This window comes from Heteronotia binoei, chromosome 6, assembly GCF_032191835.1.
Source record: "Heteronotia binoei isolate CCM8104 ecotype False Entrance Well chromosome 6, APGP_CSIRO_Hbin_v1, whole genome shotgun sequence".
Taxonomy (NCBI): domain Eukaryota; kingdom Metazoa; phylum Chordata; class Lepidosauria; order Squamata; family Gekkonidae; genus Heteronotia; species Heteronotia binoei.
The window spans coordinates 120,163,434-120,285,329 of record NC_083228.1 but is presented as its reverse complement, the minus strand read 5'-3'; the positions used below and the strand labels follow the sequence as shown (position 1 = coordinate 120,285,329).

Below are 121,896 nucleotides of genomic sequence, written 5' to 3'. Positions count from 1 at the left end.
TGTGTAGAAAAAGTCCAGCAGGAACTCATTAGTTTGCATATTAGGCCACACCTCCTGGTGCCAAGCCAGCCAGGACTGCATTCCTGTGCTTCCCTGTGCAAAAAAAGAGAGAGAAAGCCCTGGTTATGAGGATAAAATGGAAGAGAGAACAATGAAGGCTGCCTCATGCTCCCCCCCAAGGAAGGTAGGATAATACTAGAAGCCTGTGATCCATCCAGCACTGAAGCCACAACCAGTGAAACCATTCACGGTAACCCCACATAAAACTACCAACAACATGAATTTTTCATTTTTTGTCTTTGAAAGACTCTGAGTTGGGGCTCGATCACTACTACAATTATTGCTATTACAGTTTATTATTTGAGGAACTTGGGTAAGCAACTTATCTAGAACCACTTGATGAGTTGGATCCCATGGATTCATTCCACTGGTGGACACAATATCCACCGGCATAAGCACTTCCCCTGATGTAAGGCTCTGCCTTTCCTCTCCTTGGAGGAAAGCATCTGCCCAGCAGAAACAGATCTGCACATCCAACCCAGCGAATTTGTATATAAAGTGGGATGGATTTGAATGAAAGTCCAGCAATCCATATCAGGTCTAACTGCTGTATCACATCAGGTGTCTGGACCATTGTGATATATTTAGTTAGTTAGTTAGTATTTTTTATCCTGCTTAGTATATTTTTTTTATCCTGCTGACAAAAATACTAATACAATTTAAATAAAATTAGTCCATCAGGCCTCAGGCTGAGAGTCATTCACTAACAGCCGAGACCCCTTTGCCTCTTGCCCTCAAACTCATGGCTCCTTGTGTGCCCAGTCTTGAAGTACCCGCAACCAAAAATTAACACTCACCTTAGATCTTACAAACTGGCAGCCATCTTTCCACAATTCTTCCTTCTTGGAATATACAAATTCTTGCTTTCCTGATATAGAAAAATGTGAATGCCAATTTTTAGGATTAACACAGTCCCACTAAATCTGGGGCAGTCAAGTATATTGCGTTATAACTGTTTTATGGAGATTCCATTTTACAGAACACCATGCATTCCTAATAGATGCCTGCACAAATCATAGTCATCACCTTGTGCCCATTCCATAATGTGACTTCCTAGAATGTACTCAAAGTCAAAGCTGCACGTGCCCTGAAAAATCTCTAGTTGGCATTATTAAAGCAAGGGGCAACTTATCAGCTAACAACACAAGGCCAAGTGAGGACATCTTACTATTCGCTTCCTTGCAAGTAAACCAGTTAAAATCTGTCTTTCATGATACTGAAAATCTAGCATAGGGTTGGTGAGGAGACACTTCCCCCCACCCCCTGCTCACTTCTGACTTCATAACAGTATAATTCACTAGAATTATGAACCTTTCAATCTTTTGTATGTGTGAAAGCTTCTGAACCCAAGACCAGAGAGTTCTTCCAAGAAGATACCCCTTAGGCTATGGAACTCCCTCCAGCAAGAAAAGAAAGCAACATATTCTTCTGGGTCTTCATCAAAATCCGTCTCCTATACTTCCTTTTCCATCTCCACAAACTGTCATCATCTGTTTTTTGTTTTGTTTTGTTTTTTTAATGCCCTAAAAAGGTAGGAGATATATAATTGGTACCTGGAATTTTATATAATTGGAGGCTACTGATCTGAAGTGCAATGTTGGTTAGAAATGAACTGGTACCTCAAAGAGTGGAATAGGTGGAATATTGTCCCGATAACCAATGAGCCTTAAGCTAATAAGCAAAGAAGGCTAAAGGCACTGAGAAAAATACCCATGCAATGTGTTTTGAATAGGGAATTTTTCTGGAACGCTTGTTGGTTTGTTTCAGATCAAAATAAATGCTGCATTGTTAAGAAGAATACTAACTCTCAATGCTTGTCTAAGCAGTTCTTAGCAACATTAATGGCTGCCAATCTGTTTGAATTGGAAGTGTTTTCACACATGCACTGCTTTGAGAAAAAAACAGCACAAATCTATTTTGCAGGCATTCAATTCATTCAGTGTAAGCCCAACAGACTGAGCGATTGGCTCATGTCTGGACATCACAATTGATCATGGTAAGTGTGACCACTGAACATGTTCATAACTGGATTTCTCATTGGGAATCAACGAGCTTCCACAGGAGAGGAAAAATCAGCTAGCTGGAATCTGATGTGTGTGGTGCCCAAAAAGTCTTTTATCACCATTTGTGTTTTTCATCTATGTCCAAAACCTTTGTCTGAGATCACCAGGACCTTCAGTGTGAGTTGTTACCAACATGGGGATCAGGTTTAAATTACTATCTAGGCCTACAGAAGCACCTGCAAAAGTTCTGAGCCAGTGCCTTCAGACTGTGGTCATGTGGCTGAGGGTGAGATAGAGTTGCCAACCTCAAGGTGGTGGCTGGAGATCTGCTGGGTTTCCAACTGATCTCCAGGCAACAAAGATCTGGAGAAAAAGGCTGCTTTGGAAGGTGGACTTTATGGAATTATACCCCATTGAAGGCCCTTCCCTCCCCAAACCCACCCTCCTCAGTCTCCACCCCCCAAAATCTCCAGGTATTTTCAACCCAGAGCTGTCAAACCAACATTCACCATGCCTTCCGGTTTGGAGTATCACTTCCTCCAGCTTCTGTGCGCTTCTGATTGCCTAATTCCCACAGTCTCCTCAAATCTTTTCATTGCGTGTAATTGAAAGACTCCAGTCAATTCTAAGGCTTATTCATAATTAATGGATAAGATTATGATTAGGTATTAAGATTCTTTTTTTAAAAGCCTTTGCTGCTCAGCAAGAGAGATAAAACGCATTTCCGATGTGAAGGCCTTAAGAGGAGCTCTCTTTTTGGTTCTAATTTTTTAAAAATCCATGCTGAGAGAACAAACAAAACTCTACCCCAACAAGCAAATCTGCCGGAAGCCTTACAGATAATCTTGTACATCTTTTTCTTTTGAAAAGTTCAATCCTTCGTATACTGACTGGACCATTCGTTTCTTGAAGTCACTGTTAAGGAAGCTTATGTTTCATTCCAGCAGGTAAGCCATCATAATACAGAATATCGAGTTTCATAAGAAGCCACACAGAAGAATAGATAACTGAATTTTTAGCATTAGGACACAACAGCAGGAAACAGCCTTGGCTTCTATGCCGTTTGTTGGTCCTCCAATCAATCAGCTGGCCGCTGTATGGAACAGGAAGATGGACTAAATGGATGACAAGAATGATTCACCACCAGCACGGTTCTTATTATATTTTGAAGCATGCCTGGCTATGGCAGCAAAGCCCAAATGAGCACTGGTGCCACAAATATCTCCCACACAATGGAATGCTGGATGCCTGATGGATGTGTGAGCTTCTGTGAGTCAGTTTGGTGTAGTGGTTAAGTGTGGGGACTCTTATCTGGGAGAACCGGATTTGATTCCTTAGTTCCTCACTTCTCCACTTACAGCTGCTGGAATGGTCTTGGGTTAGCCATAGCTATCTCAGGAGTTGCCTGAAAATCATTTGTAATTCTGGGAGATCTCCAGCCTCCCCTGGAGGATGGCAACCCTACAATAGAGAAGTCATGGTGAAGGAAGAGGAGACGGCCATGTGACCATTTAAATATGTTCCTGCAAACTGCCCTCTCTAAAAAAAGGAAATCTTCCTTTCCCAAACTGTTCTTTTCCTTCCTATTATATCCTAAGGTGTTGTAAATCTGATGACATTCCCTTATTGTATTGTATAACAAAGTTTGGGCCCAGTGTCACCTTGCAGACCATAAAAGCTGGACTCAAACATTGTTCTAATGCAAAGTTGGAGTCCAGTAGCACCTGTAAGGCCAACAAAGTTATATTCAGAATGTAAGGTTTCTACTAACTTCTACTGGAGCTGCCAAGCTCCAGGGCATGGCGTGGGTTCTCCTGCTCTGGAGGTCCCTAACCTGTCGGCCCACCCTTCTGACTTCACCAGCGTGATGACATCGCTCTCAAGTGACATAATTGTGCCGGTGACATTGCTGCTGGCCGCTCTAGGAGCTTCTGGGAAAACTCTATGGTTTTCCTGGATGTTTTAGCAATTTGGGAGGAAAACTCTATGGTACCAAATTGCTAGAGGAGGCTGCAGGGGACTTGACAATCCTAACTTCTACTGCTTCACACCAACATGGCTGTCCACCTGATTGTACTGTATAGTTATTGTAACATGATCCCTTAAGGAAAAAGCCTTTGCTTTCGTTTGTTTTCACTCGTGGCTGCTTAATGCCTATCAGAGCCCAGCATGGACTTTAACTATGAATAACATTCTGATCACTTTTGGGACTGGGTGCTGTGAAGTTATTACACTTCCTTTCATCAGTTTGACATGAAAGCGAAGCCGTCCTTCAAGAATTGCTCCCATCATCTTGAAATAGGCAATATTTTGAGGCTGGGAGAAGAGGGGGAGGCAGAGAAATAACTGTAGCTGTTCCTTTAAAAAAAAAAATTGTCATTGTCTGCACTGAAGTGAGGTAAGGCTCCAGGAATGCCACTCCTAGGTTTTCACTGGAAGTGATGCAGGGCTTTTTTTAGAGCAGGAACTCCTTTGCATATTAGGTCACACACCCCGGATGTAGCCAATCATCATGGAGTTAACTGTAGGCCCTGCACGAAGAGCCCTGTTAGCTCTTGGAGGATTGGCTACATCTGGAGTGTGTGTCCTAATATGAAAAGGAGTTCCTGCTACAAAAAAAGCCCTGAAGTGATGTAATTGTACATGTGATCACAGCCCCCATGACCCCCCCCGCAACCCCCCCCCCACCTATGGTGCTTTGAAAGAAAAACCTAACTTTGGACTCCCCCAAAATGGTTGTGTGAACTAGGCCTCCGTCAGAACTACCATTTCTATTTGCAGACTTTGTGTCTCATGTGCAGCTGTTTCCAGAGCAGCTTTCAAAATTTCACTCCCATCAGGGCTTGAACATATAATTTCCTAGATTGCTGTCTGCCAGCAGCCATGTCAGGACAACTCTACTATGTGAGTAGCTCCCTACAGTGAAAAAAGTCATTGCGGCAAGAAACTGAATCCTATTTAAAAATCTCCTCCTCTGCCACACCCCAAGAACACTTGATCCATTCTATTGCTGAAGGAAGAAATATCAGGAAGGAGAAGTTAAGGCAAGGGCCACACTAGATGAGACTTTAAAAAGGTAAAACTAGTCCCCTGTGCAAGTATCATTCATTTCCGACTCTGGGGTGACATTGCATCACGACGTTTTCACGGCAGACTTTTAACAGGGTGGTTTGCTCTTGCCTTCCCCAGTCATCTACACTTTCTCCCCAGCAAGCTGGGTACTCATTTTACTGACCTCGGGAGGATGGAAGGCTGAATCAACCTTGAGCTGGCTACCTGAACCCAGCTTCCGCCGGGATCAAACTCAGGTCATGAGCAGAGAGCTCGGACTGCTGTACTGCAGCTTTACCACTCTAAGCCACGGGGCTCTAGATGAGACTTTGGGGACCCATAAATGAATTACTCAATTTAGATCGGACTCCAGGTGAGTAATTTTTCCCAACCAACGTCATTGTCCTGACCACAAATGGACTACCAACGCTATTATTTAACCCCATGGGGAAAACACATAAGTACTCATACGTTTCTCTAGTGGGGTAACGACTTTGGGTTCATTTGATGCCAGGATAATAGCACGGGGAAAGGATTAACTCCCTTCCTCCTCCATGTGTGAGGAGGGGCAGTGCCACCCTCCCCTATATGGCTGGCATTTCTTGCCCATCCTCTGTGGGTTTTAGAATGGGGAGGATGAGGAACCATTCGCAAGCACTCTTTGGGTGCGATCTGTCAACTAGTTAGTTCTGACAATCCATTCATGGATCTGCCAGCAGCATCTCAATTAGTTTGGCCCTCTGGTAATTTGTTTGGATGTTTAAGAAGCAAGGTGCAAAATCTGGGTGCACTTTTTTTACTCCAGCAATTCTTGCAAAGTCCATGTTGGTGCCTGGGCTCCAGACTGTCTGTACAATGATTAATGACCACAGGATCGACATAGGCAGAGAAGTCTGCACCACCCCAGATGTGTTATCAGCCTCGAGTTCCTTTGCTTCACATTGTCCCTGCTACCTCTGGTATTTTTAGCTTTGCGCTGAAGGACCAAACTGTGAGTACAGGATGTCCTATCACCCATATACTATAAAAGTGATGAATAGTTTAAACACTGACCTTCCAGGATAGATTGCTTTGCTTTTTGAATGGATCTAGATATGCCAGTCAAAGAAGTAGCCTGGATTTATTTTCGCTCTGGAGTTTAAGGTGCAGAAACAAATGGTTCAGGATTTCTAGAGGTCTTATGGGGCTATAGAACAAAGTGTGGCCATCAAAATGACAAACAAGTTTTTTTTTTAAAGACATCTCTAATGTTCACACTATATGGTCTGCAAAGTTCTATGATTCCCACAGGGAGGGTGGATGATTCTTCAGCTGGAAATGAACCAGAAGGAAGAGTTAAGCTGCCTCTCTCCTTATCCATTTTTTCCTTTTAGAGAAAAAAGTGGAAGAATGATATAACATATAGCTGGTGCCTAAGACAGACTTCTCACTTGTACACTCTGAAATGCATGCTGGTCATGTACAGCGGTTTCTATTTTTCAAAGGCCTGTGTGAAAGCTGTCCCATTAGTTCCCCAAAGATGTCCTCTCTTTTTTTTTGGCATCGGCATCCTATGTTCAGCACACATCTGCAAAAGGAGTTCTATGGTTTCTTTGCAATGCAGATAGGATTGTTTCACACGTTTGCAATGCAGATAGGATTGTTTCACATCTCATGCATTCCATTATCAGCAATTGACTTAGGTGCACATCATATTTCCCGTTGAGAAGTACTGAAATATCTCTAAGCAATTTAATGCAGATCAGAACCACTGTTGCACATATTACGTGAATTACTATGCACAGATGCCTTGAACTGTGCAACCAGTCATTGCTTTTATGTACTTGTGTGCATACAATGACAATATTCTCACATCTATTACTTGTCTGAGATATTTATCAGGAACATCAAATAATGTGCTTCCATAATGTATGTGGAAACATAGGGGACAGTCACACATCCCTGATACTGTGGCCTGATAAACTCTGTTTGCAACTTACTTGGCTTGCATTGTACAGCCCAGGGACTTGGATTCAGATCAACATTTTTGTGGATGCAGGGACTTACACCTGTGGAGTGCAACCATTCTGGGAAGCCTGAAATGCCATTGAGGGGGGGGGGGACATTTGGGGCTGCCATGGGAGGAGAAAATAATGTTCCATGGTTGGAAGCCCTAGAGAAGCATGGAAATGTTAGTCTGGATACAATCCAGGCTCTACAAATTTAGAGGCTTGCTCTGTGGTATTTCACCATTGACAACCAACCCACTGACAATAAACCATGTGTAGTTTCCAAAATCTTATTTATATCTGGGATCGCCTGATTCTTTGTAAAACTAGAGCTAATTTTGCATCATTAGACAAACTACAAGCAGCTCAAAGGGTTTCAGGTGATATCCCAAGTACAGATTCTTGCAAATCCTTCCATATATATAAATCCAGGGTGCTGAGAACAAAGGAGACAGAGGCAGTTTCTGGCCCCTGTACTGATAGCCTTGAAAGGAGGGTTAAAAAAAAAGAAGAGCTTAGCATGAAACAATATTTTGACAACACAGTGTTCACTGTTCTTACCAGCATATGAAAAGCAAAAGCAGATAATAGAGGCCCCTGTGAATCTTTTGAAATGTGGAATTTTTATAACTTATAGCACAACTCCACCAAATGGATTTTTGTTGAATTTCAGGTCTTTTGCTCAATGCAGATTTTTATATGCCAAAAAAGACAAGTAAATTGGAAGAAATGACCATAAATAGACGTTAGTCATTCAAACGCTGACATCCGCGGCATTCATATTAATCAAAGCATGGCGATCTTAAAGGCATGGAAAGGGAAGGCAGGGTGGAGATACGGGTGGTATGCATAATGCCTCATCATGGTATGTGTACATATACCCACGCATATATGCAGGCTGTGGCTCAGAGGTGGAGCACCAGCTTGCATGCAGAAGAGACCAGGTTCAATCCCCATCATCTCCAATCAAAAGGATCAGGTAACCAGTGATATGAAAGATGTCCGCCTGAGACTCTGGATACCCCTTGCCAGTCTGAGTAGAGAAGACTGACCTTGATGGACCTATGATCTGGCTTGGTATAAGGCAGCTTTATGTGTTTACATAGGTCAAGTCAGGGGGAGAAAGTGAATCGCTTCCTCTCCCATAGTACTAGAACTTGGGGGATACCCACAAAGTCAACAAGCAATAGATTCAGGACAAAAGAAAATATGTTTTTACTCAATCTGTAATTAAGTTGTCAAAGTCACTGCCAGTGGATGCAGTGATGGCCACTGGCACAGATGGCTTTAAAAGGGGATTAGACAGGGTCATGCAGGAAAGGTCTATCAATAGCTACTAGCCATGGCGATCATAGGGAGCCTCCGTATTCAAAGGAAGTAAATGTCTAAACACCCGTGCTAGAAGGCAGCATCAGGGGATGGCCTTGGCCTCTATGCTATGTTTCTTGGCCCTCCATGATAATCGGTTGGCCACGGTGTGAAACAGGTTGTTGGGCCAGATGGACCATTGGTCTGAATTCACAGAGCTCTTTTTATGTTCTTATCAGTAGCTGCCTGTACATACTGCCTATAGTGCAAACAGATCATGCCTCAAGCCAAAAATGGAAACATGTAGCTTATCTTATGCTTCCCAATGTGATTCATAAGGGATAAACATCCTTATTGAAGACTATGGTGTGGATTCTCTGAAATTATTTTGGTAATGGCACAGCCTTCCACAGGGACAAGGAGGCTTCCTGTGGGGAAAACATTTCTCTTCTGTTAGAGGAAGGATCCAACATTAGCAGAACAGATTCTGAGGATCCAATCCCATGGCTTAATTAAACACAAGCTCCATTAAGATATCATGATAAGCTACAATTACATTTTGATGAACATCTAGTTGCTGTTGTGGTAAAAGACAAGTAAATTGGAAGAAATGAGCATAAAGTCATTCAAACACTGACATCCACGGCATTCATATTAATCAAAGCATGGCGATCTTAAAGGCATGGAAAGGGAAAGCAGGGTGGAGATACGGGTGAACATCTAGTTGCTGAACATCTTTGATGAACATCTAGTTGCTGTTGTGGTAAAAGCAACACACATTTATTGTCAACATTGTCTCTCTTGGGGGACCTTGAAGCAGAAGATGATTCCACTTGAGTGCCTTTCATGCTAGGAGAGCCAGTTTGGTGTAGTGGTTAAGTGTGCGGACTCTTATCTGGGAGAACCGGGTTTGATTCCCCACTCCTCCACTTGCACCTGCTAGCATGGCCTTGGGTCAGCCATAGCCCTGGCAGAGATTGTCCTTGAAAGGGCAGCTGCTGTGAGAGCCCTCTCCAGCCCTACCCACCTCACAGAGTGTCTGTTGTGGGGGAGGAAGGTAAAGGAGACTGTGAGCCGCTCTGAGACTCTTCGGAGTGGAGGGCGGGATATAAATCCAATATCTTCTTCTAAAAAAATATCAGTACTGGCTCATGTGTGTCTCTGTGTTAAGTGCCATCAGGGCTTTTTTTTTTTGTAGCAGGAACTCCTTTGCATATTAGGCTATATTCCCCTGATGTAGCCAATCCTCCAAGAGCTTACAGGGCTCTTCTTACAGGGCCTACTGTAAACTCTTGGAGGATTGGCTACATCAGAGTGATGTAGCCTAATATGCAAAGGGGTTCCTGCTACAAAAAGAAGCCCTGAGTGTCATCAAGTTGCATCTGACTTATGGCGATCCTGTATATTAATTTCCTCCAAAATGGCTTATTGTTAACAGCCTTGCTCAGGTCTTGCAAACTGAGGGCAGTGGCTTCCTTGATTGAGTCACTCCAACTCATGTTGAGTCTTCCATTTTCCTGCTGCCTTCAACTTTTCCTAGCATTATTGGCTTTTCTGCTGACTTTTAGCTTCTCATAATGTGCCCAAAGTACAATACCCTCAGTTTAGTAATTTTAGCTTCTATGGAGACTTCAGGTTTGATTTGGTCTAGAACCCACTTGCTTTTTTGGTGGCCCACGGTATCCGTAAAACTCTCTTCCAGCACCACGTGTAATTTGAATCAGCTTTCTTCCTGTCAGCTTTCTTCACTGTCCACCTTTCACACTCATATATAGTAATTGGTATGAATTATCTTGAACTTGACTGCCTAGAGTTGCCACAATTCTCTTGGCAATTAGTGGGGGATGGGAGAGACTTACCAGGAAACAGAGAAGCCCAGGCCACATCACCCGTGTCATACAGAAAGTGACATCATCATGGCTGTCACTCCTGGGTGATGCTCTGGTATTCAGGCAAAAACTCTACTGTAAAATTGACTTCTACCATAGAGTTTTTGCCCAAATACCAGAGTGCGACTAAGAAGTTGCTGGTGTGATGACATCACTTGTTGCACAATACCTATTGGTGGCTGGGGAGCAGGGCTTGGTGGTGGGAGGCCATGCCCCCACTGGCGGTCTGGTACCCCTTCAGGGAAAACATGCCTCTTCTTTAGAATCTTTATGTAGCTGTCCTTCCCAGTCTCAATTTCCTTCTGATTTCTTGGTTGCTTACTTTCACCCTGGCTGGTGTGTTCTAGTGGGTCTTCTGCTCCTCCTTTATCGCATGGAGGCTGAAGAAAAAGTTTCCTGGTTTGAGTTCACTTCAATTTACCAACAACAACAACAACAGCAAGCCTTTATTGGCATAAAACAGATTTAGCAGTAAAATAGCAATATAAATAACATAAAATCCTAGATAATAGAGTATGTAGGGAGCTAATATACATAAAATAAGTAAAATATATATGAGTCAAGTTTAGCCAAATTAAATAATTAAAACAAATAAAATGTGGTCATTCCAGAACCATTCTCTGTTGTATTTCCATGGCCTGTTGAAGAAATCTAGCAACCATTAAAGTTACTTAGAACAAGTATCATTTAAAAGTTTGTGGACTTTGCCTGAATCAGCACAGCCCAACATATCTGCTAAAATATCTTTCAGGTATATACAACGAATATCATCATAAAGGGGACAGTTCAATAATACATGGCAAATAGTTTCAATACACTTGGGATTACAAAGACAATGTCTATTAGAGTACTCAATCCTGTTAAATCTACCAAATAAGATAGCAGATGGTAATGCATCACATCTCGTTAACGAGAATGCACGCCGTTGCTATGGAGCTTGCAGAGAGGAGAAATATGACACTAACTTCCCTACTGAGAGAGGAAGTTCGAAATTCACTGGGGAGCAAGACTTGTTGGCCAGGCTATATAATGTTTGCATTTCTATATCTAGAATTCTGAGCTTAAGTTTCAAAAATGCATCTTTTAGGGATAGCATAAGAAGTGAATCTAAATCAATGCCCCTAGATTTAATTTTCCTCTCAATAAATACTAGCCAATTTGACATGTTAAATTCTGAAAGCAGTTGATATAAAAGGCTCTCCGAATCAGAATGGAAATGTAGCCGTAACCAATATTTAAGTGACATTAGCCATGCTTGTGTTTCCACAAGATTCGTCCCTGTTTCTAAACATAAAACTGCATATGGTATGCACTTTGGGAATCCCTGGATTTTCCGTAGGAATTTTGATTGAACCCCTTCAATGTTGTTATCCAGGGCTGTGATCCACACTGGGACCCCATATAAAAGCTGCGGTATCACTTTAGCCTTAAAGATTTTTAGCGCAGTTGGGATAAACTGATTGCCTCTGCTGTAAAAGAAGTGCTGGATAGCTGCAACGTTAACATTGACTGACTTAATTATACAGTTACGATGATTAGTCCAAAGTGTGTTATATTGGAAATGAATTCCTAGGTATTTATAGTATTTTACTTGTTCTATCTCTTTGCCACCTATTGACCATTTAGTTGGTTTCCAAGATTTGGAAAATACAACAATTTTAGATTTGTCATAGTTCAATAGGAGCTTATTGTAGTTAAGGAAGGTGATACAGCAAACAAGCAAACGTTTTAATCCAGTTCTGGAACAAGATAGTAAGACTGTATCGTCCACATATAACAGTAAGGGAACATGTCTGGCACCGAGTTTTGGACTATGATGGTCAGTATCTGACAAAAAGGGAGCAAGATCATTAAGAAAGAGGTTAAACAAAAAGGGGGCCAACACACAACCTTGTTTAACTTCCTTTCTTAATGGGATTTTTGACGTAAGATTGCCTGATAAAGAGCATTTGACTTGACAAAAGTTGAAAGTATATAATTTTTTAATGAGCCTAAGGAGTCTTTTATCAATACTTGTTTGTTCCAGTTTGTCCCAAAGCAGGTCTCTGTCAATTGAATCAAATGCTCCCTTTAAGTCTAAAAAGGCTACATACAATTTCATCTTTTTCCCAATAGTGTATTTGGAAATTAGATGGGACAAAGTATTACAATGATCGAGAGTAGTTTTGCCTTTACCAAAAACCCAGTTGTTCCGGACCAAGGATTTTTTCTCGCGTCATCCATTGTTCAAGTTTCCTTGAACAATGGATACAATGGATACTTAGAATATAATTTACCAATGGTAGATAGGAGACTAATCGGCCTGTAATTATTTGGAATGGCGGGATCTCCTTTTTTATAAATTGGAACCACTATTGAATTAAGCCAGGCTTTAGGAATTATCCCTGCTCTGTCAATACTAGTAAAAAGAGATGCGAGCGGAGTAGCCCACCAATCTGGATTTCAGAGGGAATAACATCTGGTCCTGCAGCTTTACCTGATTTCAATTGCAAGATTAGATCTTTAACTTCATCAGAGGTCACAGAGGGCCTCTCTGGAAGATCTACCTGAGAAAGTTCGGAAGGTCTAGAAGTGTATAGTTTACTTTGGGAGAACATAGAGAAGAAATATTGGTACCAGACATTGGGGGAAATAGCAGACATAGAAGGGGCATCAGCTCTATGGGCACCTGATACAATAGACCAGAATTTTTTAGAGTTCTTTAAGATTATGGCCTGGTATAGCTCCTCCCATTGAAGTTGAGCATAATCATTCTTTTTGTTTATAATAACCTGGGACAGCTGATTTTTAAGATCAAAGTACTCTGATGGTAAAGGCAAAGCCCCAGAGTCGCGGTAACATCTGTAGGTGTTGCGCAACAGAGTTTTAACGGCTCTACATTCTCTATCAAACCAGGGCTGCAGAGATTTTATGTTTCCTTCCTTTTTTACATTTTTAGGTTTAACATTTAGTGAACTAAGAATGTTAGATACTAGGGAATCATAGGCTGTTGTTAGCACTGAAGAATTCGTTACAGTGGTTAAAACCCTTCTAAGATTAAAAAGGGAATGAGAATTTAAAAGTAACTGAGCTGCTTGTTTAGTCTGACTATTCCAGCAGATTTTTGGTAAGGACATAGACTCCGTCAAGTGTATAGAGGGATTAAGGGGAAAGTCTGGGGAAGACTCTGTATGAAGGGTCAAAATAAGTGAAAGGTGATCGCTGATAATGAGATCACCTATACAGAAATCTTTTATATAAAATTCTAGTGAGAAAGGGACAGTAATATAATCAATTATACTGCAACCTTTCTTAGAAATGAATGTAAAATCCCCCGAATGAGAAAACCTTTCCAAGCCATTTAGCCAGACCCTATTGTATTGGATACAAAATTTGGCAAAGCAAATGCCTGCCAAATTTGAATAGCTATCTTTAGATTGCCTCCTATAGGGAAAAAAAAGGTGGTAAGGTATCATCTAGATTGAGGTTAAGGGCTTTAAAAAAGATTTTATCATCATTGCCCGCTCTTGCATTAAATTTACCGCGACATCCAAATGCAGGTTGCTCAGTGAAGTGAAATTGGTTTGCTTCACATGAGCATGGGGTTCTAAAGCCCAGTTTAATTCTAAATTAGAGAATCCCAGTTTGTGTGGCATATTTAAGGCTTTTGTCTGAATTGCAGCCTTTATGGGAATCTTGCTACTGACTCAAACTGGAAGCAGGACTACACCCCTTGAGCACAGGATGCCAAACTGCTTCTTGCATTCTGAAACAGTACCTTCTTTATAAAGACTCCGTTTCCCCCCAAGTTACAGCAATTATAAATAATAAGAGTCTGCTTAGTAAAATTGGCCAGGCGAGGCTGGAAGCAAGTATGTCTAGTTTAAAATAAATGTCTTTACCGTTCACTTTAGCTGTTGCTTTATTGAATGGCTTGAGGCAGTCATAGTTATTGGGAGTATTGAGTTGGGGATTTTGCTTTGCTGTGACTGCAATCTGGATAATAAAAAAGGCATTATAATGCTTATGAAAAGGACTTTTGCCTTCTTCCTACTCCCCAAGTCAGGTTGTCAGGTTATCCTTGACCACTGGTGGGGAATGGGGGGGGGGGGAGGTTGCCAGAGCCAGGTTGGAAAATTCCTGGAGATTTGGAGAGCAATCTTGGGGAGAACAGCAACATCTGTGGGGCACAAAGCCACAGAGTCCACCCACCAAACATCCATTTTTCCCAGGGGAAGTGACCTCTGTAGTCTGAAGATCAGCTGTAATTATGGGGGATCCCTAGGTCCCACCTGGAGGCTCCCATCTCTACTCCCTAGTCTTGATCCTGTATGCAACAACACAAGAACAGAAACCAAGCAGTGAAGAGGTTTCTCTTTCTTTAAAAAAAAAAATTCAGAGAAGTGGAGAAAAAGCTTGTCATCACCTGCAGGGTTGCCAGTTCTGGTTTGGGAAATTCCTGGAGATCTGAGGGTGGAGCCTGAGGAGGGCAGGGCTTGTGGAAAGGAGGAACTTATTCAGGTTAGAATGCCTTAGACACCACCTTCCAAAGCAGCCATTTTGCTTGGAAATCAGGTGAAGTAACAGGATATCTCCAGTCACCCCCTGGAAGTCGTCAACCCTAACCAGCCACTTAATTAAGAGATCTAGCATGCCGTAATGGCTAAGAGAATGAGCCATGATCTGGGAGGTCTTGCATCCAAATCCAGTTTCCATCACAGGCTCACTAAGTGGTCTTAAGCAAGCCCCTCATTCTTTCACGACTCAGTGCTTTAAAAGGCTGGCCTACTAAGGTGTAGCGTTCTTGTTGCAATCATCAAAAGATAATGCAATCACCAAGTGCTTTGACAGACTTTTTTTTGGGGGGGGGTGCTAATTCACTGCTGAGTCACAGTGTCCCTTTAACCACAGCTCAGCTGTGAAGGGTGAAAGATGTACCCCTGGTGGGGAGAGGGGTGAGTAATGGCTGTCACCTTGGCACTTCTGTGCTAATGTGATGAATTACATGTTGGAGTGTGCCTGGACATTGGGGAGCACTAACAGCACTCTAAATATGTTATAGGTATTATCTCCTTGAATGGGATGCTTTTCTTTGTCTTAACCTGGGAGCTGCCCTCTGACCCTTCCTCTTTCTTTGTCCTCACTCACATCTCACATGGCCTTCCATGGAGACACATATCTCTGCAGGTCCCTCCTGTAGAGACAATGCCCTGATACTCCCATACAGGTGATGCCAGGCTAGCTGGCTATTTGTGATAGGGCAAGTACTTTGTAGAGTAGGTTTCTCTCTCTCCTTTCGACTGCAACCTGATTGTGAACTGGGTCTACTTGAATGAATTTAAGTTTTTTTCTTTTGCAATATACTACTTGGGAGATTTATTTATTGCTCTCAGTATCACCCTTCTGTGACTAGGCAAAACTCTGCTATATGAACCAAATCTCTCAAAATTACAAAGGGGGAGGGTTTGGGGAGATCAGCAGACAGCACAGGGATCCAGTCAGGCTGTCCCTGCTCCTGCTGGGCCCCCAGTGACTGCTGCTCCCGACACAAGGTGCTATTTCTTGCGACCACATGGAACGCCTCACATTCTGCCAAACGGTTTTCATTCTGGATGATCCCAGAATGCAGTCCTCATGCTACTTTCTCTAGACTACTAATTAGAAGTTTGGGGATTTCACTTTATATTGATTATTCCGGTGCAGTCAAGAGGTCAGCATACCACTTGCTGGATGAAAAGCATACATCTGCCCCCTCATGTATTTAGCTGAGTAATTACTAAACACAAAATAGATGAGTTGAACAGACCTTTGATCAGATCACAGTCTGGCCGTAAAAGCAAATGCCAATGGCCCATTTAAGATTTCAGGCTCTTGCCTTCATATGGAATTCACAACGGTGACTTGACTAGCAAAATCCCAGTGTTAAAGGGGGTTAAACAAGGTTGTGTGCTGGCCCCGCATCTTTTTAATTTATTTTTAACTGACCTGGTACAATTTTTGAACCCTATTAATGGTCATCCGCCTAAACTAGTAGGCTGAGCAGTCCTCTTATTACTTTATGCCGATGATTCTACCATCCTCTCTTGCACAAGTGTGGGCCTGCAAAGGTATTTGAATGCCTTCTATGACTACTGTAATTGTAATTCACTCTCTATCAATTATGCCAAATCTAAAGTAGTTGTCTTCTCAAATTGCTGGCACCCACAGAGATGGTTTATTGGCAACTCAACAACTGAGCAAACAAAAATGTTTAAATACTTGGGGATCACTTTTAATCACAAGTTAACCTGGGTTTCACATCGTAACAACACCATCAACTTGGCTAAATGTTCGGCTGCTCAAATTAAACAGTTTTTTTTTTGCAAGGGGCAACCAATTAGTTCCAGCAGCAATTAAGGTGTTCAAAGCTAAAACACTAGCCCAAATTCTCTATGGTATCCCTATATGAATCTCAGCATTTACCAGGAAAGTGGAGGGCATTCAAGCCTCATTCTTTAGACAAATTCTTGGTATGTCAAAATGTGTGTCCTACTTTGCTCTCTGCTCTGAAGTGGGTCAGTCTTTGGTGGAGACAAAAGCCTGGATTGCAGTGTTTAAATTCTGGCTCAAAATTCACTTTAGAACAGATCCTAACAGCCTTCTTGATTGTATGAAAAGAGACCCATATATTTCATCCTGGACAGCAGTGCTTATGTCCAAACTTAACCAGTTGGGGATAGAGGTTGATGATTTTTTTACTTCTGATGAGTCATATATCTTCAGATGTATTAAACTGAGACTGTGGGAGTTGGAGGAAACGAAACTACAGCCAACAGACCCTTATATTTGCTCCGCAGTTTCCTTAGGTCTTTATTCTTTCTGCGGCAAAATGCCCCATTATGTATCAGACTTAACCATTCCAAGTCATCGCAGGGCATTTATGTTGGCTAGACTAAATGCGTTTCCCTCCAAAGTTTTACAAAGGAGATATCGAGTCCCTTTAGGCGACAGACTCTGTTCCTGTGGAGCGAATATTCCCGACTCAATTCAGCATATATTGCTTGATTGTTCCTTTTATCATAATCTCTGTAAAGATTTATTGTGCAAGCTTTCTTTCTCCCCAGTTTTTTCTATTCTGCCACCCTGTTATTATTTATTGAACGATACTGAGGGGGAGGTTAGCGAGGCTGTGGCAAAATTTTTGGCTGACATCCTTAAATTTAAATCTGACCATGTATGAATGCACCTGCAAGCTCGGTTTCATTTTGATTTTATCTCCAATGTTTAACTTTTTATATTCTGTGTATTTTTATTTGCAACTGTTATGCCATTAAAGGTTTGGTATGGTATGGTATGGAATTCACAACGGAGAACATGTACATCGAATTGGAAGTGGGAATTGCCATCAAGTCACAGCTGATAAGGTGGTTTGCCATTGTCTTCCTCTGCATCATGACCTTGGAATTCCTTGGTGGTCTCCCATCCAAGTATTAGCCAGGGCTGACCCTACCCTACTTAGCTTTCAAGATCAGATGAGATCAAGCTGGCTTAGGCCAGACTAGTCATGGCATATTGAATTATGGTTGCATAAATCAAGTGATCCATCCACTTCCCCACAAAAGTCAACGGTAACAATTTTGCCATTGATCTGAGCAGAGCTGGCTTGAACTGCAAGACACTGCATATATAGACATGAATAGGATGTACTATATAGCTGGATTTCAAGGAGGATATGAAGAACTGGGCTGTAATCCATTTTTTTTTTAAATAGTATGTATGATCATTAATGATCAGTGTGGTCCAGTGGTCCATTCTGGACTAGGATCTAGGTGAGCCAGGTTCAGATCCCCACTCTGCTATTGAGGTAGTGTTCTAATTCCCCTGACCCTGATGGGGGTTATTTCAGGGCCTCCAGCCCACAGGTACGATGGTCAGCTGGGAAGCCCCACCCCTGAAGAGCTCCACTGCTGCCTGACATGCCCGGTGTAGTGATGTCATCCTGAAGTGACATCATCATGCCAGATACATTACACAGGGGATGCTCTAGCACTTGGGTAAAAACCTCTATGGTGCCGCAGAGACCCCCGCTGGCAGACCTGGAGGCCTGCTGGGTGACCTGGGGCCAGTTGCGTAACTGGATCTTAACCTACCTCGCAGGATTGTTGCCTGGATAAAATGGAGGAGAGAACAGTGTAAGCTGCTTGGGGTGCCCACTGGGGAGAGAGGCAGAGTATAAATGAGGGAAAATAATTTAAAAAATGGACTTGGATCAATCAAATTGATATAAATGTGCTCTCTCTCTCTCACACACACACACATTACTTAATTTATAAAATGAGAAATGTTAGGATTCAAGCCCTGAGCTACAGCATGCCTGAAAAGTGCTGGATACTTCTCTCCCCCTCCCTACTAGTGGGGAAAATGCACTTAGCACACACTCAGAGGCACTTTTTGTTCAGGTTTAGAGTGTCCCTTCCACTCCATGATAGTTTATACTTTAAAAAAACGGGCTTAAACTTTGCAACACTTAGATTAGGTTCAAGTCCAGCAGCACCTCAGTGACCAAGATGAGTTTCAGGGTCAGACCCAAGATCTTGAGTCCTTTTATTTCAGTCAGAAGGAGGGAGGGGTGTTGTAAAGAAAGCTCGAAAAGGATGCAAAGGTACAATGCATACCGTTATAAGCGTCATCAGAGCACAGGGGAAACCTTTTTACCCTTATTTGGGAGTAGGCTCCATTGAACCCAGTGGGTCTTATTTTTTGGTGCCCATGCAACATTTTAGGAACTTTTGAAAAGCTCCTTTCTGCTGCTTAATGGTTAACAAAGTTTGAAACATTTTTTAAGAAGACTGTAGATTTATACCCTGTCCTTCTCTCTGAATCAGAGCCTCAGAGCAGCTTCAATCTCCTTTATCTTCTTCCCCCACAACAGACACCCTGTGAGATGGATGGGGCTGAGAGAGCTCTCAGAGTAGTTGCCCTTTCAAGGACAACTCTCCAAGAGCTTTAGCTGACCCAAGACCATTCCAGCAGCTGCAAGTGGAGTAGTGGGGAATCAAACCCAGGTCTCCCAGATAAGAGTTCGCACACTTAACCACTACACCAACTGGAGAAACTGAGCCATCAAGGACTGGTGCATTTTGGTAAGTGTAAACCAGGTGCATTGATCAAAGTTTTGTTCAGATTTGTACTTTAATTTTCTTTTTTGTATTTGTGTGTGTGTGTGCACATCTGTGTCTGAAGTCCTACTGGGGCATGGCCTGCTTCTGTCTTCCGACTCCTCATATCCTCTGGAGGTCTCCCTTCCAAATACTTGCCAGGATCGGCCCTGTTTAGCTTCTGAGATCCGATGAGATCGGCTTGCCTGAGCTATCCAGGCTGGGACTCAGATTTGTACTTTATACAGATAACCCAGACTCGCACATTACAGAGCCCTCCAAATAGTGTTTGTTTTGTGTTTATTGAACGCTGACAATTTTATAAGATTTTTGTTGTAGTTATACTAATTACATCTTTTTTCAATTTCCCTCCAGTATTATGTATGTGAAAGGTTATGATTATTTCATGTGGGATTCATCTCTTTGGTAAATTATGTCCCTGAGCCACCACCATTTAAAATTCTTGCTTCATTGCACTGGCTAGCCTCTTATATTTTTGTATTGATCTGTTGCTTTAGGCCATTTTTAAGAAAAGTACTCGCAAAAATTTAATAAAGAAAAGGGAGTGAAGGGTGGGGTGATTGAGTGTGCTTTTCGAGACTAAGTTGCATTTTACGAGCTGTTGTTCACAAAACTTCAATGCCACAATAAATCTGCTAACAGCTTAAGTTTATGCCGGTAGTCCAGTTTGAGCTCATTTAATTCTGCTACCAATTAGCAATCCTAAATAGGTCTACTCAGAATTCTGCTCAGGCCTATTCAGGGGGACTTACTGTTGGCAAAGCATCCTTAAAAGGATTACACTGTATATCAAGGGGGGCCAAACTGTGGCTTGGGAGCCACGTGTGGCTCTTTCACATACATTGTGTGGCTCTTGAAGCCCCCACCACCATGCCAGCTGGCTTAGAGACAGCATTTGTCTCTTTAAATCACTTTGCCAAGACAGCCGGTGGATTGGAGAATGCATTTGAAGTTAAAGTTCCACCTCCCCCTCTATTTTCCTTCCCTCCCTCCCACCTTTCTCTTGTGGCTCTGAAACATCTATATTCATGTCTTGCCTATCAAACATCTGCCATTTGTTCTATGTGGCTCTTAAATTAATCAAGTGTGGCCACCCCTGCTGTGTATCTTTCAAGAGTCAGTGTGGTGTGGCTACATCATTGAACTAGAACCTGTTTTCAAGTCCCCATTCAGCCAGGAAACTCTCTGGGTGACTTTGGACCAGTCACTCTTTTACCTCACGTGGTTGTTGTGAAAATAAAATGGGGAGAACCATATATGCAGCCCAGAGTTCCTTGGTGCAAGGATAGAATAGAAAGATATGAGGCCGTGCACTTTGTAAGAATTCTGGATGGGATGCCACCTTATCATGCAGAAGCAAAACAAACACAATTTAGGGTTGCCTGCCTCCATGTGGGGCCTGTAGATCTCCCAGAGTTAGAAGTGGCAGAGATCAGGTCCTCTTGAGAAAATGGCTGGTTTTGAGGCGTGGACTCTATCCCACCCTATGTCATTATCCCTCACTGAGGTCCTGCCCCCTCCCAAATTCCACCAGCCCCAGGCCTCACTCCCAAAATCTCCAGAATATGATGCAATGGAATCCACCTTCCCAGGCCAGCATTTTCTCCAGGGGAACTGATACCTGTTACCAGTTATAAACCCAGGAGACTCCAGCCAAACTTGGCACCTCTACTTCGTGCATGTAATGAATTGTGCTCTGACTCAAGAAACGCTAATACTGCATTTTTTTAAAATAACATTTTCAAATGTCACAGACCTCGTTTTTGTTTCTGATACCGAAGTAAAGGAGTTTTTTGTAAAAAAAAAAATCTTGCTATTTACGTAGCGTTGCCAACCTCCAGGTGGGCAGGGGAATCCAAAGCACAAGGCTTCCGTGAAAACCAGCCTCCAAACAAAAACAATCAAAATTCTTGAAACAATTAGCGTAAATATATTCTCAAACAGACAACTCAATTAGTCTTTTATACAAAAAAGGATCATTTTGCATAAAAGACTGATTGAGTTGTCGGAGAATATATTTACACTAATTGTTTAAAGAATTTGGGTTTTATTGTTTTTGTTTGGAGGCTGGTTTTCAGGGAAGCCTCGTGCTTTGGATTCCCCTGCCTTTCTTTGCCATGATTCTCTGTTTTGGCTGCACAACCTCCAAGTGGGGCCTGGAGATCTCCTGCTTTTACAACAGAAATCAGCTTCCCTGGAGAAAAATGGCTGTTTGGAAGGGCGGACGCTCTGGCGCTGCACTATGCTGAAGCCCCTCCCTTCCCCAAACCCTGCCCTCTTCCGGCTCCACCCCCAAAGTCTCCAGGTATTTTCCAAAACAGACCTGGCAACCAATGTTCCATTTAAGAGGCAGTCTTGTGAGCAAAAATGCTACTTTGTGAGCTACTGGCATTAAAGTTAAGAACATAAGAGAAGCCATGTTGGATCAGGCCAATGGCCCATCCAGTCCAACACGCTGGTCACACAGTGGCCAAAAATATATATATATTTACACACACACACACTGTGGCTAATAGCTACTGATGGACCTCTGCTCCATATTTTATCTAACCCCCTCTTGAAGCTGGCTATGCTTGTAGCCGTCACCACCTCCTGTGGCAGTGAATTCCACATGTTAATCACCCTTTGGGTGAAGAAGTACTTCCTTTTATCCGTTTTAACCTGACTGCTCAGCAATTTCATCAAATGCTCACGAGTTCTTGTATTGTGAGAAAGGGAGAAAAGGACTTCTTTCTCTACCTTCTCCATTCCATGCATAATCTTGTAAATCTCTATCATGTCACCCCACAGTCGACGTTTCTCCAAGCTAAAAAGCCCCAAGCGTTTTAACCTTTCTTCATAGGGAAAGTGTTCCAAACCTTTAATCATTCTAGTTGCCCCTTTCTGCACTTTTTCCAATGCTATCATATCCTTTTTGAGGTGCGGTGACCAGTTGTTAGCGACTGCATCAATGAGTGTGTTCTGGAGGCTCAAAATCTGTGAGCTAGCTCACGCTGACTCAGCTTCGAGGAAACGCTGCTGGCAACCCCACATTCACTACAGCTCCTAGGCGCAAGAAGGAAAGCCCCGTCGATCTCCGTGGGGGAGCCAGCCTACGTGCCTGGAATCTGCAGGTGCGTGAGAGCCGCCGCCAAACCTTCTCTCCCTCTTCCTCCCCTGCGTTCGGCAATGGAACCTTCCTGAGCGCGAAACCCTCGCGGCGCCACCTCCCCCCCCCCCGCCTCGCCTCTCCAGTGGGAAGCGCCGAGGCGCCCCGTTGCTAGGGGAACGGCGAGCCCGGGTTCTGCGCGTCTGGCCGGCTGGCTGGCCGGCGGGCGTCGGGATTCGGAGGCCGCGTCGGGAGGCTCGAGGCGCGCCAGGCGGTCTTGAGGGGGTGCTTGCGGGTAACGCTGGGAGCGGATGGGGCGGCTAGCGAACCGAAGGGGTTGATGTCTCGATTAATTTTAATGAGTTGGTTTTAATTTCGACTCTTTTAAAAAACAAAGGCAGAAGCATTCATGGTTAAAAGCAGGGGTGGGGAAAGGAGCAGGTCGAATGGCCAACTTTGGGGTTCTTCCTTCCTTCCGTCTCGAACAGCAGCCTGGCAGGTGGATGTGTCGCAGGCGGAGCTTGTTCGTTGTTGTTCCTGGTCGGGAAATCATAGGGGTGAGGAAAGACGCTCCCGCAGTTTTTATGCTGTGGCCTGAGGGAAAGGCCCCATATATATATATATAAAGCCAGGAAAGGGACAGAGCCTGGCATCTTAAAACAGTTTGCTGAATAAATCAAATTAGATTGGGCTTTTTAGTTGCAAGACTGTGTGATTTATTTATTGGGGAGGGATGGTGGCTCAGTGATAGAGCAGGTCCCAGGTTCAATCCCCGGCATCTCCAAATAAAAAAGGTCCAGGCAAATAGGCGTGAAAAACCTCAGTTTGAGACCCTGGAGAGCTGCTGCCAGTCTGAGTAGACAAAATACTTACTTTGATGGACCAAGGGTCTGATTCAGCATAAGGCAGCTTCATTTGTTGTTGTTGTTGTTGTTGTATGGACTTCACATTATTAATTCCTTGGATTGCTAACCTCCCTGCAGTACCTGGAGATCTCCCACTCTTAACAGTTGATCTCCAGATGACCATGATGAGTTCCCCAGGAGGAAATGGCTGCTTTGGAGGGCGGACCCCGTGACATCCTACCCCACCGTAGTTCTTCCCGAAATCCCATCCTCCACCTCTCAAATCCCCAGGAATTTCTTAACCCAGAGCTGAGAATCCTGTTAATCCCAGAGAGGTAAGACATGTTGATATGTAAAACTATAAGAACAAAACAGGGATTCAGCCGAGGCACCTTTAAGACCAACAGAATTTATTCCAGGATGAGCTTTCATGAGTCACAGCTAAGGTTGCCAACTCTAGGCTGGTAAATTCCTGGAGATTTTGGGGTAGAGCCTGGGGAGGGGAAGGCATAGGGAGGGGAAGGACATCAGTGGGTATGATGCCATAGAGTCGACTTTCCAAAGCAGCCATTTTCTTGAAATCTCCAGCCCCCATCTGGAAGCTGGCAACTCAGAACTTACTTCATCAGACACACTGGAGTTTATACAAGGTGCTACTGGATTTTGGTTTGATTTTAATCCCAAAGGGTAGCCCCTGTTATTCTGTCACAGCAAAAATGACTTAAGAGTCACACATGGTACCTTGAAGACTTACTGCTTTTTATTCTGGTGTAATCTTTTAAAGAGTTCTGGTCCACAAAAACTTACTCAACTGCCCCCTTTATTTGTAAAAAACTCAGTAACTAATAACAGCTAGATAGATGGGAGTCTTGTGGCACCATTTTGTGCTAGCACAATCTCTTGCAGGGTGGTGAGATCTCATCCTCAAACGCTATTTCTAGAATAAAATGGGTTAGACTTTGAAGAGATGTCACAAGATTCTTGTTTAGCTAGCTATTATTAATTACTAATTTCCCACACATCAAAGAACAATTACAGGAGCTAGTTTTTTTTTTAAATGGTATCTTAAACTTATTTAGGTTGCATACTGGCCCTGTCTTCAATATCTAGTTGGTCAACAATAGGTGTTCAAAAAAGGGGAGGGGGACCATAGCAAAACATTGACATATTAATGTGGTGAGAAGTACGACTAGCTTCCTGTTATGAACAGCAGTAGAAAAGAATGCCTGATAACAGAATGCCCCATTCTATGGGATGGTCCTGGGACAGAGATTTTCCTGACTTGAAATGCATTTACTCAGTGATATGTAATCCCATCCTGAGTAATAACTTGTCTGTCTTTTCTTGTGATCATTTTCTTCATTGCTTTTCTAGGGCTGCAGTCCTGTTCTATGCACTTGGAAGAAAGTTGCACTGAAACGGGTTTAGTGCATAGCTACAGTTCTCTTAGGGACAGAAAGATACTTTAAAGACTGCTGCCTGAAAAGGGATGATCAAAAATTGCTTGCTGGAAAGGCAGGCAGTCTTTACATTTTTAACAAAATATGCATTGGTGTGGAAGCATACCCCTGTGGTTGGAATGTAGGCCTTCAGATGTTGCACCATGTTCAGTCTGCCCTAAATTTTTGCACCAGCTGGTTGGCTAGTTTCCTTCTGTAACTAGGCTAGCCAGTTTTTCGTTGATCCTGCTCCTGTGCCTCTAACACATGATATGAAGGCATGAATAGATTGCTTGCTCAGGAAAGCTTCACCTGTTGATACATACATACATACATATCTATAGCTGTATATCGGTAGCATTTTAAGCACAGCATTTAAGCATTTTAAGCACAGCATCTCAGGTGGCAACTGCACCTGTACCTCAGAAGACTGAATTGTTTTGGTCTGCACAAAAGCTTGTGCTTAGAATTTTTTAAAAGGGTCTTTATGGCGCTGTAACGTTCTTGATTGTTTTCCTTTGCGCCTATTTCTGTTGTGTAGCAACTACGTGTTCTATCAGAATATTGGCAGCATTTCTAAAAGATGTTTCTTTCAAACTATTATGCAATGGAGTGGACCAAGCCAGCTGTTTCACTCAGTCCTATTCTTCTGCTTACTACAGGTGTTGCCCCACATGGATTGTATCTGTGCAGATCCTGTGATCTCTGGCATAGCCTTTTTTGACAGTTAAAAGAAGGCTCCTCCTTCCTTTTCTGCCACCTAAACACTGATTGGATTCAACCCAATAACTGATTTTTTCCCTCTAGCCTTATGGGCTGGGCTTTCTGCCAGGGGTTGGGGGGAGGAAACTGTTGGGTTTTTCACTACTGTACAAACACTATCCTTGCAACTGTCAACTTATTTAACATAGTTTTTGTATACAGGATTTGTACTAAACCTATGCAATTCAAAAGAAAACTTTCTAATGCCCAGCATTCCATACATCAAATATTAAGGTAAAGGATAAAGGATTATATAGATAGTTACACCCCACTTTTCTTCTCAGTAGCTTACAAGAGCATTCTGCCCCATTTTATCCTCACAACAACTGTATGAGGTGGATGGGCTGAGAGAGGGTAACTGGCCCAATGTCACTCTGAACTTCCGTGGCAGCATGGGAATTTGAACTGGGGTTTCCCACATCCTAGTCTGTCACTCTTCTGTTGCACCATGCTGCTTGGTCAGTTGGCCACCTCTGTGCGATTGGACAGCCATGCTAACAAATGGTTGTCTTGAAAAACACTTGTTGTTACAAATTTTAAGATGTTTCTGTATTTATAATTCTGGCTTCTATAAGCAGAAGAAACAACTTTAATCTGAATGCAAATGGCAGTAATTTTTACAATTTCGCTCTTTGCATCAAGTTGCAGCTTTTAGTATTGCACCATCAGCTGCATGTACTTCCTGTGGATGTGGTTAACAAAATTAACACATTATTGAATAATAAAAAGCTACGAAGTCTAGATAAGAAACCATGTTAAGTCAGTTGCAGCAAAACCCAGAAAAACTCATATGCAGCAAACTTCCAAAAGCAAGTGTAAGTTTTATTAGATGCATGATGTATGAGAGCTATTTTGGTGTAGTGGTGAGAGCCAGTTTGGTATAGTGGTTAAGTGCGTGGACTCTTTTCTGGGAGAACTGGGTTTGATTCCCCACACCTCCACTTGCAGCTGCTGGAATGGCCTTGGGTCAGCTATAGCTTTCACAGAGCTGCCCTTGAAAGGGCAGCTTCTGTGAAAGCTCTCTCAGCCCCACCTACCTCACAGGGTGTCTGTTGGGGGGGGGAGGTTATATGAGATTGTAAGCCGCTCTGAGATTCAAAGTGAAGGGTATGGTATAAATCCAATATCATCATCTTCTCCTTCATAAGAGGCTATGTAGTAAGTTTACTTGTGTTCAGCAGATAATAGATGGTAACCTAAACTTTTAAGGCTTGACTCCTGTAGACATTTGCCTAGTTAGACCCATTGAATGAACTCGGTGGAGCTTACTTATGAGTAACATGTACATTTCTGTGTCCAGTGTTGCCTTGTGTGCAAAAACAAATTCCCTACTCACCCGATCCTCCATATTATAATAGAATTGAACATAGATTATGATATTGCCTAAGTTGCAGTTACAATTGTTTATTAAATTTCTACTCCCCCCCCCCCCCTGCTCCTTTTCTGTATCAGGCTGTCCAGTCTGCATGAACTAACAGATCACTGTAATTTTGTAAATTGGCAATCATGAACGTCAATGACTTCGTGATACTCCCTGGTTCTAAGATGGGAATGTCTGTAAAACTGAAGGCAAAGTAAGTTCATTTCTGGTGATTGTCACTGAGAAGCTTTGATGTTTATTGGCTTTCCGTATGCATCTTTAAATATTGTTTATTTCTACATTGCCACTGAAGCTTCAAGCTTTAAAGTATTTTCTCGGAGTCTGGTTCTGTTAAAATCGATGGAACTTCCTTCCAGAAGAAGGTTTTTAGAGTTTGGGGTGCCAGTAACATCTCTGTTAATGCTTTGTAATATCTCCTTATGCTCCTGAATATCTTTAGCAGAAGGAGTGCAAAGAGAAGTTACTTGTTGGGACCACATTGTTCTCTTCCTTGGGCCTAAAGACTGCACATGTATAGCGGAAGGTGCCATCAAATCGCAGCTGGCTTATGATGACCCCATGGGGTTTTCAAGGCAAGAGACATTCAGAGATGGCTTGTCATTGTTTGCCTGTGTGCAGAGACCCTGGATTTCCTCAACGGTCCCCCATCCAAGTGCTCACCAGGGTCAACCCTGTGTAGCTTCCTAGATTGAACTAACCTGAGCTATCCAGGTCAGGGCATAAATCCAGTCTCAAAACAGCGAAAGATAATGTCTCTCTTTTCTTCCTGCTTTCATTGTATTTCATGTACTTAATATGGAATAAGAAAATAATATTTGAGTTTTATGTTCTGTTCATGCACATGTTTAAATTTAATCTCTTCAGAAGTGTGCGAGAGTTGCAGTTGGAGAAGGTTCAGCTGGAACTGGACAATAAAGAAATGGAAAGGAAATTGCAGCAGCTTCAGTCGAACATGAGCAGAGAGAAGCTTGAGAGAGAGTAAGTGGCATTAAGAGTGATGATTCCAGTGAAGATATTTTTTTATCGAGGGAACTAGCATTGGATAAGTCAACTGAGGCAGCATAGGGCTTTGTTTTCTCTGAGTTCTTTCCCTTTCTTTATTCTGTACTATTTTCTGTTCTGTTGTATCATATGAACAAAAAGAAAAAATGGGCTGCACTCAGCAATGTGCCAGTAGGACAAAAAGAAAAAAAGGCCAGGTGATAGTTGATTGATTTATTATTGTACAAAGTCCTTTTGTGTTTCACCATGGCGGCTTTGTCAGGGGGAATTGGAGTATTCACCTCGTGCTGGAACTGTCCACAGCAGTTGGCAAAAGAAATTGCCATTCCCCCCCCCCCCCACCTTTTGTTCTGTTCATACAATATGAACCCCATTTTTTTTTTAATATTCCTCAGTCTGTTTGCGTAGCTAATTGCTGTCTGTTGCTTAACCCTGTTTGTTGTATTATGGTTTTTTCCTCCCTCCCTCCAACTTGGGAGACTCCCCAGGTTTGCATAGCCATCTGAAACAAATAAACAGAAAAAAAATGGAGGGTTTCCTCTGCAACCCTTGAGCAAATGCAGACAATGCTCTTGCCTTCTCCTACTTTGTCAGTGGGCCTGGTATGTGTGTGGGGAAAGCCTAACCAGGACCAGCAGCAGCAATGGTTGGGAGCCTCAGTGGGCCCACTGGGATCCATGCTGGCTTGCTGCTGAGAGTGGCAGTGTGGGGGGGGGTGTTGAAAGAAGCTGCCTAGGGCCTTGCAGCAGTCACAATGATGGGTGGCAAGAGTGAAAAGCAGAGAGACAATGAGTGATAGGGTGGGAAGACAAAAGGAGAGAGAAGAAGAGTTGGATTTTTACCCCTCCCTTCACTCAGACTCTCAGTGTGGCTTACAATCTCCTCCCCTTCCTCTCCCCATAGCAGACCTCCTGTGAGGTAGGTGGTGTTGAGAAAGCTCTCTTGAGAACTGGAGAGAACAGCACTATGAGAACTGTGACTGATTCAAAATCACCCAGCTGACTGCATGTGGAGGAGTGGGGAACCAAACCCGGTTCTCCAGATAAGAGACCGTCGCTCTTAACCACTACACCAAACTGGCTCTCAGAGAAGGAAATAGTGATGGAGTGGGGGACAGAAAGAAAAAGAGTGATGGGGTTGGGGAAGCAGAAAGAGAGTGTTGGAATGTGGGCTGAAAGAGAGAGTGATGGGGTTAGGGAGGCAGAAGGAGAGAGTGATGGAGTTGGGGGGCAGAAAGAATGATGGGTGAGGGGCAGAGAGGGAGAGAGTGACAGGCATGGGGGGGGGAGAGAGAAGGGATGGCAGGGGCGAGAAAGAGTGAGAGACTGAGAAGTAGGGAAAGAGAAGAAGAAACAAAGGTGGGAAAATGGGATGGCTGTTCCCCCAAGTGTTTTTCAGGTCCCCACTTGTATAATCTAATAACCAAGTCAGCCAAATCTGAGAATACTCAGTTTAAGGAGACCTGGATGGACAGGTCTTTCTGCAAACCTTAAAAATGCCTCATGTTTGCAGAAAAATCTGAAATTAGTGTGAGGAGGGTTAGAAAAAACAAAAAATGATAAAGGAGCCTCTAGCTTTAAGAAACAGAAGCTCTCAGTGGCCGTTGCTAGGCAACCACAGCATTCAAGGCTTGGTTTCTGTCAGTAAAAGACAAGGCAAGGTCGATTTCAGGGGTGTTTTGACCTTTGAAAGAGCCAAGCTTGGCAGCAACCATGGGACAACTTGCTAATACCTGACTTGCATGTCTCACCTAGGCCTGGCTCTTTGCTATTGTTTAATGCCAGCCACCATATGAAAGCTAGAGCTTCATGCTAGGGTATGGGATAACCAGGTTCAAATCACCAGTCTGCCATAGAAACTCGCTAGGTGATGTAGAGCCAGTCACATACTTTTAGCCTAACTGACTTCACTGGGTGGTTGTGAGAATAAAAAGAAGAGGATAATGATGTAAGGTGCTTTGGTCGCCACTATGGAGAAAGGCAGGGTATAAGTTAAGAAAATAAATAATACATATAGGTGAAGTTGGGAGGCAAATGGAAGGTTCTGTTCCATGCAGGTGGGCCTGACCCAGCAACTGTTATCACAGAACTAAAGCATAGTTTTCCTAGGCAGAGGCTGCTGGGGGGAGGGGAGCTGAAGATGGAGGGGCTGCCATTGAAGTCTTTATGGGCTCCCATTTGTTTAAATCTGATAGCAAAAATTCCTAGTAAGACAAAAATGCAGTTGGGCTGGAATTGTAGAACAGGCAAAGAAACTTCAATGATTCATGCAAATGGGTCTGTTTAAGGATCAGGACAATCAGTGTAGCATGCAAATGTATCTGTTTTAGGCTGCAAGATCGTCAACGTAGGAAAGAGTTTATCCTTTAATAAAAGTCACTTCCTGAACTGAACCATTACACCAGCAACTTTGCTTCTTGTAGATGAAAGTTCACCTGAACAAATCTGTTTTGCGCATTTTGTGAATCAATAGAAGCATGGATTCCTTCCTAATAGTCTCAGGCATACCATTCCACAGTGTAGGAGCCATTACACCTGGCTTGCCTTGGGACTAAAGGGCTTGCCCAGAGACTACGGGGCTGGTGTGATCTTGGGTCAGTCATAAGTTCTTTCAGAGCTGTTCTCTCAAGAGCAGTTTCTGTCAGAGCTCTCTCAGCTCCATCTGCTTCACAAAGTGTCTGTTGTGGGGAGGAGAAGGGAATGGAGACTGTAAGCTGCTCTGAGACTGCCTGCACACAAAAGCTCATACCCTGAATAAACTACTGTTGGACTTAAAGGTGCCACTGGGCTCAAAATTTGTTCTCTGACAAGTGTCAGAGTTAATCTTGGCATGCAGTTCTTCCCACAGCCACTAGGCTTGATGGCTGTTTCAGAGGGTACCCGTGTTGGTCTGTAGTAGAACAGGTAGATTTGGGTCCAGAGACTAACAAGATTTTTAGGGTATGATCTCGAGAGTCCAAGCTCCCTTTGTCAGACATGAGTTGAAATGCAGATCTCAGTATCTTTTTATCCCAACTAGAAGGTAATGAAGGTTTACAAAGGAAGCAAAGGTACCAAGCTTATTGGGATCAGCTTGGTTAGAGCAGAGGGGGGATGTCTGAGGGCAGAAAATTAACATCTGTAAGTGAGGCAAGAAGTCTGCAGCCCTACTCAGTCCGGGGTGTGTGTGTGTGTGTGTGTGTGAGGTGGGGGTTTCCATTGTTCTGAACTTGTGAATTAACTCAGGGCTTGATGGCAGTTTGAGTCTTCTCAAGGAGGCTTGATGGAGTTATTGTCTTCCCTCAGTCGACGGCATCGCCTGTTCTGGCTGCCTTGCCCATCTTCAGCGGCAAACCTACAATGTTTTTTAAAGCATTTCGGTGTGTCATGGCCACCTTCAGCCACAAGGAAGGCAGGGTGAAAATGTTTTTAACGAACAAACAATGTATTTTAGTGTAAAATGTATTCACAAAATGTTTTTGCCACAAAACAAAGAGCCTGTGTCATTTTCTAGAACTGATAGTATTATGGCAGCCTTGCTGTGGGTTTGTTCACATATTCTAGGAGGCTCTGAATGGGTGCCAGGCTTCAGTAAATACCTTCACGGCCCTAGCCCTACTTATCCATGGTTGGATACTGGCCAGGAGTTTGTGCATGACATTGGAGGCTTCCTGCAGCACTCCGCAACAGATGCTTTCTTACTGTTTTTTCGTGATGATCATTACGGCAGATGACAAGCTGATTTCCTGCTAATACTTGCATGCACTCCTAGGGAGTGGGGCTGCATGTTCACTTGTAAGTTAGCAGATATCCCAGTTGCTTCTCAAACAGCTGAACAGGCAAAGCTGATTTGACACCAAAAAAAAGCAGGTTGCCTGTTCATCTGTGCCAGCGCATCACTTTTGAGGATTGCGTGCTTTGCCTTTCCCCCACCCTTTTAACATTTCGCCATTAGAATTCATTTTCAGACCCCTTCTCGCTTTGTGTTCTTGTGGAGTTCTTCATTGTTCTTTATTTTAAAAAAGTAGTTATCTTTTAATAGAATCTTAGTCCTAGATGAGGTTTAAGTGCATATGCATGCATTTGCAACCCCCCCCCCCCCAAAACACAAGGTTGTAATTGTTCTGTATTTGATAGAAACCGTTTAGGAAGTCAAAATGTTCTGCAGACAAAGCAGAACCCTGAATATCTGTAATTCTTTTCATTTCAGTTCTTTATTAACCTCTCTCTATCTGTTTCCCTTTCTCACTAACGTGAATAATAACGCTAACATTCCTCCCTCAGTGTTCTGCTGCACTTAACAAGATATATAGTCCTATTTAAGTGTTAAGTGCTGCTAATTGCCTTGGATCATCATCATTAATTTCTACATCCTTTCCTCAAAGCATTTAATGCTGGATTCTAGCTTTGAGAAGCTAGCCCCGCACCCTTTTAAGGCAACAGCTCTTCAATTTCTTGTTCTAATAATTTCCTTTGCTCGTTGCTTGCAATGAAGTGAAATAGTACTGGAAATGGAGACGAGTACAATTTTGTAGGATGGGATTTTCCCCAGCATGTTGATGATGCCCTGGAAGTTGAAAAATGTTCAGCTATGTGGGCTGCAGCAGACATTTGACAAAATCCATGAGAATAGCAGAAGAGCCTCTCTACACCCTTGGGATGGGAGTGGTGAAAAGCACCGCCAAGTCACAGCTGACCTATGGTGACTCTGTGGGTTTTCAAGGCGAGAGGCATTCAGTGGAGGTTTGCCATTGCCTGCCTCCATGTCATGACCCTGGTATTCCTAGAAGGTCTCTCATCCAAATACTAGCCAGGGGCTGACTCTGCTTAGCTTCTGAGATTCGATGAGATCGCGCTAGGCTGGGCTATCAAGGTCAGGGCACCCATGGGATATTTCAGCCTTATTCCAGAAAGGCATCCTGGCTTTGCAGGATGAAGCTGTGTCTGGATGTTAAACTGCAGAAGGGGTTCACTCGATTTGAGTTCTCTGTAAGAAAAGAAGCAACAGATATCTGAATGAAAAGACACTAGCCCTAAATTCCTCCTCAGTTTGTTATATGTAAGCTCCCTCCCCTCCTCTGTCTTTGATAGTGGGGGACCATTCCATTATGTTAGCTCTTACCTATATACTGAGATTGTACAATCTAGTTATGGGTTTACTAAGGTCCCCTGCCATTTAGGAAAACTTGTGAGCTAACTGCGTGTTTCACATACCCATACAATAATACTTTGATATGGTTTATTGATACCTCTCCACTCCAAATTGTCCACTTTCAAGGTTGCATTTCTTCCTTTCAAAAAATTAATATTTGGAATTGGATAAGTTTGCATGAAACATGTAGTTAGCTCCAGTGTTGCTGCCAAAGTGCTTTCGGAGAAAGCCTGCCTTTGGTGTGTACTAGTATGGTACTGTAGTTCTTGTAGTGGGGCGTCAGGAGCTGCCATTAGGCTTGCCTCCTGGTCTATGCCTAGCCCATATCAAAGAAGAAGCAGATGATATTGGATTTTTATCCCATCCTTCACTCTGAATCTCAGAGCATCTTACAATCTGCTTTACCTTCCTCTCCCACAACGAAACCCTGTGAGGTGGGTGGGGCTGAGAGAGCTCTCCCTGAAGCTGCTCTTTCAAGTACAGCTCTGCGAGAGCTACGACTGACCCAAGGCCATTCCAGCAGCTGCAAGCGGAGGAGTGGGGCATCAAACCCGGTTCTCCCGGATAAGAGTCCACACACTTAACCACTACACCAAACTGATGAAAATGCCCACTGATCACAGTTGTGTCAGGATGGGGCACCAATCCAGCTTGCATCATAGCTGCAAGTAGAAAAAGTCATTTATTTGTCCTCCCCCCCCTTCCCTGGCTCTGCTGTGTTTTTTCTGTTGCCTAGGAAAGATTTATTAGTTTATTTTTATTCAAGGTACCGTATTCATATTCTACCATTTGATCCTGATGGAATCACAAAACCTGGCAATAAGCTCAAAATTACAAAATAATGCAAAAATAGGATACATTGAAAGATTTTAGAAGGATATTAGCAAATTGTTCCTTCCTCTACTAAAGTGACCACTGTAAATATCCATAGCTAGTTTAATGAACCACAAGTTTGGATCCGAACTTGCTCATGGAAAAGGGGAGGGCACTTCTTGCTTTTCTTTTATTGCTTTTTAAAATTATTATGGACGTACACTTTAGCACATATCCCCCACCCTAGCAATGTTTCTTGCTGTTTCCTGTGGTCCTCCAAACCCCTGGACCTACTTTTTGGGCAGTGTATTGGGCTGTGGGCAGTAAAGACGTATTTCGCAAATGGGCTGGGTCCATGCCAGAATCGAGTGCTTACAATTTCCTTTGATTTCAACTTTTGACCCGTCTGTTGAAATCAGGATTTGAAGGTGTCCCTTGCATTTTTTTTCCATGTAGTGCAGTTCATCAGTTTTAACTGGCAAATTTGTGCCAATCAAACTCATCTTTTCCTTGTTTTCAGAAGCTTGCTTTGCACATTGGGGGAGGGGAATGTTAAAGGTGCAGGGAAACCATGGATGCGTAAAAGCAAATGCCGTGATTCTCTTGTTGGAACTTTTGTAGAAGAGCAAATGGATATCACTGGAAGTCTGGCCAAGCTGGCCTGGGCCTGCAGCCCCAGATGTCACAAAACAAAGAGAACACTGCAAAGGTAAGAGCATTGCTGAGATTCTAGGTGGACTCCCAGAATCTGACTGCTTGGATGTTTTTTTTATTTTGTTACTATGGTTGTAATAATAATGATAATAAAAAAGCTGATATAGCTCTGCTCATCTCTTAAAAAAACATGAATGGTAATGAAATATGTCTTCCTGGATAGGAAATTTGCTTTGGAGACAGTATTGTAAAAAGAATGCAAGGCTGATGGTTAACTCAGTCTAACTCAGTCAAAATCTTGGGGTCATACTGGATCCAGTTTTCTTACTGGAGAAGCCAATTAATACATCTGCAAAATAGATTTTCTTCTGACTCGGCCTAGCCCATAAAACGGCCCCATACTTTCGATACACCTAACCTAGCCACCTGGCTCTACACCACAGTAACATCAAGACTAGACTATAGTTATGTTCTGTATGTTGGTCTTTTCTCAAAATCAGTTTGGAAATCGCAGCTGGTCCAGAGTGCCATGGCTTGACTGTTATTGGAAGCTAGACGGAGCACAGATATTACTCCCATTGTGCAAACCCTCCATTAGTTGCCCATTTGTTGCTGAGCCCAGTTTAAAGTATTTGCTGTCACATATGAAGCCCCTCATTCTCCTATTTATGGGACTACCTGTCTATCTGTTCTCCACCACCACAGCTTCGCTTATGTCAACAGGAGTTTGTAGGTCCCAACCTGCAGATTGACAAAATCAATAATATCTTGTTCAAGTTATTTTCTCTGTTGTGGCTCCCACCTTGTGGAATGGCTTGTCTAAAATGGTCTGGAAAGCTCCCGCTCTCCTTACCTTCCACAAACTACGCAAAACTAACCATTCAGGAGTGCTTTTACGTGCAGGTAATAAGTCTGCACAGTACAAAATGGTTTCCCAAAGTTACTTGGATAAATGATTGGAACTTTGGTCTTTGCTGCTGGATATAGCAAATTGTATGGAGGATCCTGTTATGTGGGGAGGGTGGGTTTAGAATTGAAAATATAAATATGTAAATAAACAATAGAAATAAGTACATAAATAATTTTTGTACAGCTTAAGGTGCCATGTTCCTGTTCTTTCTGGTGGTTCCAGTCTTCTAACATCCTAATGCATTGTGTATTGAATATCCCATTTTGCTGACTGTATTGACTCACTGTGTGTAATCTGCCTTGAGTCCATGTGAGAAAGGCAGACTACAAATAATGTAAATAAAGAAATGGATGGAAAAGTTTTGCTGTATTCCTTTGTGAAATTTCATAATGGCAACTCAGTTTTTTTTTTTTTGTGCTGACTAAAAGGGCTTCAGGATTGTTATAGCTTCATGTCTCTGCATGCCTTCTGAGGATTTGTTTTGTGTGTGGTTTTGGCTTTAATTTTGTTTTTGGAGGGTTGTGTTTATTCCCTCACCACTCTACCATTGTTCTGCTGTCCACCAGCTGCCATTGAATCTATACTGTGAAACATGAGATGTTGCAGAGTTATTGTGTATGCAAGGCCAGCAGTGTGTGTGGAAGAGGGTAAGCACTTGTTTTTCATGTCAGAGATCTTCTAAATAATATTTCCTCTCTCCAGTCTTAGGCTGATTTCATTGATGACTTCGGAGGATTTTAAAGAATCCATGTTGCCTTTTTAAAAAAGGAAGAACCCTGTTTGCACTGAGTGTGAACATGATTTGAAATAATTTGCTGGACAAAATGTTTCAGAGAAGAAAGTTTGACCCTGGGGTATGCTGGAGGGCTTGAACTGTTTTTGATTTGTTTTGCACCATGCAGATGAATAACTCGAGTGGGCCAAAATTTGGCATATCTGACAAGGAATCCAAAATGCAATCATAAATCTAGCCTACTGAAAGCACAACCCTTCTTCTTCCTTTTTTCTGTCAACAGATTTCTTCAGGCAAAGTAAAGCTGAGAGTACTAAAAGAACAAAGTCCAGGTAATGAGTTATCAGTATTTGGAAGCTATTGACCAAGTATGAGAACTTGGGTTATATGTTAAGTTGGGTTGTATGCTAAGAACTTGGTTATATGTTGAACACTTTGGTTGAGCGATACCCTGGAGAATTGTGGCCATTCGAGGGAGTGGGGGCAGCAGCTTATACCCCACATTTATATCTGGACCCAGCTCTGACTGTGGCCCCTCTCTTGCCAGCTTTTGTTTTTACAATACAAATGAAGGATTAGTTTGAGAGAGTATCCTAGAGTAGTCTCTCCTCCGGGTACCTAACCCTCACCTCTTCATTCTAACAAGTAGTATTCATCTAATTAACATGTCGAACAGTCTGTCTGTAAAGGGAGATTACCAAAAAAATATTACAGAGGCCTTTAAATATGACAGATCATTTTCTCATTGTAATGTTAAACAACAAGATTATCAATTGAAATCTTCATATTGTGAATGGAAGTCCTCTTTCCTTCGAACAGAAGTGAACTTCTAAGTTTTTATTTCACGCTCTAATTGGAATTAAAAAAGCGTTCACTTCAGTGCTTTGCTATGTCCAGATGTTTCCACATTAACAGCTGTTCAAGCGGCTTCAAGTTGTATTTGTGTCAATGTTTCCTTTCCCCATGCCATTCAGCGCGATACAATAATCCGTGCTTCCTGCAGCTTATCTCTTTTTATCTTTGCTGTTCCAGAGCCGGCTAAGCAGTTAGTTGCCCAAAGAGTTGCAAGTGCTGCGTCCACAGAAAAGCCAAAAGCGAAGGGAAAGCCATGTGGCCAGTGTGAGACCAAGGCTGCCTTGCTGGTAAGTGGGGGAGGGAGAGATGGCTAGTCCTATTCTGACCAGAACAGTCAGAAAGCCTGAGGCCAAAAAGATGGCCAAACTCACTGGTGGGTCATTTCAATATTTAAATACTGAAGGATATTTGTATCCGCAAAAGATAGCAAGTATTGGAACGAAAAAGTTATTCTAGAAGAATTTAAATGTAGGTATTATGGGGTGAGCACTGTCCTGGATGGCGCAAGATCTCATCAGATCTTGGAAGCTAAGCAGGGTCAGCCCTGGTTAGCACTTGGATGGGAGACCTCCAGGAAAGTCCCGAGGCAAGCAACTAATCTTACTGGGTCACTGAACATTGACTGCGACTTGACACTGGGTCACTGAACATTGACTGCCACACCATTATTTGAATGTTGGTTGTTATAATTGGTAAATTGGTCCTAAATACTAAGACTGCATACCACCATCTTGTTTAGTGGTGACCAAGTAAAAACATGGAGGAACGGGGCTCATGGATGCCCTTCTCGCCTCTGTTCCTCCAGGGATGGGGGATAGGGAGTCCTGTGTGCACATAAGAGCTGGGCAACAAGCTGGAATTGTGTATCCTTTTTCTAACTGGGATTGTAGAAAGAACTATGGATCAGTTCTTCCATGTAGGCAGGGCTTTTTTTTTTTTTTGTAGCAGGAACTCCTTTGCATATTAGGCCACACACCCCCGATGTAGCCAATCCTCTAAGAGCTTACAGGGCTCTTAGTACAGGGCCTAATGTAAGCTCCAGGAGGACTGGTTACATCAGGGTGTGTGACCTGATATACAAAGGGGTTCCTGCTACAAAAAAGACCCTTCATGTAGAATACGCTTGCAGGAATAAGTAGGCCAGTGCTCACAGTGGGATCCATTGCTCATAAGAGCATTCGCCATCATTCATGTAGACATAAGAGATTTGTGCATACCTGTGCTTCTCGATCAAGTTGGAGACAAAAGGTGTAAATTTGCTTAATGAATGGTCTTGAACTGTAGCAATCAGAATTCTCTGTGGGAATATCACGTCAACTAGAATGCTGGTGATTGCAGCATAGAATTACACGGGGACTTATGCGGCATCTGATTGATGTCTTGTTTGATTAATGAAACGGTCAGAAGCCCAGTCTTTGCCACATATGAGAGAGGTCAGAACTTCTGATCTTTTCCAATATCTGTTAAACTACCCTCATGTTTCAAATTCTCACATGGGGAATTTCACCTGATTTATTATACTAGGCCTCTCTCCCCTCAACTCCCTGCTTTATATCTGCCCTTCCATAATTTTCTGTAAAAATGAGGGAAATGATTTTGTTTTTTCCATTGTATCTGAAGAAGTGAGCTCTGACTTATGAGAGTTCATACTTCCTTCTTTGCCTGCATTCTGCTTGCTTCCTCAGCATCAGTTAATGTAGTTGCTGCATATTCTGAACTAAAAGAAGGGAAGCTATGAATCCTTCCTATCAAATAGTTCAGCATCCTTTGTAAAACATTTTTTTGCATAAATGGTCTCTAAAGACTGTGAGTTACCTTGCTTTATGTTCATCCTCTTGACAAGTGGAAAATGAATTCAATTCTATTATTGGTTTCAAGCACTCTGGTGTCCAGATCTTTGTTGTTCCTTTTTGGTTATTTGTTTGTATTAATATCCTGCTCCTCTCCACCAGTTGGAAAACTGGTTTCTATGCTATCACTTTATTGCCTCCTTGCCTCTTTAAAATCCATGCTGGCTTTATCATTAACTTCCCCCAGACAACGATAGATGACAATGGTCCTCTTTTTGTGTTGATAGTGGTCTATGAAGTTATAATTAACAAAAGCATAATTGAACACCAGTTGATTCTGCTTACAGCTGCTGCATTTCCCCCTCCGTTTCAAATTGTTTTGTGATATGAGAAAAGCAGAAACTTGGTTTGCTTTTACAATTTCATTTCCCCCCCTTTTCCTCAAGGTGTGTTTGGACTGTGGAGAAGACTATTGTCCGAGCTGCTTTGCCAGAGTCCACCAGAAGGGGGCACTGAAGCTCCATAGAACGACTTGTTTGCAGGTGCGGAGATGTGTTATTTTTTTAATGTGTATACAAGACTCTAGTTTATAACTGTAAGATCTTTCCGTTTAAGAAGGCATGACCGTTTTACAATTCCATAAGTTCTTTTAATTGTCTTATGTAGAATTTTTCTTTTCAAAAAATTGTCATGGCGGGATCATCTTCATTTATCTTTAGCAGAGTTATTATTTATTTTGAAACGTTAGTAAATAGCAGAAAAAGCAACAGATGTCTGGCTGAGCTTTTAGAACGCCGTAGCTGCTTTTAGGATCTGAAGCTAAAACAAATAATGGTCAGTATGTTCAGAGACTGAGACAGCTCTGTGTCGCTTTCAGGATTGTGGCAGTGAAGATTTCATCCCAAGGTGTCTCACCCAGGGTTGATCGCTACTCCTTCTCAGTGGCAGCAGAAAGATCACATGCTGTGTGGTTGTTAACTGTATAAATAGTTTTGTGAACCATTTGCCTGAAGCTAGGTAGCACAGCTTCGTGTCTGTTTTTGCGCGTCTCCGTGTCTGGGACGAAACTGTTAACATCGCAGGGCTGCATGGCCGTGCCTGTTGACAGAATGCTTTCTTTCTGCTGGGTTTTGACTTTTAGAGCAAACGCTGAGGCTGACCAGTGGGCTTTGGGTATTATGGATTTTTCTAGCACTTTATAGTTTCCTGCACTGTCTTTTTTTTTTTCCTGGCCATGGTGCAAATTTAAGAACACAAGAGAAGCCATGTTATATCAGACCAATGGCCCATTCAGTCCAACACTCTGTCACACGTGCCAAAAAAACCCAGGTGCCATCAGGAAGTCCACTCGTGGGGCCAGGACACTAGAAGCCCTCCCACTGTTGCCCCCTCCAAGCACCAAGAATACAGAGCATCACTTGCCCCGGACAGAAGGTTTCATCTATCTCTCGGCTTGGCTTCGCAAACGAAGATTTAAGAAGGGTGCAATAGTCCACGTCTGCTGCAGGCTCGCTGGTGGCTGACAAGACCAATGCGGGACAGGCAGGTCCGGCCACAGTGGCTGCAGGGAAAAGTCTGATTTAGGGTTGGTGCTGTAGCAGTGCGATTCTTCCTCAATCTCCTTTTGTCCTCAAGACCAGCTATGCGTGCGTTCTCAAAAGAAGAGACAGCCTGGTGGATGGTGTGCCTCCATGCTTTGCGATCTGAGGCTAGGTCAGACCACTGGTGATGGTTGATGCAACAGGTGCCAAGGGATTTCTTCAAGGAGTCCTTGTACCTCTTCTTTGGTGCCCCTCTATTTCGATGGCCGGTGGAGAGTTCACCATACAGGGCAATCTTGGGAAGGCGGTGGTTTTCCATCCTAGAAATATGCCCTGCCCAGCACAGCTGCGTCTTCAACAGCAGTGCCTCGATGCTGGTAACCTCCGCCCGCTTGAGAACTTCAGTGTTGGTCACAAAGTCACTCCAGTGGATGTTGAGGATGGTGCGAAGGCAGCGCTGATGAAAGCGCTCAAGGAGTCGCAGGTGATGACGGTATAAAACCCACGATTCGGAGACGTAGATGAGGGTTGTCATCACAACCACTTTGTAAACATTGATCTTTGTGCCTTTTTTCAGATGCTTGTTGCTCCACACTCTTTTGTGCAGTCGGCCAAAGGCACGGTTTGCCTTTGCCAGCCTGTTGTCAATCTCCTTGTCGATCTTAGCATCTGAGGAGATGATGCACCCCAGGTAGCTGAACTGCTGGACTGTCTTCAGAACTGATTCACCCACAGTGATGCAGGGAGGGTGATAATCTTCCTGGGGTGCAGGCTGGTGGAGAACTTCTGTCTTCTTCAGACTAACTTCTAGGCCGAATAGCTTGGCAGCCTCTGCAAAGCAGGACGTCATATGCTGCAGAGCTGATACCGAGTGGGAGACGAGTGCAGCATCATCAGGAAACAGTAGCTCTCGGATGAGTTTTTCCATTGTCTTGGAGTGGGCCTTTAGTCGCCTCAGGTTGAACAGGCTGCCATCGGTGCGATAGCGGATGTAGACACCATCGTCATCATCTAGATCTACTGCGGCTCTTTGAAGCATCATGCTAAAGAAGATCGTAAAGAGAGTTGGCGCGAGAACGCAGCCTTGCTTTACACCTGTGCCTATTGGGAAGGTCTCCGAGAGGTCGTTGCAGTGTCTGACTTGGCCTCGCTGGTCTTCGTGTAGCTGGATGATCATGCTGAGGAACCTTGGGGGACATCCTAAACGTTCCAAGATTTGCCACAGGCCTTTCCTGCTAACGGTATCGAAAGCTTTGGTAAGGTCGACAAAAGTCACATACAGAGCCTTGTTCTGTTCCCTGCATTTCTCTTGGAGCTGCCTGAGAACAAATACCATGTCGGTGGTGCTCCTGTTAGCTCTGAAGCCGCACTGGCTCTCTGGGAGGAGTTCTTCTGCAATGGCGGGCACCAGTCTGTTCAGGAGTATTCTGGCAAGGATTTTGCCTGTGATGGAGAGCAGGGTTATCCCCCGGTAGTTGGAGCAGTCTGACTTTTCCCCTTTGTTCTTGTATAGGGTGATGATGATTGCATCGCGAAAGTCCTGTGGTAATTTGCCTTGTTCCCAGCAGGTGACAAGTACTTTGTGAAGTGAGCTATGTAGTACTGTGCCCCCATGCTTCCAGATCTCTGGTGGAATTCCATCAACTCCTGCTGCCTTGCCACTTTTCAGTTGCTTGATGGCTTTAACAGTCTCTTCTAGAGTGGGGATCTCATCCAACTCTGTTTTCACTGGTTGAAGTGGGGTGAGGTGAATTGCTGAATCTTGAACTACGCGGTTGGCACTGAAGAGAACCTGAAAATACTCCGACCACCGGTTCAATATGGATGCCTTGTCTGTGAGGAACACTTGGCTGTCTGCACTACGCAAGGGACTCTGAGTCTGATATGATGGACCATATACTGCCTTCAGGGCTTCGTAGAACCCTCTTAAATCACCAGTGTCTGCACACAGCTGGGTTCTCTCAGCAAGCTTGGTCCACCACTCGTTCTGAATGTCTCGAAGCTTGCACTGGAGGTTGCTACATACAGCGCGAAAGGTTGCTTTTTTCCCAGGACAGGAGGTCTGAGCAAGATGTGCTTGGTAGGCAGATCTCTTTTTCGCCAGTAAATCTTGGATCTCTTGATTGTTCTCATCAAACCAGTCCTTGTTCTTCCTTGTGGAGAACCCGAGGACTTCTTCAGAGATCTGCAGGACGGTAGTTTTTAGGTGTTCCCAGAGTGCTTCTGGAGAAGGGTCTGTGGGGCAACTGGGGTCCTCAATTCTTGACTGGAGTTTTGCCTGGAAGGCAGCTTTAACTTCGGCTGACTGGAGACTGCCGACCTGAAACTTCCTCCGAGGGATACCTCCTCTCCTGGGTGTGGGTTTAAAGTGAAGACGGAGATTGCAGCGTACAAGACGATGATCCATATGACATTCTGCACTGGGCATTACTCGGGTGTGTAAGACATCTTGAAGGTCTCTCTGGCGCACCAGAATGTAGTCGATAAGGTGCCAGTGCTTGGACCGTGGGTGCATCCAGGTTGTCTTCAGACTGTTCTTCTGCTGGAAGATAGTGTTGGTGATGGTGAGCTGGTGCTCCATGCAGAATTCTAGCAGGAGGCGCCCGTTGTCATTGCAGTTGCCAATGCCGTGTTTGCCAAGCACTCCTTTCCAGGCTTCCGAGTCTTTACCTACTCTGGCATTGAAGTCGCCAAGGATGATCACCTTGTCCTCTGTAGGGGTCTTCTGTACGAGGTTGTGTAGATCAGCATAGAACTTGTTCTTTTCTGCGGGATCTGCTTGAAGGGTTGGGGCATACACACTGAAGAGTGTTGCATGCTGCTTGTTTTGAAGTGGGAGGCGCATGGACATGATGCGATCTGAGTGACCTGTTGGCAGGTTTTCGAGTTTGGAGGCAATGGAGTTCCTGACCATGAAGCCAACGCCGGAAAGGCGGCTCTCAGCCTTTGACTTACCTGACCAGTAGAAGATATAGCCAGCACCGTGTTCTTGAAGACTACCTTCCTCAGGGAAACGGACCTCACTGAGAGCTGCTATGTCGATATTCAACCTGAGAAGTTCGTGGGCAACTAGAGCAGAGCGTCGTTCAGGGCGACCACTGTCTACTGTGTCAAGCATGGTTCTGATGTTCCAACATGCAAGCTTTAGTCTTTGCACACTTTGTGAGGCAGGTGCATGCCTTTTCTTTGTTGTTATTTTTTGACCACAAGTAAGGATGCCCGTTGACCGCGGCTAGCCAACTGGGGTGGAGGAGACGAGCTTTGTTTAGGCCACCTTTTCTAGGCCCCTCTCCGTGTGGAGCAAGCAGTGCTGTCCCTAGATAAGGCTGCTTGGTCGTTCAGGATGCTGCTGAAAAATGCTTTCGTCTCCGGGTTAGCATCAGGCGACCAATACCCTGAACCGCCTACATGCAGGATCGGGACTGCGGCTTCCAGTGGCACCTTCCACCTGCCGTTTCACCCCTTGCCCATCGCTGCAGGACTTGATGCGTTGTGGGTTGTGTATGTGGATATGCCCTTCAGGCCTGCGCAGAGGAATTTTTTAGGTGAAGCCCAGTGTGCGCGGTACTGGCTCCACCCTTTCACCTGGGGGTCATCTGCCATGGCCCAGTAAGCCGGGACGCCGGCAGCGAGTCCTCCAGGTGGTAGGTGTTACATTAACGAGCTCTAGCTGCCCGGGTTTGATGTTAGAGTTTTCCTTCTCTTAGGCTGGCAAGGTTGGTGGGCCCAGCCTGCCCATCCGGTTATACCGCCGAACAATTCGGTCGCACCATGACGTAGCAAACTTTGTGAAAAACGGGGGGGGACCAGCGAGAAGGTGTTGCTATGGATGCAGTAATGCAGGAGAGGCCATTGCAGTGACCATCTGCCAGGCATAGCCAGACAGTGACCACGCGGCATTCACTACACCGGGAGAGGAGAGGCTATGTATTGCGCATACACTTTCCCTGGGGGGGTAGGATACCCAGAGGGAGCCTACCCCCCACCCCCCCAGTTTCATCTATACCCTGTAGCTAATAGACACCGATGGACCTCTGCCCCATATATTTATCCAGTCCCCTCCGGAAGCCATCTATACATGTAGTTGCCATCACCTCCTGTGGCAGTGAATTCCATGTGTTAATCACTCTTTGGCTGAAGAAGTACTTTCTTTTATCCATTTTAACCTGATTGCTCAGCAATTTAATTGAATGTCCACGAGTTCTTGTTTTGTGAGAAAGGGAGAAAATCTAGTTCCTCAGTAATTGTTCTTCCAATAGGTCTCCTTCTGGATTCTTCCCACACCAGTGCAGTAAACGTTTGAAAGCTAGAACCGTGTCAGGTCCTCCTCATCCAAATGTTGCCCTTTGTGCTAACAGGGCAATTATAGGCTAAGAGGACCCATGCCTTTGGGGCCTGAACATACAGTATAATTTTCTAAACGTTGTTGCTATGGCGTGAGAAGACTTGTATAAGCTTTAGCTTGAGTTAATTTAGGGTGAAAGTGTGGGGCATTTTTTTCTCCTTGAATTCTGCGTCTTGTTTTGTCAAGTGTACGTCCACCATCTCCCCACTGGATGTTTGTAGATTTCTTTCCTTACAGAGCAGTGCCTCAGAACAACCCTTAGTGGTAGGTTAGGATGCAGTGCAAGTGTGTGGCTGGCCCAGGGTTACCCAGTGAGCTCCCATGGTAGAATGGGTCTCCCAGACCATATGTATAATCTTTATCCACAGTACGACACTGGTTCTTAGAACTGCTAAAGTATAACTGGCTGGTTGTTCTTTCTTCAAGAGACGATTGTGATACATTACCGGTTAAATTGTACATGTCAGAGTACAGCCATGAACACTATCAAGATGCACACACATAGATTATACAGCTGAAAGATAATGTCACACGAGGAAAGTGCCTAAGGTGAAACTTTGTCATCTTCTGGCTAATAGACAATTCGGTTGTCAATCATATGCAGATTTTTTTTTTCCCCTAGCCCATGTTATGCAGAATCCTTGGAGTTTTCCTAAAGGGGAAAAATATCCCTGATGAGTAGCAGGGCTTATCTGATTTCCCTCCTCCTTGCCTCCATGTCAAGTCAGAATTTGTACATATGGAATGATGTGATAAGGGGATGAGTGTAGTGTTTTACATTTCAAAATATTTTAATGTATAAATTTTAGCACATAGGCAAAGGAAAGTTACAAGAGTAAAAATTGAGACCACCTGTATTCTACCTGGGTACAAGGGAAAATTTGGTGGTATGCATTATAGAAAAGTCTGTTTTAACATGTGTGCATATGCATTCTTGGAAATTGTGAGTGTTGCTTGCAGATCCTTGGAACATGCAGCAAAACAGAAGCACTGTTATTATGCTTGGCAGCAGTCAGTTTTGTCTTCCCTCTGTATTCATCCAGAGGCTCTGAAATGAAAGGCTCTGAAATGAAAGGGACCGTCTCTCCCCATATGAACCCCAGAGAGTGCTGAGGTCAGCTGGAAAGAACCAGTTGAATATCCCTGGGCCAAAGGAGGCCAGATTGAAGACTACCCGGGAACGGGCCTTCTCTGTCACAGCTCCACTACTGTGGAACCAACTCCCGGAGGAAGTGCGGGCCCTGCGATGCTTGGACCAGTTCCGCAGGGCCTGCAAGACCATTCTATTTAAATTGGCCTTCACTTAATGCTGAGATAAGATAGATACGCTGAAGATGTTATTAGCCACTGAATTTCATAAGATCTATGTTATAGCACCTTAATGTTAATTTAATTTAATATAAGCTGTTTTAAATGATGGTTTTATCTAAATGTATTATTATGTATTATGGTTTTATTGTATACTGTGTTGTAAGCTGCCCTGAGCCTGCTATGCGGGGAGGGCGGGTTATAAATAAAAAGTTATTATTGTTATTATTATATTATTATGTTCGTTTCTACTAGGGGTGTGCAAAAAAACCCCCAAACCCAGTGCTGTTCAGGTTCAGCTGTATTGAACATGGAAAATATTGGTATTTTTCAATATTTCTGAACTTCAATATCAGTATGGTTATTTGGATTTGGAATTTTTCAGAAATCCTAATTTTTTCCGACTTCATTATCCCCATAGGGTATACTAGACAATTGGTCTGGGGTATCAGGAGCTTGAGGGGCTATTTTTTTGAGGTAGAGGTACCAGATTTGCAGCATAGCTGCTGGTGCCTCTCAGCAAACCCCCCCCCCACAAGTTTCAGAAAGATTGGACAGGGGGGTCCAATTCTGTGCCCCCCCAAAGAAGATGTCCCCATCCCCTGTTGGTTTCATTGGAAGAAAAAAAGGTGTTCAAAGGGATTGCAGTCCCTTTAAATGCCTTCCCCAAGCTGCAGCTCCATGAGTGAACCCTAAAGGTGTTTAAATGGCTTGCCATCCCTTTAAACACCTCCAAGCAGCAAGTTCACCCGGAAGGCATTTAAAGGGATTGCAACTGCAAGTATCCAGCAGTCTGGAAAGATCTGGAATATTTTTGGGATTTTTGGGGCTTGGCCAAAAAATAGCTCAATCTATATCTGGCTGAAAGAATATCTGAAAAATGCCATTTTTTTACGGTTCAGATTTAGCCGAATGTGCTCCCCTAGTTTCTATTAACTATCTATGCAAGATATAAAGATGGTTCAAGTTAAAGTTGCCAGCCCTTTGATGCAGGGTGATATCCTATCCTCACACCCTCTGTTTTTGATGCACGGCCTAGAACTGACCCTTACGGTTAGCTTGATGAAACCGTTGCAAAGACTAATAATCAAGGGATATTAAAAGATGCCTCCATACATTTACAGTGCAATCCTAAGGAGAGTTATACTCTTCTGAGTTTATCAAATTCAGTGGATTTAGAAGGGTGAGGGTGGCACTGTAAGTCAGAGATGAGAACAGGTGTGCATATTTCAGTACCAACAGAGAGAGTCATACATTGAACACAACAGGCAGTGCAAAGCATTTAGATTGCCTCTTTATTACATAAGAGCATTCATCAATAAAGCATTCTTAAGTTTTTTTTCTTTACATAAGAGCATTCACTAATTCTTGCAGAAGGTCCATGAATTTGCTTAGTGTATTATGAAGGTTGTTGATTCTGCTGGAGCATCTGTTAAGTGAACAGCTTTCCAAGCAGGGAAGAGACATTGCCAGTGGTACAGGTGCCTCATCTGCTTAAAGCATAAGCAACAAGGAGTATAATTTAAATAAGAAAAAAAAGGTAAACTGCATTGAGCAGTCTACATTTTTGTATTAGATATTAGCAGTTTTAATGGGTCGATTTTTTTCCTTGAAAAAATACATTGCAAATACTCTCTTGGGGCACGGGCTGTTTGAAGAAATATTTGTCTTGGAGGTTGTAAAGTGCTGCATTTTCTCATATTTGATTACCGTAGACAAAACTAGTATTCTGCATAAGTAAACCCAGTTTTCCAGCTTGTCAAGATCATGCTGTATTCTATGTCTCTGTCTTCTACTGTATTTGTGATCCTCCCAATTTAGTATCATTTGCTATTTTAATCAGCATTCCCTCTATTCCTTCATTCAAATAATTTATAAAGATGTTGAACAAAACAGGTCCCAGGAAGATCCTGGAGGCACTCCATTTGTCTCTCCCCTCCAGGAGGATGAGGAACGATTCACAAACGCTCTTTGGGTGCAGTCTATCAGCCAGTTACAGATCCACATAACAGTAACCACATAACATTTTACCAACTTGTCAATAAGAATAGTATGTGAAATCAAAAGCCTTACTGAACTCAAGATAAACTATGTCTACAGCATTCCCCTGAACTATCAGGGTAGTAGCTTTCTCAGAAAAAAAAAAGAGATAAGGTTAGTCTGACATGACTTGTTCTTGAGGAACCCACATTGGCTTTTAATGATCACAACCGTTTTTTCTAAATGTTCCAGGACTGACTGTTTAATTATTTGTTCATAAACTTTTCCAGGTATAGGTGTCAAGTTGACAGGTCAGTAGTTACCAAGATCCTCCTTTTCCTCCTGGGGACAACATTTGCCTGCCTCCAGTCTTCTGGCACCTCACCTATTCTCCAAGAATTAAAAAAAAATAATGGACAGAAACTCAGAAATTATGTCCACAAGTTCTTTTAGTACACTTGGATGCAGTTCATCTGGCCTTTTAATTTCATTTAAAGGAACTAGGAGTTTATGTACTACCCCTGTGCTGATCCTAGGCTATAACTCCCTTCCCTCATCATATGTTCTGTGAGGAAAAGTACAGGTTTCCAGCACCTTACCCACCCAAGTTCTGGTTGAGGGATCTTTTGTGACTTTGGATACACAAATGCAGGCTTGGTCTAATATTTTTATGAACTAAGGTAGACCTTTTCAAGTAAAGAAAGTTGATTTTATTAACAAGTGGCCATAAAAAAGAGAAAACAGATCATCCTAGAAACAGTTCTTAATTTTTTATGTCTTAAAGACTCTTATACCTTATCCAAACATATCTTAACTTAGGTGCCAGGTATATTTTATCAACCCTCAGCTGTTTTTGTTAGAACCCACCATCGTATGTGAATGTATACAGCCCCTGAGGTAGAGAGATCTGGACATTGAGAAAATAGTGTGAGAAACTAGCAGTATATGTACAGTTTAGGATTGGGGTGGGGTGAGGAAGTGAGAATGGGGGTGGGGGTGGGAGAAGTTGTATTAAGAAAGGCAAACACTGGGGCGGGGGGGGGAGGACAGATTCTGTCTGGTCCTGGAGAAAAGGGTGATGGCCTAGTAGTCTGATGATTGATAGACAGCTTTTTGGGAAGGGGGCAGAAATTAGAGGTGAAGAACTAAGAGTGGGAGAGCTCTGCCTAACGAGTCTGTAAGCGGTTTGTGTGTGTGTACACCTTTCCTGATCATTTGATTGTGAGGTGGGAATTACCTCATCTTTGACTACTCTGTGGGAGGTGTTTTCTTCATTGTTTGAGCTTACTGTTATGTTTATTCTGAGAATACTTTCCTGGAAGTAAACCTCACTGAATAGAAGTGAGTAGGATTCTGAGTAAACCTGCTTAGAATTGTTCTCTACGCTTTGTAAAGATTCAAGGGTCTAAGAATTACAGTACCTGCCACAAATTTATCCTTGGCATTTTGCAAGATAATTCCATTTCCTGCTGGCTCATAAGGACTTTTCCAGCTAATTTCTTTTGTGTCGTTAGATGGAGGGATAATTTTACGAACCCTGAGATTGTTAAGTTTTGGGGCAATATATTCTAAATGTCTTCGTCTGAGGGGATGCACCATCTCCTAATTTATTAAGCAGACTTCCTTATTGGAGTTTATGATGCTTTTCCCTGCCTCATCCCTTAACATGTTATGGTTTGGGATGTGAAGGGCAGGGTTCAGAGGGGCAGTGCCTCCAAGGACTCATGAGGACAAGAGGCTCTTTAGGAGTTCTTTTCATTGGAGGAATGCTCCTTATTTTTTGTCTGCATTTGTAGTCTATTTCATACATTTAAATTTAAAGCCCTATACGGGGAGGGGCCAGCACACCTTTGGGACCGCCTCTCCCTGTATGAGCCACAGAGGTCTTTACAATCAGTGACCCCGCAGCTTTTATTAGCTTATGTATGAGATGAATAAATACAAATGTATAGCCCCAGAGACGTCCATCTGGCCTTGACGAGGGCCAGGGCCTTTTCAGCCCTGGCCCCTGCCTGGTGGAATGAGCTCTCCCTGGAGATCTGGGCCCTGCGGGATCTGTTCCAGTTCTGCAGGGCCTGTAAAACAGAGCTCTTTTGCCAGGCTTTCACTTGTTACTGGCCTTCCCCCTTCATTCCATCCCAGTGCTGTAAGAGCTACTGGACCTGGACAACAGGCCATGTCTGTGAGAAAGAACCTACCAATTTAGTCATTCTGTAACTTTAGATATATATATATTTAAATTATATATTTATATAATTTATTAAGTTTATTAATAATATATTAAGTTATATATTTAAATTAGTCTTTTATTGTTTTTATTATTGATTGTTTTTATTATGTAACCCTCCCTGAGCCTGTCCTACGGGAAGGGCAGGCTAAAAATCAAATAAAGATAAAAAAAATAACTTAGAATCATAAGAGTTGGAAAGGACCTTCAGGGTCATCTAGTCCAGTGCACTGCACATTTCAGGAAATTCACAAATACCACCCTCCCCCCCCCCCCCCCACACTCAGTGACTCCTGCTCTGTGCCCAGAAGATAGCAAAAGACCTCCAAGATCCCTGGCCAAATTGGCCTGGAGAACATTTCTTCCTGACCCCAAAGTGCTGATCAGCATTTCCCTGGGCATGTAAGAAGGGGCCGCAAGAACTAAGCCCTGATGCAACCCTTCCTGCCCTCCTTCTCATGATCTGCTCAAGTTCACAGAATCAGCGTTGCTATCAGATGGCCATCTAACCTCTCTTTAAAAACCCCCATAGAAGGAGAGCCCACCACCTCCTAAAGAAGCCTGTTCCACTGAGGAACCGCTCCAGCTGTCAGGAAGTTCTTCCTAATGCACATTGCAAAGTGTGTATTCACAATTTATCTCTGCCATATAAGACAAGAGATTTGTACGTTGAGTTCTATACATTTGTATTTATTCATCTCATACGTAAGCTAATAAAAGTAGTTTTCTCTCTCAGTCAACTGTAGGATTATCTTAATTTTAAGATTAACCCAAATGAAGTAGTGCTGTAAACTAGTTTTGGGCAGCCCACACTGCAGTCCTTAGCAGCATTACATACTTCTAAGTCTATCAACCTTGGTGGATTTAGGATTGCACTGTTAGTTATGAAAACAGTTTCCCAGTAGGGTTGGCCAGGTTTAAAAGTGAAGATGAGCTATCTGGACTGTATGTTTCAGCTGTTGAGTGGGTATCTGAGTAGGTAGTCCATGGTATATGCCACCCCCCCCAGGTTTGGCACACAAGTCTCCTGTTGCTAATCATGCAAAAGCCTTCATTGTTTTTTGTTTTCTTTTGAATTCAGGATATGATTCCTCTTTTTCCCCCATAGGCAAAAGTACATGTTCCAGTGGAGAAACTGCAGGCTGCTCAGCAGTTCCTGAAAAAAATCTACCCCGATGAATCTAATGGCAAGATAACTTATGAGCAGAAGAAAGGAGTCAGTTTCTCAGAGGATCCATCAGAGAGTTCTTCACCTTTACCAAAAATGCCAACACATGATATAGAGGTAATCCAGGAAATACCTTATCAGATCTGTTCTGTCTCTTAAATTAGCAAGTTGAAAACTAGCGTGGTGTAGTGGTTAAGAGCACTGGACCCTAATCTGGAGAAACGGATTTGATTCCCCCGCTCCTCCACATGAAGCCTGACCTTCATGAAGACCGACTTTGGGCCAGTCACAGTTCTCTCAGAACTCTTTCAGCCCCACCTGCCTCTTAAGTTGCCTCTTGTAGGAAGAGGAAGGGAAAGGTGATTGCAAGCTACTTTGATACTCCTTAATGTAGAAAAAAGCCGGGTATAAACACCAGCTCTTCTCTTTTTCTTATCAAAAGGTTCATTTGTTGAGGATGCAGTCCAGTCAGAGGGCATCACAGTTATGTCCCACTGATTTCAGTGAACTTGGCTTTCCCTTTCCTCCTGAAATCAGTCTCTATGGCAAAGCACCCTGTCTCTTCCCAATGGTTAATGTGAATAGTAGTGAATCTTTTCCAGCACTGCAGGTGTTTGTAATTAATCCATCTTGTCCACAGGCTCTTATCTTCTTCAAGGCTGAAGCCAAGAAAAGTGGTAATTAGTTTTTCTTGAAGACCTGCAGTCCGTAAAGTGGGGGGAGGGGTGGTAGGAATTATGATGTAGTCTTCCAAGGAGTTCCTATGAATGTTGGCCCTGATTGGATGTGGGGCATCATCTGATGTCGGAGGGCCAAAAAGTATAATTGAGCTAGAGATCAATGGAAGGGGACGTCTGACTTGAAGATTTTACTGAACAGAGGCCTGGTCTGTGTTGAATGGTAGAAGAATACTTAAGCTCTGTTTCTTTGGAAACTGAAATTCTGTGACTGCACCATCTAATGTCTGGTATCAGTGTGCTAGACAGAAAAAACAGCTTTTATTGTTTTGTGCTATTTAATCAAGCAGACTGTGTTGCCTAATGGTATTCTTTCCTTTTTTTGTTTTGTTTTGTGCGTGTTCCTTGGTAATGTTTTCAGGTGTACACATTCGCCCCCTCCTTTGCTTGCTTCCCTTTCATGAGCAAAACCCCCTTCCTCTTTGTGGGATGAGTCGGGAGAGTAATTGCAAGAATGTGGGATAGCTGAACACAGGAGGGGCACCTTGCCATGTTTGTTACCTGCTGAGGAATTATGGGAACTGTCATTTTCTCAGCTAACTATAGCTTGAACCCTGGAAAAGGGAGGCACTTGAGTAAAAAAGGCTTTTAGTTTGTTCCTTAAAGTAAAACTAAAAAATGAGCTAACTGTATACTTTGCAAACAGAAGGTCCCAAATTTAATCTCTGGTATTCTAGTAACAATCTCAAACTTCCAGAAATGGGGAAGACCTCTGGTCTGGGAATTTGGAGAGGCATTGCCCTTAGAGGTAGACTGTACAGTACTAGGTTGACCAATGGTCTGAAACGTTCATTCAAGGCAACTTCATATTTTTGTATTTTTTTAGTGAAAGGAAGGCAGTTTGCCTTCATATTGTGTTTTTTTTTTTCATTAGTAGGTCTTGGAGTACTTTGCAAAATGCTTCTAAGTTTTTTTAAAAAAGCCTTAATTTGGAGTGAAGAATGGTTAACAAGCTTCTCTTAAGAACACACCTAAATATAGTTCAGTACAGTGTTGTTACATAATACATGGTTAGGTAGAGCATGCATCATTTCTGGGGGGAAAAGGGAAGGAAAAATAACGGTCTGTTGCAATGTGGTAGGAGAAGCTTTTAAGATGCCTCACAAAATTCAGTCGCTGGTTCTGCAGTGAGAGCTTAATAATAGCTAGTATTATCTTTGGTTTAACACTTTTAATCTTAGCAGGTTTGTTTCTAGACATGAGGTCCTGAGATCTTCTTGTCCTTGCAGATGTGTTTGTGAGAAGATGGGTTCATATATAACCTTTATATCCTATGCTCTCCACCAAAGCAGCTGAGGTATTTTGTAAGCTCCTCCATACCCACAATCGTTAATAGTAGACATGTCTTCTACACAGCTATGACCACAATTATGACAATATTCTTTTCAGGCATTCCCTGTTCCTCTCTGCCTATCTATCTAGTAGGTAAAAAAGGTAGTCCCCTGTGCAAACAGCAGTCATTTTTGACTCTGAGGTGACATCGCCTCATGACGTTTTCATGGCAGACTTTTTACGGGGTGGTTTGCCATTGCCTTCCCCAGTCATCTACACTTTCCCCCCCAGCAAGCTGGGTACTCATTTTACTGACTTGGAAAGGCTGAGTCAACCTTGAGCTGGCTACCTGAACCCAGCTTCCACCGGGATCGAACTCAGATCGTGAACAGAGAGCTCGGACTGCAGTACTGCAGCTTTACCGCTCTGCCATGGGGCTCTTAATATCTATCTAGTACACTTATTTAAAATCCTGCCTTTCTTCTAAGGAGCTCAGGGTGGTATACATGAGTCTCTCCTCTGTTTTATCCACATAACAAGTTCTGTGAGATGAACTACTGTGAGAGACAACAACTGGCCCAAAGTCATCCAGCAAGTTCATGGTGTTTGTGTGTGGGGGGGATTTGATTTTGGGTCTCCTAGACATCTAACCAGGACACCACACTGGTTTCTAGACAGCTGTGGCTGTTACCTAGGAGATTGAAGAATATGTATGCCCCTATATAAATTTGAGTGCCTCCTATTGGGATACTTGGAGAAAGGTTTTGACTTCATTAGTTAGTTCATAAGCAATGTGAAAGACAGGCAAATGGATGGGTGGGGAGGGAGGGAGGGAGAGGTGGAAAGAAAGTGACTTTAACTTTAAATGTTTTCTCCAAGCCACTGGCTTGGCTTGGAGAAGTGATTTAAAGAGAGAAATACTTTCTCCAAACCAGCTGATGAGGCAGTGGGGGCTTTGAGAGCCACACAATATATGTGAAAGAGCTACAAGTGGCTCCTGAGCCGCAGTTTGGCCACCCCAGCCTTTTACTTTACTGGTCTGGGGTGTTCTCAGCTTTTGTTACAGATTGTAATTTTAAACTGATGATCGTTTTGATGATTTTGCTCTGTGGTGTTCTGAGCAGGTTTGTCCTAGAGAGGTGGCAAAGAAATGTATTAAAGAAATCAATAGCTATTGCATGCTTCTGTTCCATTAAAACCTGCTTTCTTAAACAAAGAAAACTGTGTGCGCATGTGTTTGTATTCATTGTAAGTTTGTGACTTATTCATGTTCTTAGTGTATACTGGAATTTAATGGATTTCAGTTAGTCACAGGTAATTCTTGAACTTAATCCAGGAGGCTTTTACAGAACCAACAGAAGTTTCGTCCCAGTGCCAGACAGGAGGGTCTTTACTGCACGGTGCCTTTAACGAAGAAGAGTCCGCAAAGTTTTTCCAGGAAGCTCTAAATCAGTGGAGAAGCAGAAATTCTCCTCGAAAGCATACAGAAGAACGTTGTTGTCAGTCTGAGCCAGGTATAGAACAATAGCTGCTAACTAATGTTTGAGAAAAACATGTTTTGCGTAGCAATGCATTCTTCAGTCTGAACAAATACGCACAACCCTAATTTACACTGGGCTTTCAAGCTAAGTGCAGTTACGACAGATAACGTTTCAAAATAAGATACAAAATATAACAATTTATTGTGTTTTTCTAAAAACAGAACGTCAGAAATAACAAAATGCAGCTGCAGATTCTCTCTTCAGCATATGGCAGTCACAGCTGTTCCACACAAAGGGCTGGATCAGGACTAAATTTTCCACTAATCTGAATTTGTCCATTGGTTTTCCCCTTCCCACTGTAGACCCTGTCCCAACTTGAAGGAGAGCATTATGGAGAGCATTGGGCTATTGTGGAAGGGGGGAAAATAGCAAAGTGCAATTTAGCAATGGGAAACTTAATCTGGATCCACCCCAGAGATGAATGAAGAAGAAGAACATAAGAAAAGATCAGACCAATAGTCCATCTAGTCCAGCATCCTGTCTCACACAGTGGCCTCTGGATGACCAACAAAAGGGGATAGAGGCTGAGGTCTTTCCCTGATGGTGCCTCCTGTCTCTGGGATTCAGAGGTTTAATGCCTCAGCCATCATGGCTAGTAGCCATTGATAGACTTATCCTCCCTGAGAGCCAGTTTGGTGTAGTGGTTAAGTGCACAGACTCTTATCTGGGAGAACCGGGTTTGATTCCCCATTCCTCCACTTGCACCTGCTGGAATGGGCTTGGGTTAGCCATAGCTTTCGCAGGGGTTGTCCTTGAAAGGGCAGCTGCTGTAAGAGCCCTCTCAGCCCCACCCACCTCACAGGGTGTCTGTTGTGGGGGGAGAAGATATAGGAGATTGTAAGCTGCTCTGAGTCTCTGATTCAGAGAGAAGGGCGGGGTATAAGTCTGCAGTCGTCGTCTTCTTCTCTGAAGCTATCTAAAGTTGTTTATTCCTGTGGCCATCACTACATCCTCTGGCAGTAATTTCCACATTTTAATCACTCTTGTGTCAAGTATTTCCTTTTGTCTCTACTTCTCAGCAGTTTCATTGGCTGCCCTCACATTCTAGTGTTTTGAAAGAGGGAGAAAAAATTATCTTTGTCAACTTTCTTCACCTCATGCATAATTTTATAAACCTCTATCATGTCCCCCCCCCCCGCCCCGCTTAGTCATCTCTTTTCTAAACTGAAAATTCCCAGACACTTCAGCCTCTCCTCATAAGGAAGGTACTCGAACCTTCTAATCATCTTAGTTGCCCTCCTCTGTACTTTTTCCAGCTCAGCAATGCCTTGTTGAGACACACTGACCAGACCTGTTGTTACAAGTAGGGAACCAGGGAGGGCATTCTGTTGACTGCCACCACTCTGGTAAGGGTCTGCCTTAGAGGGCCCAGAGCACCCACCTGGCCCCTGTCTTCCTTCTCGGCAAGCACCTTGGAGAGCCAGTTTGGTGTAGTGGTTAAGTGAGTGGACTCTTATCTGGGAGAACCGGGTTTGATTCCCCACTCCTCCACTTGCAGCTGCTGGAATGGCCTTGGGTCAGCCATAGCTCTGGCAGAGGTTGTCCTTGAAAGGGCAGCTGCTGTGAGAGCCCTCTCAGCCCCACTCACCTCACAGGGTGTCTGTTGTGGGGGAGGAAGATAAAGGAGATTGTAAGCTGCTCTGAGTCTCTGATTCAGAGAGAAGGGCGGGGTATAAATCTGCAATTCTTCTTCTTTTATCTGTGACCAAAGAGGCATGAAAACCTAGGCAGTATAACAATAAGTTTATTGTTACGTCCTCAAGAACAAACAAGTGGGTTGTAACTTTTAGTGCAGTAGTGAACATAGAAAACAGTAAAGATAGTAGAAGGAAAAATAAAAGCCCTGAAATGACTAACTATATGTTCCCTTCCTTCTGATTCCAACTGACTCACGACTCTTTGGATGAGGGATCTCTAACTTCTCTCCAGCTCAGTCTTTCTAGAGAGAACACTTCTCCCTCTCTAGCTAGGCCTTTTATTGTTTCCTTTCAGATCCCACCCCTCTGTTCTCCACTGGGCATGTTTTCCCACCAAAATTTCTGCCCAATCGGGGACAGAAGGGATCTTGGGAAATGTTGGCTCTGTAGCTACTCTGATACAAACTTCCCTAGAGTTTGGAGGCCTCACTAGGCCTAAGATCATGACAACTCTACACTGTACAGTATTCCAAATGAGGCTGCACCATAGATCTATATAGGGGCGTTTCAATATTGGTCATTTTATTCTCAATCCCTTTCTTAATAATCCATAACATAGAGCAGAGGTGGCCAACGGTAGCTCTCCAGATTTTTTTTTTTTTGCCTACAGCTCCCATCAGCTCTAGCCATTGGCCATGCTGGCTGGGGCTGAAGGGAGTTGTAGGCAAAAAACATCTGGAGAGCTACCGTTGGCCACCCCTAACATAGAGTTTGCCTTTTTCACCCCTGCAGCACACAGTACTCTTAGGATACTCTTAGGAGCATTATTAGCTACCTACATAGGATTGTAAACATTCAGTTGTGTTTGTCTGATATATGTATCTGGGTTGGACAGTGGAAGTAGGAAATTCTGAGATAGCATGTTCCTAGTTCCTGGTGCTGAGTACTGAACATGCATCTACACTGGTAAATTAAGTGTGAATAATTGATCAGTGAAGAAGAAGATATTGGATTTAAAAACCCCCCTCCACTCCAAAGAGTCTCAGAGCGGCTCACAATCTCCTTTACTTTCCTTCCCCACAACAGGCACCCTGTGAGTTGGGTGGGGCTGGAGAGGGCTCTCACAGCAGCTGCCCTTTCAAGGACAACCTCTGCTAGGGCTATGGCTGACCCAGGACCATGCTAGCACGTGCAAGTGGAGGAGTGGGGAATCAAACCCAGTTCTCCCAGATAAGAGTCTGCATACTTAACCCCTACACCAAACTGAAGCATCTGCAGTGGCTGCATGGCCAGGATTGGGCTTTCACTGGACCAGCAATTAATGAGGGTTTTTTTTTTTTTTTGAGATTTCCCTCCTCCCCCCCCCCCCACACACACATGCTTTTGTTGTTAGAATGTAAGAGTTACCACTGATTATGGGAAACTGTTGTTAAATTAATATGTTTGAGTGGTAGCTAATATATTTGTCTATATTCTTACAGAAATTACAGAAACCTGTGAGGCACAAACAAGTCCTCCAATTATGAAAAAACCCGTGGAAATTCAGTTTGAAGAGGATAGCTTGAAATATATGGAAAAATTATGGCTTAAGAAATATAAAAGGTATTCATGAAGTTGCCTACACACATAAAAGAAACTGTGTTTCCTGATCTAGTTTCCTCTTTTAATGTTGTATTTTTATAAATCGAAGTATTTGTACAATGCTATTGGAAATTATTGTTTTATAGTTAAGTATGTTACTAATATTAAATTGAATGAGTTAATATTAGGGGATTATATTGTTAAATTAGCAAGCAGTTGAAATGTTGTTTACTTCTCTGTTCACAGAAGAAACTAGGGGTATGAATTTTAGTGTTGAAAAGAATAGCGGTTTAGTATTGACTTGCAGTGATTTGCTGCACTCGGCTTCGAACCAAACAATAACATGCAGCCATTCTTAAAAGAGCTGGGCAATGTGGTTGAAGGCCAACTTCAGTCACAGTGTGCAGACAAAAAGGATTTGCGGTATATTACCACAGTTTTGAAGCCTTTCTTTCTTTTTTTATTTTTATAGAACTCCACTTGAGATGTTGCCAGATGTTCTAGGAGATGAACTTAAACCTACCAAATCTCTGATAAATGAAGCTCCTGATACTACTTGGGTTGGAGAAGAGGAAGAAGAGGATGAGGAAATTGTAAATGCTCATTTAGCAGGTTTGCTGGCCTTCTCGATCCATTATATAGAATAGTATTCCCATACGCAAGACGTTATAAGACTCTGATTGGTTAATCAGGTTTTTGAGAAGATGACTATCAGGGCTCAGTCCAACACTTGCGGTGTGTGGTGTATGTCAGTCCCTTCTGCTTCTCTGCGTCAGTGCAGCAGATGAGGATTGATTGAGAGACCAGTGAAATCCATTTTCTTTCTTTTTCTTGATAACTTTTTACTATTAATTAAAATAGCGGTACTGAAAAGAGGGCAGAGGGAAATTATAGGTATTATATTGATGAACAGCATTGAAGTAAATATAGAACATTTAACGTAGACATTTAAGATACATAATATTCAGTAATTTCTGAATACTGTGCTTATTATTAAAGCCTGACATTTATTACTATTAGTTAGTATTATTAAGATAAATTATTTCATTATATGTTCTAATACATCTTAGTATTACCACTGTTATCATAGTCAAATTTAAATCAAAGAGTACTTTTTAACAGCATTTTTTGAACTAAAAAGAAAACAATAAAATAGGTTCTCATATATATATATAATTTATATATATAAATTAATTTCATAGTCTCATATGTTATTTCAAGAAGTGTAGCATTATTTCAGATAGTACTTCCATCATAATATTATCTATAATAATTATCTATAATAACTTTAATTATATTAGTGCAGTTATATTAATCGCCGAAGTGGTTATCCCTGTTATCTGATGTTGAGTTGGTCTTTCTGTGCCTTTTTCACAGGAGTGTCTTGAACAGCCTATTGGTTGTTGGAGCATAGCACTATAAATGTGGGAATCTGAATGTCCTCTTTTCCCCCCTTCAAACAATCCCTGGTTATATTTCCTCCTCTTTTCTCTTTCTGGAATGTTGCATTGCTTTGGTATTCTCAGTTTACTCATGTGATTTCCTAAATACTATCGTCTCAGAGATCTGAGATACTGTAAATGCTTGTTTTATTTTAGGATTTTCCAATTTAATATCAGTTGTGTTATCTTAATGAGATATCTCAATCTCTCACTCCTCGAATATGAAACTAGAGAGTGTCCTTTCATGTTTCCTTAATCTGGAGTTGTTTGTCTGCATAGTATTTCACAGGCGTATGCAATAGTACAAGTCTTTTCTTAAAAAACTGGCAGGGTTTTTTTTTATTCCAGCTGAAGAGATGAAAAAATTCTGGGCAGATGTTAGGAAAGAAGAGCCTGAGGCAGTTCCTGTAAACCTTGAGCCTTCTCTGAAAATTGAGATCCTTGAAGATGTAAGTACGTATTGCACAGTCTGTTCCATTCTGTTTTATTTGTTGCTGCTAAAAGCTCTTATAAACATATATAATATGATCTTCCACAGTGTCCATTTCAGACAACTTAATCTTCATTTATTTTTAAAAAAAATGAAGACAGGGAATTTTTCCCTCCTAAGCCTATTGTTACAATGCTTCAGCAATATATAGACATTTTAGTGCCACTGAAAAAAAAATCTGTCATCTTTTTGGAAGGAAGGGAGTTTTACTGCAACCAGTCATTGAACAGTGGACTAGAGGTGGGTGGGTAGGATAAAGAAAACTGGCAAAACATTATGCACAAGGGAAATCCTGTGACAGAACTGGCTTCCAAGAAAACATCGGGGTAAAAGAACTGGAGAGAAAAGAGGGGGAAAACAACAATCCCAAAGTGAAAACTAAGGACACAAAAATGTGTGTAGAAATCGGGACATAAACTGAAGCAATAGAGGGCAAAACTGGCAAGAAGACCCCATATGGAAAGCTGCTGAATGAATGGGAGCCTGTGTGGTATAGTGGTTAGTGTTGAACATGGATCTGGGAGGCCCATGTTCAAATCCTCCTCTGCCATGAAGCTCGTTTGAGTAACTTCAGACCAATTAATTAGTCTTCATTTGGCTACCTCACAGAAGTGTTATGAGGATGAAATAAGGAGTGGAGGACCATGCACATGCCACCTTAAGCTTAAGAAAGCAAGGGTGGGATTAAAAATGTGCTACACAGAATATCCTGTGGATTTACCACAGGACTTTCGCGATGCAATCATCATCGCCCTATACAAGAACAAAGGGGAAAAGTCAGACTGCTCCAACTACCGGGGGATAACCCTGCTCTCCATCGCAGGCAAAATCCTTGCCAGAATACTCCTGAACAGACTGGTGCCCACCATTGCAGAAGAACTCCTCCCAGAGAGCCAGTGCGGCTTCAGAGCTAACAGGAGCACCACCGACATGGTATTTGTTCTCAGGCAGCTCCAAGAGAAATGCAGGGAACAGAACAAGGCTCTGTATGTGACTTTTGTCGACCTTACCAAAGCTTTCGATACCGTTAGCAGGAAAGGCCTGTGGCAAATCTTGGAACGTTTAGGATGTCCCCCAAGGTTCCTCAGCATGATCATCCAGCTACACGAAGACCAGCGAGGCCAAGTCAGACACTGCAACGACCTCTCGGAGCCCTTCCCAATAGGCACAGGTGTAAAGCAAGGCTGCGTTCTCGCGCCAACTCTCTTTACGATCTTCTTTAGCATGATGCTTCAAAGAGCCGCAGTAGATCTAGATGAGGACGATGGTGTCTACATCCGCTATCGCACCGATGGCAGCCTGTTCAACCTGAGGCGACTAAAGGCACACTCCAAGACAATGGAAAAACTCATCCGAGAGCTACTGTTTGCTGATGATGCTGCACTTGTCTCCCACTCGGTATCAGCTCTGCAGCATATGACGTCCTGCTTTGCAGAGGCTGCCAAGCTATTCGGCCTAGAAGTTAGTCTGAAGAAGACAGAAGTTCTCCACCAGCCTGCACCCCAGGAAGATTATCACCCTCCCTGCATCACTGTGGGTGAATCAGTTCTGAAGACAGTCCAGCAGTTCAGCTACCTGGGGTGCATCATCTCCTCAGATGCCAAGATCGACAAGGAGATTGACAACAGGCTGGCAAAGGCAAACCGTGCATTTGGCCGACTGCACAAAAGAGTGTGGAGCAACAAGCATCTGAAAAAAGGCACAAAGATCAATGTTTACAAAGCGGTTGTGATGACAACCCTCATCTATGGCTCCGAATCGTGGGTTTTATACCGTCATCACCTGCGACTCCTTGAGCGCTTTCATCAGCGCTGCCTTCGCACCATCCTCAACATCCACTGGAGTGACTTTGTGACCAACACTGAAGTCCTCAAGCGGGCAGAGGTTACCAGCATCGAGGCACTGCTGTTGAAGACGCAGCTGCGCTGGGCAGGGCATATTTCTAGGATGGAAAACCACCGCCTTCCCAAGATTGCCCTGTATGGCGAACTCTCCACCGGCCATCGAAATAGAGGGGCACCAAAGAAGAGGTACAAGGACTCCTTGAAGAAATCCCTTAGCACCTGTCACATCAACCATCACCAGTGGTCTGACCTAGCCTCAGATCGCAAAGCATGGAGGCACACCATCCACCAGGCTGTCTCTTCCTTTGAGAATGCACGCATAGCTGGTCTTGAGGACAAAAGGAGATTGAGGAAGAATCGCACTGCTACAGGACCAACCCTAAATCAGACTTTTCCCTGCAGCCGCTGTGGCCGGACCTGCCTGTCCCACATTGGTCTTGTCAGCCACCAGCGAGCCTGCAGCAAACGTGGACTATTGCACCCTTCTTAAATCTTCGTTCGCGAAGCCAAGCCGAGAGAGAGAGACACAGAATATGCTTAATGCATGTTTTCCTGGATTTCCTGACATAATATGTCTGCCACATACTTGTTTTGAGACAGCTTCATGGAGGAGAAGTCCATCAGTGGCTGCTAGCCGTGGTGACTAAAGGGATCCTCCATATTCAGATGCAATAAACCTTCTGAATCCTGGTGCTAGGAGGCAACATTGGGGGGTGGACCTTGATCTCTGTGCCCTGCTTGTTGGACCTTCAGGGTAGTGAGTTGGCCACTGTGTGAGAGAAGATTCTGGGCTAGGTGGGCCTCTGGTTTTATCAGCAGGGCTGTTCTCATGAGTTGGAGTATTTCCAAGAACTTGCATTCTGCACCAGAGCTCAGTCTTGAGATATGGAAGGTGACGATGCAGAAAGAGTGTGCCTTTGAGTTTATCCTTAGTAACTTGGCTTTGGCAGCCAGTAAGCATAATGCTGCTACTTCAGATCTGGAATTAGGAAGCCGGCAAAAGGTATCTCTCAATCTTGGCACCTTGCCTTTTAGCGATCAAGTGCTGGATATAATCTGTTGGCACAATACTGCGCATAGCTGTCTGTGCGAGAGAAAAACTGGTCATTTGATATCAGCAGCAATAAATAAGGATTCTGCTCACTTAAAATGGGCTTGCCTCCATTCATGCTACGTAAAAAGAAAGGCATAGCAAGTAATTAGATTCCAATTGGCTCCTCCTCTCCATTTTGTAAGGGAAAGAGGAAAGTGGGGGAGCAATTTTAGAAGAAGAAGACCGTAGATTTATACCCCGTCCATCTCTCTGAATCAGTGTCTCAGAGCGGCTTACAATTTCCTTTATCTTCTTCCCCTACAACAAACACCCTGTGTGGTGGGTGGGAGAGTTCTCACAGCAGCTGCCGTTTCAAAGACAACTCTGCAAGAGCTATGGCTGACCCAAGGCCATTCCAGCAGCTGCAAGTGAAGGAATGGGGACTCAAACCTCGTTCTCCCAGATAAGAGGCACACTTAACCACTACACCAAACAGGCTCCCTGATACTTGGGCAGCCATAATTTTATAGTGGCTTATGCTCATTCATAACAAAATCCCCTTTTAGATTTCAGATGACAATATTGTTAAATGCTTTTTTTGTGAATGGTTTTTGTGGGCATGTGTGCGTGCCTGCCTGGAAGTCATGGCTGACTTCTGGTGATCCTTAGTGGGGCTTGGAGGCAAGGGACTTTCAGAGAGGTGGCTTGCTATTGCCTGCCTCTGTGTCATGGTCCTGATATCCCTTGGAGGTCTTCCACCCAGGTACTAGGCAGAGCCAGCCATGCTTAACTTCTGAGATCTGATGAGATTGGGCTTTTCTGGGCTAGCTAAGCCAGGGCTACATTGTTCTATGTTTGAGCCTTCAGGATGGAATGATCTGATTTTTAAAAATATACATTTATATTTGTTTTTAATAAGACTTGCGAGGAGGAGGCAGAAGAAGCTGCTGACTTTGTGATTATGGAAACTGGGTTTGAAGAGTTTGATGACTACAGGTAATGATTTTGACCTGGTTGTGATGTATGGGTGCACCCGGCTGCCCAGATTAATTTTGGTCAGCATCCCTGAAACTGCTTAGCGAATATCCATTGAGAATTGTACTGGGCAGCCCAGATCTTTGCTGCTTAGCAAGTGGATTCACTTCAGAGTTCCCCATAAAATAATACATTTTAGTAATAAAAAGAGAAAGGCTAACATGGTTTCATTTTATAGTTTTTCTTCTTTTCTAAATGTGTAGCTAATATTTGTGTTTCCATGCTGCCTTTTTCCAGTTACTTGAGTGTATATTGTGAGTGATCTGTATGAAATGGCTCCAGGATAAAATCATCATGACAGATGATTTCCAGAGTGCCAAAGGCCTTCTGAACTAAAAATATCTTAATATGCAATTCATATGTATTTTCAACATACACAGATCTGTAGGGGGAGACTTTCTGTGTGACAATCTGGTCATTTTTATTCCTGTTCCAATTTTCCCCATATACACCAAGCGGCACCACGTCAGAAAATCACAAAACTGAACCAGACATTTTTCTGGCACAAGCTGTCGATGTTCCCACGAGGTCACCTCTTTCTTCTGCAGTTGACAAAGAAAATGATTTAACTTTTCTTCGTAATAAACATGAAGAAACTCCTAGAGGTAAGCTTGAAACATCAGCTTTTGCTGTCAGAGGACTTGTGTCAACATTGTTTTTTGCCTATAGTTACATTATCTAGTGCTTGTTCACACTTCAAAAGCACAGAGTTTTATCACTTGGATCTAGCATTTAGAGGCAGTTTCTATGTCTGCTCTCAAAGGCACATCATCTTGGCAGCTGCCGGTGTGCCTAGCTGAGCAGTGTTTTGTAGAACTACTAGTTGGCAAAATTGGGTTGGAAAAGGGTTCACCCCAGATTGTTGCCATAGCTGATACAGATGGGTACAGAGCTGCCTCTGTTGAAACCAGCACTGCTGAGATCAGAAGTGCTAGATGAGCACTGAAATGGATGTCACACAGATGTTATCCAAGCATCTGCCATCAAATAATAACTTGTTTAATGAAAACATGATTGGATGAACTGTAACAGAATAAAGAGGGGGGAAAGGAAAAAAACTGCTCCAGCGTTTAGGTTTGGATGAAGGAGTTTTTCCTGTGGCCTGAACTTATTTGTGTTTTTAATTAACTTTTAAAATTACCTTTGAATTTGGAAATAGCCAAAATAAAGAAGGAGACCGCAACCAGCCATTTGTATAACAACAACGGCTTCTGTCTAAATTCACATTCCTCGTTTTATGTGTGAGCTGACATAACTTGTGTGTTTAATGGGCTGTTTTAAGATAATGATTTGAGAGACTGCATGCAGGGATTTAAATTGACATAATGTGTGTGTTCCCCCCCCCCCCTCCCTTAGCAAGCTCACCTTCTGTACAATCAAGAAGAACGGATGTTCTTTGTGATCCTTCCAGTACCGAAGAAGTTTCCAGCATTCCTTATGAAAGAGCTGCAACAAAAGAAGAAGCCATTGTAGGGAAAAAGAATCGCTCCTGCATGTCACTGGGGCAGATTTCGAGTTCTCTTGAGTTGGCTCCTTGTGAATCTTCCCCTCTGATAGAATTTCCTAAGGACTGCGAGAGAGCGCTAGAGTTGAGGGAAGCCTCATCAGTAACTACTGAGTGTTCCATGGTAAAAAAGAACCAATTGTTCCTCTTCACTTTTCACTGAACTGTTTTTCAAATTTGCAGTAAGAATACATTTCTAGCTCGCTTTTAGCCTAACTCACAGAATAAGACCATTTTTTGCACCGTGGGGACTAAAGGAATTTGTTTGTGCAAGGACATCAGTTGGCTGAGAGGAGGAAAAGCAAGAAAAGTGACCGCATAGGAAGGGTTGTGGCTCACTGGAAGAGCCTCTGCTTTGCATTTGGGAGGTCCCACTATCAATTCCCAGCATCTCCAATTAAAAACATGATTGGATGGAATGTAACATAGAATAAAGAGGGGGAAAGTAACAACTGTTCCAGCTTTTAGGCTTGGATTTTATTTGTATTTGTATCTCACCCTCCCCTAACGGGCTCAGAGCAATGAAGTCAATGGGTGAATGGAAAAAAAGGACCACACAGTAGGTGTTATGAAAAGGCCTCTGCCTGAGACCCTGAAGAGCCACTGCCAGTCACAATAGGCATTACTGACCTTGAAGGACTGATAGTGTGATTCAGTATAAGGCAGTTTCATGTGTGTTTATGTGCAAGATGCTTCCTCCGTTCTCTCTGAAGAGGATTTATACTTCTTTACCCTTGCCCTGTAGCCTTTCCAGGTAAAATATGTTATTTAGGAAATGTGTACGATGCCTTTCCAGGCCTTTTCCATTCACCTATTGACTTTTCAAGGGGATCCCGTTATTGCATGCACATGGAAGCATCTTCCATGGATGATTCTGTGAGCAGAATCCGGTAGGAAATTAGGACAGCCTGTTGCGGTTTGCTCACGAACCCTTTCATAAAGTTACTATGTGAACAGGAAATATTTGACTGGGATTGCATCTTTAATTCCCCCAACTTCTTTCACCGTTGTCATTCTGATGCCTTGCTCAGATAGTTTGACTCATGTTCTCTATGTAAGTTGTATATAGTATTTGTATGAACTCTTCCCCCTTCTATCAGGGAAAAATCTGAAAGCAGAAGCCAAGTCAGAGAGGCCATTATATGCTTGCCCAGTTAGAGCTACAGCCACTTAATAATTGACAAAAGAGAGGGGTAAAAAGGACGCTGCCTGGTGGCTTGAGTCAGTTGTGGCTCTCTCATGTTGTTAGACCCTGATATTGAAGGAAAACTGGTTTGCTATGTGATAAGAGAATTTTCAGTTATTCTTTGAAGTTCCTTGGGTACTGAGAACATAAAAGTGATTCCCTTGCAAGGTAGGCATTGTTTCTAGGTTTATAATAGTGGAGGCATTGCAGTTCCTGTGACCTTTTGAAAAATCTATGCTTCATTGTTATACATCAAGGCAATCCTGAGTAACTAAGCAAATTTCAGTGTCTCCAAATTTACTTAAACTATTTGTGCTGCATGAGAGGGGCCAAGATAATACATGTGGATAATTTTTGACTTTTCCCTTATATTTTTATGACATTTTAAAGAGCAATTGTATTGAGCTCATATGCTTTTAGGCCCTGCGCAGACATTAATCTTACAAACAGTTTATTTCCCTTAACCATGGTTGAACCTTAGTTGAAGACCAGCATGTAAAAATGAATCTTGAGGAGGGTTCTCAAGTCATACATTTGCATTAATCATAGTTAAGTATTGTGTGTACATAATTATGACAAATGCAAATGTATCGCTCGAGAACCCACTTCAAGATTCATTTGTATATGCTGGTTTTTACATATTACATGTACATTGAGGGAAACTAGGCTTTTCTTCCTCTCTGGCCTTTGTACCCATGAAGTAACAGGTAGTTCAGATGGGTGGTCTTGATGTCATTGTTTATTCGGGATCGTGAACCAGGATTAAGGCAGCAAACCTTGGTTAAACTTTATCTCACAGGCTCATAGAAGGCTTTATAGTTTTAAAATGCAGCCTGCAGTGGAAGTCCACACAGTGTGGTTTCAAAATAGCCGGTGGTTTTACCTTTCCAATCCCCTTTGTGTCATCTCAGTTGTTGAAAGAAGTGGCCTTAAAAGAGAAACCCATTTGTGTCCCATATCGAGGACTTGAGGGATTCTTTGCAATGAGTACAAGCTCTCAGGAAGTTATGGCGGACTTGTTTTCTTCACCACGGACAGCCAGGCAATCTCCAAGCAAGGGCATTTCATTTTCAGGTACGAATGGAAAACAAAAGTTCCCCATTTCTGTATGTGTCATTCACTGAACACACACTTTTAGGGCTTGGTATCCTCTATTACAATTTAAGGTATAAAGCATTATCTTTATCTGTATGAGTCAAGTCTAGGATGTAGTTCATGTGTGAATGAATCAAGCATACATGGGCATAAGTGTGAGCAAACAGACATGCATCATTCTCTTGTTTAAGCTATGTTATGTAAAGGAGAAATACAGTTATTCCAGTCACCTGAAGATTTAATGGTTGTTCTCTCAAGCTATGCTTTGAGGAAGGCATGTTTTCTGTTTTAATAGTAATGTGTATTAAGCTGTTTTGGAAATGGTTACTGAACCATTAATGGTCATATGAACATATGAAGCTGCCTTATACTGAATCAGACCCTTGGTCCATCAAAGTCAGTATTGTCTACTCAGACTGGCAGCGGCTCTCCAGGGTCTCAAGCTGAGGTTTTTCACACCTTTTTGCCTGGACCCTTTTTTGGAGATGCCGGGGATTGAACCTGGGACCTTTTGCTTACCAAGCAGATGTTCTACCACTGAGCCACCGTCCCTCCCTGTCAGAAATCATTGCTTTGAGTGAACAAGGTAGCTTAGTTTTTATTGAACAAACTATGCAACCATTTAAAATATATTTGTACTTTTTTTTGAGGGGGGTGTTCTTCTATGGCAAACTTTTGCATTAGAAGCATGGATGATAGAGTTGGCATTTCCAGGTTATTTGGATTTACAGTCTGGAACTACTAGGTTGCAGCTGTTAATTAGCAGGACTGGCCACTACCATTCCATCAGGCCAGTTTGGCCAGGGATCCTGGAGGAGGCTTTTTTGCCATCTTCTGGGCATAGAGCAGGGTTAAGTGTAGGGGTGGGGGGGGAGGTATTTGTGAATTTCCTGCATTGTGCAGGGGGCTGAACTAGATGACCCGGGAGTCCCTTCCAACTCTATGATCCTAAACAGGTCTATTTAGAATCCCACTGATAGTTACTCAAAAGGGCTTTCTCCCAGGAAAGTAACTAGAAGATGGTAACTAGTGTTCCCTTTAAGCTGATTTAGTGTGAGTTAGCTCACAGGTTTTTAGCCTCCGGTGCGCACATTTTTGTCTTAGCTCAGGAACAATGGCCCCAGCGCAAGCTAATTTATGAAATAGCTCACAACTTTAATGCTAGTAGCTCACGAAGTAGAATTTTTGCTCACAAGACTCCATAGTTTAGAGGGTGACCCAGTTTAATGAAAGTATCCTGTTCTACCAGTCGTGGTACTATTATAACAGTCCTCTTCTATGTCATTTTGTGATCTCTTAGACATGCTGGCAGTGCAGTCCTAAGAACACTTTCCTGGGAGAAAGTACTTTTGAGTAACTATCAGTAGGATTCTAAATAGACCTGTTTAGGATCATAGAATTGGAAGGGACTCCCGGGTCATCTAGTCCAGCCCCCTGCACAATGCAGGAAATTCACAAATACCTCCCCCTCACCCCTACACTTAACCCTGCTCTATGCCCAGAAGATGGCAAAAAAAGCCTCCTCCAGGATCCCTGGCCAAACTAGCCTGGAGAGAATTGCTTCCTGACCCCAAAGTGGCAATCAGCATTCCCTTGGGCATATAAGAAAGGGCCACAAGAACTAAGCACTGATGCAACCCTTCCTGCCCTCCCTCTCAAACTAATTGACTAATATTTCGAACTAATAAGAGTTTCTTAAGCTATTCACAATTACGTAAATATTTATGTTAAGAGGTGTTGGTTCCAAAGTTTTCCAAACACTCCAGGACATTTTCTTTGAGTATTCGCTGACTCTTTTGATTTCCAGAAACCTGGTACACTCTTTCCAGTACCCAACCCCCATATCTTGAAACACTAGTACTTGTCTTGAGTTTTTAACTGACTCTTATGGTGTCCAAGGGCAGTTTCTAACCGCACAAGAACAGAATCTCTGTACTCTTCAGAGGTAATTCCCTGTTTGACTAGGTAGGGAAATTCTCCTCTCATTAGAGTATTTATCCTCTTTCCTTGGCCTGAATAGGAGTCTTTGCCTGCTTCCCAAACTTTCTTGCCAACTTCCCCCCAGAAATCAGACAACTTAGTCAAGGCAGAAATCTTGATTGACTCTCTCCTCAGCATGCAGCTCTCAAGTCTTTCTCTGCTCAGCTGATGCTAACCAATCAGATTCCTTGGAACAGCCTGTCACTCAAGGTTTCGTGGCTCTGTGAAGGATTAACTCTTCACAGCCCTTTACCTGTTTGTACAGTACTTTTAAGCTTGTTAAAAGTGCAGTCTGTCATAGATGCAAATGCATAATCTCTACGGGTGCCTTCTAAAGCAGAGGCATGTTACCAGTATAACTGCTTTGCCTGGAGGTTCTAATTCTCATAATTGTATCTGTATTTCCAACTTCAGGGTCTGACCAATGGATCAAGGACTTCAGCTTTAGTGAGTGTGCTGATGAAACTGTAGTGCAGGATGTCTTGAACCTGGAGCTTGCCGGGCCGTCTAGTAGATTGGAACGACAGAGCCCAGGTGCTAGAGCTTCATTTTCAGTCTCACACAGTGGTAAGATCATTGCTAAAGCTGCACGTTTGCACTGCAATTGGATTCTAGACCCAACAAGTTAATTTTTTCATTTTATAGAGAGAAATCTGTTTGCTGTGCCAGATCTTTTCCAAATGCGACAAGTGAAGACATGGGAGGAGGGAAGTTAAGTTGTAATGCTTTGACTTAATTATCATTGCATTATGGTGTGACGAGCTGCAAAATCAACATTACTGTATGTTGAGCATTTCGAGGGCAATCTGTAGCAGCCGCATCAGGGTAGGCCTTGTAGAACTTTTCCATAGGACTTACAGACGTACAATGAAGCGTTTTAAGAATGTAATCCTAAGTACAGTTGGACCTTTCAGTGGTTTTAAAGATATGTAACTCTGTTTAAGATGGCACTGTAAATCACTTTACCTAGAAGACTTGAGGGGCAAGCTTCACGTATAGATTGAAACTGTTTCCAGGTATGGAAGTACACTGGTTAGTGTGCTGAAAAACACTTTGGTACCGGCGATGTAGGCGATATATTTTCTTGAGTTAAGAAGGAATTGACGGAAAATTTTATAGATGACAGGATTTTTTAAATTGGGTTCTTAGAACATAAGAACATAAGAGAAGCCATGTTGGATCAGGCCAACGGCCCATCCAGTCCAACACTCTGTGTCACACAGTGGCAAAAAAAATTTATATATACATACACACTGTGGCTAATAGCCACTGATGGACCTCTGCTCCATATTTTTATCTAAACCCCTCTTGAAGGTGGCTATACTTGTGGCCGCCAGCACCTCCTGTGGCAGTGAATTCCACATGTTAATCACCCTTTGGGTGAAGAAATACTTTCTTTTATCCGTTTTAACCTGTCTGTTCAGCAATTTCATCGAATGCCCACGAGTTCTTGTATTGTGAGAAAGGGAGAAAAGTACTTCTTTCTCTACTTTCTCCATCCCATGCATTATCTTGTAAACCTCTATCATGTCACCCCGCAGTCAACGTTTCTCCAAGATAAAGAGTCCCAAGCGTTTCAACCTTTCTTCATAGGGAAAGTGTTCCAGCCCTTTAATCATTTTAGTTGCCCTTTTCTGGACTTTCTCCAATGCTATAATATCCTTTTTGAGGTGCGGCGACCAGAACTGCACACAGTACTCCAAATGAGACCGCAACAACAAAGTCTTTCATATGTATGTCTTTCATATGTATGTTTCAGCAAAGGCTATTCCAAGGCCTTTTTCATCAAACAGACCCTTCTACAGCCCTGCTGCGCAAGACAGCTCTCGTCCTTCTTCAGCCCTTCAGAGAGGACCCAGGAGTTCACCGGCTGCACCTTTATCTCGAGCCGCTTCTGAAATTTCAGAAATTGAAGACATTGATGTCACTGAGCGCAATGATCCCTTCTTGGAAGATATCATGGACCAACAAGCTTTAGCAGACTTAGAAAGTGAATTGCAAACTAATGCAGGTATTTTTACAATATTATTAAACACCCATTCTAAAAGGTGTATTTTTAGTAGCTTGATTATCTATTTTGTGCATGCACGTGTGTTCGGCTTGGCATTTTCATGCTCCATATTTTTTAAAGTAGTAAATAGTCCAGAAAATTGGAATAGAGTCAACACTATAGCCTGCTTCGGTGGGGAGGGCGGGATATAAATTAAAAATTATTATTATTATTATTAATTCTCTTGCCTTATCATGCAGTTGCTGAAAGAATAGATGCATAAGAGCTGTTGGTCCAGATGTAGCATTGCTATTTAGTCTTCCTGCTTATTTCTTTATTGGGTCCTAGAGAGGAAGAAGGCACTGCTGATCAGGTAATTGGTCTGCCCAAGCACAGCTTTCCTTTTGTTTCCTATCTCCTCAAAGGAGACTAGGGAATTGGGGAAAGATGTTCAGGGTGAGCAAATAATACACCTTTTAGAATCTGCATTTAGCATGGGAGAATTCTAGGTTCAAAGAGCGCGAGGCCATCCTCATGAAGGAACATCGCATGCAAGCCTGCTAAATATGGTATCTTTTTCCCTGTATTGCTCCTGGCACTTCCAATTTAGCTCTAAAGTGCTGAACCAGCTCCCAAGGGGAAAGATGCTTAATAGAAGCCGTTAGATAGCAAGGGCTTTTGCTATGTTGGAGGGTTTCTAGCGCTGTTTCAACTTGGAGGATGTTTTCTTATTGGTAATGCACAAAATGTTCCACTTTTTTTGCTTTTAAAAAAAGCAAATGAAAAGAATGCCTGGCTCTGTCTCCTGCTGTATGAGAATTTTAGATGTCTTAGTGTTACCATTGCCTACTGCTAAAAAATGTATACAAAATTTCAGATCTTCAGCCGAAACTCAGTGGGGTCTTGTCTGATTCACCTGCCCTCAACAGACGTTCAAAGGTGACAAGTCGCACTTGTACAGCCTTTTATAACAACCATGAAATAAAAGACTACAGTCAAAGTGACACTATACGGTAAGGTTAAGTTTGCCTTCACTGTATAAATTTATTTTTATATATAAAGAACTCGGCATGCCAATTTTGGCATAAGGCAGGCTTCCTTGGGTATGAAGTGCCTGCTTTTGAATGCTGAAATTTCTCTGCAAGCACTACAGCAGGTCTCCATGGTTGCCAGAGGAATGGCACTCACATGCAGGCTTATTTGTCCTAATTATTTGCTAATGTAATATAGTTTTGTAATTATCATCTCACCTTCCCTTCACTGAGATATATTAAATTGTACAAGCTTCGAAATCAGCCTCTTTTTTTTAAAAAAATTGTCTTTTCAGGAGAACTTTGCGCAGGATACTTTTTTCCTCCTTTATGGAAGCTGGCTGTTTCTCTCCAGGGTTGCACCAGAGGCTTTTGCAGAGCCTACTCCTGTGACCCAAAACGATGGGGCCTTCTACCCACCAAAGATACAAATTTAAGAAGGGCCAATAGCAGTGTACCCGAGCTTTCAGTAAGCCTACTTTTGTTCTTTGATACAACACACAGTTTTTTTCCCTTTTGGTTGCCTAGGGCGAATTCTTTTTCATGTGCCCTAATTTTCTGTAGTTTGTTGGTATTATGAGACCTACAACTAGGGCAATAAATGTCAGGCTACAGATTCCCCTGTCTCCTCCTAACTTGGTTCCAAAAAGAGAACTGAAGCAAAAAGAGGATTGAAAATGAACCTTCTGATCAGAGGCAGATATCCTTTGCAAACTGGAACTCCCCCTCTTGATTTTCTGACTATTTTTGTGTTGATCTCTGGGCATAGGTGGTACCTAGTTTTTTGCTCTAGAGGTTCTTTAGGTGTCCATTAGCTTCCCTTATCATGGTCTTTTGGAGTGTGTGTGTGGGGGGGGTCTTAAAGGAAAATCAGGAAAATGTGCTTTGTACATGAAGTTAGATACCCTTTGATTCAGTGAGGCACGTTCCATTCAAGGAAGGAGTTCCCTGTCTGTCGCAGTTTTATTTGTCCTTGCTCCCAAGAACTCAGCCATAAATGTGGCTGTCCTCTTGTCTGTTTTGCTTTCGTGACAAGCTGATTAACAGCAGCTCTGTGGCATTGATCTAGCTAAAAAGGTCACCCAGTGTCCTGCATGACAGATTAGACCTAAAGTCACCTAATATCCCATTTCCAAACTGTCTAGCACTTTCTCTCAGGCAAGGGGATTGTAGGCTGGCAACTGTGAATGGATCAGTGGAGGGAGCCATTGATAGGATCAGGTATCTTGAGAAACCAGCGAGGAGACATTCAGTGTTCTGGGCACCTTGAGCCCACTCAGCTTTTGTGCTCTCTTCATGAACAGTATTGGTTACTGGATACTCTAGACTTCCAGATGTGCACTCCTTCTCCTCCTCTTGCTTTCCCCACCATTTTTGCTCTTAAGGCAGGGGACTGTAAAGGTTCAGGCAGCAAATGGGGTTCAGCCAGTGGATTCCTCGTTCTCCATCTGCACTGCCTCCCTTGATAGAGGCTGCTATTGCATGGTGAGTTTGTTGATTTCTTCTGGGGACTTAAGATGCTTGAAATCTCTGGTGTGCCATGGACTCAGCCTGGAGGAAGTAGATAGGATCCTTTTTGCTGTATGCCCTATGACCTGTGGGTTGGATCCATGCCCGTCCTGGCTTATAAAAGCTAGCCAGGCACAGTTACGTGAGCCACTACAGGGTATTGTCAACAGATCCCTGGTAGAAGGGATCTTTCCCACACCTCTTAAAGAGGCTGTGGTCTGTCCCCTCTTGAATAAACCATCTGCAGATCCGGCCATATTGCCGAACTATCGGCCGGTATCAAACCTTCCCTTTTTGGGTAAGGTTATAGAGCGGGCAGTGGCAACTCAGCTACAGGGATTCCTGGATGACACTTCAGCACTGGATCCATTCCAGTCTGGCTTTCGACCAGGTCACGGGACGGAGACGGTTCTGGTCACCCTCATAGATGACCTCATGTGACATCTGTATCAGGGCGGCTCAGCGGTACTGTTATTATTAGATCTGTCAGCCACATTTGATATGGTTGACCACCAGCTACTGACTAGCTGCCTTGCCGACGTGGGGATTCAGGCGTCTGCCTTACAGTGGTTGGCCTCTTTTCTCCCAAGATCGGGGACAAAGGGTGGTGATAGGGGAGGAATCATCCCGAAGGCACCCACTTATATGTGGTATGCCACAGGGTGTGGTTCTGTCCCCAATGTTATTCAACATCTATATGCACCCCCTTGCCCAGATTGTCAGGAGGTATGGGCTGGGATGTCACCAATATGCAGATGGCACCCAGCTTTATCTATTGATGGGTGGTCAGTCCAACTATACCCCGGAAAATCTAGACCTGGCTCTTCAAGCCGTAGCATCTTGGCTCAGGCTGAGTCGGTTGAAGCTGAATCTGACGAAGACGGAGGTTCTCTACCTGAGCTGGGGTGGTCCAGGGAGGGAGATCCCTCTGCCGGTTCTTGACGGGGTGTCACTAATACCAGCCCCTAAGGTCAAGAGCTTGGGTGTGCTCCTTGAGTCCTCTCTTACAATGGAGGCCCAAGTAGCAGCCGCTACTAGATCTGCCTTTTTTCATCTTTGGCAGGTGCGGCAGTTGGCCCCTTTCCTGGAGCGCGATGACTTAGCAATGGTGATCCATGCTAAGGTCACCTCAAGAATAGATCACTGTTATGCTTTCTACATGGGGCTACCCTTGGCGCTGACTCGGAAACTATAGCTAGTGCAGAATGCTGCAGCACGGCTGTTAATGGGGCTCCCCCAGTGGGAGCACATTTGGCCAGTGCTGAGAGAGCTGCACTGGCTACCTATTGTGTTCTGAGTCCATTTCAGGATGTTGGTATTGACCTTCAAAGCCCTCTATGGTCAGGGGCCTGTCTATCTGCGGGACCACCTTTCTTCACATGTTCCATGGAGAGCACTGCGTTCAGGGACAAAAAATCTATTGTCCATCCCTGGACCAAAGGAGTCTAGGTTGTGGCTGACGTGAGCTAGGGCCTTCTCGGTGGCAGCACCAGAATTGTGGAATGCTCTCCCAGAGGCCATAAGGGCCCTGCGGGATCTCTCTACTTTTTGCAGGGCCTGTAAGACCGAACTGTTTTGACAGGCCTTTGAGATCTAACCGGGAGAGAGCTGCCACCCTACATCCTTATAGAGTACCATATGATCACCGCTTATATTATATTGTAGTGATACAGCCCCATGAAATGAAATGTTTTTAAATAATTTTAAACTGTAGCTATTTTTAATTGGTTTTTAAAATGAATGTTGTTAGCCACCCTGAGTCTGCTTGTGGAGAGAGTGGGATAGAAATTTAAAGTAATAAATAAAATAAATAAACTGTTGGGGAGGAAGGAAATTCTCCTTCTCCAAGGAGATTCCATCCTGCTTTAAGAGTGATGAGATCTTGACACCCAGTGAGTTTCATGGCTGGATGGTGATTTTTAACCTGGATCTCCCAGATTCTACTCTGACACTCAAAATCTCTACCCTTCAATGGCTTTCCTTTGAACAGAGCTTCTGAGCAGGATAGCATCTTTTGGATGGAACTCTTAAAAATTAAGGTGTAGGTCACACAATAAAAATTGTTGCGGTAATTAAATGGGAATTAATTTGTGTTTTACTCGGATTAGCTGTTTGTTTTTATGTGTTCAGTGAATCAGAAAAATAATTGCAGGGATGTAGTTGTTTCCTATTACTTATTAGTCATGTTATCCTGTGTAGAAAATGTGTGCGTGTGTTTATTTTTTTGCATTTGCTCAGCATTTGGCAAAAAGTCTGCAGAAATCGGGGCTTTCCAGCCTTAAAAACAATTTATGGGTAGCTATTCTATGGTTATACCAGCCCACAAAGAACTACAATACTTGTTTATGCCTTTTTGTTATTGCATAATTTATCACGTTATCTATCATAACCTTGCTTGAGATTGGGTTTCTAGAGACAAACAAGTGAACCGTTTATTATTATTTTTTAGAGTATACGATGATTATACAGATGACGAGGAAGACCTTTGGCAGGACAAGCAGCAGGTGATGGAATTACGTTGAAAGTATAGGACTCGGCTCTGCCAACATCTTTTCTTTGCATTCCGTAAAACCATCAGGTCAAAGTGCTGGTCTTGAGTCTGGTGGATTAACTTGAGCTCATGCGCAAACAAATCTACATGGCACAAATAAAATACATGTTGAAACCAAAACAAACAAACAAATGCTTGCCTTTCCTATTTCAATTCTCCCTAGGGCATTTCTTTGTAAAAGACAATTCATTTTCCCCTAGGTTTAGCAATCCCGGATGTAGATGGCCCAGGCTTGCTCAGTCTCATCAGATCTTGGAAGCTAAGCAGTCTGCCCTAGTCAGTATTTGAATGGAAGGCTATCGAGGAAGACCGGGGTCATTATGCAAAGGCAGGCAAATGGCAAAGTACCTCTGAATGTCTCTTGCCTTGAAAACCCCTACAGGGTCGGCATAAGGCAGCTGTGACTTGACGGCACTTTCCACCACCAGGGCTGGCCTGGCACGCCAGTCAAATCATGCTGCATGTTCCACGAAGCCAGCCATTATAGACTATCCCTTTTCACTGTCAGATTGAAATGATGACTTCAAGAAGCAGTATTTTCAAAGATTCCACCTATTTTACGGTACCAGCCTTCTACAAGACAATACTGTTACTCAGGGTTTTTTTGTAGAGGTCATGCAGCATTCCTCCTTTAATTGAGCTTCTAACTTGAAAACAGGAGGGTAAGATTTTTTTTTTTTTACATCAGGTGCTTCTTGAGTGAGTTATTATTATTTTATTGCCGCACATTCTAACTTTTAAGTAGTGAATGGCTTTCTAAATTGTATGTGTGTATGTTTAAAACTCTGCTGCATTTATTGTTCAGTTTTGGGAGCCATCTTCAGCATAGGAGTGGCATTGAATACAAATCCCCATATCAGTACAGCCTGAGAGAAATCTAAAATAGCAAGATTAAAATTTTGCCATATGATTGTGGTGGAAAGAGTAGGTTTATGTGCTGTGTCTTCGCTCTGGCTTTCTTTCACACACACACAAAATCTTTGAAGAGCAAACCTTGTTCCCTTCTTAGGCATGGCATGGTCCAACTAAAGGAAAAGTGTGTGCAACTCATTCAGGCATGTGTAAGTTCCTTGAGCTGCATAGCCTGATGCAGGAGCTGTGGAGCTGCACACATGGAGTTTGGTCAGGGGTAGTCATCTGTCTGGGAGGACTGAGTCCAGCCTTCACTTTCTTGCTTTTATTTTTTTATTCTTATTTTAAGGTTTTTAAGGGAATAAAACATGAAAAAAGGGGAATGGGGAAAAACACATAAGAAATGTAACTACCAAAAACAATGTAAGAGACAATTTTACAGAAAGTAAGGACATTCTTTGGTCAGTATATGAAGATAAATGGCACAATAGTTTAAAAAGTATGTGACATAATATATATGGCATAATGGCTTAGAAATATGTGTGGCATGGCAGCTTAAAGATCTCTCTCTCTCGATAAGGATCTATAGATATATCTTCAGAAATCCATATAACAACCTATTTGCTATATTCTACCATTTTCTCATAGTATATTATCATTTTTCCCTATTTTGTCAGTCTTATCGATTGTATGATATAAGTAACTTCATAGAGATTTTACCAGTCTTGAGTTTCTTTCTGCTTGCTTTGTCTTGGGATGCAGCAGTTGTTAAGGTTTTTTTTCTGCAGTATCTGTTTGCATTGGAAATCCCTAATCAGTATTGTCTTATTGTTTCTACATGCTGTTGGTTTCTGCCTAGTATTTCCTTTAAAAAAGTCTTCCTCATTCACAAATCCCCCTCAACTTTTTAGTTTACTGTAGTCTGTCCTTCCTTCCTTCCTTCCTTCCTTCCTTCCTTCCTTCCTTCCTTCCTTCCTTCCTTCCTTCCTTCCTTCCTTCCTTCCTTCCTTCCTTTCTTTCTTTCTTTCTTTCTTTCTTTCTTTCTTTCTTTCTTTCTTTCTTTCTTTCTTTCTTTCTTTCTTTCTCCCGCAGCCACATTTTTAGAGGCATATCACCAAGAAACCATTTTGGATTTTTTAACTGCAATTTGTAGACACCCCCGTCCCCCGGCCACTGTGCATTTGGAGTATGATTTTTTAATGTTGTGATGGCTTACAAAAACATTTCTCTTGAAAGACAATGCATTAAATGGCATCTTGCATATCCATCAAAAGAAATCTCAGTACTAATTATTCATGATGCAATTTATGGCCATTGTTATGTTCTTTTTATTGAAAAAGAAAACTTTTAGTGTTTTGTTTTGTTCTTTAACTTTTCAAAGGTTCAAGAGGCCAGGCTTATAAATTCAGTAAGGAATGGGATGGGATTTTGTTTAGGTTCCTTTCCTTGTAGTGTTGAAAAAAAAATGCCATGCAATGAAGTGGCTCTTCCTAAGGCTCTATTTTAAACTGTTCTCCTCTCTCCCAGATAAGCCAAAATTCAACACCTCATGTTAGAGCCTAGGCTACAAACTGGCATATTCCCAAATCTCCGGCTGCAGCTGTGCTCCTACTTCTTCCAAGAACAAAGTTTTTGGGGAGGTGTTTTTTTCTAGGAGAGCCAGTTTGGTGTAGTGGTTAAGTGTGCGGACTCTTATCTGGGAGAACCGGGTTTGACTCCCCACTCCTCCACGTGCAGCTGCTGGAATGGCCTTGGGTCAGCCATAGCTCTGGCAGAGGTTGTCCTTGAAAGGGCAGCTGCTGTGAGAGCCCTCTCCAGCCCCACCCACCTCACAGGGTGTCTGTTGTGGGGGAGGAAGGTAAAGGAGATTGTGAGCCGCTCTGAGACTCTTCGGAGTGGAGGGCGGGATATAAATCCAATATCTTCTTCTTCTTCTTCTTCTTCTTCTTCTTCTTCTTCTTCTTCTTCTTCTTCTTCTTCTTCTTCTTCTTCTTCTTCTTCTTCTTCTTCTTCTTCTTCTTCTTCTTCTTCTTCTTCTTCTTCTTCTTCTTCTTCTCCTTCTCCTTCTCCTTCTCCTTCTCCTTCTCCTTCTCCTTCTCCTTCTCCTTCTCCTTCTCCTTCTCCTTCTCCTTCTCCTTCTCCTTCTCCTTCTCCTTCTCCTTCAGTGCACACATACATATTGGTCTTTTAGGGAAGGGAATGAAATGTAGAAAGTGAAAGCTATGGCAAATTGCACACACATGATGTTCTGTATGAAATGCAAACATAAAAGGGAAAATGAAGAATTCTTCATGCATCGAGTAATTCAGAACTCCAGAATCTGGTCCAGAATTTGTATGAGAAAAGATGTCGAAGCATCTCTGTTTCTCACAATGGGGATAAAATAGAATGAGCCTAGCCATGTAATCTATAAACCTCTGTGGCTCTGAAGTACTCTGAGGAATGCATGCATTGTGTCCTTGCTTAGGAAGATGGAAGGTGTCTGCACTGGCAGTGCTTCTGAGTGCTTTCTGGAGCCCCGGTTTTAATGTCCAATGCAATAATGGGAATTGTGAACTTTGGTCACCCAGGCAGTTATCCCACTCTTCAGGAGCTGGAGAACATAGTGCCGGAGTTGGGAGGTGGCCCTGGAATACTTTCACTGTTGAAGCAGTCTGGTGTATGACTGGCAACAGTCGATGCTGGGCATTTCCTAAATTGTGCTGTTAATACATGGAGGTAAGACTTTCACACTTGAGTGTAGAAACAGTTTATATAGTAACACATTAATAAACATTAAGAAGAAACTTAACATCTCTGAATTCACAATCATGTTTTGAATCCTTCCTAGAACTTCAGAGTAGATATTTATTTATATATTGGATTATATATTGGATTTATAGGCCTCCCTTCCCCTGTATAACGGCTCAGTGGGTAACAACATAGTTATAAATTACATTAAAAACCATCTTACAACTCATTGCAGGATGAGTGGGCTAAAAATGTGAGAAATTAACAAAGGATCACTTATCAATTGCACGTGCTATCAGTGGGTTATAGGAGACATTTTCATTTGGTTTGGAGCAATACTGCCTCTAAGCTTTGGAGTCGTGAGCAAAAATTCTACTTTGTGAGCTACTGGCTTTAGAGTTGCACACACATGATGTTCTACTACCGCATGAATTAGTTTGCTCTGGCGCCATCCTTCCTGAGCTGAGACAAAAATGTGTGAGCCGGAGGTTAAAAACCTGTGAGCTAGCTCACACTAACTCAGAGGGAACACTGGTTCGGAGTACATGGGTGGTATGGGAGGAGTGATAAGGGTGGTGGTGGCTCTTGGCAGCTCTTGCCATGCTATCCCAATGAGTTTAGTGTTCAGTATACTATTAAACAATGTGCCATTGTCAAAAATTAGGGGTCCCCCCCACATTCAGGCACACTTTGTGGCACATCTCACTCTGCCACCAAAACATGTTTTATCGATGTCAAGTCAATTCATTGGCTGAAGTTAAGGCTGCTGAGAAATACAGTGAAAGTTCCCAGAATTGGGATAGCTCTGTAATGAGAACTGTGAAGGGATCATGAATCACTTTCATGTTCTGTGGATATGAATACAAACCTAATCTTCACATTTATGTCGTTTCCCAGATCGTCTTGAGTTTGCTACCAAGTTTAAACTCTCCTTTGTTGTTGTAATTGTTCTCATTTTTCTGTCAGCCATGCCTGGCTTCATTTAGACGTGTCATTAAAATATTAATCTCTGCTGCTGACAGACAAGGTCTGACGTGCAGCTCATGTTGATAAGTGTTTACCCTCTTTGAGCCTCTTGCAGTAAAAAAAAGGAGACTTTTCTGATTACAATTAGGATGTTGGCTGCACGTTAGTGAGAACAAAGAAAACTTTTACACAAGTTGTGAAATGGATAGAGTTCCCGTTCCTTGCAGTCATTAACCTTTCCCAGATTGCTTCCTTCAGCTCTGCTGGGTGTATTTTTCAACTTTAACGATGGTTGTTTATACAAAGATTTCCTCAGATACCTTTTTATTTATTTATTGCATTTATTTATCACATTCTTAACAAAGTTTTCTGTGGCCTTGTGAAATGTGAGGCGTTCTTAACTCCTGACTGCTTTTAAAAACAAAACGAAAAGCTCCCCTTTCCATCCAGGCCTTGTGATCAGCCAGGCTGAATACAGTAAGCCAGTCATATATTGTGGCTTATTTGGGTGCTTGACAACATGATGCTAACTGCAAGCAGGGCTTTTGGGGTGTGTGTGTGTGGTGGAATGGAGTTCCACAATCTCTTTGTGGAAGCAAAATTCTCAAAAAATGTTTAAAAGTTCATGAGGAGGGGCACCCATTGACACGTGTAGAGTCTGTCTCTGAGGTGTTTTCCTCAACATCATAATGTGTTCTGTACTCTTCACTCCCCATTCTCGGATACCTCTTACACACATTTGTATGCATTGTACACTACACCATGGGTTTCTCCTTCATTTCCCTCTTGAGAGTTCTGGCACCTCTTTTGCCAGAAAAAAAAAGCCCTGATTGCAAATAAACACTGGGGCCATTAGTGGGCAACGTGCAAAGAGTTTTGATTATTTGAGGAGGACCGTAATGCTTAGATGTTGTAGTTCAGCTCTGTATAGGAGGGGTCCGCCAACATGATGCTTGTGGGCTTCATGGTGCCCACCAAAACCTTTCCTGTTTCAAAAAGATTGGACCATGGAGTTCAATTATATGCGCCCCCAAAGAAGGCCTTTTGGCTCTGCCCCACCCCTCCATCCAGGGAAATTGGCTGGCTGCTGACACTGTGAAACAGTATGCCAGACTAGATGGACCACTGATCTGATCCAGCAGGGATCTACTTAACGTTCTTAACAATTCCCTAAATCTCGATGTTGTTGGGTATTGTGCAGTTGAAAGTGACGTTTTTGATGAATATTGTGTGGCTGAGAGTGACCATAATGGCAGCGGTAAGATTTGAACATGACTGTCTTCTGCACAGTCTCTTTGTATACCGTTATATTTCAGTTTACATGAAGTAGTAATGATGATCATGCCTCTAAGCATGTGTAAAGAGCTTCTTCCTTGCCCCACAGCCAATCTCTGCTTTGGAAGAACAGCTGCCAGGGTCCCTCATTCTTGTCTAACCATTAGATCAGTACTCAGGCCAGATCTGTGAACAGCAAATTTACACAGCAGAGTTCCTTCTGCTACCAATTAGCTTCTCAGGTTGGCTCGATGTTGCCAAGGGCAGAGATTAGACAATTCTAGACCATGCTTGGTTAGCTCTCATTTTGTGTGCGTCTCTCTTCCCAAGTTGCTTTCTGTTTAGCGTTCGGGTACTGACAGAACGTCATTTGTTTGCCACTTTGCAATGGCAAAACCCACTTCCCGTCCTGATGGGACGTGGCAGAAAACCATTATCTGCATGTGGAGATTAAGTACACTAATTAGTAAAGTGCTCCTTCCCTTGCCTTCTAGCTACACAATTGTTTTATCCACTGAGGCATATGAGCAAGAGTTACCACTGAAATATAGAGTCTGTGTATAATTAGCCATTTACCTGTCTGAAAGAAGCACAATACAGCCGCCGGCAGTGAAACTTGCAACTGTGCTAGGAAGCAGACTGTTGGGAGGACTCTTGTTCTGGACTGGTAGCAGAAAGCAGCATCTGGTCTCTGACATGGTTATCACTCCTTACCATCTTAACTTCCTTGTTGTTGTTGTTTCGAAATCAAGTTGCTAGCCCAAATTGTGCTAAGAGAAAATTTTGCAAATATAATACAGGTACTTCAGAACTGTGTCCCTGCAGGTGTTTACTCAGGGCTGAGGTGTGTCTGATTGTTAAGATAAGGAATGAGATTAAACCCCACCCAACAACTTCAGGTACAGGAGGTGGTCAGCTTGTAGTTCCCACTGCTTGTAGTTCTCATGGTTCTTTCGGTCTCAGGTGGGATTCTTTATTGTGAGTTGTCGCAAATGCAGTGGACCTTCAGGTAGTCTATTGTCAAGCATCTAAGGACTTGAAACGGCAGGACCACCACTGCAGAAACTGGTATGCTATTGCACTGGGTTTCTGCTCTGTTACGCCTATCAGGAGATGGCCTGCTATTTCTTTGTCAAAAACAAGAAAGAGAAGCCGCAACCACTCACAAGCAGCCCTAAAAAACTATAACCATGCCTTGCAACGCACACTTATTTAAAGCCCTCTTACTTAAGGTTTCTTATGCATATGGACAGCCCTGTCATACAGTTGAAATTAGACACTCCTCCACAGTGACAAGGTCCCAGTGTTCCTATGGTCCATTTCAGCACAGTCAAGGTGGGTGCATCCGTCCAGAGCAAGTAGAAATAGTCTTTTTAAATGAGAAAAATGGTTTTAGCATCAGGTCATCCAGGCTTGCATCAATTAAAGAGCCAAACAATTGCTGTGCCAGAAGTTTGTTGCAATGCCAGGAACACTTTTGACATCAATGACCTTCTTCAGCTGGATATTTCAACAGTTATTTCATAGACGTAGCCATCTGAATGACTTGCACAAGTTCACCACACCAATCAAACAACCTGTGGGTGCGTGAGCTGCTTGTGAGTGGTTGCGGCTTCTCTTGTGTGTTCTTGTTTTTGTCATTATTTTTGGCCAATCCCCCCCCCTCTTTTTTTTTTTGTTATTTCTTTGTCAGCTGAAGTATTCCAACTTGCGTCATTGGAGGACTGTGATGTAGCGATCTAACTTCAAGGTTATGGAGGTATGAATAGTCAGGAACAAGGCTTAAGTTGTAATAATAACATTTTCTTAGAATGTCAGCAGCAGAAGCACCAGATGTGGCTCAGCCTTGGGTTTTTAAAAATACAAGTGATAAGTAAATTATTATAATTGCGTAAAATGTAAACAAATCAGCAGTAGCCTTCTAGCTAATTGTATTTCAGGTGTGGACCTGCAGTCTGCAAAGGCTGTTGAAACCTTGCTTTAGTCCTAAAACAATGATGTGAAACAAAGTCTGACAATTTAACTCTGAAATAAACTCTGGTGAAATAAATATAAAAAGTTCTCGAAAGGGGGGGGGGGCAATCCCTCCAAGTAATCTGGTGTATCTGTGCACCAATAAAGAACAATTTCTCCATTACCATGTAAAAGAATATCTAGGATAAAAAAAAAATATCAAAAGACAAACTACAATAGAGTTGCCAAGTCCAATTCAAGAAATATCTGGGGACTTCGGGGGTGGAGCCAGGAGACTTTGGGGGTGGAGCCAGAAGACATTGGGGTGGAGCCAAGATCAAGGCTGTGACAAGCATAATTGAACTCCAAAGGGAGTTCTGGCCACCACATTTAAAGGGATGGCACACCTTTTCAATTCCTTCCTTCCATAGGAAATAATGAAGGATAGGGGCATAAGAACATAAGAACATAAGAGAAGCCATGTTAGATCAGGCCAATGGCCCATCCAGTCCAACATTCTGTGTCACACAGCGGCCAAATATATATATATATATATATATATATATATATATATATATATATATATATATATACACACACACACACACACACACACATACACACTGTGGCTAATAGCCACTGATGGACCTCTGCTCCATATTTTTATCTAACCCCCTCTTGAAGGTGGCCATGCTTGTGGCCGCCACCACCTCCTGTGGCAGTGAATTCCACATGTTAATCACCCTTTGGGTGAAGAAGTACTTCCTTTTATCCGTTTTAACCTGTCTGCTCAGCAATTTCATCGAATGCCCACAAGTTCTCGTATTGTGAGAAAGGGAGAAAAGTACTTCTTTCTCTACTTTCTCCATCCCATGCATTATCTTGTAAACCTCTATCATGTCACCCCTCAGTCGACGTTTCTCCAAGCTAAAGAGCCCTAAGCGTTTCAACCTTTCTTCATAGGGAAGGTGTTCCAGCCCTTTAATCATTCTAGTTGCCCTTTTCTGAACATTCTCCAATGCTATAATATCCTTTTTGAGGTGCGGCGACCAGAACTGCACACAGTACTCCAAATGAGACCGCGCCATCGATTTATACAGGGGCATTATGATACTGGCTGATTTGTTTTCAATTCCCTTCCTAATAATTCCCAGCATGGCGTTGGCCTTTTTTATTGCAAACGCACACTGCCTTGACATTTTCAGTGAATTATCTACCACGACCCCAAGATCTCTCTCTTGGTCAGTCTCTGCCAGTTCACACCCCATCAACTTGTATTTGTAGCTGGGATTCTTGGCCCCAATGTGCATTACTTTGCACTTGGCCACATTGAACCGCATCTGCCACGTTGACGCCCACTCACCCAGCCTCAACAGATCCCTTTGGAGTTCCTCACAATCCTCTCTGGTTCTCACCACCCTGAACAATTTAGTGTCATCCGCAAATTTGGCCATTTCACTGCTCACTCCCAACTCTAAATCATTTATGAACAAGTTAAAGAGCATGGGACCCAGTACCGAGCCCTGCGGCACCTCACTGCTTACCGTCCTCCACTGCGAAGACTGCCCATTTATACTCACTCTCTGCTTCCTATTACTCAGCCAGTTTTTGATCCACAAGAGGACCTGTCCTTTTACTCCATGACTCTCAAGCTTTCTAAGGAGCCTTTGATGAGGAACTTTATAAAAAGCTTTCTGGAAGTGAAGGTAAACAACATCTATCGGGTCTCCTTTGTCCACAAGTTTGTTTACCCCCTCAAAGAAATGTAACAGGTTAGTGAGGCAAGATCTTCCCTTACAGAACCCATGCTGAGTCTTCCTCAATAACCTGTGTTCATCAATGTGCCTACTCATTCTGTCCTTGATAATGGTTTCTACCAACTTTCCCGGTATTGAAGTCAGACTGACTGGCCTGTAATTTCCTGGATCTCCTCTGGAACCCTTTTTAAAGATGGGGGTACATAAGAACATAAGAACATAAGAGAAGCCATGTTGGATCAGGCCAACGGCCCATCAAGTCCAACACTCTGTGTCACACAGTGGCAAAAAATGTTATATACACACATACACTGTGGCTAATAGCCACTGATGGACCTGTGCTCCATACACTGTGGCTAATAGCCACTGATGGACCTGTGCTCCATATTTTTATCTAAACCCCTCTTGAAGGTGGCTATGCTGGTGGCCGCCACCACCTCCTGTGGCAGTGAATTCCACATGTTAATCACCCTTTGGGTGAAGAAGTACTTCCTTTTATCCGTCTTAACCTGTCTGCTCAGCAATTTCATCGAATGCCCACGAGTTCTTGTATTGTGAGAAAGGGAGAAAAGTACTTCTTTCTCTACTTTCTCCATTCCATGCATTATCTTGTAAACCTCTATCATGTCACCCCGCAGTCGACGTTTCTCCAAGCTAAAGAGTCCCAAGCGTTTCAACCTTTCTTCATAGGGAAAGTGCTCCAGCCCTTTAATCATTCTAGTTGCCCTTCTCTGCACCTTCTCTAAAGCTATAATATCCTTTTTGAGGTGCGGCGACCAGAACTGCACACAGTACTCCAAATGAGACCGCACCATCGATTTATACAGGGGCATTATGATACTGGCTGATTTGTTTTCAATTCCCTTCCTAATAATTCCCAGCATGGCATTGGCCTTTTTTATTGCAAACGCACACTGTCTTGACACTTTCAGTGAGTTATCTATCATGACCCCAAGATCTCTCTCTTGATCAGTCTCTGCCAGTTCACACCCCATCAACTTGTATTTGTAGCTGGGATTCTTAGCCCCAATGTGCATTACTTTGCACTTGGCCACATTGAACCGCATCTGCCACGTTGACGCCCACTCACCCAGCCTCAACAGATCCCTTTGGAGTTCCTCACAATCCTCTCTGGTTCTCACCACCCTGAACAATTTAGTGTCATCCGCAAACTTGGCCACTTCACTGCTCACTCCGAACTCTAAATCATTTATGAACAAGTTAAAAAGCATGGGACCCAGTACCGAGCCCTGCGGCACCCCACTGCTTACCGTCCTCCACTGCGAAGATTGCCCATTTATACTCACTCTCTGCTTCCTATTACTCAGCCAGTTTTTGATCCACAAGAGGACCTGTCCTTTTACTCCATGATTCTCAAGCTTTCTAAGGAGCCTTTGATGAGGAACTTTATCAAAAGCTTTCTGGAAGTCAAGGTAAACAACATCTATCGGGTCTCCTTTGTCCACATGTTTGTTCACCCCCTCAAAGAAATGCAACAGGTTAGTGAGGCAAGATCTTCCCTTGCAGAACCCATGCTGAGTCTTCCTCAATAACCCGTGTTCATCAATGTGCCTACTCATTCTGTCCTTGATAATGGTTTCTACCAACTTTCCCGGTATTGAAGTCAGACTGACTGGCCTGTAGTTTCCCGGATCTCCTCTGGAACCTTTTTTAAAGATGGGGGTGACATTTGCTACCTTCCAGTCCTCAGGAATGGAGGCAGATTTCAATGAAAGATTACAGATTTTTGTTAGAAGATCCACAAGTTCAACTTTTGCTACCTTCCAGTCCTCAGGAACATTTGCTACCTTCCAGTCCTCAGGAACAGAGGCAGTCCTCAGGAACAGAGGCAGATTTCAATGAAAGATTACAGATTTTTGTTAGAAGATCCACAAGTTCAACTTTGAGTTCTTTCAGAACTCTCGGATGTATGCCATCCGGACCCGGTGACTTATTAGCTTTTAATTTGTCTATCAGTTGTAGGACCTCCTCTTTTGTCACCTCAATCTGACTCAGGTCTTTCAACACCCCTTCCAATATTAGTGGTTCTGGGGCGGGCAAACACTTCTCATCTTCCACGGTGAAGACGGAGGCAAAAAATGCATTCAGCTTCTCAGCCATTTCCCCATCCTCCTTCAGTAATCCTTTTACCCCATGGTCATCCAAGGGCCCCACTGCTTCCCTGGCTAGTTTCCTACTTCTAATATATTTGAAGAAATTTTTATTGTTGGTCTTTGTAGTGTACTGAGAGACGAGTCGTGGTGAAGGCATAAGTATTTAATAGCTAGCACACTACCGAACTGGTTAACACGCGGTCGGGTCCGCCAATATATACAAGCATCCCGGAACATCCCCTTTGCTGGCCAGCCCAATCCTGGCCAGTCGAACTTCCCGCCCTTGGAGCTGATTGGGGTGGCTTTCCCGCGCTGCGCAAGGCGACCCGCGGGCGGCTCGGGTTGCGCGGCGCTGTGCTGATTCCAATACTCTACACTCCTCCCCTCCTAGTTTAAACTACATAATCCTGTAGGTACGTTGGTGCCCTGCGTTCCCGGGTTGATCTCCTCGGGGTTGCTATTGGTGTGGAGCCCGACCCAGCTGCGGGTGGCTCCGTTTCTGGCGGTGGATGGTCCGGGTCGGGTAGCGGCTCTGGTACGGGTTCCGCGGCCCCGGGGACCTCGTATATGGGCTGTTCTTGAGTCGGCGGGGCCCCTTCTGGGGACTCCGTTTCCGGCAGTTCCCTGGTCCCGGCTGCCTCCGGCTCTTCGGGCAGGGTGCGGCGGCGCAGCTGATCGATGTGTCGCCGCAGTACTTGGCCCCCTGCTGTGGTCACTTCGTAGGATCGGGAGCCGGTTACTCTCAGGACCCTCCCGGCTACCCACTCCGGGCCGCTTGCGAAGTTTTTCGCGTACACCGGGTCGCCCGGAAAGAATCCCCTTACTGCCTCGCGAACCTCGGGGGACCCGCGGACCTCCGGCGCCCTGTCCGGGTGGAGCCTATCTAACCGGGTGGTCAGTTTCCTCCCCATGAGCAGCTCGGCGGGGCTGAAACCAGTTGTGGGGTTTGGGGTGATCCTGTTGTGGAACAGGAACGCGGAGAGGCGGTGGTCCCAATCCCCCTGGACAATGCGCCCTAGGGCTTCCTTGGTGGTCCGCACCATCCGCTCCGCCTGGCCGTTGGTGGCTGGATGGAAGGGAGCGGACCTTATGTGCCTTATCAGGTACCTCTCGGTGAACTCTCGGAATTCCCGGGAGGTGAAGGCCGTGCCGTTGTCCGTCACTAGGGTGTCAGGGATCCCGTGTGTGCAGAGAACCCTTCTGAGCGCCCGGACGGCTGCTGCGGTGGAGGTCGAGGTGACCGGGATCACCTCCAACCATTTTGTGTGAGCATCTACCAGTATAAAGAAGAGTTGCCCCTGATGCGGCCCCGCGAAGTCTAAATGGAGGCGGGACCACGGCCGCCCGTTTGACTCCCACCTGTGGACCGGGGCGGACGGCGGATTGGGCCTGGACTCCTGGCAGGGTTGGCACCTCCTAACCCACCCCTCTATTTCCTCGTCCATGCCTGGCCACCACACGTAACTCCGGGCCAGGGCTTTCATCCTCACGATGCCCGGGTGGGTCTCGTGGAGATCTTCCAACACCTGTCTGCGCAAGGGGGGGGGAACCACCACCCGGCTCCCCCAGAGTATGCACCCCTTGTGGGTCGATAGCTCGTCCTTCCTGGACGTGAATGGCCTGAATGCATCTTCCACCTTGCCCGCTGGCCACCCCCTTCCCACCCAGTCCCTGACCCGCGCTAGGATGCGGTCTCTGCCCGTAGCTCGAGCCACCTCTTCGGCGTGTAGTGGGCGCTCGGGGAGGGACTCTATAAGCATCACCCCGTGGGCCGGGGCGGGATCTGGGTCTGTGGCGGGCAGCGGCAGGCGGCTGAGGGCATCGGCGTGCCCCATTGCTTTCCCTGGGCGGTGGACCAACGTGTAGGTGTACGAGTTCAGGAACTGGTTCCACCGTAAAACCCTCTGTGAAAGGATTTGGGGGGTTTGCCGGTCGGGGGCTAGGAGGCCGAGGAGTGGCTTGTGGTCCGTGGCAATGGTGAAGCGCCTACCGTAGAGGTAGTCGTTGAACTTGTGGACTCCCGCCACGATCGCCAGGGCCTCTTTATCGATCTGGGCGTAGTTCCTCTCGGCTGGGGACAGAGTCCTGGAGTAATAGGCGACCGGCACTTCCCTCCCGTCCGGGAGTTGGTGCCCCAGGACCGCTCCCACCCCGTAGGGAGAGGCGTCGCAAGCCAGGATCAGGGGAAGGTTTTCATCGTAGTGATGAAGAACCGCGTTTGAGACTAAGAGGTCTTTGACCGCCTGGAACGCCGCGGCTTGGCGCTTTCCCCAGACCCATGGGGCTTGTTTATCGAGCAAACGGTGTAATGGTTCCGCCACCGCGGCTTTGTGCGGCAGGAATGAGTGGTAAAAATTCAACAATCCGAGAAAACTCTGTAGTTCTGCTTTGCATTTGGGGGCAGGGGCCTGGACAATGGCCTTGGTCTTGTCCGCGGTTGGGTGGATTCCCGCTGCGTCCACTGCGAAGCCCAGGAACTCCACTCGCGGAACACCCAACAAGCATTTTTCTTTTTTCACCTTCAGCCCCGCCGCCTGGAACCGTCTGAGGACCTCTCGCAGGCGGCGGCTGAACTCTCCTTCGGTGGGGGCGGCGATCAAAACGTCGTCGAAGAAGGGCTGGACTCCGGGGATCCCTTTAAGGAGAGAGTCCATTATGCTTTGGAAAATCCCCGGAGCCACGCTCACCCCGAACTGCAGCCGTTTAACCCTGAACGCCCCCCTGTGGGTCACGATTGTCTGTGCCTCTGCTGTCTTAGCGTCGACCGGCAGTTGCTGGTATGCCTGAGCTAAGTCCAGCTTCCCAAAAACCTTCGCCCCGGCTAGCGCTGCGAGGACATGGCTGACCACCGGGACTGGGTAGGGATTGTCCTGTAGAGCCTTGTTGATCGTGCACTTGTAATCAGCGCAGATCCTCACCTCCCCGTTGGGTTTTACGGGTGTCACTATAGGGGTCTCCCAGTCGGCGTATGTGACTGGCTCTAGGACGCCTTGGGCCGTGAGGCGGTCCAGTTCCGCCTCTATTTTCGGTTTTAGGGCGAACGGGACGCGTCTCGCCTTGAGCCTTATGGGCCGGACCGTTGGGTCGATCGGTAGGGTGATGGGCGGCCCCTTGTAGCTCCCCAGGGACCCGTCGAAGACCTCTGGGAACTCCCGGCAGACCCCGTCGAAATTGCTGGTCCGCATGTGGTCTACCCCCACTAGCTGGATTCCCAGAGGCTGGAACCAAGCCAGCCCTAGGAGTGTGGTCAGTTGGCGCTTGACCACCAGGATGTCTAGGGGTCCTCTAAAACTCCCTCGTTCCACATTCACCCGGGCCCACCCCACGATGTGTACCGGGTTTTTTTGAAAGTCCCTTAATACGAAGTCCGCTGGCCTCGTATGGAGGCGGCGGCGGGGGCATAGTCTCTTGAGGGTTTCCTCCGAAATGATCGAGATGGAGGAACCCGAGTCTACTTCCATGAGGCATGGGGCGCCCTCGATCAGGACCGACATTTTGACCTTGTCGGGGGCTGCAAGGGGCAGGTTCAGTACCTGTAGACTGGTGGAAGCCGTCGTGTAGGCATCCAAGGAGTCGTGATGCGCTGACGGTTGGCGGCGGCTGTTTTTGGCCCGGCAAGCCCGGGCGATGTGGCCCGTCTTCCCACAGCTGCGGCAGTCCAGGTGGCGGTACGGGCAGTCCCTTCGCTCGTGGGGGTCGCCGCAGCTGGCGCACCTGGAACCGGTGGTGGCGGTGGGCCTCTCCGTTGCTCGTGGCCTCGCGGGGGCCCGTGTGTCGGTTCTTTGCGGTCGTCGGAGCTGGAACGCGTCTCCCTCTGCTCGGACCTCTGGCTCTGCTTCACCCTGGTGTACTGCCTCCCCGCGTTGCTGGCCGTACGCCTTGGTGGCCCTCTCAAACGCCGTCGCCTCGTTGAAGGCTTGTTGTAGGGTGAGCTCTTCTTTTGCGAAGAGCTTCTGTTGCAGCCGTTCGTCTCGGAGGCCCCAGACGAAACGGTCCCTCAGGGCTTCGTCCCTCTTATCAAAACTGCAGTTCCCGGCGATTTGCCGAAGTGCCGCCAGGTAGACCGCCGCTGTCTCCCCCGACTTCTGGTCCCTCTTGTGGAAGAGGAATCGGCGGGCGACGATGGAGGGTTGGGGCGCAAAGTGGCCCGTGAGGAGTCTCACGATCTCCCCGTAGGATCTCTCGGTCAGCCTTTCTGGAGCGGAGAGGTTTCGTGCGATTTCGAAAGTCTCTTCCCCACAGACGCTCAGCAGGACGTCTCTCTTCCGGTCATCATCAGTGATCAAGTTCGCCCTCAGGTAGCACTCGACCCGTTCGGTGTAGGTCTCCCATCTCTCGGGGTGCTCTGGGTTGAATTCAGCAAGGTGGCCCGTCGTTACGCTAGAGTTCGCCATGGTGGCGGCGGGCTGCTCGGTCGTCGGTCTCTCGCCTTCCTCGTCTCCGGCCAGGGCTGGTTCCCCGCGGGGTGGCCTGGCCTAGCTAGATCCCACCTTCGTCGCCAGTGTAGTGTACTGAGAGACGAGTCGTGGTGAAGGCATAAGTATTTAATAGCTAGCACACTACCGAACTGGTTAACACGCGGTCGGGTCCGCCAATATATACAAGCATCCCGGAACATCCCCTTTGCTGGCCAGCCCAATCCTGGCCAGTCGAACTTCCCGCCCTTGGAGCTGATTGGGGTGGCTTTCCCGCGCTGCGCAAGGCGACCCGCGGGCGGCTCGGGTTGCGCGGCGCTGTGCTGATTCCAATACTCTACAGTCTTTATGTTTTTTGCAATATGCTCCTCATAGTCCCTTTTTGCCTGCCTGATCACAGTCTTGCATTTGATTTGCCACTGCCTGTGTTCCCTTTTATTAATCTCACTTGGACTGGTTTTCCACCGCTTAAAGGAGTCCTTTTTACCTTTTACAGCTTCCATTACTTTGTTTGTTAACCATGCTGGCCTCTTCTTATACCTGTTTGTGCCTTTCCTAACTTGTGGTATGTATTTTATCTGAGCTTCTAGGATTATAGTTTTAAATAGTCTCCAAGCTTCCCCAAGGGTTTTGACCGTATTTACCTTTCTTTTCAGTTTCCTCCTTACATGCCTCCTCATCTCAGAGAATTTACCCCTTTTAAAGTTAAATGTGGTTGTGGCGGTCTTTTTGGGCAACTCCCTATTTATACAAACGGTGAAATCAATAACATTATGGTCACTGTTCCCAAGCGGCGCAATCACTTTTACGTCTCTCACCATAGGAAATAATGAAGGATAGGGGCACCTTCTTTTGTGGCTCATAGAATCGAACCCCCTGGTCCAATCTTTTTGAAACTGGGGGGGTATTTTGGGGAGAGGCACTAGATACTATACTGAAAATTTGGTGTCTCTAACTCAAAAAAACAGCCCCCCCCCAGATACCCGTGGATCAATTCTCCATGATTTTCTATGGGAATAAATCTCCATAGGGAATAACAGAGTTCCCTGCAGACATTTCCCTCCCCTCCCCCCGCTTTCTGACGACCCTGAAGCGGGGGGAAGGTCTCCAAACCGGGGGATCCCCTGCCCCCACCTGGGGATTGGCAACCCTAAACTACAACTATATAATGAGAGTGTAATCCAGTGAAAGGTAAAATATAGGTCAGGGGTGTCATGCGACCCAGGGACTGAATCAGGCCCTCAGAGCGCTCCTATTAGCCCCCCAGGCAATTGGCTGTCATCTGCTTCCTTCTCCCTCTCTCCTGCTTCCTTCTGCATCACAGCTTGTTTGCTGAGCTTGCTCAATTGCACAGGAGCTACAGAGCAAAGTATCTATTTTCTCCTTGAAGAGGAAGGGGGGAGGGAAAGCTTGCTTTGCCAGGCTCTCTCAAATGCACAGCAGAGCTACCGAACCAAGCCTCTCTTCTATTGGCTGAGGTTCCTTCCTCTTCTGGTCCCTGGGGAAGGAAGGAAAGAGCCAGAGCTTCCTTTGTCCAATTCCCCGGATTTCATGGGGGAGATGCAAAGAAAGCACCTTTCAGACCAACAAGTGCTAATATTTTTAGCATGTTTTATTTTAAGGGTTTTTAAACAAAACAAAACCAAAACCTCTAATTGTGTTTGTGGCCTTTATAAGATTTATATCTCTGCTACTTGGCATTACATTTTATGGACACACATCGCCCGGCCCAACAAGGTCTCATTTATATCAGATCCGGCCCTCATAACAAATGAGTTTGACATCCCTATCAGGTTCTACTATAATCCATCCACCCTGAAAACAGCTACTATTAAGCTCTGTAATATCAGTAATCACAACAGAGTCCAACTAATGCAACATGGAAGTTGTATAACATACTCCATTTGAATTATCCCATGATGGGCTAGTTCTCCATCCATTTCCGTATTCCTTTTTCAAGAACCGTTCACTGTGAGTGAGTCTCTTGTAGAGCCGTATAGAAAAATCCAGCCACTTAATAAGGGCTTCTCTTAATGTCAGCTCCACATTCTACAGCCTGTGGTGTGTTACAAAACTATCTGCACTCACATTGCTGAAACAACACCACATGGAAGCAGGGCTTTTTTTTGTAGCAGAAACTCCTTTGCATATTAGGCCTAGGGTTGCCAATCCCCAGGTGGGAGCAGGGGATCCCCCAGTTCGGAGGCCCTCCTCCCGCTTCAGGGTCATCAGAAAGCAGGGGAGGGGAGGGAAATGTTTGCTGGGCACTCCATTATTCCCTATGGAGACTGATTCCCATAGGGTATAATGGAGAATTGATCTGCGGGTATCTGGGGCTCGTGTGTGTGTGTGTTTTGAGGTAGACACACCAAATTTTTAGCATAGCATCTGATGACTCTCTTCAAAACACCCTCCAAGTTTTAAAAAGATTGGACCAGAGGTCCAGTTCTATGAGCCCCAAAAGAAGGTGCTCTTATCCTTCATTTTTTCCAATGGAGGGAAGGCATTTAAAAGGTTTGTGGTCTCTTTAAATGTGATGGCCAGAACTCCATTTGGTGTTCAGTTATCCTTGTCACGACCTTGCTCCTGGCTCCACCCCCAAAGACCCCAATATTTCTTGATTTGGACTTGGCAACCCTAATTGGGCAATGCACCCCTGATGTAGCCAATCTTCCTGGAGCTTACAGTAGGCCCTGTACTAAGAGCCCTGTAAGCTCTTGGAGGATTGGCTATATCAGGGGTGTGTGGCCTAATATGCAAAGGAGTCCCTGCTACAAAAAAAAAGCCCTGGATGAGAGAACTGACTGGGGGGGGGGGGTGATTGGATGGGAAGGGGAAAGAGGAAATGGGTAATTTGGCGGGTTGGGGAAAGGGAAGGTTCTTAGTATAGCTCATATGTTGTTCTGCCAGCAATGTCCACACAGTTACTAGTCACCCAGCCTTATTATGCAAATATAAATTTATTTTAAAAAAACAAAACCAAGGCCAGTGTCTGAAAAAGATTCAGGTGGATAACCATGTTGGTCTGAAGGCAACAGGACGAAGTCTGAGGCAAAGAAGTGTGCATACACACAAAAGCTTATACCCAGAATAAAACCTTGTTGCTCTTCAAGGTGCCACAGGACTCAAACTTTGTCCTATTGTCTGAAAAAGTTTGTGTTAAAAAAGTTAAAATGTATTATGTAACTGTCATGATTGTATATTAATTTCTGTGTTGGTCTAGCATTGTGCAGTACCTTTGACAATTTAACAGACATTTATAAGTGCCAATACTTCAAAAGCCACCCTTTTACATTGCAAATTAAACATTTCTTAACAGACTTAAGCATCACCAGCTTACATTTCATCTGCTACAAGAGATGGCGGGGGCTGAGTCTGCTTTGCAAGTCAGAATATTTTTCCTTCAGCATATTTTGCATACAAATTTTTCCTCTTCTGAACATGTTCAAAGCACTATAATTTCTTGTGGTGATTTTACTCCATAGATCTTGGAAACAGGTAGCATTTTAATAAATCAGTAATACTTGATTATTGCCATATTTCCTTTCCTGGGCCTGTGTGGACTCTCGTCTTTAAAGAAGTTGTGTCAACCCTTCAAGACTTGAGTGACTGTGTACATAAAACTTTGTAGAGAAAGGAGAGCAAAATTGTGTTACTCATTGCAAATAACGTCACAGACACTGTCCAATAGGTGCTTCTGGTATCTGCACATCAAGATTTCTTATAGCACTAAAAAAAACAGTGGAATCAGCTGTTTGGTGGGGACAGTGGGGAAGAAATCACACTTTGCCAGTGACCAGATATTTTATGTTGAATGTTAGGAAGTGGGAGCCTTTCAAAACATGTACAACCATAATGAAAAATACCTAAATTAGGGGAAATCAGTTGGAGTTGCCAATTCTTGGTAACTTGTACCGACGGTGGGCCTAAGATACTGAGTGTCGTGGGTCAAGTGCTGAGGTGAAGTTCAGCATTTCAGGTTATGTCCTTAGTAAGCCCTAGTGTTCTGGGTGGATACAAAGAGTTTGGCAGCTAATGGTGACATTGGCTGGGGAACAGAGCTATCTATTCATCTCCAGGGTATATAAAAAAAATCATTGTAGGTTTTGCTTTGTTTTGGTTTTTAGGAAGTCCATCAAGTGATAATGATTTTTTTTCTGCGTTAACAAACCTCTTGAAGTTGTTGTGTCTGAAGTTTGTACATGTTGGAGTATGACCGTGGTGGGGGGGGGGGGGTGTTGAATAGGGCCAAGGCCATTGAAATTTGTGGGACAGAGTGCTGACCATTTTGCTATACTGGTATCGCCATTTTTCTCTTGAACGACATGACCATTTTCTTTCCGGAGGAGCTGAAAAGGCTGCTATATGAGGCTTCAGATACCCCATTAATTTATTCCTTCTACCTATAAATCAAAGGCTATTCTCTGAAGCATTACATCTGAGCTAAAATGAAAGCTATTAACCTGAATCTATACTGGGTAAAATAAATATATATCTTCTATGAACATGATTAATAGCCAAAATTCCAGTAATATTGGTATGTTTCCTCATAGCTATTTCCCCACTTTATAATGACACTTATGTCTCGTCTACAGCTATTCTAGATAATTAATTTACTAATGTGGTTGCTATTGGGACAGGAAATATTTCTTAGATCCTTCAGAAGCCTGACACATGGTAAAGAAAATCACGTTTGAGCCTCTTGGAGAAAATCAAGTATATAATACTCATTATGAAATCTCTCATCTTGTGCATAGTTAAGAGACCTGGAACATGCCAGAATTAGAAGTGGGGGGGAAATTGGATGCTTTTTATCAAAGATGCTGCATGCTGATGGAGTACTACTATACAGGAATGTATGAAGTAAGTGGTAAGACTGTGAAGTACCAAAGAAGAAAATTGTTGCAGTCATTCTGCTGGACATTTTTAAGGTTTGGTGCTTTCACTGAGATGTTTGAGTTGGGTAGGATCAGCTAATTTCTGCCCTAAAGTAATACGTAATAGGGAGATCTTAACACATTCCAACTTGTATTTTATAGTCTGGTGTCAAGTGTAATCAGATGCAGGTCTACATAACCAAGATGAATGCCAACTATGAATGGTAACCTACCAACATCTCAAACTCCGTTTTACCTACCTGCCCAGTGTGGCAAACAGTTGGATGTTATGATGAAGCACTTGGCAGGCTGCAGAATATGGATGATAAACTGTGTGTTGTTTGAGTCACAAGTTGTATATTTTTTCCCTATTGATTGGAAGTTTTACAATAGAGATTTGAATTCATATCCCACTTCTATCATGAGCTTGTAAAAGTGAAAGCAAGTGTCAATGACATCTTGAGTTCACCTGTCTGCAAAATGTGGGTGGTGGGTTTGGATTTGGGTGACCTGATTTTGCATCCTTCCTCTCCATAGCAACTCTGGAATTCCTTGGTGGTCCCCCTTCCAAATACTAACCAGAGATTATCCTACTTTAGGAATGCCAGACTGGCCCTGCTAGTTGCAGGGATCCCCTGCTGCCAGGCCCCACCTTTTCACTGCTGATCAGCTGACCATCAGGGGGGACTTACCCACCCCAAAAGGAGGCATTCCTTTGTAACTTCAATGTGATCCAGAAGTGATTTAGGCACATTGGGGACATTGAGGCGACGCTCTGGTTTTTGCCCCCAAACCAGAGTGTCACCTCAACTCCCTGGTGTGCCTTCATTACTTCCGAGTTACGGTGGAAGTCACATGGGCACCTCACTGAAATGTGGGATGAAACTCCCTGCTCCCATTAAGCCCACCCCTCTATCCCCCGATGGCTGCCTGGAGGGACCTAACAACCCTACCCTGCTTAGCTTCTGAGATCTGATGAGATCAGGATAGCCTTGGTCATCCTGATCAGGGCTAAGATTGTGAGTAGGCAGATTTTCAAAAAAATTCCTATGGCGTTTCCAGGTACCTTTTCTTCAACAATCCCTTGGGAATTCAGATCATAGTTGCTAAATATGTTTGTGGCCAAGAGAATCTTAATTGCTTAATTGGGGAGGGGGGCATTTTGCCAGATATGAATGAATGGTTTTAGAAATTATGATATCTGATGTTAATGAATAAAATAATTGCAGAAAGGTATTTGAGAGAAAAGTAAGATTTTTAGGCAAGAACCATTTGCAGAACAATGGGATCCTTTCATTAATTACTGGAGACACACATGCAGATCTCATCAAGCTTAGCTACAGATTCTTCTTATGCTTAAGATAGCTTGTGGATATGACAGGTATTATTAACTAATAATGAATTCTTGTCTCTGCCGTTTAATGAACTAACGTGACGGGATTGTTGATTCTTGTATATTTCAACTTTTTGATGTGTTCTTGTGCATCTTTTATATATTGGTAAAATAAAACAAATTACAAAAAAAGATAAGAGGAGAAAGATAAGCCTTATATAATATAAAGGCAGAAATAAACACAAAAGCAGAGTAATTAAGTCAGGCTCTCTCACAAAGAAAGTTACGCGTGTAAATAAAAGAGTATTGAAGTCCCACTGCGTCAATCATACAAAATGCAATGTTAAGCATGCCTCCATAATCTAAACTCAAAACACACACAAAAATTAATACACTTGATCATATCAGTCAATTGGTGGTAGTGTCTGCTCCCCTTAGAAATCACCCCTGAAGAAGGCCTAACTTAATCAGGACTTTGAATAACATCAGGATGCTTGCTATCTTTCAATAAAATATAAACATTCAACATTTGAACATATGAAGCTGCCTCATACTGAATCAGACCCTCGGTCCATCAGAGTCAGTATTGTCAACTCAGACTGGCAGCGGCTTTCCAGGGTCTCAAGCTGAGGTTTTTCATGCCTATTTGCCTGGACCCTTTTTTAGTTGGAGATGCCGGGGATTGAACCTGGGACCTTCTGCTTACCAAGCAGATGCTCTACCACTGAGCCACCGTCCCTGCCCCTGTTGTTCATCTTTGATTCAAAAACCAAAATATATGACTAAGGGGCGTCTTAAGGTTTGGGCATCCAGGTTTGCTCTACACAGTGTTGCAGGAAGCTTGTTGGGTATTTTCCTAGGACATGCTTTTGATTCACATGGAATAACTGTCAGTCCCAGTTGGTATGATAAGTGGCCTGTGTAATATGAATTCTGTGGCTTGCAGAATTCTCTGCAGTGTACGGGATTTCCATGACAGACATGCAAAGGTTTGTCAGTAGAAAAATCAATGGGAAAAGATGTCCCTGAAGTAAGAAGGCTGAAACCTTTGCTATAGTCAATAATTTGATAAATTCAGTGTTTGGCAGGGCTTTTTTTTTTTTTTTAGCAGGAGCTCCTTTGCATATTAGGCCACACACCCCAGATGTAGCCAATCCTCTGGAGCTTACAGTAGGCCCTGTACTAAGAGTCCTGTAAGCTCTTGGAAGATTGGCTACATCACGGGTGTGTGGCCTAATATGCAAAGGAGTTCCTGCTACAAAAAAAGCCCTGGTTTTTGGTATTTTCTTCTTGCCCTGACCCATAACCTAGGTTACCCTGATGTCATTAGATCTCAGAAGCTAAGCAGGGTCAGCACTGGTCAATATTTGAATGGAGACCACTAAAAAAGTCCAAGGTCACTGTGCAGAGGCAGGCAATGGTGAACCACCTCTGAACATCTTTTGCCTTGAAAACCTTATGGGTTGCCGTAAGTTGGCAATGGCTTGTTGGCAAAAAATATTTCTTTTTGCTAGATTCTCTGTTCTTATTTTTGTGTTTTGAGAGACCTACTCTCTTGCTTTCCATACAAAAAAAATTGGAGAATACAAATGATTTCTTCCTGTGTAACTCTGAATGTGTTTGAGCGCAGGCAGTGATGTGCTGTGACTTATTGTGTGCCGTGTCGTGCAACAGGAAACATGATTCTGCCATAAGCTGAACCCCAGCTGAGATCAGTTTGTGAAGAACAGATAGTGTACCTAGTGGGAGGCCTGGAAACAGGTGCTGGCTCTCTTGTTTTATTTCATGATCATGTGGCGTTACTAAGAGAGCATGAAAAGTGCTTCTGCTGGATACCAAAGATGATTAGAAAGCAAAATAACCTGAATGTGCACACCAGCCTCAAAGTCCTGAAGAGAATTAAAGCAGGAGCGAGGCTTAAAGTACCTAAAGGGGTGGCAGCAGCAGCAGATATATATATATATATATATATATATATATATATATATATATATATATATATATATATATATATATATATATATATATATATATATATATATGGTCCTCAGCCATATAGGGCTTTAAAGGTAATAACCAGCACCTTGTAACGAATCTGGTACACAATTGGCAGCCAGTGCAGGTCTCACAGCCTCGGCTGGATGTGCTCCCACTTAGGGAGCCCCAATAACAGCCTGGCTGCCATGTTCTGCACTAGCTGCAGTTTCCGGGTTCGGCACAGGGGCAGCCCCATGTAGAGGGCTGATGTCCAGCCTCAAGGTGACCAGTAGTCCAGCCTCGAGGTGACCGTTGCATGGATCACTGTTGCCAGGTTGCCACGCTCCAGGAAGGGGGCAAATTGCCTCGCCCACCTAAAATGAAAAAAGGCGGATTTAGCTGTGGCTGCTATCTGGGCCTCCATTGACAAGGAAGGCTTCAGTAGCACCCCCAAGCTCTTGACCTTGCACGCCGTTTCCAGTGGTGCACCGTCAAAAGCTGGTAGGGGGATTTCCCTTCCACGGCTGCCACGGCTCAGGCAAAGGACCTCTGTCTTCGCTGGGTTCAACTTCAATCTACTCAGCCTGAGCCATGCTGCCACGGCTTGTAACGCTAGGTTCAGATTTTCTGGGACGCAGCCAGGCCAGCCGTCCATCAATAGATAGAGCTGGGTGTCATCAGCATATTGGTGATAACCCAGCCCATACCTCCAGGCAAGCTGGGTAAGGGGGCGCATGTAGATGTTAAACAACACTGAGGAGAGCACTGCCCCCTGTGGCACCCCACAATTAAGTGGATGCCTCTGGGACAGTTCTCCCCCAATCGCCACCCTTTGTCCCTGACCGTCAAGGAAAGAGGAAAGCCATTGCAAGGCCAGCCCTTGAATCCCCATGTCGGCGAGGCGGCGGGTCAGTAACTGATGGTCGACCATATCGAACACAGCCAATAGGTCTAACAACATCAGCACCGCCGAGCCGCCTCAATCCAGATGCCGCTGGAGGTCATCCACCAGGGCGACCAGCACTGTCTCCGCCCCATGACCCGGACGAAAGCCGGACTGGTGAGGATCTAGGACGGAAGCATCATCCAGAAAACTCTGCAACTGTAGTGCTACTGCCCTCTCAATAATTTTGCCCCAAAACGTTTAGTGTTGATTAATCTCTTCTTAATCAAGGGTAATGGATGAAGGGGAAGTCAGGCTTGGATGCTGAAGAGATTGCTCCTGAGGCCCTGGATGACCCATTGTTCTAAGTCATGCATCTCTCCAGGGCAAGGAAGGGGGTAGGAGTCAGCAAGCTGCTCTGTCATGTACTTAAGGCACTGGGGGGTGATGTATAGAGAGTTGTTCCTGGCTTTGTACTCAAAGGAGTCTCAGAGCTGCTTACAATCACCTTTCCCTCCTCTCCCCACAACTGACTACCTTTTAAGGGGCATGGGGCTGAGAGAACCGTGACTGACCCAAGCTCATCCAGAAGCTCATGTGGAGAAGGAGGGAAATCAAATCTAGTTCTCCAGATTAAACTCTGCTGCTCTTAACCACACTGGCTTTCCTGAAAGCTATAAAAGAAAGTAAGCAACAACTCAGGAAGTCCCTTATTCAAATCCCTGCTCTGCCATTCACTGACTAGGTGATCTTAGGCAAGCCACTATTCTCTCAGCCTCAGTCTTGCATTGACACTATGGGAGTAATAATACTAACCAACCTTACAGGACGTTGTAATTCTTGCAACCATACAATGCATGCCAAGTGTTTTTGGTGGCTTGAAGGTGCCCCCACCTGAGAAATCCTGTTTGGATGTAAAGGTGTATATAGATTTGTTAAATATAAGAGCTAATCCAGGTTTAGTTAGGGTCGCCAGCTTTGGGTTGGGAAATACCTGGTGGTTTTGGTGGTGGAGCCTTAGGAGGGCAAGGTTTTAAGAGGGGAGGGACTTCAGCAGGGTATAATGCCACAGAATCTACCTTCCAAAGCAGCCATTTTCTGCAGGGGAACAGATCTCTGTGGCCAACAGATCAACTGTAATCCTAGGAGTTCTTCAGCTACCACCTGAAGGCTGGCAACCCTAGATTTCATACAGGACTCCTGGAACAGTTAAACGCAGACTGTCGATTGGTCGCTCTTGCTTCTTAACACCAATGTAGAAGAGAGGTTTGCAGCCATGAAATATTCCAAGAATCACCCATTCTTTACCATCCCTGCTTTGCCTTTGCCACTAAATATATATTTATAAGTTTGTAAGAGGAGTGAATGAATCCCGCAGGACAAGAACTGCCTTCACTTCACTGAAGGGTTTTTTTTTTTTCCTCCTCGAAGTCTTTTGAAGACAGAGTCCTTTTCACAGATGTGAAGTCTTTGATGTCATGCTGCTTAATTTTCCTATTAACATATAAGTATGTAAACGTGCTAAGCCTGGGCGGGGGTGGCAGAAGGGTGACTTGCTGAAATGACAAGAAAGAAATAAAAAATATGCATTTTAAAAAGTCTGTAAAAGGGTAATGGGCTCGGTGGCTTTCTTGGCTCATGAATCACAGTTCATAGAGTTGATCACACTGTGATGGGGTTGCAACAGGTTTTTTTTTTTAATTCTGTTGCCTTAAGTTGCAATATGTTTGCCTGTGTCCTCTGAAGCATGCCTAAAGGTAAAGGTAGTCCCCTGGGCAAGCACCAGTCAATTCTGACTCTGGAGTGATGTTGCTTTCACAATGTTTTCATGGCAGACTTTTTATGGGGTGGTTTGCCCTTGCCTTCCCCAGTCATCTACACTTTCCCCCCAGCAAGCTGGGTACTCACCTCGGAAGGATGGAAGGCTGAGTCAACCTGGAGCCGCTTCCGTTGGGATCAAACTCAGGTCATGAGCAGAGTTTAGGACTGCAGTACTGCAGCTTTACTACTCTGCACCATGCCTAGATCATGGGAAACGAAGCAGGTGGGGCCCAGGGTATGATACCTAAGCACAGAGGCTTGTGGAAGCTAGGTAAAGGTGAGTCTGACGTACTGGGACATGAGACTCCCTGGGAACTCTTCTGAATGTCTTCTTCAGTGGGAAAAGGGCTACCTAGATATGAAACAAAGAAGTAAACTGCCATGGAAAAAGAGTGTGAATAAGGGAGCAAGAGAAAGAATAGCACACCTGCAGAAATCTTTCATATCCACGCGTCCCAGTTTTCAGATTCTTATGCGCAGTGGAAGGATACCTTGCTGCTAATGAGGACCTCATACGAAGCAGCCCTTTATCAAACTAACGGATTATTCTGCTTCATTCGGTATGTGTGCTCTGCATGTTAGTAGCTCACTGAAGTCCCTGCAAGAGAGCGTTCCCGTTCTTGCTATCTGAGGTCATTTTAACTCAAAATGCTAGAGACCTTTCCACATACAGACGCTGTGTGCTAATGCTGAAATACAAATCTTCACATTTTAAAAGATACAGCTGTCTTCCAGTTCTACAGGCTCATCCAGGATTTGAATTTAGGGATTTGTTATACCCAATGGGAGAATCATGCCACTGGGCTTCGACTGTCATCATTGAAATTTTTGATCTTTCCATGGACACTAGAAAGTGAACGAGTCCATAATTCTTCACCTTGTTCTGTATGATTTGTAAATGGGGGGGGGGGGGTTCCTAACTTCTTGCTGAATGACCCACATGGCGCAACTGCAGCAGACATCAGTAAGATGTTTGCAGATGGTGCCTGTTTTGTGAATTCGATTGCAAGAGAGGAAGCAAAATGCTGATCCCGAAAACTGTAGCATTAGTGCCTCTGAAGGTCTGTTAATAAAGTAGATTCAGCAATTATAGTAACTAACTTTGCTTAGAAATGTGCTATTAGCAGGATTGTCAGACATGGCAATGGCGAAGGAGGAGGGAAAATCTTATAAATTAGGTCCTGGGAGACCTTTGGATTATTCAAAAGTTTCCTCAGCTGTGTTCATTAAATATTTCCCAGGCTGCTGGAATTACTATTGGATGTGTCCTTGCTGCTTGAAGGGCTGTGTGTTATTGCTAAGCAAGGGTAGCCCTGATTAGTACTCGGATGAGAGACCACCAAGTCCAGGGTTGCTGCACAGAGATAGGCAATGGCAAACTGTCTGTCAAAAGTCCATATAGTCAAAGTTATGGTATTCCCAGTAGTAATGTATGGCTGTGAGAGTTGGAAGGCCGAGCGCAGAAGAATAGATGCTTTTGAGCTGTGGTGCTGGAGAAGAATCTTGACTGCAAGAAGATCAAATCACTCAGTCCTAAGAGAAATCAACACAAACTGTTCCCTAGAAGGTTAGATGCTGAAGCTGAAGCTCAAATACTTTGGCCACCAAATGAAAAGGGAGCACTCACTGGGGAAGATCCTGATGCTGGGGAAGATAGAAAGCAAAAGAAGAAGGGGACGGCAAAAGATGAGATGGCTGGACAGCATTACTGATGTAACTAACACAAATTTGAGCAGACTTAGGAGGATGGTGGAAGACAAGAGGACCTGATGTGACTTTGTCCATGGGGTTGCAAAAAGTCAGAATCAACTTCAACTGAACAACAACAAAATAGTCTGTGTTCATCCCTTGCCTTGAAAACCCTTCCAGCTCTATGATTCTGTAACATACAGACATCTCATCCAAGTTTTCACCCAAAAATTATGTCAATGCATCATGTGGTGTCATTTCAGGATACAGGATTACCTTGACATACTGGAAAACTGAGCTAAAACCAATAAAATGAATTTTAACAGAGATAAATGTAAAGTTCTGCATTTAGATAGGAAAAATCCAATGTATGGCTATAGGATAGGGGAGACTTGTCTTAGCAGTAGTATGTGTTAAAAGGATCTAGGGGTCTTAGTGGACCATACGCTGAACATGAGTCAACAGTGTGATGTGGTAACTAAATAGGCAAATGCAATTTTGGGTTGTATCAACAGAAGTATAGTGTCCAGATCACGGGAAGTCAACAGAAGTATAGTGTCCAGATCTTTACTCTGCTCTGGTAAGATCTCATCTGGAGTATTGTGTTCAGTTTTGGGCACCACATTTTAAGAAGTATATAGACAAGCTGGAATGGGTCCAGAGGAGAGCAACGAAGATGGTGAGGGTCTGGAGACCACGCCCTATGAGGAAAGGTTGAAGGAGCTGGGCATGTTTAGCCTGGAGAGGAGGCAGCTGAGATGATGGTGTGGAATTGTTTTCTGTGGTCCCAGAAGTTAGGGCCAGAACCAATGGGTTGAAATTAAAAGAGTTTCCAGCTCAACATTAGGAAGAACTTCCTGACTGTTAGAGCGGTTCCCCAATAGAACAGGCTTCCTTGGGAGGTGGTGGGCTCTCCTTCCTTGGAGGTTTTTAAACAGAGGCTAGATGGCAATGAAGATCCTGTGATTTTTTTTTTTTTTTTGGCCGGGAGGTATCCTGCATTGTGCAGGGGGTTGGACTAGATGACCCTGGAGGTCCCTTCCAACTCTATGATGCTGCCCTTTGCCTCACCTCTGGGGGGCGCTAGGTGATGGCCTGGCAAGGCTAGATGGGATTGACACTGCCCCCCAAACATGGTGAAGAACTGACTAGAGAGCAAGCCTTCACCTGCATCTTGAGTGCTTTTTGCATTATTTCCCATTGCCAAAAAGGTGAGTGAATAATGAATTTAGAAGCTGGTTTGTCTCATCAACTATGGGAATTACTGTGGGAGAGCCTAACATGTAAGGGTGCTATATAGTTCTCTCCCACATGTATATGCCTCTTTCCCCCCATTATGACCAGTATAGGCCACCCAAATATACATAAGAACTTCTCTCAAATTTCCCGTATGCTGTAAAATATATGCTTCCTAATAGTACATTTTCAGCTAGAATGCTGACCTGTCTATACCACAGTTGTGTATCATGATCATTTCTCTCAGACAATCCTGGAAAAAGTGAGGTGCTGAAAATTATCGGTTACAGATCCCCACTCTTTTGTCATTTTCACAGAAAGTACCAAGGAATAGTGGGTTCCAGTTCCCCATGATGCCATCTCACCAGGCCTATAGCCAGAGTTTTTCATTTGGTGGGGCCCACAATCAGGATTTTCATTTAGTGGGGCATATTTGTCACATAAAAATGTTTCCAGTTTCTCACACATGAAGCTGCCTTATACAGTCTCTCCAAGCCCCTCCCTCCCGTCCCATCCCCCACCTAGCTCCCCTTGAGTCTCCAGACCAAGGAAGACTCCATCAGCAATAGCCTCTAGCATGATTAGTCTGGGGCCCTGACAACTCTCTTGTCAGGTTAGGGCTAAGAGAAAGTGACAGGCTCAAGATCTTCCGGTGAGCATCATGGCCTTCCAGATCTGACACGTGTACCCAGGAGTGTCAAACATATGGCCCGTGAGGCAAATCTGGACCCTGCAGGGATTCTATCAGGTCTGCATGCGGCTGTCTGTCTTCTGCTTCCTTCTTCCTGTTTCCAGCATTGGAGATGGCTTTTGCCCAGTCTCCCATTTCAGACATCAGAGGACAGAAAGAAAGCCAAGCCTCCCTTTCCTCAATTGGCAGAGGGCTCCTCCTCTGGGAGGGTGGGTGAAGGAAAAAGCCAGAGAGAGAGAGAGAGAGTCATAGCACCTTTAAGAAAACCCACAATGTTTTATTCCAGACATAAACTTTTGTGTGACTGCACACTTCTTCCGAGAGAGAGGGAGGGAGGGTGAGTGGATGGAAGGGGAGGGAAAGAAAGCCAGAGAATATGCCAGAGACTCATACACACACACAGATGGAGTTCCATGGCACTTGGAGAGATTCCCCCTTTCCAGTTCTAACAAATGGGGGGAAGAAACCTAGGAGCACAGCTTGCATTCTTTATTAGTGGAAGGGAGCAAGAGTCCAGTAACCCCTTAACGACTAACAAAAGTTTGTGGCAGGGTGTGAACTTTCATGAGTCACTGCTCACTTCTTCAGATACAGCTATCCTTATATTTTGGAGAGTGAAGTGATTTCAGATGCCAAATGACAATAGCAGGCATTGGTAATGAGATAAGAAACCTAGGTCTCAATTCAGTCCAGGAGGCTGCATTGTCTTGAGCATCATTATCAGTTGCAATTCTGCAGTCTTGCTAATCTCCCTTTGAAATTCCTTTGTAAGAGAACTGCTACTCTTAGGTCAGCAACTCAATGCCCTGGAAGGTCAAAATGTTCCCCTGCTGGTTATTGAGTGCAAAAAGAGTAGGACCAAAAGCACCTTAAAGACGAACAAAATTTGTGGTAGGGTATATGCTTCCATGAGGCACTGCTCACTTGTTCAGACTTATTTCCATTCATTCTTTGCATCCTCCAGGATTGAATCCTCTTGGACCAAACTGAGACCTAGTTTTCCTGTCTCGTTACAAATGCTGATATCTTCATGCCTAGTACCCTGCTGCATATCATACCTAATCCAATCTCATCTGCTATTGCCATTCAGATTCTGAAATCATCTTTTAAAAAAAATTATATCTTCGGTACCTTGTGTTACATTTTATGGCACATACGGTCCAGCCCAACAATATGACATATCAGATCTGGCCCTCATAACAAATGAGTTTGACACCTCTACCTACACCACACTGGCTCTTTAGGGCACCTAGAACTGGTTTCTCAACAGGAACATATAGGGAATTGTCAAGCCAAAGGAATGCTTTGTGAGAATGTGTCAAAACGACGGATTCAAGAGTAGAATCCCTGTTAAAATTAACCTAGAACAAGAGACTAAGAGCTAGAAGTTGTTACGAATTCCTAACACAGCTAAATTAGAGTCTAGTAGCACCTTAGAGACCAACAAGACTTTGGGGGTTAAATAACCTGACAAAGGGAGCTTTGGCTGTTTTCCCACTGACCTTACTCCGGAGCGCTAAAAACCAGTTTACATCTGCGATGCAAAAGCCGCGGCTCTTCCTGGTTGTGCGCAGCAGTTGGTGGGAAATCCGCGCAGACGCTGTGCGGTGAAGAGGGACATCGCTCCGGAGTAAGGTCAGTGGGAAAACGGCCTAGACTCTTGAAAGTTTACAATCCCCAAATTCTGTTGGTGCTCCTGGGCTCACATCCAGCTGTTCTACTGTGGGCCAACAAAGCTCCCATCTGGATCCTCCAAATGCAGTCTCCCTTCCCTTGTAGCCTCTCTTCTCTAGATGTCACCGTCGCCTAGCAGATAGGAAATCCTTCTTTTAATGATGATAGGGAAGGCATGCAAATCGGAAGCAAGCTGTGAACTGATTTACTCGGCCGCCGGTTGTCATATCGACAATAAGGTTTCCCCAGCAACTCCCCAAAATAAAGTATTTTAAAGATTTATTTACATATTCTACATAAAAATGGACATTGCATAAGATGTATGTAGTTTCCTCTTGACAGTTATGGAGGTAATTAAAGGCAGCGTCTTGAGCCTTTCCCACTTTAATACCAATGATTCTAAATGAGTTTTGTTAAGATAATTGATGCCAATGGAATTGAGGAAGATTTGCCACTTGCTCCAAAGTGTTGCTGTTTTCCATCCCAACAATTTACATGTTTCTAAGTGTTTGCTTGATTGCTGAGAGAGAGAAAGCATTAATTATTACTGTACATTTGTTTGACAGGATAAACCTTCAGCAGCAGATACAGTGGATTATGTGCGCAAATGCTGCTGTAAGAGAGATTTAAGAGACTCTCCATGCAGGTCTGCTGACATGTTCTTCTGAGCCCCCTTACCTGTTTGGATTCAGACTTTCTTGGAAAAGAGTGTGATCCTTGGTAACTTGAGTTCGACTGTTCCATGATGACGCCCAGTGATCCAGAAGAAGACAAGGAATAACTGCCTATGTGATAGTGGCATCCATGCCAAAGGAGGCATGAAGGATGGCTAAGATAACCCCATGGGCAAATGCCATCACTCAGAGGAGGCAATACAAGAAACCAACATTGTGGTGGTGTACTGGCTAACAATGTTTAGTAAAACTTCTTAAAGAATCAGATAATCTTTTTGACCATTACAATATTACCAGGGCTTTTTTTTGTAGAAAAAGCCCAGCAGGAGCTCATTTGCATATTAGCCCACACCCCTGACACCACCATTGTTTCACACAGGGCTTTTTTGTTGAAAAAGCCCAGCAGGAACTTATTCGCATATCAGGCCACACTCCCTGACTCCAAGCAAGCCGGAACTGCGTTCCTGTGCGTTCCTGGTTAAAAAAAGCCCTGAACATTACAATATTACAAGAAAGGTCCATTCAATGAGCACCCGGATATAGGCTCATTTCATCAGAAAACTTCCTCAGGAGTATTCCTTCCTCTTTCCTTCAGGGATATCAGCCTCTTGTTGCAATCCAATGTTAATGCTCTTTGCAACATCTTTATTTTCTTCAAGTTCTCTCATCCTGGAATAAGCCATGATAATTACAACAAAATACGACACAAAGCTGAATGGAGATGGAGAATTCTTAAATTTTTAAATGACTGATTTTTAAGATATTGTTAATTGTTGTTAAGAACTTACCTCTCAGTATGACTTAAGTGTAATATATTTATATTAGGAACTTAAGCCTGTCCTGAACCTCTCCTCTAACCAGATGCACAAGCCTTCTGGGTATTGCTGGCAAAAGGCTCTCTACAATATTTATATTGGAAGCAAGGATCACTCAGAGGAGGGCAGTCCCTTATTACTGCTGTGATCCAGTGGGAAATTCTCCCAAAGCCACGGGACCTTGGCAGCTGCTCAGTAATGCCTACTCCCGGCACCAGAACTGCCTTGGAAATTTGTCTCCAAAACTGCCAGCAAAACTGACTCCATACAATATGTTCATATGTACTTCATTTTGGCATCTCTGATCCCACTTTTATCTGGCATGGCCATGGAAGAATTCCATGAAAGTACCTGAGAAAGTTCTTAATATGTCATTTTCTAAGCTCAGTGACTTGAACAGTACATGGATTTGTATATACTGGCTTCGCTGGTTTGTGTTCGATTTTTCTGTGGAATACAGAAAGTTTCATAGAAAAGAACGGACCAAGCGTTGGAACACCATTCCTTCAAAACCAAGTTAACTTAGGAAGACAACAACCTCTAATTTAGAGAGGCAACAAGACGACAGATTCTAAGGAGGTTCTATAAAACTATGAATAAGACAGTAAAAGTGGACACAGAATTCTCATGGTCACCCAAATATGTTGATTGGGAGAAGATTCAGAACAAGCATTAAGAAGTAATGTTATATTCCATAGATAAGTAATGGAACTTAATGCTACAAGCTGTGGCAATGGACACTTCCTTGGAAAGATAATGTAATGGTCTACCAATAGCTTTCACCCATGGTAGCTAACTTAAATTTCCGTGTTCAGAGGCAGTGCATCTCCAAGTACCGAATGCTAGGTGGGCAAGCTGCCAAATCCTATGGTGTCTAGACAGTATTGAAACCACATGTGGTCCTAATATTGCTCATTTCTTCTTTGTTTCACTATCTTAATGGGCACTGCACCACCTAATTAAACTTTCTTTTGCTTTTAAAAAACAGAATAATATTTTGCTTGGACGCCGTTTCCAGTGGTGCACCGTCAAAAGCTGCTTGGAGTTAATTACTTACAGTTCCTATGCCAAGATTTTTTTTTTTTGAAAAGCAAACAGTTGTTAATCTGATTTTCTTTAGGAGCTCCTATTTGGTATCCATTTAGAGTTGCCAATTCTGGCTCAGAAAATTCCTTGCGATTTGGAGGTAGGCACTGGGGAGGGCAGGATTTGGGCAGGGGAGGCAGCTCAGTAGGGATGTGATGTCATAGAGCCCACCCTCTGAAGCTGCCATTTCTTCCCAGAGAACTTACCTCAGGAGAACAGTTGCAATTCTGGGAGAACACCAGCCCACATTTGAAGGTTGTCAAAACAAAGGACCGCAGTGTGGAGAATACAAATAAAAAAAATACACTGCTCCAGGCACAACAAGAGACAATTTTGTAACAGCTAGTCATTTATTTGCAAATATAAAATTTACAAATCCCAAATATACATTTCTGGAACTTTATATAAATTAATTAGTTTTTTGTATATATAGCACTTTTAGGAGATGTGTCATGTTCCTTGAAAGTAAATAAGGTAGTTTTTTCAGCTCCCCCCCCCCACCAGTCAAACACAGCCGCAATCTGTCTCCTGCTCTTTGTTTCCTCTCTTCCTCCATCCCACCTCTGAGGATCTTGAGGTGACACAAATTGAATTCCACCCCCAACCCTGTGAATTGGTCCAGGCTAAGTGACTGGCCCCAGATGACCAGGACCTGGCTTGGGGGTGTGGAATTTGGCTCTCCCAGATCCTCCCACCCACAGTTCTCATCCTTCCTGAGGTTCCCACAGAAGTGACAGGGCTAAGGCCTGACAGAGAGGCTGTTTCTAAAGCCTCCAGGGGGTGTTTTTTGTTGTGATTTCTTTTCCTCCTTGGGCTGAGGACAGTTCTGTGAGAGAAGGTTCACCATACCCTGCTGGCCCCAACACTCACTCTGTCTCCCAGCTCCCCAGACATGCAGTGTCAGTGGCACCCCTTTTCCCCTTCACTCCTCTACTTGCTTCCAAAGCTGGAATGTCTTTTCCCTCAGAGGCTAGCATGCACAAAACAACCCAGTTGCCTCACAAACCATGCACTGGCATTCCTTCTCCTCTTTCCCCTGCCAGCCCAGTCCCTTCATCAGCAAACCTCCACTTTGCACACCTGCTCTCACCAACCCCCCTCCCCACAGTCATTGTTTGAAAAAGCAACAACAACAAAGCCAGTTGGTGTTGTGGTGGCAGTGCTGGCTTCTGGGCTCTGCCCCCTCCCATATAGTGGCATTGTCATTCCTCACTGAGCTGCAGTTGGAGGAGGTGGGAGTGGGAAAAGCACCAAACCTCCACTTTCTTTACCTTCACTGATATTTCCCCCCATACTATTTTACTGTAGCCTATTAGCCCCGCTCCCTAGCCATTTCCTTTCTATTTCTTGACAGCTTCAACCACACACGTACATCTCACTGCATGCACCTGCTCACTCGCTCACCTCCCAAGCAGCCTCCTTCCTTCCTTCCTTCCTTCCTTCCTTCCTTCCTTCCTTCCTTCCTTCCTTCCTTCCTTCCTTCCTTCCTTCCTTCCTTCCTTCCTTCCTTCCTTCCTTCCTTCCTTCCTTCCTTCCTTCCTTCCGCTCACAGGCTGGATAAAAGCCCTGGATAGGCCAGTTCCATCCCCCAGGCCATATGTTTTACACCTGTTAGACCCTTTGGAACACTGAACCAGTGTGCCAGATTTCAGAAAGCCCCTTTTCTGGACTTGAACAAAATGGTGGCGGAAAGTGCCATTGAGTCGCAGCAGACTTGTGACAACTTCATAGAGTTTTTAAGGCAAGAGACAAACAGTTGGTTTGCCATTTGCCTTCCTTTGCCACAGAGTCATCTCCCTTCCAAGGACTACCCAGGGCTGACCCTGTTTTGCTTCCGAGAACTGACAAGATCAAGGAAATCTGGGCCATCCATTCACCACAGTTTCTCTTCCTTATCCTTTAACCATATAGTGAGAGAAAGAGTACATTCTAAAAAAGGTCAATAGGCAGAATTTTTATGTACAGGAATTGCTGAACGACTCCTTGATTCCTAACCAAACATGCCTGATTAGCTTTAAGAAGACTATGTGAAGAGCCAATTATTTGGACATCTGTCCTTGATAGCAGGTATTGAACAGAGTGACTGGGAAGGGTTCTTTGTCTCTTTGTTCAGAAAGACTTTAAATCATATCTGGGGAAGGGGAAAAGATAACCATTTATCAAAAATATAAGAATAGTGTCTGCAGTTTCATGAGCTAGGGGGGAAAAAAATCAAGGACTATTAATCCTTTCACTTCAGGACATAAGCAGGTCATTAGATGTGGGGCTGAGAAATTAACAGAATTCTCCAGTAAGATCTGAAGAAGCTCTGCTAATAGCAAGTCAGACGGGTATGTAATAAATGCAGAAAAGGTAATCTCGGCGGCCTCTCCAATTAAATATATTCATAGTCTGATATACACTGAATTCTCCAGTTTTGTGAATGTTAATATTTGCATGACAATCCAGGATTTATTGTGAATACCTCAAAATAAAACATATAGTCAGGCCTTTGCTCAGTTGATAAAGCACTTGCATGCTATTAAATTTATCATTAAAAAAAACTGGTGGGGGCCTTGGAGCAGCCGCCACAGTTGACCTCCCCCACTTCCTCGAATGGAATCATGATGGGTGGGATGAGCATATTCAGGCTCAGCGTGGGAGATCTAGCCAATCCAGTGGTGGCTGGCCAGCCAGGTAAGGTGGCTGCTGCCATCCCCTGACCAGTCTGATCCCGTGCTAGCTCCCCACCCACCCACCCACCCTCTTGTTAAGACCATGTGAGATTAGCTAGTCACCGGTTATGGGGCTGAGCAAGAATCTTTTGAGCCTTGCTCATATTGGTCATGGAGGGGGGCCTTGTTTTGCCTGCTCCATATGGTCAGAGGGGGTGAGGCATAAATAGGCTCAGTGCCACTGGTTAGGCCCTAATTGGGATGGGGGGGGAAGCACAGGTTAAAAGGGTTTTGAACTGGCAAGCACCCCGAGATATCAGCAATGGTGGGGAGGCATCCTCAGTTGGGCTAGCTACAGGCTTGGCAGTCTAGTTGGCCTTGTTAAAGACCTCTTCAGTGTTGGGGGGAGCATATGACCAAACTTAAGGCTCTGCAGTCATGGGCCAGGGTATGTGTTCCTATCCTCTCTATGCACTAGTGTGTGGGCCGTGATGGGTAGGGCCTGGAAGCTTCTGGACCTGGTCCTGAGCTGGGGTGGGTTTGCCCTGTTAGGAAGCTTTCTTTGAAGGCTCAATGCAACCCATGCTTTATGATCTATATAATTGTGCAGATCAGCTTATGTGTAAAGTCCAAGTTTAACCCATAACTTGTTTGTGTAGTGTAAAAAAGGCAGTCTCCTGTGCAAGCAGCAGTTGTTTCAGACTCTGGGGTGACGTTGCTTTCACAACGTTTTCACGGCAAACTTTGTTTACAAGATGGTTTGCCATTGCTGGGTACTCATTTTACCGATCTTGGAAGGATGGAAGGCTGAGTCAACCTGGAGCCAGCTACCTGAACCCAGCTTCCGCAGGGATCAAACTCAGGTCGTGAGCAGAGCTTAGGACTGCAGTCCTGCAGCTTTACCACTCTGCACCACGGGGCACTTTGTGTAGTGTAGTGTAGTGTAGTGTTTATTCGAGGGGTGGGTGGGCAAGGACAAGTTTTAGGCATCCCAGCCTTCAGGAGATATTGGATAGCTCCCAGAATTACAACTGATCTCCAGACTGCATTGGTCAGTTCCCCTGGAGAAAATTTATTTATTTATTTATTTTATTTATATTTTGATTTATATCCCGCCCTGCCCACCGAAGTGGCTCAGGGCGGCTTACAACATATAAAACTTACATAGGTTTGACTTAAAAACAATTACATAGCAACAGTTAAAACAGTAGATTAATAAAAGATAAGACATAAAAAAATAAAAACCGGCGGTCTGTCAGAATGCACTCTAGCTCCATCCAGATTTCTCAGTGTCGGTTAATTGTAGGCCAGCCGGAAGAGGACTGTCTTGCAGGCCCTGCGGAACTGCCCTAGGTCCCGCAGGGCCCTCACCTCTTCCGGCAGCTTTGGATGGTAGATTTTATGACATCATAACCTGCTGAGGTTTCTCCCCTCCCCGAATGCCACCCCAAGAGTTGGCAATCCTTAGTCAGGTTACGGGACACAGAATTGTGGATGCGACATTCAAGATCCGAGCATCACTTTAAACAGCTTTTATTTAAAAGTGGGGAGAACTGCAGCAACTATCGAACTGTCACATTAATTGCTCACACAAGTAAAGTGATGCTCAACATCCTGCGACAATGACTGTTACCAGATGTTCATGCTGAATTCAGAAAAGGAAGAGGCTCTAGAGATCATATTGCAAATTTACGTTGGTTAGTGAAGCATGTAAGAGAATTTCAGAAGAAAATGAATTTGTGTTTCATAGATTACAGTAAAAAAACTTATGACTGTGTGGATAATGAAAACCTATGGGGGAAATCATGAAAAGCTATTGCCGAAGGATGTAGTGGTGACCACAGGAATAAACAGCTTTAAAGGGGGATTAGATAGGTGACAAGTCTATCAATGGCTACTAGACATGGTGACTGAGGGAAACTTCCTCATTCAGAGGCACAAATCCTCTGAATCCCTGAGAGGAATTTCTCTGTTTGAACACTCTATCGTTGGCGACTCATCGGAAGCGCACCACCGCTTCCCTCCCAAAGCCCCCTGCAAGTGATATCACTGCGCCAGTGAATGAGCGAGCAAATGTTGGCTCGATAAATCGTTTACCTGCCCCTATGTCCGGAAACAAAACTCACTTTTGAAAGTAGATGTGAACTAGATGTGAACTTATTTGAATTCCTGGGTTTTTTTTCTGCACGCGTAGTGCTCATGCTGGAAAAAGTAGTGCCAACGAACTAGCAAAACTGTTAGTGATCCGACCCATTTAAAAGCAATACGTTGCAGATAGCGGGTATCACTGCACCTGCGCTAATGCAGATTGACGTCTCATGAAACAAGGTCCGGTAGAGCACTCTGATCGACCAGCAACGGAACCCACATGGGATAGAACGGGAGCCTGGCTGTTGTCTGATCGGAAAATTGGTTGTGCGGATTATAATAGAGGCGCGTTGCAGATAGATTTAATGGTGAGTCTGACTTCACCCCACCATTATTATATGTGGGTGTGAAAGTTGGACAATGAAGAAAGCTGACAGAAATAAAATAGATCCCCTTGAAATGTGGTGTTGGAGGAGAGTTTTATGGATACCATGGGCTGCTAAAAAAGATAAATAAGTGGGTTATAGGTCAAATGAAGCCGCCCTGAGCCTGCCTTGGCGGGGAGGACGGGATATAAATAAAACATTATTATTATTATTATTATTATTATTATTATTATTATTATTATTATTATTATTATTATTATTATTATTATTATTATTAAGCCTGAACTCTCCCTAGAAGCTAAAATGAGGCTATCATACTCTGACCACATTGTGAGCAGACTAGAGTTACTGGAAAGACAATAATGCTAGGAAAAGATGAAGGCAGCTGGAGAAGAAGAAGAAGACCCAGCCTGAGATGGATTGGTTCAATAAAGGAAGCCAAGGCTTTCAGTTTGCAAGACCTGAGAACAGCTGCTAATGATAGGATCTTTCAGAGGACATTAATTCAAAGAGCTGCCATAAGTCAGAAGTGACGTGACAGCACTTCACACACACACACACACAGAGAATCTTTGAACATTCAGACATTCATGCGATTGAGTCTAATTGTCAATGTTGATGTGAGAATGCTGAGAGGTGCCAGTTCATGACATTCCCGCTCATGTGTGTTCTTTTGCATCAGTTTCCTATACAAAATAGTGCATTAACATCACATAGCAAAGAGGAGAAACTGGGGAACAGCAAAGCTATGGGATGAATGATTTATTAGAAAAGTCTTTCCTTCAGCTTACTAAAATGGCCTGACAGTCACAGAAATTGCACAACCTTCTCATTCAAGATGAAACTGGAACACACACACATACTTTAAAAATTTACAAATCCCCTCTTAAAACCTTTAGAAAGAGAAAACTGAGTAATGGCATGTAAAAACATGGTTTGAAAAGGCACAGTTGCAAATGACTCCATATTTTCCTTCCAAAAAATAGAACATTGGAAAATCACATTAAATACGGTATGTCAATGTGGCAAGTGCATGTTCCTGGAAAAGATTGGTTCTTGCATAAATAGTCCGCCTGATATTAGGGATACTCTACAAATTATGCAGAATGTAGTCAGGGGTGCTGAGAACTTCATGCTGAACTTGTTTGACAAACATACTGGTTTTAGCTGTCATTAGCAGATTCGAGCTCTTCATATCTTCTTGCCTTGCTGTTAGCAGCAGCCAAAACAGTTTGCAGCAGTGCAGTAGAGGAGGTTGCTCTCTTTAGTTTTTTTGTGACTCATTTATGATTGAAAGGATTGCTTTGCTTTCTTTTTATGTAAACCACTTGCTGTGGAGCAGTGTGAAGGAGCAACAGTTGTGTAAGGCGTGACAATTACAACTCTCATCAGGCTTTGCAAAAATGCACATGAGCAAAATGCTGCCACTCGATATTGTAATATTCTGTTTGAATACTATGATGCACCCGACCGCTTCCTTCTCTCAGAGGCAAGAATTTTCTTCCATTTTTCTTTCCCTTTGTGACTGAGCCACCCTAGTTCTCTGTTTTCTTCTTTCCTGAAGAACTCCAGCTGTCCCACCCTGTCACAGTATGAAATTTTATTTCTGGCTCAGCCCAGAAATCTGAGGGAAGGGTCAAGAGCTGCCTTTAACTGAAACAATTGAAATGACAATCAAGGCTTTTGGAAGTTGAAAAAATAACAAAATGTTTTATTAAACATAGAAGGGGGGAAAGTGAGGTAAAATCAAAGGTAAAACTTTTGTGGTAACTCAACTATGAGGAAAAATGAAGAGATGCAGACTATAGCTCATATTTTTCAGTTTCTTAAGCTATTAACAGTGACTTAAAATCTTTATGATGAGATGCTTTTGTTCCAGTGTTTCCCAAACAATCCAGTACACTTTCTTTGAGCATTCACTGATTCTTTTGGTTTCCAGAAGGCTGGGGCACTCTACCCAGTGCCAAACCCTTTCTCTTAACTGACTCAATATTTTACAAGGCAGTCTCTAATCACACCAGACCAGGAATCTCTCCACTCTTCAGAGCTCTCTCCCTGTTTTGACTGGGTAGATAAATTCTTCTCTCACTAGAAGATCCATCCCCTTTCCATGGCCCAAATGTCTTCACCTAACCTAGTCTTCCTTGCCAATCTCTGCGATACTCCATCTGTGTTAAAGGGTGAAAGCACACACTGCCAGTACTCTACTCTTCTCAGCTAGGGAAGAAATCAGACTTCATTTCTCCTCCGCATGCAGCTCTCAAGTCTTTCTGTGCTCAGCTGATACAAACCAATCAGATTCCATGGAGCAGCCTCGCACTCAAAGCTCTCTGTTTCTGTGAAGAATTAACCCTTCACAGTCCTTTATCTGTTTATTTATTTACACAGCACTTCTATGCTTTTAAAAGTGCAGTCTGTCACAAATACATTGAAAAAGTAACCATCAGATATGTGCTGCTCACAAACAGCTGAACATTTCATTGAAAAATTAGTTCTCTCTCATGACCAATGAGCAGAATATGAGCTCAAATATCTCTTAATGACAGGCTTTCTATCATGAAAAATTCCTAGAATCTTCTGCTGAATTCCTTAATTCTGCATCCCGTTAGCTTTCTAGCATATAAGAACCCTTTGGGACTTAATTCTATATATATTTTTTTCATTATGTGCATGGAAATCATTTGTTCCTGGCCTCTCTAAACTGAGTGTGGAGAGCTAGCTTCTACCTAACCTGGTGTCGGTGATTGGTCTTAAATACAGGATGTAGTTATGCCATATGTTAATAAGACCTGTTATACCAAGATAAGATGAGGCTATTTATTCTTCTGTCTTCTGCAGTCATTGTTTTCTCATGTAGCTACTTGCTATGACTCCGTCTTTCTTTAAAAGATACAAGGAAAAATTATATTTCCCAGCTTTGTAAAGGCCGCTCTTCTATAACTTTCATTTGCTTTTATCTTTGCAATTCCACATTACGCTCAAGAATGAAATGTCTGACCTGCCTATATGCTTAATAGACTTTTCTTTTTGCAACTTGTGATCTACCTCTAGGGGTTTTTCACTAGCTTGGATAATGCCTCTTAACCAGTTGCCATGGCAAATGTTTCAATGAGATTTTCAGAATTTTCCAATATAGTCATAATTTGATATATTTGAAGACATGAATAGACAGCTAACAGCTTTCTGGCTCTCAAACACTGAGGTAGGCCTCTTAGAATAGTTGCATGCAGTTGACATGGGAACCATAAACTCCTTTAGGACATCCCTTCAGCTCAGTGCCTAGAATCCAAGGAAGTATTTTAGGTGTGTGAGGCCTTGGGTGCACTCAGTAGGGTTCAGACTATTTTGACTTGTACAGTAGACTTTCATACTTGCACCACAACATGCTACCAAATCTCACTTTTGAAAATGGCTGGACAACAGCTGTTTCTTGATTCCATTTTAGGATGCTTCCAGATTGGAATGGGAAATACAACTTTGCCATAATTAATTCCCATGCCCATGTAGGGTTGCTAAGTCCTCTTCATCCCCCAGTGGGGGCCACTCACATGTGTGATGTGCGCACGGGATGAAATTATGTCACCCGGAAGTGATGTCATAAAAATCGCAGCACCCATGCAGGGCTGCTCTAGGCATTTTTGGGGAAACTCCATGGTTTTCCTGGACACTCTAGCCATTTGGGAGGTTAAAACTCTATGGTGCCTATCGTATCATAGAGTTTTATCTCCCAAATGGCTAGAGTGTCCGGGAAAACCATAGAGTTTTACCCAGAAACACCTAGAGTGGCCCTGCATGGCTGCTGCCATTTTGATGACATCACTTCCTGGTGATGACATCATGTGATGCAGGGGGAGGTTCCCCCCGCCAGCCCAATGTGGGTGGGCGGGTTGAGAACCTCCTGGGTGGGAGATTCCCCGCCCAGACCAGGGGCTTGGCAGCCCTATGCCCATGTGCTGTTGCTAGTCCTATGCAATTTTCCTCCCTGTCTCACCTGCATAATGTGCAAAACCACATATTCCTTTGAAAGGTTTATTTTTTGTTTCCAGCCACTCTGTAGAGCTACAGCACAGTTCACTAAATATATGAAAAAGCTCTTTAAAGATCTGAAGTGGGGGGAGGAAGAATTTAGCCTCTTCCCCTCCCCATAGCAGCTAGGAGGGATGCTCCTCCTATAGCCACCACATCCTTTCCCCCCTTTACTTCAGAGATAATTCAGTTTCTATTACTCTGAAGTGGAAAAGAAAGAACAATGTGAGTCATGTATAAACTGGGATAGAGTCATGCCAACTCTGGGATGGGAAATTCCTGGAGATTTAGAGGGGAAGCCCAGGAAGGGTGAGATTTAGGGACAGGAGAACCTCAGTGGAGTTTAATGCCATAAAGTCCACCCAACAAAGCAGCCATTTCCTCCAGGGGAACTATTTTCTGTAGTTCAGGGATCATCTATCATTCCTTGGAAGCTGGAAGCTTGATCCTTCAGAGGTTCCTGCTCTCCATGTGAAAAATGGAGGGTGAGCTGGCATTTGTTGGGTTCCCAGGAAATCTCTTTTTCTAGGTACTAACCAGTCTCAGAGCTGCCTGGCTTCAGTAGGGTTACAGTGTATCATGCGCCTTCCAGATGCCATTATGCCCATTGCAGAATAGCTTCACATCTCAGAACAGTTTTCATAAAAGCAGAGAACTAATTACCAGCTTGCCATATTCTGCCCTCCACTACCCTATTGAGGGGGGGCGGGCAAATGAAGGGGCATCCTAGAATCAAACTTTGCAACACTTGGGGAAGTAAGTTCCCCATTGCTGCCATCTGGCTTACAGGGAATATGAGTGAGGTCTGGAGAAACAGCTCATGTAGCACGTGCCAGAGTGACTGGGAAAAGTAACAGTAGGAGCTCTGTGTGTGTAAAGTGCTGTCAAGTTGCAGTCAACTTATGGCAGCCCCAGCCAAGAGCTTTCAAGGCAAGTGAAGAAGAAGATATTGGATTTATATCCCGCCCTCCTCTCCAAATCTTAGAGTGGCTCACAATCTCCTTTATATTCCTCCCCCACAACAGACACCCTGTGAGGTGGGTGGGGCTGAGAGGACTC

The 121,896-nt window shown here is 43.8% G+C and overlaps 1 protein-coding gene across 1 annotated transcript; it reads left to right on the top strand.

The window, feature by feature from the left end:
- The first annotated feature begins 22,698 nt into the window (after window positions 1–22,698).
- Window positions 22,699–76,997, top strand: ZBBX (zinc finger B-box domain containing). The gene is made up of 20 exons (XM_060242444.1): window positions 22,699–22,819; window positions 27,023–27,144; window positions 27,816–27,929; window positions 34,518–34,605; window positions 36,477–36,525; window positions 37,226–37,335; window positions 39,285–39,380; window positions 51,348–51,524; window positions 54,753–54,930; window positions 58,076–58,196; window positions 58,648–58,787; window positions 59,966–60,066; window positions 63,904–63,980; window positions 64,476–64,624; window positions 65,376–65,647; window positions 67,621–67,783; window positions 70,199–70,351; window positions 71,544–71,795; window positions 72,652–72,787; window positions 76,764–76,997. The coding sequence occupies exons 2-20, from the start codon at window positions 27,077–27,079 to the stop codon at window positions 76,834–76,836; spliced, it is 2,517 nt and encodes an 838-aa protein (XP_060098427.1). The 5' UTR covers window positions 22,699–22,819; window positions 27,023–27,076; the 3' UTR covers window positions 76,837–76,997.
- Window positions 76,998–121,896: the final 44,899 nt, after the last annotated feature.

Excerpts from the sequence above, each read along its gene's own strand:
- ZBBX (XM_060242444.1), top strand. The coding sequence starts at position 27,077 with ATGAACGTCAATGACTTCGTGATACTCCCTGGTTCTAAGATGGGAATG. Across the intron at positions 58,197-58,647 it reads TGGCTTAAGAAATATAAAAG|AACTCCACTTGAGATGTTGC; the intron begins GTATTCATGAAG and ends TTATTTTTATAG. Across the intron at positions 72,788-76,763 it reads AGTCAAAGTGACACTATACG|AGTATACGATGATTATACAG; the intron begins GTAAGGTTAAGT and ends ATTATTTTTTAG.